The sequence below is a fragment of the Trichosurus vulpecula genome, chromosome 2 (assembly GCF_011100635.1).
Source record: "Trichosurus vulpecula isolate mTriVul1 chromosome 2, mTriVul1.pri, whole genome shotgun sequence".
NCBI classification, from domain to species: domain Eukaryota; kingdom Metazoa; phylum Chordata; class Mammalia; order Diprotodontia; family Phalangeridae; genus Trichosurus; species Trichosurus vulpecula.
This window is the reverse complement of record NC_050574.1, coordinates 290,105,538-290,249,716: the sequence shown is the minus strand read 5'-3', so window position 1 is coordinate 290,249,716 and position 144,179 is coordinate 290,105,538. Positions and strand designations below refer to the sequence as shown.

Sequence of the window (144,179 nt, the reverse complement as noted above, 5' to 3'; positions counted from 1 at the left end):
CTGTTCCTGTCCTTTCCCTTAGTACTACTAGGAAGATGGCTAGTTGGGCTATTTACTCTAACTGGTTTGGGTTCCTTATCAAACTACAAGCTTATGTCAATCTGAAATACATAAGACTCTCAAAACAGCAAAAACTGGGGTCTTTAAATGAAGGCAAGGGAATTATGATCCAGAATGCTGCATGATACCAAGTACTGGAGTGCTCAAAAGGGGAGGAGGCAGGGTTTAAATAACAACAGGGAGGGAGTTTTGGGGAAGTCACAGTTCCAGGAATCTGTTAAACAAGTTGTTTTGCATTACAACCATAGAGAAGATTGGGGGAGGCTGGGGGGTAGGGGGGTGGGGTGGTGGTGAGGAGGGGTGACATCTAGTCAGAACAGCTGGCTGGGGCTCCAAGTGCAGCAACAGGGAAACAGGTTTGGACCTGCTCCACTCATGTGGTCACTTGGGATCAAAGTCAGGAAGCCCCTTCTGAGATCTGTATTGAACACTCGTAGGAACTATCCCTAGCCCCTATATTCTGGAGAGGTAGCATGCTAAGGTTTGGCCATGACTGTTGAGACTTCAGTGCCATTGTAGTGCAGGATGAATAAAGACCCTTTACGCTGATGTGCTGGATCAGCTATATTGGGTCCTGTTGATTTAACTAGATCTTGGAGTTGGCCAATGGGTTCATTCAGATTTGGGAAAGGGACAAATGAGATGTCCAGGGTTCCCTTCCATCCCCCACCAGACCACTCAAGGACAGTTTGAGTATATGGTCATGTTATTTGTAATGTATGGAGTTCTCTTGAAAGCATTTTACAAACTTGGTCTTTCTCCTGAGTTGGGAGTAGGAAACGCTTACAGGGTAAGCTCTGAAATTATTTATGCCTAAGAATCCAATCAGTGCATCATCCCCTTGATGATAGCAGCAGCAGCAACACCATCACTTTCCAGTAACTGGATCCTAAAGGTTAATTGCAAAACTGGAGATTTTTCTCATCTATAAAATAAGGGGTTAAATTAGATCAGGGCTTCCGATCCTTTTATGGTCTCCATTCCCTTCGACTTTCTGTAAACCTGTGTATTCCTTTGTTCAGTTGTGTCTGACTCTGGTCCCCGTGGACCATAGCACACCAGGCCCTTCAATCCTCCATTAACTCCCCAAGTCTGTCCAAGCTCCTGTTCATTGCTTCCATGACAGTATCCATCCATTTCATTCTCTGCTGATCTCTTCTTCTGCTTTCAATCTTTCCCAACATCAGAGTCTTTCCCAAAGAGTCCCTTCTTCTTACTATGTGGCCAAAGTAATTAAGCTTCAATTTCAGTATTTGACCTTCCATAAAGTATATTCCTTATTCTATATGAAAGGAAAAATTCTGGAGTTTACTAGCCAAACACACATAAGAAATAGATTAGGGAATTTGGTACTTCATAGTATCATAAATTTGTTAAACATTTATCAGAACAGTCAAATATTTCCTGTACCCCCAAATCATATACCATGTTGGGAACCCCTGGACTAGAAGATCTCTAAAGATCTAAATCTATGATTCTATAAGAAGTCAGCAGAAAACTCTAGAACACAAGTAGACCGCTAGCTGGGTTGAGCATATGATGAAACTTATAGACTGGAATATCTTCAAAAAAGCTAGAAAATCAAGCAACAGGACTTTCCTCATACAGTTGTGGCCCAGCCATTGCTGCTCCCTTTAAAAAAAATTACTTTTTTCAATGAAGAAGAATTTGCTTTCTCTCCCTCATTTCAATTCACCACTGTAACAAAGAAAAACAAAGCATTTGCAATCTGCACAGTCAATTAAGACAAAGTCTCTAGGTCATGTTCAAAGACTGTTTTATTTTGCATATCAAGTCAGGGGGTAGGCAGCATTCTTTATCATCAGTCCTCTGGAATAGTATCTGATCATTGCCTTGATCACAGTTCTTAAGTCTTTCAAAATTTGAGCTTTTATAATTGTATAAATTGTTCTCATTCTGCTTACTTCACTCTGTATTAGTTCATACATGTCTATCCAGGATTTTTTTTTAAATGGTTTTCTTTCTTACATTGCGATAGTATTATACTGCATTCATATGCTGTCACTTGAATTTTCAGTTCTTTGCCTCCACAAAAAAAGCTCCTATAAACATTTTTGTACATATGGAATCTTTTTGTCTTTCTATAATCTCTTTGGGATATAGGCCTAGTGATAATATTTCTGGGTCTAAGGATGTGCACAGTTTAATAACTTTTTGGTCATAATTCCAAATTGCTTTCCAGAAGAGCTAGGCCAATTCATAGATCCACCAACAGCCTGGTTTCCGCAAGTACGTTACCTTTTCTATATTTGGCATTTTCTTCTTTTGTCATTTTTGCCAGTCTGATAGTTTGAGGTATAAACTAGCTCAGAGGCTAGCCTGGGAATGAGGAAGGAGGTCTGGCTCCAGCCACATTCCAGGAGCAATAGGAGTTGGGTTTTTATAGACTTTTACAACCTGACCCCCTCCTACTTTTTTGATCTTCCTATGCCTAACTCCCCTCCATGTAATCTATGATTCAATGATATTGGCATACTTATTCCTATCAGTCAGTTGAAAAATAATTATTCCTTGTGGCAAATTACTTGTTCTAGTATGTACCAAGCACTGTGCTCCTTGCTCTGGATACAAAGAAAGGGACCCTGTTTCTGGGAGCTCACAGTCTAATATGAAAACTCTGTGCAAATAAGACATATATGAGATAAAGGAGAGATAATTAATGGAGGCAAGGCATAGCATTAAGGAGGAATTAGGAAAGCCCTTTTGTTTTTTTCTTAGAATGTAGGGATCCCAGCTAGGACTTGAAGGAAGCCAAGAGGTGGAGATGAGGAAGGAGAAATGCCCAGAGTTGGGAGACAGTATCTTGTGAGAGAAATAGTAAAGAGGTGTGGATCTTGGTAGGTAGGGGTGAAGAAGGTTTGGGTAGGAGAGGGCCAGGTCATGAAAAGCTTTGAATTCCAAAGAATTTTATATTTGATCCTAGAGGTGATAGTGAGCCCTTGGAGTTTATTGATTAGGAGTATATAAGGTCAGACCTGAGTTTTAGGAAGATCAGTTTCTCAGGGGATTGGAAGATGGACTGGTGTGGAGGAGAGACTTGAGGCAGAGAGACCAACAAGCAGCCTATTGACAATAGCCTAGTCATGTTATTTGCTCTTCAGTTTCTCAATCACATGATTGATATATTCATCTTACATATTATAATTAGATTACAGTCCTAACATTAGTCACCACATTCCAAATATTAATTTCTAGTTAAAGACAACATTCAATGCTTCTCAATTATGAAATATTATTTCTACTATTTAACAAACATATTTCCTTAATTGCACAATTTCAGACTAATTGAAACATGCTTACTCTAGGTAACCCCAAGTGGCACTTTTCCCCTTTACAGTCCCAAACTAATTTGAGTACATTTTAGCCAGACATCAGAAGTTCATAACCAGTGCTTCCCCAAAATTTCTTTTACCTGTATGTTTTATCCACTTTTATTTATGTTGTAATAATAATTGCTCATATTTATCTGCTTCAAATTACTTTAAAATAAATTAACTTAAGGATCTTAAGTTTAGAGCTAGATCCAACTCCCTTCACTGCATAGATGAGCAACTGAGGTTACTTGTCCAAGGTCCCACAGGTAACAAGTAGCAAAGCTCAGGTTTCTGACTTCAAATCTTGTACTTTTTCACTGCATTATATACCATCTCTCATGTGGTCCTCATTGCGCCTCAAAGTAAGTACTATAGCTATTAACAGAAGAAGAAACAGTCTCAGATACTTTACATGACTTGTTCACATAGCTGGCAAATGAATGATAAATGTCTGGACTGGAACCCAGACTTCTCCTACCTCCAAATCTCACATCCTTTCCAGGCATCCATCTCCCTTATTACACTTGTCTCACAGTAATTAGTCCTGATGTCTCAGTGTTTTCCCTGTCCTGACTTAATCTTGGGTATGGTCCAGCTAGGTTTTACCTTGGCTTCCCTTCCACCTGTTGGGTTAACTCCTATGCTAGCTCAAGAAAAAAGATTTAGACAAAGATAAAAATAAGAGTCCACCACAAGGCTCTAGCCATCTATTCACCCAGGAAATCTTGGTACCTGCCTTGCTTCTACCATCTTCCTTTCCCCTTAGGGCTGAAACTCTAGAGACCATGTCTGTATCTCGGAGTGAGTTATCCACTCAGCTATGAAAATCCATGTTGGGGCTGAGTTGCCTGGGTGTTGAGTAGCAAAAAGTAACCTACTTCACTATTTCTAGCCTTTCCTGAATCATGCTAACCACCCCAGAAATTTTGCCATCTGTCTTGGTACCTTGTAGCCTTCTGACCTCTCTTCCACATTTTGTTATGGGATAAGGCCTATTGGGAATCCTTGCACTGCAAAACTAGTACTGCCTCAGATAAGAGCACAACAATTAATTGCTCTATGGCTCCACTTAAAATCCCTGTGACTCCTTAGACAAAATTTCCCTTTCCTGTCTGCCACTCTCTCCTATTAGAATGTAGGTTTCTTAAGGGGATGGTCTGTCTTACTTTTGTCTTGGTATTTCCAGAGCCCAATATGGTACTTGGTATACTATAGGCAAGTAACAAATGCTTTTTCATCCACTGATCTTCCTTTTCTGAATGCAACTAGAATAGGATTGCCTATTCTGAGTAATCTGAGAACTTAATGTAAGAAAGTACAAGATTAAACAGTATAAAGTTATCTTGAATTAGAGAGGGAGAAACTAGAAACCAAAGTTGGTAGTTTGTTCTACCCAGAATCACATTATCTCAGTACTGGAAGGGAGTATAAGGGTCCAACCCACAGGTAACTAAGGATCTACACTGCCAATTATTCAAACAACAAGCCTTCCTTAAGTAAGCATTCCTCAGGTGCCTACTGAGTGCCAGGAATTGTGCTAGTCCTAGGCATACAATGAAAAAAAACCCAAATATATCTGCTTGGAAAGAGTTACATTCCTACGGAATGGTCTTTGTTGGACAGAAAATGTAAACTCCTTAAAGGGGACTGTTATGTTCTCATCTTTGTACTCCCAAGTCTGAGCACATAGTAGGTGCTAAGAAGCATAGTAGTGCATAGAAGCACGTAGTCAATATTTGTTGAAACAATGAACATACTCAGCAAATAGTCTTTTAGCCTTTGCTTGAAGACTTCTATTGAGAGTTCATCACCTCCAGAAAGTGTATCTTTAATATAAATCCTAAATTAACTTCTGTGGAACTTCTACTCATTGATCCTAGTTCTGCTTTCTGGGGCCAAATAGGGCAAATCCAATCTCTCTTGAAGCTGAAGAGCATCAAGACACACATAAGGAAAGACAAGAGGCAGCAGGTGCCTGCCAGGCAAGTCAAATCACCACAAATAACACTTCACCTGAGACCTGGCTAGAAACCACCCAGATAAAGGGGAGGTCAGAGGGAGCATGACTGAATTCAATTGAGCAAAGCCCTATTAAGTAAGTGCTTCCTAGGTAAAAGGCAGAAAGGAGAGGAAGACCACAATATGAAAGTCTCAGCCCTCAGGGAGCTTACTTTCCACAGAGACAGAGCATGTGCAAAGAAAAACATAAAAGTGACATGAGTAGTGATTGGATCAGCAAAGGCATCACAGAGGAAGGAACCCCTGAGCTGAGCCTAGAAAGAAGATGAGTTAGGACTGTAATCTAATTATAATATATATGTTGAATATATGAATTGTGTGATTGAGAAACTGAAGAGTAGCAGTTTTCCATTGGGATATTTGAGCTATAGAGCAAGAGGCAATATGTGGGGTGGGGGGAAGAGATCTCGACTGGGAATCAAAAGATGACTTTGAGTCTTCTACTAAAAAAAACAAAACAATAGCCTAGACATGAGGTGATGAAGACCAGAGTAGTGGCAGTGTCAGAGGAAGAAAGGGGCATAATAGAGAGATGTTCTTCATGAGATGCTCAATTACTCTGATCTACAACTCCACCCTTGCATTTCACTGGATGGCCTCCATTCCTGGAATTTGTCCCTATCTTTGCTGTCTCATGAATTCCTCCAAGACTGACCAAATCCCACCTGCTTCAAGAGGCCTTTTCCAGTCTACCGAGCTGCTACTGCCTTCTCTTCTAAGATTACCTACCATCTAGTCTGTATATTTATTTACATGTTGTCTTCCCTATTAGAATGTGAGTTCCTTTCCTGGAAGAGCTGTAATTCTGACCCCTGGGGTAAGCTCAGAGTTGAGGGTGATGAGAGACCTTCTTGGGACCTAATGTCATGTTGGAGGGGTTGGGGGAAGATACCCCAGGACACCCTGCAGCTGCTACTGGGGGAAGAAACAGATCTTGAATAGAAAGGAGTTTGTCTACACTGGGATCCTACTTCAGCTGATTTTTCAACTGGTGGAGCTGGTTTTCATCTTCATTGCACCCAGGGTACCAAATTCAGTACTCCCTTATCAGGTAGAGTCTTACAGGGATGGGGGGAGCCATTTCTTCCAGAGAACTTAACCTGTGCCCTCAGATCCCTTAACCTCTGGAAGGACAGGATGGTGGTGTGGTAGATGGTGGGCCTAACAGTAAGAGAAGGCACTTCATCCATTCTCTCCCTCAACCCAGGATGTGAGAACAAGCTTATAATGTGACAGGCTGACTTCCAGGCTCTGGGAGAGGTATAGAGCATTGACAGAACTATCTAGGGGTAACTACCATCTTGCATCTGCAGTATGATCAGTCAGTGCACCGCTAGCAAAAGACCACAAGAGGTGGGGGAGAAAATGCCCACTGTGTGAGGTACCCAGAAGTAACGCACTGATTGCCCTTACCTTAGTTATAACTCTGATTAGAAATTACAATACCTCCCCCCAACTCTACCCCCTTCCCTACCCCTCTGTGTATTTATTAAAGGGGGATGTGCAACATGGATCAAATAAAGCTGAATCTTCCGTGAGCTAAGCATCATTAAGCTAGCATACCTCTTGTACTTACTCAGTAGTTCTTGGATCCGTGTAAAACATTACAATTTTGGAACTTGGTTATTACTCTCCTATATCCTCTAAGGGAAATTTAGTTGATTCTAGACTACTCTAACCCTATTCATCCTTATAATCAACTTTGTGTAGCTCTGCTGAGCCCCCAAGTTATACAATATATCCTGGAAAGCATGATATAAAAATAAGTTAGTTCATTTCTACAAATCTTCCAAAATTTCCACTGAATGAAATACTTCACTCATTCAGGACCAGCCTAGGGCAAAACTGCAAAGTATAGCAGGTTTTTCTTTGTTTTCCCACTCTTTTCGGTGTTGCCCTCTTTTCTTGGTGCCAACCAGCTTCCATTCTCAACTCTCCCTCTTCTAAGTAATAATAGCTAGCACTTATGTTTTACAGAGTGCTTGACAAATATTATTACCTAATTTGATGCTCACAACAATCCTAGGTGATAAAGCTATTATCTCAATTTTAGATGAGGAAACTGAGGCTGAAGGGTAAAGTGACTTATCCAAGGTCATGCAGTAAGTCTCTAAGGCAGGATTGGAACTTGGATCTTTGCAACTTGAAGCTTGGGACTCTATCTACTCTGTCACCTATTTTCCTTTCTGAATTCCCGAAGAGTCTTTTCTCAGGTCATTATTAGAATTAGAAAGTGATGTGATTAGCAGAATCATGAAAGTGTTGCTTCTAATAGAAATTAAAAACTTCTGTCTCCCATTATTTACTTCCTGGAACCATCTGCTCCAACCACAGTGTTTGACTCTGTCTCCCTATGCTTGATGATGAATGGCATTTATATAACACTTTACCTCTATCACCTTACTTAAGCCTTACAACAACCCCTTGAGAAGGTTTTATGGATATTGCTGTTCTCATTTCCCAGATCCAGAAGCCAAAGTTCAGAGATTTCCCTATGGTTCTACAACTAGAAAGTATTGAAGGTAGGATTGGAACACAAATCTTCCTAAGTCTGGGTCCAGGACTCTAATCACTGGACCATGCTACCTCATACTGTCCATCAATAGAGCATTTATTAAGTGCCTACTATGGACCAGCATTAAGTACTGGAGATAGAAAGACAAAATTGAAAATGAGGAAAATAATTATTAAATAACCACTTACCATGGAGATCCTGGGTTTTTTCCCCTTCCTATCTCCTCATTGTCTATTGGATCAAGTCAGTATTTGAAGGACATTGCTGATAATGAAATTGCATTAGCTTTTTCCTCAATCTTTGTTCAGACTCCACCCAAGTGGGGAAGCCCATTGTGTTCTACTCAGGCTTGGGGGAGGAGAAGGCTGAGGGCCAACGGCGGGGCAGGGGTGTGAAGCAGCTGCGGCCCCAGAGAGTAGTACATCCTTTGTGTAGCTTGTCTCCAAGTTGGGGGTGGTCTGGGAGGGAGAGTGATTAGAGTTAGTTTCCCCAGCCCCTCATTAGAATAGGTATACCTCATTATAATATTCATTCTCCTCATTAATTGTCAACCAAACATAGTTGATTGCCACCCTCAGGAACACCTACTCTTGCAAGGGTGTATAAGCCTTGAGTGGGTTCCATGAGGCATCTTTTGGCATCTGAGAGTACCACCGACCCCTTTTATTAATTATCTGCTAGCATAATTAATAAAATGATTACCCAGAAATTATGTCTCTTGAACTTTTTATACCTCACAAAAACATTTCTTTTCCTCAAGGAGTTTTATAATCTCTTTGTAGACATATAGATAGGAGTCTAACACAGTGGCTAACTAGGTACCTGAGGTTACAGGGCTGGTGACTTGTGCCAATCCCTGCCCTTTACCTGACATTACAGTTTACCTGGGGTTGAGTCTGGGGGAGCCCAACCTCTAGTTACAGAAAGTAGAGTCTCCACTTCTCACGTTCACTGGTTTATCGCCTTGACCTAGGTTTCCTGAGCAAAGATGCTAATTACTTCAATAAAGTTACTTTTAGGTCTAGTGTTAGGTTTTTCCTAAAGACATGGACAAAGTAAAAAGATAATCAATATACAAATGCGAATCAAGTTTATTTCCCTATGAAAGGGATTGCTAAGCATAGAAGAATCACAAAACTTTAAGGAATAATTAAATCATCACTCCTGGTACAATCCTTTGGGATGCTCATTGTAACATAAATTTTACAAGGCTGCCAATTAGCCGATGTTCATTTCACCTTCAAGCAGAATCTTCTCTCTGATGTTGACTCTTTCTTTGTGGCCCATCTACTTCTACCACTGTTGTCATGCAACTTCACTTAGGGTTGCTGTCCTTGGTTCCAGCCCACTCCTGTCTCTGTTGCGCCTGAGGGAGAAGGGAAGGGAATGCAAAGAGGGAGACAAATGCAGCCAGTTTTCCCCAACCCTAAATAACCATGAGCCAGGGGTAGAGAGAAGACCCTCCCTCACCCCATCTCTCATTGATGTTACATCTTGTCAGCTGGGAAATTGCAGCCAACAGAGGGTTGCCAGCCAGAAACTTCTCAGTTTAGCATAGGAAGTGGTCGTATATGATTCTTTGTGACCCCATTTGAGGTTTTCTTGTCAAAGACACCAGAGTAGTTTGCCATTTCCTTCTCCAGCTCATTTGGCAGATGAAGAAAATGAGACAAACAAGTTAAGTGTCTTGCCCAAGGTCTCACAGCTGTAAGTGAGACCAGAACCCATGAAGATGAGACTTGAATTCCAAGTCCAGTGCTCTATCTACTGCACCATCCAGCTGCATTTAAGTTCAAAAAGAAATAAATGAACTGCAATTTAAAGCAGCATGGTCCAACACTGTCTGAATGCTGCCACCAGGGGGTCATATGGTGCTTTAAACATCTGCAAAGCAGCTCTAGAGGAGGTTAGTTCTTTGTGTTGTAATTTTTTAGTTATGAGAGAAATATTGACAAGTGTATTGGTTAGGCTAGAAGGGAGCATGGTTTGGGTACCTTCTGTGACATTTCTTTTTCTTTCTTTCTTTTTTGACATTTTCTTTCTTTAAGTGCATTTTCACTTACGTGCACAAATGTACTCCTTCAGTGCATTTTCATTCTTTATTTTTTAAAAATCATCTCTTTCTTTGACTTCTCTGCAGGCTCTTCTCCCACCTTGTAAATGCGGGTGTTCCCCAAACTTCTGTCCTTTGTTGTCTTCACTTGATTAAAAATTATTGATGCCTTTTATATTTAATGCCACAATTATCCCTTTGTGCCACAATATTCTCTTCCCCTTCCCCCTTAACTATGCAAGTACTACTTTTGATTTTACCATTTTTTGATTTTGCATTATGGTTATTTGTGTATAGCAATGTGATGGGCTCATTTTCCCAGAGCAAAGTTAGCTTATCTTTCCTTCAGGGCTCCAGAAGGGTACTGCTGAGGGGTTAGAGGCATTTTTTTTTCAGCCCTCTGCTATATATGCATGTGTCTTACCTTCCCTGCTAGATCGCAAGCACCTTGTTCTTTTCTTTTTTTTTAATTAAGATTTTTTATTTTTAGTTTACAACACTCAGTTCTGCATGATTTTGAGTTCCAGATTTTCTTCCCCCCACCTCCTCCCTCCCCAAGATGGCATGGAATCCCATATATCTTCTACATATAACTTCGCATTGAACTTATTTACACAATAGTCAAGTTGTAAAGAACAATTATGACCAATGGAATGAATCATGAGAAAGAAGAAACAAAAACAAAAGAGAAAAAAAAAGGAGAGCATACAGTGTGCCTCAGTCTGCATTCAGACTCTGTAGTTCTTTCTCTGGACGTAGATAGCTCTCTCCATCATGAGTACTTTGGAGTTGTCTTTGAACCCTGTATTGCTGAGAAGAGTGAAATCTATCAAGGTTAGTCATCACAGAATCAATATATCTGTGGTTGTGTATAATGTTCTCCTGGTTCTGTTCCGATCACTCAGTATTATATCGTGTAGGTTTTTCCAGGTTATTAAGAAGCCCGTATCTTCCCCATTTCTTTTTTTTTTAATTTCTTTATTTATTTTTAGTTTACCACACACGGTTCTACATAGTTTTGAGTTCCAGATTTTCTCCCCTCCCTCCCCACTCCCTCCCCAAGACGGCATGGAGTCTCATATAACTGTCATGTATAACTTCGCATTGAATTAATTTATGCACTAGTCAAGTTGTGGAGAAGAATTTTGACCAATGGAATGAATCATGAGAAAGAAGAATCAGAACCAAAAAAAAAACCAAACAACCCAAAAACAAAAACAAAAGAGAAGCAAAAAAGGCGAGCATGTAGTGCACCTCAATCCGTATTCAAACTTCACAGTTCTTTCTCTGGATGAAGATAGCATTCTCCATCTTGAGTCCCCAGGAGTTGTCCTTGCCCTCAGGTTGCTGAGAAGAGCACAGTATGTCAGGGTTGGTCCTCACGGGATCCATATATCTGTGGCTGTGCACAACGTTCTCCTGGCTCTGCTCCGCTCACTCAGCATTATGTCGTGTAGGTTTTTCCAGGTTGTTACGAAGTCTACATCATCCCCATTTCTTATGGCACAATAGTATTCCATCACCTTCATATACCACAGCTTGTTCAGCCATTCCCCAATTGATGGGCATCCCCTTGATTTCCAATTCTTTACTACCACAAAAAGAGCTGATATAAATATTTTTGTACATATGGGTCCTTTTCCCACTTGTGTGATCTCTTTGGGATACAGCCTTAGAAGTGGTATGGCTGGGCCAAAGGGTATGAACATTTTTATAGCCCTTTGGACATAGTTCCAAATTGCTCTCCAGAATGGCTGGATCAGTTCACAACTCCACCAGCAATGTAACAGTGTTCTAATTTTCCCACATCCTCTCCAGCATTTATCATTTTCCTGTTTTGTCATGTTAGCCAATCTGACAGGAGAGATGTGGTACCTAAGAGTTGTTTTGATTTGCATTTCTGTAATCAGTAGTGATTTAGAGCATTTTTTCATATGCCTATAGATATCTTTAATTTCTTCCTCTGAAAACTGCCTGTTCATATCCTTTGATCATTTCTCAATTGGGGAATGATTTATATTCCTATAAATTTGGCTCAGTTTCCTGTATATTCTAGAGATGAGGCCTTTATCAGAGACATTAATTGTAAAGATTTTCTCCCAATTTTCTGCTTCCCTCACCTTGTTCTTTTCTATGTCTTGCCCTTAGCTGGTATGCAATGCATATTTGTTGACTGGATTTTGCCAAAATTGTGCAAGGAGTCCATGAATCTGTATGTACACTAAGCGTTATTATGATGCTCTTAGCTCTTAAAAAATGCAGCATTACAGTGAATGATAAAGAAGAAAACTTACCTTTTATAGGCTGGATAAATAATTATTGCCTATATATAGCTATTTTTCAAATATATGGAATTGCTATTGTGGTTAAAAATACAAATTTCTTAGCATTACTGAATTCATTGTAGTTTATAATCATAATTCTTTTAAAATCATATTTTATAATACAAATTTGCCTTCCTCCCACCCTCCCAATTGAAAATGAAAGAAAAGTAAAACTCTTCTTATAAACATGTATAGTAAAGCAAAGCAAATTTCTGCATTAACTGTGTCCAAAAGAGACACCACATTCTGTTCTCTATATCCTTTGCCAATTTAAGTCTTCCCAGGTTGCTCTGAAATCCTCTTCATCAGAGGCATCAAACTCTCACCAGAGGGCAGAGTGCAGTGCAAACCAGATTAAAATGTAATTGAGAAATGTTTAACAAAAATACAATACAACATAGACAATATTAATTTATGGTTTTTCTAAGTATGCATCCTGCAGGATCCGTTTATATTTCAATTTGACACTAAAAGACCTTTCATTATTTCTTATAGCACAATAGTATTTCATCACATTTATACACAATAGTGGCTTTTTCAGCCATTCCCTAGTTGATAGGAACCTCCTCAAATTCCCATTTTTTTCATTCAAAAGATATTTCTTCACTTTTTTAAAAAACGATTGCTTCCTCTCTTCAATGAATGCTAGTTGAATCTGTGACTAAGCTACGTTTTTCTTTAAAGCTTTTTGCTTGTAGAGATTTTAGAGTCATTCTCTTCTGGGTTTGTATACTGAGCATCTCTGTCATATAATAGCTTTTTATCGCGAGATTCTTCTTCATCTTTGTCTTCTCCCTCTTTCCCTCCCTCTTTCCCTCCCTCTTTCCCTCCCTCTTTCCCTCCCTCTGTCCCTCCCTCTGTCCCTCCCTCTTTCCCTCCCTCTTTCCCTCTTTTCCTTCCCCTCCCTCTTTTCCTCCCCCTCCCTCTCCCTCTTTTCCTCCCCCTCCCCCACTCCTCCCCTACTTTCTCCTTCCTCTTATCTTAGCCTATTTCCTAACTTCTGATTTGATGTCAGGACTGGGCTTTGTGCACTCCTGGGCTGATCCTGTGCTACTTTCTTGGGGGTATTGAGTGTTGACTTGTTTCAGGATCTCAAGGGGTCAGTTCAGGCTGGGGACCTGCTAGCTTTTAGCACTCCCCAAATGGTCTGATACAGAGCAAAATCTGATTGCTGTTTCCCTGAGCTCTGCAAGTTCCTGACTTGGGTTTAGGTTTGAGCACTGATGGACTGGTGCTCAGCCAGCTGGGAAGCTCTGCTGATTCAGAGGCACAGAACTGTAGGCTCTCTTTTGGTCTGGAAATTCTGCCTAGATAAAGCCCTGCCTTAAACCCATATATGTACATATATACATGTATATACATATTACTATACACACATATCTTTAAAATTTGCAAACCACTTTACCTTATCTTCTTTGACATCACAGCAATCCTGTTAGGTAGGTAATGAGGGTGTTATCTTTGTTTTACATATGAGGAAACAGACTGAGAGATGAATTGACTTGCTCATGGTCAGATTGTGTCAGAGGCAGGTTTTTGAACCCGTGTCTTACTGACTCCCAGTCCAGCATTCTAGATACTGTGCCATTCTGCTGAATTCTAGAATTGTTGCTTCTCAGCTAGCGGGTAGGGCAGGGTGATTCTGGGCAGAGCAGCTGTCCTTGGGGCCCTTGGTATTGCTGTCAGGTGGGTGGTTCAGCCTGGCATCCACAGTCTTTTGTGGAGAACACAGGTTGACTGAAGAGTTTTACATAATTCATTACCTCTTAATAGTAAGTATCAACCAGGTAAATTGTTTCCACTGTAGTTTAGAGTCCAATAATTACCCAATGTTTCACAGAGAGATAAAACCCATCTCCTTGACTTGAGATTGAAAAAGAATATTTCACACTCCATTTTCTAAGACATAAAAGAGATACTTATTCTTCATGTGCAGTTGCATCAGGCTGCGCAGACATCACAGGTTGACCATCGCGTCTTTTATCAGTCCCAGGGGACTCATTATAGGCTCAGCAGATTGGCATGTTGACAGTCATCTCAGAAAGAGATGCATTTATAAGCAATTCAGGTGGAACTGAGAGATGCCTTTATTTCTGATTTGGATGCAAGACCACTAAGTTATCCTGAGGCAACTGGAAAAAAAGAGAGAGCGAGAAAAGAAAGCCTTGCTGTTTTCAGCAGTTATAGAGAGGACTGTCTGGATGACATTGAGCAGCCTTTGGTAAGCAGTTAATCATACAATATAACATGGCATAGGAGCCAAGGATAATGTGATTCCACCTGTTAGCCTGATACTAGCTCTTTGGCCAAAGGACTTGAAAAAAAATAACAGAAATAAGAGATAATAGTGTTCCACTCTGATTTTTGACTCATGACCTAATAGTTCTTAGTATATAGATTAGTTCACTCAGTTAACAACACACTTTTGTGGGTCCTAGATACAGAGTTCTAGGTATTTTGTGGGTCAGAATCCTCTCCAGACAAGAACTTATGACCCCCCTGTCCCCCACTGATAAATTTACTAGTCAGTTTTAGTTGAAAGTCATTTAATAAAATAGCATAGTAATAAAAATAACATAACCTTCTCCTATAAATTTGGAGCATACTATCTCACAAAGACACCCTCGGTGTGGAGTGTACATATTTAGGGATCACATGTGATACATACACATGTGGTCAAGCCACACATGTTAAGCACCTCAAAGTTATCCCAGGAGTGCTAGCACCCTTCTTTGCCCCCTAGACCACCCATCTTGTTTCAAACTCAGCCCTCACAGCTATTATCCAGGGAAGCAACTCCTATAGAGAAGGGAAGCAAGCAAGTTGTGCCAGGAAGTTGAATTATCACCAGCACCATATGGACCACCATCTCCCCTAAGGCCCTTCAGGAGACAGTCTAGGACCCTGAACCCAAGAGCCTTGAGAATAGTGCTCCCCAAGTCACCAGACTTGCTTCCAGCTTAGCCCAAATTGCCATTAGTGACAGAAGAAATCATTGTGGAAGAGTCTACCTTCAAAAAAGATATTTGTCTAGTGCTTAGCCTAGTGCCTGGCACATAGTAGGTGCTTAATAAATGCTTATTTATTCCGTCCCTTACCCTCCTTCATCACCACCAGCAACAACTGCTGACTGAGTGGCAACAACTCCTAACCATCAGTCCTGAGTCTACCATAGTTCCCAAAGTGGGCAATATTGCCCCCTTAGGGATGCTGGAACGATTGGGGTGGGAGTGGAGATAGTAGCCTTATGTGAAATTGGGGGTGTTGAATAAAAGTAAGAGGGCAGTAGAAGCATAAGGAAAGAAAAGAAAATTTTGAAAAACCATTCATACATGTTTCATCTGTTGTGTAATGGAGTTAAAGTCATAGCAATTACATTATTTTTCCAAATAAACACACAAAATGCAAATTATAACAGATCAGTGGTCAAGTAAGTCTGCTGATAGGTCTTAACAAGCAAGTATTGGCAGGTGAGCGTGTGGCACACTATTAGAAAGTCCAGCATACATGGGCAAGAATATGTGCATGTAGTGACTAGTTTATAAAATGATACTATACAGTTACATGATACAATATTATATCTTCAAATTTCAATGCAGGAAGCAAACCCCGCCCCCAATTTACAATAAATTATTCTTAAAAAATTATTTTTTTTTGAAATAATGCAAATTTTAAAAAACCATTAAAGGATTAAAGAAAGATTTCCAGGGGTGCACTGAATAATTTTTTTTAAAAGGGGGCAGTAGGCCAAATAAGTTTGGGAACCTCTGGTCTAGCCCATCCCTCACGGCATCATCTGGGGAAGCAACTCCTGCGGAGAAGAGGCCAGCCATCCCCACCAACTGCTGTAAAAGACATTACCATCTGCTTTGCCATTACCTAAGGATCATGGGATTTTCCATTTGAATTATAGCTGAAATCTTCCATATATTGTCTTGTTCATTAAAATGAGCTCGTTGAGAACATATATTGTCATACTTTTCTATTTGTATGCACACAGTAAGCACTTAATATAAGCTTCATTCATTTTTGCCACAGAGATGCTGATGTCTTTTGGTTATGTCCTCATTCTACTCTCTTCTAGCTTAACAAGATGAAAATAAGGAAAATCCTCTCACATAGACCTGAATACACACATTCTTTCTTTTTAAAAGTTTTCTTGACATGTTTTGTTTTTCCATCAGAAATACTTCCAGATTATTCCTAGGGTACGAGAGCTCTCTTATAATAAAATAATTAAGAAAAACTAAAAATACAATGACCTCATTTGAAAGTGCATGTAATGTTCCTCCTCTGTACCCCAACCTCTCCATTTTAAAGTGTTTTTTGAAAATTAACAGAAATTTTATTCCCCTCCCCCTTAAAGAAAAGAGATTTCTTTTCACAAATATGCATAGTCAAGCAAACACACTTCCTCGCTGGCTATATGCACAAACATATGCTGCACTCTAAATCTCTGATCTTTGTCAGGAGATAGATGCCAGCTTTCATTAATGGTTCTCTGGATTTGTTACTGTATTGATCATTGTTCTTACAGCTTTGGAAGTTGTTTGTCTTTACAGTGTTATTGTTTAAGCTGTTCTCCTGGTTCTGCTCATTGCATCCTTCAAGTCTTCAAAATTGTTTATTTTGATAATATTGATGTTATAATATAAATTAGTCCTTCTAGTTCTGTTTACTTCAGTAGGCATCATTTCATAAGTTTTTCCACGTCTCTTTGAAATTATCAATTTTTCGTTTCATACAGCACAGTAGTATTTTGTCACAATTATTTATTTTTTATTTTATTTTTTTGTTTAATATTTCTAGTTTTCAGCGTTGATTTCCACAAGAGTTTGAATTACAGATTGTCTCCCAGTTCTACCCTCCCCCTACTCCAAGATGGCGTATATTTGGATTGCCCTGTTCCGCAGTCAGCCCTCCCTTCTGTCACCCCACTCCCCCCCATCCCCTTTTCCCGTACTATCTTGTAGGGCAAGATAGATTTCTATGCCCCATTGCCTGTATATCTTATTTCCCAGTTGCACGCAAAACCAACTTTTTTTTTGAACATCTGTTTTTAAAACTTTGAGTTCCAAATTCTCTCCCCTCTTCCCTCCCCACCCACCCTCCCTAAGAAGGCAAGCAATTCAACATAGGTCACACATGCATCATTATGTAAAACCCTTCCACAACACTCATGTTGTGAAAGACTAACTATATTATGCTCCTTCCTGTCCTATCTCCCTTTATTCAGTTTTCTCCCTTGACCCTGTCCCTTTCCAAAAGTGTTTGTTTTTGATTACCTCCTCTCCCTATCTGCCCTCTCTTCTATCATCCCCCCGCCCCTTTTTAATCTCCTTCCTCCTTTCCTGTGGGTTAAGATACCCAATTGAGTGTGTATATTATTCCCTCCTCAGGTCAAATCCAATGAGAGCAAGATTCACTCATTCCCCCTCACCTGCCACCTCTTCCCTTCCTACAGAACTGCTTTTTCTTGCCACTTTTATGTGAGATAATTTACCCTATTCTATCTCTCCCTTTCCCTATCTCATCCTTTAATTTAATTTTATTTTTTTAGATATCATCCCTTCATATTCAACTCACCCTGTGCCCTCTGTCTATATATATATATATATATATATATATATATATATATATATGTATATATATATGTATGTATATAAATACATACACATATATATGTGTATATATATATGTACGTATGTATATACATACGTATATATGTATATTCCCTTCAGCTACCCTAATATTGAGGTCTCATGAATTACACACATCATCTTTCCATGTAGGAATGTAAAGAAAACAGTTCAACTTTAGTAAGTCCCTTATGATTTCTCTTTCTTGCTTACCTTTTCATGCTTCTCTTGATTCTTGTGTTTGAAAGTCAAATTTTCTCTTCAGCTCTGGTCTTTTCACTGAGAAAGCTTGAAAGTCCTCTATTTTATTGAAAATCCATATTTTGCCTTGGAGCACGATACTCAGTTTTGCTGGGTAAGTGATTTCTTGGTTTTGATCCTAGCTCCATTGATCTCCGGAATATCATATTCCAAGCCCTTTGATCCCTTAATGTAGCTGCTAGATCTTGTGTTATCCTGATTGTGTTTCCACAATACTCAAATTGTTTCTTTCTGGCTGCTTGCAATACTTTCTCCTTGATCTGGGAACTCTGGAATTTGGCGACAATATTCTTAGGAGTTTTCTTTTTGGGATCTTTTTGAGGAGGTGATCTGTGGATTCTTTCAATTTCTATTTTATCCTCTGTCTCTAGAATATCGGGGCAGTTCTCCTTGATAATTTCTTGAAAGATGATATCTAGGCTCTTTTTTTGATCATGGCTTTCAGGTAGTCCAATAATTTTAAAATAATTTCTCCTGGACCTATTTTCCAGGTCAGTGGTTTTTCCAATGAGATATTTTACATTGTCTTCCACTTTTTCATTCCTTTGGTCCTGTTTTATAATATCTTGATTTCTCATAAAGTCACTAGCTTCTACTTGCTCCAATCTAATTTTTAAGGTAGTATTTTCTTCAGTGGTCTTTTGGACCTCCTTTTCCATTTGGCTAATTCTGCCTTTCAAGGGACTCTTCTCCTCATTGGCTTTTTGGAGCTCTTTTGCCATTTGAGTTAGTCTATTTCTCAAGGTGTTATTTTCTTCAGTATTTTTTTGGGTCTCCTTTAGCAAGTCATTGACTTGTTTTTCATGGTTTTCTTACATCACTCTCATTTCTCTTCCCAATTTTTCCTCTACTTCTCTTACTTGCTTTTCCAAATCCTTTTTTGAGCTCTTCCATGGCTTGAAACCAATTCATATTTTTCTCGGAGGTTTTTGATGTAGGCTCTTTGACTTTGTTGACTTCTGGCTGTATGTTTTGGTCTTCTTTGTCACCAAAAAAAGATTCCAAAGTCTGAACCTGAGTCCGTTTTCACTGCCTGTTCATGTTCCCAGCCAACTTACTTGACCCTTGAGCTTTTTGTCAGTGTGTGACTGCTTGTAGAGCAGAGAGTACTTTGTCCCAAGCTTGAGGGGCTGCACTGCTGTTTTCAGAGCTTTTTCTACACAGCAAGCTCTGCCACACCAGCACTCCTTCTCCCCTAAGAACAGCCAACCAGGATTGGGGTCCAGATCCAGGCAGGGCAAACCAGGTTTTGCACTCCTTCTCTAATCCGCCACTTAATTTCTCCCACCAGGTGGGCCTGGGGCCAGAGGCCACTGCAGGTGTAGCTCTGAAAGCAGCCTCAGTACTGCACCACCTTCGCCACCCCCGGAGCCATGGCCAACTGCAAACTCCTTTCACTCTGTCCCAGTAGCTTTTCCCACTAACCTTCTCATTTGTCTTTGGTGTTTGTGGGTTGAGAAGTCTGGTAACTGCCACAGCTCACTGATGCAGGGCACTAGGGCCTGTTCTGCCTGGCTCCCAGTCTGGTTGGTCCTGGCATGGCCCACGCTGGACTGTGCTCTGCTCCACTCCCAGCTCTGTACAATAGACCCTTCCCAGTGACCATCCAGGCTATCATTGGCTGGAACCCTGCTTCCCTCTGCTATTTTGTGGGTTCTGCAGCTCTAGAATTTGTTCAAAGCCTTTTTTACAGGTGTTTGAAGGGACATGGGGGGGGGCGCCGGGAAGGGGTTGGAGCTTAAGCCATCCCTGCTTTCCAGCCGCCATCTTCTTGTCACATTTATATGCCACAACTTCACTCTTCCTTGATTGGTATTTTCTTGAGTTTCTAGTTTTTTGCCACCACAAAATAAACATATACATATATAAGATTACTCATATATAGTATGTGTGTGTATACACACACACACACACACACACATAATTTGTTGTTCAGTCATTTCGGTCATGTCCCAATTTTTGTGATGCCATTTGGGGTTTTCTTGGCAAGGATATTGGAATGGTTTGCCATTTCCTTCTCCAGCTCATTTTACAGATGAGGAAATTGAGGTAAACTGGATTAAGTGACTTGCCCAGGGACACATACACACACACACATACCACCAGTGGGGGAGCGACCATGAGTAGTCAGGACTCTTGCATAAAAGTGGGCTCATAGCTAGAGTAACTATTGCTCCTAGAGATATATCCCAACTAGAATCTTGTTTTTCTTCACTGTACTACAAGCTACGGAGAAATCCTCTGCTGAGATATTTTCTCTTCCCTGTTGCCATCTTCTGGTTTTATACTGAGTTGCAGCTTCTATATAGCTCATTATTCATAGAGGGAGTTCACTCAACTCTTTATCCTTTAGCTTCAATAGCTATTTCATCTCTTTTGCGAGTCAGACCCATAGCTACAGCCATTCATCCAATGAAAGCCCTTGGCTTAGTTTAAGTTTGCTTTTTGAATTTCTTTGCTTCTGCCTCAAGAGCCGTTCCGTGAATGGAATCTGCTATTTGACTTTGAGTCTGGTTTATTTCCATCACATACAGTACATTTGTCCAAACAAAAGAATGAACATTAAATATAAAACATTTCCAGCAACAGTTACAGTCTTTCTAGTTTCCTTGCACAGTATATTTTAGTGCAAAGCACTAGGAAGGCTAAATGTTTTCATATCTATAGAAACATTTTATTCTTACGACCTTGTGATCTTTAACATTTTGAGATTTTATTCAGAAAGTAAATGGAAACAGGGTCCCTCCTAATTACAAGCACGAACTGATTATAAAACATGGTATATTTTCTCTTGAACCTGTTGAAATTAGGATAATTTGAAAGAAATTGCTAAAAACCAAAATGGTTTTGATAAGAGTAGTCTCTGGGAACCCCCTTGAACTCTCCTTGAATCTTCCCACTTGATCTGGCCTTGGCCTGAGGCTATAACCTTACATTGTCGTTATGCCCCAGATCTCTACCTAGCCTTGCCATTTATTGTCCAGTTCCTTCCTACCCTTGATACTATCAATATCTATGCCTTCAGCTAATTCCCACCCTTAATCCCATTCTCTTGGTTCCTAGAGTCTGACCTCATCCAGGTCCCATCAAGCTCCTCCTTAGACTCCTCCTCAAGACCCTCCCTAAACCCCTCCTCTAGCCACCCCAGACCACCCCTCAATCCCTTCCACAAGCTTTGTGTATATAAGTCTCATCTTGCCTCCATAAAGGTGCTCAGATGATTGAATCTGGCACACTTGTGAAAACAAGCATCACAAAGGGTAAGATTTCTTAAGACAACCCATTATGGCAAATCCTTAATAAACTTTTGTCTTTTTTCCTGGCTGAGAAGGCTTGAGTTGAATTCTTTCAGCAGGACCCGGCGTGTTGGTATTTTGGGGTCTCAAGCACCCCTAAAACGTATGGTTCCCTACCATCATCATTTTTCTTTAACCTCTTCAGTTTTTCCTAAAAAGCACAAAATGCTGGTACACAGAAACCTACAAAGAAATTTGTAATGATAGGTTTGCAAAGGCAAACCTATAGGGGGAAAGCCTCCCTAAAATCTTGATTTATGAGAAATTAGAAAAAAAATTCATTGGAAAAGAATTCATTATTTTGTAAATTCTATAGCAAAAATCAAATGTTATCTAAAGTTGTCACTTGAAATTTTCTTGAGGAAAAAAAAGTTTTTAGTTTCTTTCCATGTAGCAGTATTTAAAGAAATAAAACTAAAATCATAAAAAGAAAGTGGTTGTACATGGATTGTCTGTAAATATAAAATATCATTAAGATATTCACTACCTTCATATTAATATTAGTAAATGTGTTGCCCATTTTAAAAAGAAAGTGAGAAATTAAGTTGCATCTATCATTAAAGTGCTTGAGTATAAAATTTAAAGAAAAAAATAGATTTTCATAAAAACCTCAGATGTTTACAAATTAAAGTTGTTACTATGAACTATAATGAAAATGAACTGGAACTTTATACTATTTTTAGTGCAACGAAACTTTTATTACACTAGAAAATCAGTTAGAGGTGGGCTGATGTGAGGGCAAGTACAATATTTAGCAGACTTAGGTCCCTCTGTGTTTTAATAGATTGTTCTTAGCATATATCCACTGAGAAAATTTTGAAATTATACACATACCCTGGATGAAAATCTTGCCAAATGAAATGAAACTATGATAGAACTTCTTCATCAAATAATGCCACCAGTTGAGATATTCCTTCAGGTTGTTGACTGCCTAAAGCTTCGGGTCTTTAAGGGAAATCAAATTTTGCATTATTTTGTTTTAAAATACAGTAGAATGAGCCTGCCCTGGAGTGGGGAACCTGGGACCTTGAGGCCACATGTGCCCTTCTAGGTCCTTGGGTGCGGCCTTTTGACTGAGTCCAAGTTTTACAGAACAAATCCTTTTATTAAGGGGATTTGCTCTGTGAAGTTCGGATTCAGTCAAAGGGCCAAGCTTGAGGGACTAGAGGTCCACATGTGGTCTTGAGTCTGCAGGTTCCCCACCCCTGCTGTAGACCAAATGCACAATGTAAGACAAATTATGATGCAGGTAGAATAAGGTTAACTTCATAGCTACTTGAAAGTGTTGGAAGAAACATGTAGTCAGATGGTTAATATTTTTCTTTTTTTCCTTTAAAGTACCATTTGAAGATGTTAATGGTTCTAACACCAATTAAAAGTATTTCCACACAAATGAACTCCAAACCTTTCCATACATCACTAGAAATTATCAGACAAGACCCTTAGATCTTGTACTTCAGCCTTTGGTTTTATTGCTTTCAAGTGAATTAGAAGCATTTCCCTTATGAGTTTTCTTATGATGTTCAAGGTAAGCCTTTTTTGCAAATGCCTTTCCACACTCTGCATCTGTGAAGAGAAAAATTTTTTGTGACTTTTACTTTAAGCTAACATCAGCTACTTCATACTTTTTATTGGGAGAATTAAAAGTTCCATTACATTTTGAATCATTTTGCTTTGCTTCATCCCTTGGAGGGCCTCTTTTTGCCACTTTATGTAGAACAAAATCAATGGGCTTTTTTTTAATAGCTCTGATCTCTAAACTGGCTGTGATTTTCCCAAGATAGCCTGATGATTTTTTTTGTGAACCACAGTTATGTGCCTTATATCATGTTTCCCATGCATTTCATAAGTGCAAAGTGAACACTTATAAAATTTATTTTCATCTGTGTGCAGCTCAATGTCAAGTGGTCTTTGGAAGTAAATTGGCATTTACAAAGTTTACAGATGCTTGAAGTCAAAGCCAGTTTCAAGTTTTAGTTTCCTGGTTTTTTGCTGGCCATCTGCAGCAGAGGGACTCCTTGATTTAGGGCTGTCTGAGACTTACTTAACTTTATTCTTTCATGCTGCCAATGTATTTTTTTTCTCATGTGAATGATTTGTTCCCTTTAATTCATTTTGTGGAGAATGGGTAATAGAAGGTGGTGAAGATTCTACAGTTTGGTGGTTCAACTTTTACTTTTATTTCTGTGCTGCTGACAGTATCATTAGGGCCTTTTTCTCTTTTAGAGTTTGTCCCAGAGAGTTATCTTGTGGACAATTTGCATATGTCTTTTAAGGTTTTAACTATAGTTAAATTGTATTCAGCCTTTGAATAAGATTTTTCTTTCCAAGTCTTAAAAGATTTTTTTTAGGAGAAACAGTATACAGAGGCTGCCCAGGCTATAGAGGAGTAATTGAATCCCTCCACAATCCTCTATGAACTTTGTCAAAATTCCTCCTTATATCCGATGCTGAACATCCCATAACCCTTTGCACCTCTCATATTCATTTAAGCATTATTTTGTATGACAATTATTTGTGTTTTTATCTTGTCCTCCTGATAGCTCCATAAAGGTACAGATGACAGATAAGGCACTACCAAAATTGATTAAGGTCCCCAGCCCTTCCATAATGCTCTTACGTATAATAGACATTTAATAACTCAACTCAACAAGCATTTATTAAGAGCTTCCAAGACATTGCAAGGAACCAGTGCTATAAAGAAAAAAATGAGAACAGTCCCTGCCCCCTTGGTGTTTATGTGCTTCAGAGGAATAATAAAACATACCCAAGTAAATAAAGTCCAGATAGTTTGAGGAGGAAGATAACACTTCCCACCAAGACAATCGGGAAAAGCTGAGGAGCCAAGCCTTGAAGGAAGATGAGGAGGGATTACAAGCCAGGAGGTGGAGTATGTTTCTTTTTTGTTCAAATGAATTGAATTATTACCTCAACATCTGTTTAGGCAAAGGCAAGGAAAATCCACTGAACAGATCTCCTTTTATGATGCCCTAATACTACACGGGCTCTTTGAAATTCTCAAGAAATATTTCAACTTGACACCACCTAAGTATGAAATGTGCTCAACAGGAATCAAAGCCCTCAACCCTTTGAATGGTGAAGTCCCATTTTCCTAATGTGTAAGTCTGGCCCCACCCTGTGTTTGCTTAGTTGGTTACATATGCAGGTTACGGTAATAAGACAACCAAAGAACTTGAACATTAGCATTTTTATGCTTCCCACAACTGGAAAATTCAATTAAGTCTGGAGCTAGAAGAAGTAAATGGCTGCAGATGTGGAGGCAATGACAAATATGCCTTCAGAGCACAAGCAGCAGCATTTTGTGTCAAAGGTTTTCCTGCCAATTGAAATGTTAGTGAGGACTAAAAAGGCAATCAACTACTGCCTGGGTTAATTAGTGTATAAAGGAAGTTCAGCATCACTCTGCTTACAAAGTCAGACCAAGCCTCATCTCATTGACTACTAGAAAATCTGTTCTGTTAGGAAACTCTGAATTTAAAATACTGTGACTCCCATTTGTTGAAATAGGTTTCCAAGAAAGACTCATCCAGAGGCATTACTGCCTAAATGCTGAAGAAAAGATAGCCGTTGAATTTTTCTTCTTTCCCTGACTCCTTGGCAACATGTAAATCTTCCCTCTCAATTAGCCTCTTTGTGAACCCTATGAATGCAGTTTAATCTGTAACCTGACTTAATTTACTTATAAAGTCTAACTAGGTTTATGTACGAGATTATGACGGTTTAAGTTTGTTCAACTTTTATGGCATTGAAGAAGGCATGGGATTATGGAACTGTCTTTCCTCTAACTTTTCTCCTAAGAGGAATGACAAGATTGCACTATGGAAAAGAATTATTTCTCTATCACTTGGACATAATTTTCTTATTAAGAGGTTTTGTTAGAATCCTAATGATTGTTCAGATTTATTGTTTTCTCTGAGGTCTGAACCTATGCTTGTGCATAATGATAAAACGTAAGTTTTTACTTAGATGATTTCTGCATTATGGCAAATATGTTTCAGCTGCAGTTATTCATCCATGAACTCAGAGAGGAGCTATTTCTCCCATAACACTATTTTGGCATTCTTGTTCTCCAGGGGCAGTTTCTGGTTAGGGGAGAGGATATTTGGTGCCCATATCCTTATAAGTGGTCTGTAAACCTTAAATGAATGGCTATCTAAATGTGGATATTCTCTAGAGTATTGTCCCTCTCTGAGCTTCTCTCTTTTCATCTATAAAATGAGGGATAATTATATTTATACTACCTATATCACAGGATTGTGGTGAAAGTATATTATAAAGTGCTATATAAGTGGCTCTCCATTATCTATAGGATGACACAAACACCCAAGACTGGAAACCCTTCCACATTCTAGCTCTAATCTTACCTTGCCAGTGTTATTTCATACTCCTATTTTTCATACACACAATGTTTTAGCCATCGGGATTCCTGGCCATTCTTTAGTCTTGCTCCCATTTCTTCGCTTCACATATTTTCTCTCATGCCTAGATTTTGAACACCCCTCCACATCTGCAATTGCAAAAATCCTTCTTCTAGGCCAGGGATTCTTAAAGTTTTTTTTTTTAATGTCATAGACCTCTTTGGCAGTCTGATGCATATGGATGCCTTCTCAGAAAATAAAGAAATGTTAAATTTTAGGGGTTACTAAAAATAAAAGATGCATTTTTTTCCTCATCCAAGTTCACGGACCCCCTGCAATCCAATGAAGTCCATGGATTCTGGGTTAAGTATTCTTGCTTTATATCTACTACTCAAGTTGAATGGAATATTAAGGTGATATTAAAAAATTTAAATATTATTTAATTTTTAATTTGATTATTTAATTTAATATTATTACTATTTTAACATTAAGGTGATATTAAAAATTTTAAAAAAGGAACTATACAAGGACATATGGAAAGACCTATGTGAGGTGCTCCTTTAATTGCCCAAACTGTATATACACTATACAACCTGACTTTAAAAACAACAGCAACAACAAAAAGGAAGGTAGGAAAACAGGGCCAAGAGGGTCAGAATTTCAAAAAAGCCTGGAAGGGACACAAGACATATCTACAGCACCTAACATAGTGCCTGGTACATTCATCAACAACAGAACAGTGAATTGGATATGCAAAACATAACTATAAAAGCAAAATTTTCTCATAACTAAAGAGAACATCTGAAAATCAAAGAAATATAGTTGAAAACAAAAAAATTGAATTGAAACATAAAACTAGGTGCTATTTTTTTCCATTTTATTTTTTAATTAAGAAATAATTCCTCTTTCATCTCTTTGAGGTACAGGCCTGGTTATGGTACTGGATCAAAGGGTAGGCACATGTTAGTGGCTTTTAGCTTTCAAAATTGCTGAATCAATTCACAGCTTCACCAGTGGTGTATGTAAGTGCCTTTTTCCTAAAGTTCTTCCAATATTTTTCATTTTTCTTTTTTGCTACCTTCTCCAGTGTGATGGATATAAAGTGGAACTTGAGAGTTAAAGAAAGCATTTTTCTAATTATGGGGTGATTTTGAATCTTTTTCTTCCCTTCATATTATAGCTATTGATAACTTGGATGTCTTCCTATGAGAACTTATGAGACCATTTATCAATTGAGGATAGGGGATTTTTTTTTTTTAAGGCAAAAACAAGCCTAATTAAAAAAAAAAAGGCAAACTGTTAGCTAATCTGATTTTTAAGGAAGCCAAATGAAAATTAGTAACAAATAAGATGAAATTGTTAGGAACTATTGCCAAATTATATATAACTAAAATGATAAATAGATGAATACTTATCTCCAAAAATAAAATAAAAATAATGTAATTCTACCTGATATCAGAAAAAGACACTGAACAACCTATAAATGAACTCCTACAGGGGTCCTCAGATCCAAATGGATCTACAATTCTATAAGTCAAGGAACAATCCTAATATTCCAGATTTTTTAGAAAAACAGAAATGCCTATAACTTACTAAAGTTGTAACTCCTAAGCTTACTAAACACCTATAAAACAAGTATGAATTTTCACACACAAAATGGGGAAAGTAGAGAAAACTATAGATCAGTATCTTTAATTATCAGTCCAACAAGACTGAATAGGATGTTGACAGGGACTACACTACAACAACAATTTTAAAAGACCGTAATTAATGGGTAACCCCTAAGCTTCTAGGTATGGTAAGAACTCTGTTTTTGCACATACAAATCCTTTTCCTCTATCTGAGCTCTTTGTAGGCCTAGCTTGCAGTAGTATTGTTGGTTCGGAGAGTCAGAACAGTTCAGTGACTTTTAGGGCATAGTATCCTGTTTCTTTCCAGAATGGCTGGACCAATTCTCAACTCCAATGTATTCTTGTGCCTTTTCTTCCTAGCTCCTTCGACATCTATCATTTTACTTTTTTTAGTCAACTTTTCCAATCTGTTGGGCAATTAAATCTCATGGTGACTTTTAATTGTATTTGTCAAGTGACTGGTGATTTGGAGTGTTTTTTCTAAGTCTTGGATAGCTTGGATTTTTTTTTAAACTGTTCATATCTTTTATTAATTGGGGAATGGCTCATGAACTTACAAATTTGAATCAGTACTTCATATTCTTAGAAATGAGACCAAAGGGTTACTTTACAACACTAGATAAATTAAGAAAATTCAACTTTTGGGGGAAGGTCAATAATATAAGAGAAATAATGGGGGGAAAAGTAGGAATTAAAGGCTACCTAAGATCTCCTACTGTACCTTTAAGTTTAGTAAGCATCAAACTATATGGTAATAATTAAAAAAAAAGACACCAGAAAAGTTGATCATTGGAACAGACTAGCTAAACGTGATCCAGAAACAAGTGAACATAGTAGCACTGTGTTGAATAAACTTAAGATGGCAACTACTGGGGAGTAAGAATTCTATTTTACAGAAACTGCTGGGGAAACTGGAAAGCCGCTTGGCACTAATTAGGTTTAAATCAACATATTACAGCATATTCTATTATAATTTGATCTAAATAAACAAGTGACATAAGCATCATGAACACATTGGAAAAAGGAAATCTTGTAACATCCATGGCTATGAGGAAACTTTTAACAAGGGATAAAATAGGCAATTTCAAGTACATAAAATTGAAAAGCACAACCAATATCAATGCATTTAGTATCACAAAGTTAACTGGGTAAAAATCTTTGTAGCATATTTCCTTGATAAAGTCTGAAATCCAAGACATGTAGGAAATTGATAGAAATATGTACGAGCAAGAAGTCAAATAGGTTAAAGGATATAAACAGGGAAGCCGTCACCAACCATGTGGAAGATTCTCTGAATCACCAACAGTAATAAGGTCCTTGAAAGCAGGAATTGTTTCATTTCCAGTGCCTACTTCCTGGCACACTGTAGGTTCTTCTTAAGTGCTTGTTAAGGGAAATGCAAATTCAAACAACACTTAGGTTCTCCTTCAGACTGATAAAGAGGAAAAAGGCAGTTGTTTGAGGAGCTACGGGAGGACAGACATACTAATGGACCATTGCTGGGGCTGTGAATTGATCTGACCATTCTGGAAATAAAAATGCAACTATACTTCAAAAACTCAGATATAAAAGTGCTCAAAGACAGAGGTGAAGGACTCATTTGTATAAAAACAGTTATAGTAGGTCCTTTCATTATTTTTTTGGTAGCAAAGAACTGGAAAACAAGGTGTTGCCTATCACCTGGGCAATGGCTAAATGAATTATGGGATATGAAATTAATGGCATATTAGTTGCCTTAAGAAACGATAATGACAACCTTGGGGAGAGCTGGGACAACTTACACAAACTGATGAAGGGAGAACCGTAACAAATGTGCACAATGACCATAATTACATAACTCTGAAAGACTTCAGAATTCTAAGCAATGCAGTGACCAAGACTCCATCACGACGACAAAAATGAGTTTGTCCTACATTTTGACGGAGAAGTAGATACCCCTGGTATAACAAGACACAGATTTTAGTCATGGCCAATGTTTTGATTGTCTACGCTTATTTATTACAAGGAAGAGTGAGGGGGAGGGTGTGAATTGGTAGGTATAGATTCGTGATACAAAAAAAAGCTATCCATGAAACATGAAAACACGGAAAAGAACAATTTCAAAAAGTAGACAAGGCATTTTTGTTACTGTCACGTTGACTTTAATACACATTAGAAGATACACTAATAAACAAGCTGAAGTCTCATTTACAATGCTTTTTTGTTTTTTGTATATTGAATGGTCATATTTATTGATGTTTATAAGCTCATAAACTTTACTTTCGCAATACTTCACGTACACCTCCCTCTCCTTACACACTGGTGCAGGCCCTTATCACCTCACACCTTGATTACTTAATAGCAGGATCAAATACAAAATACATTCCAAGTCTTCCTAACCTACTCCCCCAACACCAGCTCATTGATCTAGAGACACTGGCCTCCCAGCAGTCTTTCTGGTTGTACCTTAGGCTCTCTTCCTTTGTTTCTACCTATGGTACAATTCCCTGGTTTCCTTTTTTTCCCCCCAATGGATGAGACAATATGCAAACAAATACAAAGTGAGCTGTATATACACAGGAAAAATAGGAAATAAAAGAAAGGAGGCACTGGAATTAAGAGGGGAGTAGGGAAGGCTTCCTGCACAACGTGGAATTTAGTTAAGAGTTGAAGGAAGCCCTTTGTATATAACTTGCTTTGTGTAGTTGTCTGCATGTTGTCTCCATTAGGCTGTGAGCATTTTGAGGATAGGGACTATCTTGGCTTTTTTTTTTTTTTTGGTATCCCCAGTGTTTAGCACAGTGCCTGTCACAAGTGTAGGTACTTAATAAATGTTAATTGATTGATTATAAAAAATAACATTTTAAAAAGAGAACTGGATAGCTAATAAAGAGATTTGGAATCCAAGTGTAAGCCATGCCAACACCTGTGTGACCTTAAAGTACTAATACTTTTGGGCCCCGAGTTTAAAAATGGGCTGGACAAAATGATCCCTAGAACCTTCCAGCTCTACCAGTCTATGAATTATTGAGCACTGTGATAAAACCAAAAGAAGGATCCTTAACTTCCTCTGCTGCCATACGCTCTTTATATTTATCATATTGTACTTTGATGAAACAAGTAAAAAAAATTGTTTCTTTTTTTAAAAACTAGAAAAAAAGATGATCATCACATAAATCAGTTATATTAGAATATATCCTTTCTGTGAAAATATAAATTGACATTAGAGCTGTTAAATTCAAATTCCCACGAAATCCCCCCCGCCAAAAAGACAAATAAGACCAATTTTAGAGTTTTATTGCAATTCAGTTTTAGAATTTTGACAACTCAGTACAATACTTCATTAACATTTTGCTTTTCTACCAGCGAGTTCCACCTGCTTTACATGATATCTAAGCATAATTTTTTAAAAATTAAAATGTTACTATTTTCTACTTTTTTCCATGATATTCCAGTTAGAAAGATGCTAATGTTCCACAATATTTTTCCAGGCTGTCTTTGAACATTGTCACAACTGTTTAAAAACTGGCTTGAAACACTGCATTTTAAGATACAATTTTATGGCCCTTGTAAGATAGGATAGAAAAAAAGTTTATTGTACAACTGTAAAGTTTTAAAATGTTAACTGCCTAGAAATTTGTTAAAATTCGAGATAACAGAATATGAATGAACATAAATATGAAATTCTCATACAAAATATTTAAGCACTTCCTATCAGAGAATGTCCAAGACAGTTAATCATCTCTGAACTGCAGTTAATGAGTCAAAAAAAATTGTGGCACTTTAGAAGATAAGATATTTATTCTATTGCATATTCTGAGCACTCACACAGCCTGATCAACAGCAGGTTACTGGACAGAATAAAAAAGCAATTTTCCCTAAGGAGTTAATCTTTTGGGATCACGGGGGAACATGGATGTCTGACGAACATTGTGTAATCCCAGGTACAGCATGGTAACTCGCTCCAACCCTGTAAAAATAAGATATTTCATCAATCTTTTCAGGATCTGACTCACTTAAAATGATCAATACTAATGTATTTGTTCAATTGAAATAGATCTCACAGTTGCTTCTCAGAAAAACAAAACAATTATTCTGAGCTATCAGCACATGCTAGTTGTCAATTCAGAAATGTAGATTAGGCTAAGAAGCTGGATCAGACGACTTAAAAAATCTTCTCCAGCAGGTATTCTGTAACAAGCTTACCACTACTGTCCAAAGATAAATCAAGGATATGTGAATGAATTCTATTTTGGTGTATAGATTTTTTTAAATTTCAAGTTATACCTTAAACTAATTCATTACAGTACAGAATTCAAAAAACTGTGTCACTAACACTTATGAGATTCTTTTTATAATATTCAACTGCATGATGGTCTCAGATTAGAAAATACACTTTTTCAAAGTAAGTTCTTTTTCCAATATGGCCAAATCAAATATCATACCCTTCACAAAGCATTCTTTAATCTTTTGTCTCTTCTTCCCAACGATGTTCTCTTTCTTGGGCATCAAATGCACAATACCTCCTTTATGAATTTATTTTATTTTGTAATACACGGCTATTGTCTATATGCCACATTCTTCTAACTACACTGTAAGATCATGGATTGAATTCAACATTTATTGGCAAAGGACTTGACATCTAAATTTTGTATTTCCTCTAGTAACTAGCAGTGTTGTACATTAAAGATGCTTAATAAATATTTAATGAAGTAAGTGTATGAAGTATGACTATAAAATAAAATTTATTTTTCTGTGCAACTTGGGAAAAGTAGTTTCATTTCTTTCTATCCACTGGAAATATCCAAATAGCAAAGCTGGCTGAAAAAAATAGCAAATTGCTTAATTATTCTCTTTTCATGACACTCTAACTAAAAGACTATTGATTGTTACAAGTGAACTTTATAAATAAAATATGTAAAAAGTATGCTTCAGTTTCCCTAATCTTGTATTTTATAGAAGAGTAGCAAAGGGACCTCAGCTGTCATTCCAATCTATCCCTGAACAACATTCCTTATACATAGCTATTTAAACTTGAAAATTTCCACTGAGGTTTTCAACCCACTATTACACCTCAAGGAGCCCAGTCCATTGTTGGCTAAGCTCTCATTATGTTTTTGTTTTCTTTTAAATTCCTCGAAACTAGCGCCAAATCTGCTCCTGTAGTCTTCAACTAATGCTCCTGTGCTTTAAGTTTAAAGCCTTTTAACTACTAGAAGACTTCTATTCTTTCTAAATCTTTTTTTCAATCTCCACTTCTTTCAATTGATCACTATGTGGCCCATGGTTTTCTATCTTGGTTGTCTGACTCTGGAAATACTCTAGGCTTGCTGATGTCTTTACTAAAAGCCTACAACTGAGTACAATAAGGGCTACAACCTTAGAAGATTTGCACCTTCTTAATGGAGGGGTTTCTCTCTCTTTTTTGGTGGCCATGTCACAGTTGATTCATTTGGACCTGTAGCTGACCAAAATGGTCAGATCTTGCACATACAAACATGTTTGTTTCATACAAACATTTCTGTAGTTAATTTTTTGTGTTTATGATGTAGGACTTTGTGTTTGTTCTTATTAAATTTCATCTTAGTAGAAAAAGGTCCCTTCCAGCTCTAAATCCATATTTAAAATTTAGTTTTATCCTTCCCTACACAAAATAGACAAGATAGAGACAACTATGAACGAGTGATCAGGGTGGGGTAAACAGCTAACCCAATTTCCTTCCAAACGTTAATTTAGGGGGGAAAAAAAGCAAATCTTACTTTAAACAATTCTTAGCTAAAACAAAGTCAGAAAACCCAATTATAGCTACAGCCTAATAAATTACATTAAAGACTTTAAATCCTGTGAGGGTAGTAAAGCAAAAAAATTTTTTCTTCCACATTCTGAAAACTGTCCTTTATTTCAATGAAATTCTAAATTTCAACTAAACCCTACCTATCAATATCATAGAGTTCAATTTTTTTTTTAAATTAAGGCAAAAGGAGGGTTAAATTAAGAATCTTCAAGGACTGGGAAGGAAAACTGGATATTCAATTTATTAAGTACATCCAGTATTTCGAACTTCATTACAAATAAAATAAAATCACTTCCTGCCACTCTTCATTTTAGAGCACTGAAAACATAAGAATTTCAGAACACAGTCCAAAAAACTACAGTGAATGAATTTTGTCTTGTCAATCTTTGTTTAGTTCCACTCACTTCAAAGAGATCTTCCAATTCAATTTGTGGGATTTACAAATATTTAAAATTGAGCAATATCTGACATTTCTTATTTAAGCCTTACCAAAACACCTTTTGAAATCCAGTTACAATGAAATTTAGTTAGGACTGATCATTTCCTCAAATAAAATTCTAAACAATAATACTAAGAAAATATTACCAATGCCACCGCCCGCATGAGGAGGGGCTCCAAAACGGAAGGAATCGATGTAAGCCTTTATTTTCTCCAGGTCTACAAAAGGGGGAAAAAAAAACAGGCATAATTTTGAACTCATTCAATTGAAAAGTGACTTCATATGTAATTATTAACAAGGTATTATGGAAATGTGTAAATCTGTTTATTTAAAATGAACTCTGCCTTCCTTCTTCCCCATATACATTTAAGAGAGTTACCAATTCCATGATGTAAAGCCCTCTCCGTTAGTAGCTGAGGATCATGAATTCTCTGTGCTCCAGACAGAATTTCTTCCCCTCGCATGAACATGTCATAAGAGTTGGACTGTTTCTAGAAAAAGCGAAAGTGGCTTTACTCCATTATGAATTATTTATCTATTATAATATCTATTACATGGATTTTTTATTAGTATTTACAGCTGGAGAGAAGGTGCCAGCCTGCACTGGTTGACTGAGTCTCCTCACCTGGCAGTTTCCTATACCAATCATATCCTAGGTGCAATCCCTGTTCCTATTCACAGCCAGTCTAGTCTTGTACTTTGAATGGTGAAGGTAACTCCTAAAAAGGAAACTTTATCACTCCAGAATAGGAATGTTCTGTAACCTATGATCTTAGAGAGATGTCTAAGATACTGAGAATTAAATGATTTGCCCATTATCACAAAACCTGAGTGCCAGAGATAGAACTTCAATTCAGGTCTTATTTGCACCAAGGAAGGATCTCTATCCACTATACTGTGCTTAAACCTTAAAAGAAAAAAAAGAAAGAAAAAAAAGAAGAAGCTTGACATCTCTACTTAAATACAGGCACAAAAAAATTGGGGTTGGTGAATACTACAGTTCCAAAGTAGGGAGCACCTTTATTTCTATAACAACCTAATACTACAAATGGTTCCAAACAATATACTAACTTTTTCAAAAACTATATTGCTGAAGTGAATGAACCTTTATCACATTACTGTTAACACTGCCCTTCACCCCCTCAACCATTCACTAAGCCTGATGCTATATTAGATTCCAGGGAGTAGTTAAAACATGTGATACTTACCTTAAATTTATTATCAGAAATTTTCCTCCTTGTTTGATTATACTACCCTGATCTCCATAGAATACTATTATATTTGATAGATATTGATATCTCAATAGAAGACTATTATATTTGAGCAAATTATCAATCTGATTCAAAGACTTAAAAAAACCCCAAAGATAAGCAAAATAATTTTGGATTTGATATTATATGTCAACTTATTCATTATCAGATTAGTTGACAGTAACGGGCTAACTCGTAAACTTCTAAAATAATTTACATAATAAATTCATTGTAATATAATAATTATTTTCTATTTATGTGATCATTTTCCATCAAAAACATTTTGAATAAAGCAGCCTATCATGTTAAAGATATTAGTATCAGGTTGCATGACAGAAAACTGAAGGAATAACACCCAGATTTCAAGCATTATTAGACTCTGCTACTACAGGCAGACATAATAGTAACAATATATTTAACTGCTGTCATTCAAATGAAATAAAGTAATGAAAGCAATTTTCCCAAAATGAACACTACCCCCACCCCAACACTAATTAAAAATAATTAAAACTAAAGTACTTACAGGATTTTTTGGGTCAGGCATAGTATAGAAGGGTCTTACAGCCAAAGGATATTTGTCAAGAATATAAAAATCAGTATCATACTTTAAAGAGAAGAAATATTTTTGACAATGTTAAGAGATATATTTAATGGCAATAGAATGAATTAAGACAATTTTTCTTTCAGAATAAAAGAAAATTCACTAAAATATAGTTTATTCACTGTAGTGCTTCCATTTAAACGGGCAGTGAAACAATTTCATATTTTTTACTTAAACTGAAAACACATATGAAAATTTACATTTCTGATTTTTTCCTGTGAAATGGCATTGTAAAGTTTTTTTATGTAGCAGAAACAAAATTACTCAACTTTGTTTATTTAATTTTTTATTTCCAGAAATATGTCTTGCTTTTTAAGTCTGTTTTGTACTTGTTAAGAGCCAGCAGGAGGAGCTCATGGACTGCTTTTAATTTTATTAGAATCTCCCTTTCCGAAGTTTGCATTTACATTAGGGCAAAATTAAAACTATAACTTCTAGCTTTAAATTTCCTTTCTTAAAACATCAAAGAATTAGGCAGAAGACTATAAATGAATTGTTATTTCATAGAGGGCTCTTTCCTCTTAAAGACACACAAAAGAACTCTCAAGGCTGCTAAAGAAGAACCATCTCAAAAGAATCCCCAGAAATTTTATGATCCTTTTTATATGCTTAAAATTCTTTAGCTCCTTAATTATTTAAAGTAATATTACAGGAACTAATATTTGGCAGGGGTATCATCTTTGGAAAATCATTTTGTATACCTTTGAATATACTAGTCAACTGCTTAACTCTAAAAGCTAATATTACCAGATTCTCCTAAACAACATAAATTTTCTTGGAAATTTATTCTATCTTGCTATTAGATACATCTGGAACAATGCTGTACTAATGATTTGTTTTACCCTGGACTCTATGTTGTTAGCACTGGAATACAGAAACATTTCAATCTTTTGAAAATTCCACAAAAGAAATAATAAATATTACCTTTTCTTTTACCAGACGACCCAAGAGCTTCTCATTTGGTGTACTGAAACAGAAATTTGAATTGAATTATTCAAGGCTGGAATATTAAAGGAAAGGCCCTTTTAAGTTTCACTGAATAATTTTAAAAATTACTATGTTGGAACTTCTTTACCTAGCTTCAAATTTACAGCAGAAAGGAACCTCAGACATGATCTAGGTCCAACTCCCTCTTTTTATAGTCAACAGGCATTTTCTGTCTTCATTTTTAAAAGTTATTTTTAAATTTTGAGTTCCAAATTCTCTCCCTCCAAGTCCTTCTCCCACCTACTGTGATGGTGAGCAATAATACCCATTCTAAGTGTGAAATCATGCAAAACATATTTTCATATTAGCCATGTTGGAAAAAGAGCCAAGAAAAACAAAGCGAGAAAATTATACTTCAATTTGTCCTCAGAGTTCATTAGCTCTCTGGAGGGGGACAGCAATTTTCATCATCAGTCCTTTTGAACTTTGGATCATTGCATTGCTCAGAGCAGTCTCTTCACAGTTGATTATCATTACAATGTTGCTGTTATTGCATACAATGATCTGGTTCTGCTCACTTCATTTTGTATCAATTCATACAAGTCTTCCCAGGATTTACCAACCCCCCTTGTCATTTTCATAGCACAGTAGCCTTCCATCACAATTACATACTACAACTTGTCCAGCTATTTTCTAACTAATGAACATCCCCTCAATTTCCAATTCTTTGCCACCACAAAAAGCTGCTGTAAGTATTTTTATACATAAAGGTCTTTTTCCCTTTTCTTTGATCTTTTTGGGATGTAGACCTAGTAGTGGTATTGATGGGTCAGAAGGTATGCAGTTTTATAATAGCCCTTTAGGCATAGTTCCAAATTGTTCTCCAGAATGGTTAGACCAGTTTACAACTCCACCAATGCACTGGTGTGCCTACATTTCCACATCCCTTTCAGCCTTTGTCATTTCTGATAGGTCGGTGTAAGATGGTTTCTCAGAGTTGTTTTTTTTTTTAATTGGGAGACCTCAACCTCCCCCCCTTTTTTTTACCTTATTTTAAATTTATTTAACATATTTAGTTTTCAGCATTGATTTTCACAAGAGTTTGGCTTACAAATTTTCTCCCCATTTCTACCCTCCCCCCCACTCCAAGATGGTATATATTCTGGTTGCCCTGTTCCCCAGTCAGCGCTCCCCTCTGTCACCCCACTCCCCTCTCATCCCCTTTTCCCTTCCTTTCTTGTAGGGCAAGATAAATTTTTATGCCCCATTGCCTGCGTATCTTATTTTCTTGTTGCATGCAAAAACATTTTGTTTGTTTTTGAACATCTGTTTTTAAATCTTTGAGTTCCAAATTCTCTCCCCTCTTCCCTTCCCACTCACCCTCCCTAAGAAGTCAAGCAATTCAACATAGGCCACATGTGTATCATTATGTATAACCCTTCCACAACACTCATGTTGTGAAAGACTAACTATATTTTGCTCCTTCCCACTCAGAGTTGTTTTAATTTGTATTTCTCTAATCAATAGTGATTTAGAGCATTTTTTCATATGACTAAACAGGTCGGATTTCTTCTGAAAATTACCTATTCATACCCCTTGACCACTTATCAATTGAGGAATGGCTCTTATTTTTCTAAATTTGACTTAGTTCCCTATATATTTGAGAAATGACCCCTTTATCTGATAAACTTTACTTCAATAAGCATTTATTAAAGGCCTAGCATGTGTGAGGTACAAAGAGGCAACAAAGGGCAAAAAAAGGTCTCTGCTCTCAAGAATCTCACAATCTAATGAGGGAGACAAAATACAGTTAAAGAACAAATGAGATATATGCAGGATAACCTGGAGATAATCTCAAAGGAAAGGCACTAAGGCTAAGAAGGACCAGGAAGAACTGCTTCTTTTTTAAAAAGGGTACTTTTTTCTTTAAAAAATGTTGCAACAAAGCATTCTTTTGAATACTTCCTCCATCATGAGAATGGTATTCTGGCACTTTTTGGCCATTTGTAACATAATAGAGCTTAGCAAATGGAATGGATTCATATTAGTGTTCCATAAATATGAACAGCAACACCACGCTGGATAGTCTAGAGAACAGAAGGCCTACTTCACCTACAGAATAAAGAAATCTCCAGACAGCCCATCTGATTGAGTCTTTCTTTTAAGCGTTTAGGCCTAACTGCCACATCCAAATTACTGAATGTCTTACTTGGGACAGATATTATCTACGATGAAGAAAACTGTCCAAGAACCGAGGAAAGATATTCTCTTTGGAAACCCATTTCTTCAGGAAGGGTTTCTTGCATAAGGAAGGGCTTTAGCTGAGAAGTGGAGGCCAGGGAAGTCTGTAGGTGGAGATGACAAGGGCAGGTAGACAGACAGGGAGACATTTATGAAAATGCATGGTGCCAGGAGATGAAGTACCTTGTATGAGTAATAGCAAGGAGACCAATGTCATTGGATCACAGTATATGTGGGAGAGAGTAAGGTTTAAGAAGACTGGAAAGGCAGCAAGGGACTAGGTTATGAAGAATTTTAAAAGCCAAGCAGAAGATTCTGTATTTGATATCAGAGGTAATAGAGAGCTACTGGAGTAGGCTAAATGGAGGATGATGGTGTGCATAACATGGTCAGACCTATGCTTTAGGAAGATCATTCTGATAGCTGAGTGGATTGGAATAGGGAGAGACTTGAAGCAAGGAGACCAATTAGTGAGTTATTTCAATAGTCTTGTCATGAGGTAATGAGAGTCTATACTAGCGTGCTGGAAGTGACAAGAGAAAAGAAAGAATCACACACTAGAGATTTTACAAAGGTAGCATTGACATGATTTAGCAAATGATTGGAACAGCTAGCTGGTGAAGAGGTTTGGGCTTAGAATCAAGAAGACTCATCTTCATGAGTTTAAATCTGGCCTCACACTTATTAGCTGTGTGACCCTGAGCAAGTCACTTAACCTCATTTGCCTCAGTACCTCATAGGAAATAGAAAATCACTCTAGTATTTTTGCCAAGAAAACCCCAAAATGGGGTCACGAAGAGTTGGGCACCACTGAAATGACCAAGCAACTGACAGGATATGGCAAGGCAGGAGGGACTGAGGACTCAAGGGTGACACCTAGGTTCCAAGAGAGGATATAAGGAAGTTAGGAGGAAGGAACAGCTTGCAGGGTGGGGAAGGTGGAAGATAATGAGTTGAGTCTGGATCACAGTGAGTCTGGGGACTAAAGCACACTTAGGTTGAGACATCCATTAGGAAGCCGGAGATGTAAGATTGGAGGTTGGGAAAGAGGTTAGGGCTGGACAAGTAGATCTCATGATCTGCATAGAGATGATAGTTGAATTCACTGGAGCTAAGGAGATCACCAAGTGAAACAGTGCAGCGAAAAGAAAAAAAAGAAATAGTATAGAGAAAGAAAAGAAGACCAAGGACAGAGCCTTAGGCTGTATGCATAGTCAATAGGCAAGGAATGAATGAAGATCCATCAGAGGATACCGAGGAACAGACAAGGAGGAGAATCAGAAGAGAACAGATTAAGAAACTGAGGCCTAGAGATTTGAACCCAGGTTCTTTGACTCCAAATTCAACAGTTTCTTCTTTTTGAACCATGTAGAACCAAAACCTTGCTCATTTCCAACAATAATAGTGTATTTATCTTGCCCTTCAACAATAGGACTACAAAGTGGTTCTACTTATTTTTAGTTTCAGCACTGATCATACTATGGAGACCAGAAAGTTTACGGAAAGTCTGATTTGTGAATAAATAGAGAAAAATACCACTGCACAAATGGAAATAAGCTTTAAATTTTCTTTCTTTCTTTTTTTTTTTTTAAGGGTTGATAATCTCACTTTAATCCAGCATACAAATACCATTCACTTAGTTCAGGGAAAAAAGCCAGCCCCCTGAACTTCTGAGCAAATACAAATTACAAATATCGACAGACAGACCAAATACAATTCATAGTTACCAACATCTAAGTTCAGCCCGGGAGCTTACAACAAGGGCTGGCCCAGAGTCACCCTCACCACCACGGCTGTGGGTCAGAGCTCCGAGAAAGAGAAAGCCATCCCCTGGTTTTATATCTTTTTCAGGGTCAAGGGTGAGTCACACATGCGACTTACCCACGTGACCTACAATTGTCACAAAGAGGTGACTTAAACCCATGTGGTCTAAAAGTCTCTGATGTCCCAAACGTGCCACTCAAACCCATGTAAACTAGGCCCTCCCCTGAGGCAAGGAGGCACCAAGGACTCCCAATCTAATCAAGGAAATAAAGGCCAAACTCTTCAAGGGCACTTGGCTGAACTGAGTGCTAAGAGCCCATTTTGATTGCCAACACAATTCAGTAGCATTCCCCATAATGTCTGTTTACACAGCACGGGGCCCCTGGGCTAAGGTCTTCCCTAGCAGGACACATAGTTAAGGGGTAGTATAAAATACCACACCACCCCTCTCTAGGTCACAGTGAATTACAATCTCCTCAGTAAATACAGAGTGTCCAAATGAAGTCCTCTTTCATCTTGACTCAAGGTTGACTTCCAAGTCCCACGGCTCTTCCTCTGTGTGCTGATCACTCCTGACTCTTGCCTAGATTCATACATAGGCAGCTCTCCACTTCTGATCCAGGTTGCAACCCACACCCACTGCTCTACATTAAGCTCTTCCTGCCCCACAGTAAGCTCTACGGGCTTGGGCCCACAGCCTCTGTTTCGTAGCATAAGTTGACCTGTTTCAATGATAGTCTCACATTATGTCTAGGATCCAAGTAAGGCAATTATGAATCTTGAAGCCATCTCTAAAGGATTTCCAGAGAGACAGAAGCACCAACATCTGGGTTTTCTTCAAAACCAGGGGGCTCCAGCAGCACTAACACTCTTCCAGTGAGTGACAGCCCAAAGGCTTCACGCCTAAACAGCAAAAGTGTGTGGGCCTGGGGCTAGCACCTAGCAAGACTTAATCAAAGGCACTTGATTACTTTAGCATTCTTTAGCCTTTTAACAGAAGAGTTCAGGCCAGGATACCTCTATTCTCCGAAAGGGCTTATTTCTGTGACTTTATCTCTTTTCATGCTTCTCTTGATTCTTGTGTTTGAAAGTCAAATTTTCTATTCAGCTCTGGTCTTTTCACTGAGAAAGCTTGAAAGTCCTCTATTTTATTGAAAATCCATATTTTGCCTTGGAGCATGATACTCAGTTTTGCTGGGTAGGTGATTCTTGGTTTTAATCCTAGCTCCACTGACCTCCGGAATGTCATATTCCAAGCCCTTCGGTCCCTTAATGTGGAAGCTGCCAGATCCTGTGTTACCCTGATTGTTTTTCCACAATATTCAAATTGTTTCTTTCTGGCTGCTTGCAGTATTTTCTCCTTGACCTGGGACCTCTGGAATTTGGTGACAATGTTCCTAGGAGTTTTATTTTTGGGATCTTTTTGAGGAGGCGATCTGTGGATTCTTTCAATTTCTATTTTACCCTCTGGCTCTAGAATATCAGGGCAGTTCTCCTTGATAATGTCTTGAAAGATGATATCTAGGCTCTTTTTTTTGATCATGGCTTTCAGGTAGTCCAATAATTTTTAAATTATCTCTCCTGGATCTATTTTCTAGGTCAGTGGTTTTTCCAATGAGATATTTCACACTGTCTTCCATTTTTTCATTCCTTTGGTTCCGTTTCATAATATCTTGATTTCTCATAAAGTCACTAGCTTCCACTTGTTCCAATCTAATTTTTAAGGTATTATTTTCATCAGTGGTCTTTTGGACCTCCTTTTCCATTTGGCTAACTCTGCCTTTCAAGGCATTCTTCTCCTCATTGGCTTTTTGGAGCTCTTTTGCCATTTGAGTTAGTCTATTTTTTAAAGTGTTGTTTTCTTCAATATTTTTTTCAGTATTTTTTTGGGTCTCCTTTAGCAAGTCATTGACTTTTTTTTCATGGTTTTCTTGCATCATTCTCATTTCTCGTCCCAATTTTTCCTCTACTTCTCTAACTTGCTTTTCCAACTCCTTTTTGGGCTCTTCCATAGCCTGAGACCAGTTCATGTTTTTCTTGTTAGCTTTTGGTGTAGGCTCTTTGACTTTGTCGACTTCTTCTGGCTGTATGTTTTGGTCTTCTTTGTCACCAAAGAAGGATTCCAAAGTCTGAGACTGAATCTGGGTGTGTTTTCGCTGCCTGGTCATGTTCCAGCCAACTTACTTGACCCTTGAGTTTTTCAGTGAGGTATGACTGCTTGTAGAGCAAACAGTACTTTGTTCCAAGCTTGAGGGGATGCGCCATTGATCTAAGCTTTAAATTTACATGGCAAAGATGGCACATTGTTTTGCATTAAAATCACATCTCAGCAATAAAAATGACAAGATACTGTCTTGTGACTTTATATAAACTTAAAATTGAAGGAAAAAACCAGGGTTCTTTAGCAGTCTTATTTTCTGAAGGAATTCCAAGGAATAAAGGGAATTAAAATCAAAGTTCCCTTTATTTATGCTGTGTTACCTAACAGGGGCATGGAGTATGTAAGGCAACTGGCTGTAGTTTGTTTCTCCTTCCTTGGGGACTATGGGTTTTCAGTATTAATATGGAGCAGAGAGACCCCTTCCCAATCACTACGGTGTCTCCTTTCTACATGTAAGGACAAAACTGGCTACTTATGTAACCATTTAGGAAAAGTATGCAAATAAAACACCTTGTTGAGGCATTCTTTGCAATTTGTATGACTAAAATTGTATAAATGCAAATTAAAGCAAATCTGAGGTTCTTTCTTACACAAATCAAACTGGCAAAGATGACCAGGAAAAAAAGTGGCAATTGCTGGAGTGAAAAAATGAGCATATTACTCTGTTAGTGGAGCTGTGAACTGGTCTAGCCATTCTGAAGAGTCCTCATGAAGTATGTGAACCTTTCTCCAGATCACTAAATTGCCTCCTATCCTTTGACCCCAGTGGTACCATGGCAAGGCTGATACCTCACAGACATTGAAGGAAGAGGAAAAGGTGACATGAACACAAATATTAACAGCAATGAACTGGAAACTAGGGAGGAGGTATTAATTTATTAGGAGTTGGTTAAGCAACTTATGATATATGAATGTAATGGAATATTATTGTGGTTTAAGAAATGAATGGATAGTTTCAGAGAAAGTTGAGGAAGACCATTATGAACTGATGAAGAGTGAAGTGAGCAGAAACTAGAAGAAAAATTTATACAATAACAAATTTCAAAGAAAAACAACTTTTGAGAGGGAATAACATATACACTCAGTTGGACAGAGAAATCTATCTTTACAGGAAAGTAGGAGGGGAATAGGACAAGAGAAAGGGGATGGGGGGGGAGGGTAAGAGTGCCTGATAGAAAGGAGGCAGATTGCGGAAGGTGGTAGTCAGAAGCAAAATACCTTGGAGGATGGACAGAGTTAAAAGAGAAAGAGTAAGTAGGATAAATAGGGGGAAAACAGAACAGAAGGAAATACACGGTATTCAAAACAGTGAAAAATATTGTTATAGCAAATTTCTCTGAGTTTTCAAATGAGAACTGAGTCAAATTTACAAGAAAACAAGTCATTCTTCAATTGCTAGTCAAAGGATACAAACACACAGCTTTCAGAAGAAGAAATTCAAGCAATCTATAGTCATGAAAAATGCCCTAAAATCACTACTGATTAGAAAAAATGCAAATTAAAACAACTCTGAGGTACCACCCCATACCTATATGACTGAAAAGGAAAATGATAAATGTTGGAGGGGATGTGGGAAAAATGAGACATTAACCCACTGTTGGTGGAGTTGTGAACTTATCAAAGAACAATTTGGAACTATGCCCAATTTAAAGCCCAAGGGGCTATAAAAGTGTGCATGCCCTTTGATCCAGTAATACCACTACTAGAACCATAAACCAAAGAAATAGAAAATAAGTAGGAAAAGGACCTATATGTACAAAAATATTTATAGAAGCTCATTTTGTGGTGGCAAAGAATTGGGAGTCTGAGGTGATGCCCATCAACTGAAGAATGGCTGAACAAGTTGTGGTATATGATTGTGATGGAATATTATTGTGCTATAAGAAATGTTGAGCAGGATGCACTCAGAAAAACTTAAATGAACTGATGCAAAGTGAAATAAGCAGAACCAAAAGAACATCATACCCAGTTAACAGCAACATTGTAAGATGATCAAATATGAATGACTTGGCTATTCTCAGCAATACAATAATCTAAGACAATTCTGAAGGACTTATGATGAAAAATGCTATCCACTTTCAGAGAAAGAAATCATGGAGTCTTGAGCACAGATCAAGGCATACTTTATTAAACTTTGTTTTCCTTGTTTTTTTTTTTTTGTCTGTGTTTTTTGGATGACTGCACACGTATAACCTATATCAAATTGTATGCCTCCTCAATGAGAAGGCAAGGGAAGGAGGTAGGGAGAGAATATGGAACTCAAAATTAAAAAACAAAACAAAACAAATGTTAAAAATTGTTTTTAAATGTAATTGGGTAAAATAAAATATTAAATAAAAAAATAATAAAGAACTTTTGATCTCTAATCAATGCAATGATAAACCATTATTCCAGAGGATTAAAGATGAAGGATGAGACCTATTTCCTGAAGAGAAGTGATAAATGCAGGATGTAAAATGCGACATACATTTTTTGTATGTGGCTAACACATAAATTTGCTTTACTTAATTGCATATTTGATACAAGGGTTTGTGTTTCTTTTCTTTTTCCTGATGGGGAGAGGAAGGCAGAAAAAAAATGATGCAAAATAAAAATTTTTTAAAGGTAAAGAAAAAAAGAAATTTAAGGTTATGTAAAATGGTAGTAGGGCAATTATTTACCTACAAGATGACATATCCAATATCTTTTAAAAATAAACAATTTTCAGTATTTACCTTGTTTACAAATACAGACACACACAAAGCAGAAAGGAGTTTGGTTTGACTATCTGTGTGACCCTGGGTAAATTAGTCTTTACAAAGCAGAGTAAGTAGTAATGAAGAGAACTGACCAATATGATTCTGACCAAGAAGGAGGAACTTGGTTGCTCAAGTAGAAAGAATGTTAGATGGTTTGGCAAGTGTCCCCAAAGAATGTGTGACAGAGAAGAGAAAAAAGAAGAGGGAAAGAAGGAAATTCTCTTAGCCTCTTGTCCATGAATCTGACTAAGTCAACATATTTTTTTATTTGCTTCAGCGAAGAAGATCTGGGAAAAGACAAGATTTGGGACCCGGACCAATGTGAAGTTAATCTATGGTAGGTTTAAACATTCAGGGAAATGATAAGTAGGATCCCATGACTTAAAAATCTCCAAGGAAAGTTTACCTAATGGGTCCCCAGAAAGCTCCCAAGATGAAATTCTGAAGATGTCAAGAGAAACGATTCCAGCACAGGACAGAAGGTGCTAAAGACAGATGTAGATTAACAATTTTAAAATATAAGATGAAAGCAAAGGCAGCTAAGGAGGATTAAAAAAAAAAAGGGTGGCATGGTCCTACAAGAATAATGTGAGCCAAACAAACATTCAAAATAAACCAATATTGGCAAAGAATGCTAAGAACAACTAAAAAGAGTTTTACAAAAAGAGGAAGATCAAAGAAAGATGATTATAACATTGCTCGAGGTGGTTAGGATGATGATAATGAGTGATGAAGGAGAGGTATGAACTCTTTTTTTTTTTTTTTGCTGCCAAGAAGGACCCTTAGACAGGAAAATTCAGAATAAAAACGGTCAATAGGTAGCTGACACTCAAGAAAAGTGATGAGAGAGCAAAGGAACATCAGGAAGAATCATAAGATTGACTTTGTTTTGAGTATTGTTTCTGACATTACTGACTGTGAGAACTGAGCCTCAGTTTTTTCATTTGTGAAACTGGGATAATATGATTGTATTATCTACCTCACAGGGCTGTTATGAGGTAAGTTCTCTGCAAACAACAATTTTTCATATATAGCAAAGCATATACACCTTAGCTTAAAAGCTGCTGATTTAGGACAAAAGTAACATATTAGTCAATAAATTCATACTACAGGAAGTTTTCCAAAGTCCTTGAAAAACTTTAAACTTTAGTAACTTGGTATATAGGTATAGGTATATAGGTATATAGGTAAGGTAAAATGTTTACTGTAAACCATATTCTATGGCTAGCAGATGTGAAGTCCATGTCTACTATTCAAAGAAAACTCATGAGAAAGAATTGTCAAACTCAGCTGTTAAAAGTTTATAGTTTTTAAAACTGCAAAGTATTAATGAAGATGCTTCTCATTTTCCAAAGCACAAACCTCAAATCTTCTTCATCTCCCATTTCCACTCCAGCTTCCCTGAGCAGAGCCAAAGCCTCACGATATTCTAGTCGCAAAGTTGGCTCCAAAAATTTGAAAGGCTCACATGGGAACTGTTTGTTTACTGTTTGAATCTCAGTTTGAAACCTATGAAGAGAAAATATTTTGAGGATTCTTAAAAAAAAAAGGCTTATATGAACATTAATTTTCTCCCCACAAGATGCCACTGTTGCAATACACAAAATTGTATTCTGAATTAGAGTACAGACCAAAAATGTCACAGACAAAAAGTTATCCAAGTTAATATAAAACTTAATATAAATACTTTATGTTAAACATGAACATAGCAACAACTTTACAATTAAGATTTTTTTACCATCAACACCCAACACTGGTTCTTTTCAGGGGAAAAGTGTGGGGGCTTCCAGCTGCCACAGGACTTGATTAAGAAGCATCCTACCTAGTAAAACTAGTATATCGAAGGTAAAATAACCGTTTCAAAAATTTTGAAAGTTCTACTCTTTCAATACATATTACCAGCTGGAAAAAACAATTAAGAAATTTAAGAACATGATTTTTTTTAATACATCTATTATGAAGAAGTATAAAACCTCATTCTTTCATTCTAAGTAGCTACAAAAGGTATACAATTCTACAAACATTATATCATCTCTTAACAGACCACTGGAACTTTCACAGAAACACAGATGCTTAGCCAAATGATTAGTTTCAATAATTCAATTCTTCATACTGAATTCAAGGTATGAATGTTATATCAAAAGCCTGTGTATCAGCTATTATCCATCAAAAATAAGTCAGTCAGTTGACTAATCTAGGTTACCTGATTTTTCAATTTATAATGTTGACACAGAAATTTAAAATTATTGTATGGCTTCTCTAAATCAGACTTTTATTTTAAACGTCCACTACAGGTCAACGAATGGTAAGTGTACCTAATGAAAGCAAGTCAAATATTACAAATTTATTATAAGATGAGTATGTATCCTTTCTTTGGGATAAACTAAAGGAGGGCAATGATAATGGTAGCTAGTTATTTTCTAATTTGTAAATGGTTCTTTAATTGTTGACTGCTTCAAGTCAGGTTTATTTAAAAAATGATGATAGATTGGGAAGATACCAAGAAAAAAATACAACAACTTAAATGGTTAAGGTACCAATTCTACAATTTTAGAATACAAATTTTTGACTTGCAAAAGTGAAAAAGAAAATGAAATCTTAAAAAAGGCTATTCAATGAAAGTAGTTCTCTTAATTATTATGAGTCGTACTGAATTCGAAAACAAAGACTTAAAAACAGAACATGTAAGTATTTGGCTGTGTGGAGGCAGGGGTATGTTGGAGTAGTGGGGAAGGGTAGGATATGAGATCATTCTACAATAAGGCAATGAAGAAGATTGCTGGAAAATATCTGTGCCTATGCTAAGGGAATAGCTATCTTAGATCAATAATTCATTTCTAAGCCCTTGAAATTATTTGCTTGGGCTCTCCTGAGACTAGTCATAGAAACTCATTAACACTTTTGCTGCCCCCTCCCATTCTTACAAGTACCCTGCACTTAGAAATGAAGGAAAAGAAGGGGAAAGAATTAATTTAGAGATGAAGGACTTTACAGTGAGATCCCTATCCATAATCCATATTGGATTCCGGGAGCCCCTCAGTGTGCGTAAATGAGTTTGGGATGTATCTTCTTTCTCTTGGAGAACTAGCACCAGGGTTATCTGGCATAGCCTTCTCCACAATGTGAGCTAGTGGGGAAACTAATACTAATATTTACGCTGGGGAGACCAGCTATGCTTAAGTTTTGTATGTGATTAATGAGAATGTGATTGTAAGAGTCATTCAGAATTTTATACAAGAAAGACTTGGGAGCAAAAGTGAGGCCTATATTCATATTAATATGGTATTTAGTATGGCCCTCTTCACTGATTAAATCTAACTATTTAACTACCAAATCTTCATTTACACTGTTAGAAAGTGATAGCTTAAGTATCTCTTGTGCAAGAGCCCTTCCTTTTTTGAGATACTTATAATGACTAATTAAGGAGGTACAGAGAAATATAAAATACTTCTTACCTTTCCTGAAGTCCTTTAAATATTTGCACCAATGTGTCAGCGATTTCATCTACTACTTCATGGTAATGGTAATTAAAAGCCATTTCAATGTCCAAACCAACAAATTCTGTCAGATGCCTATGTGTATTAGAGTCTTCAGCTCTGAATACTGTAACATTAAATAAGGATCACACTATAAATGGTGCTTCAAAATTTGAGGAAATTACTATACTTTAAAAAAACTATTTTAAAATAAGAAAATCTATTTTGTCCTACTTGTGCCACTCAAATTAAGCTGTTTTCAGAGAATCAGAGTTGGGAGAGCTTATGACACAGTATCTGCTTTGACTTCTCTTTGGATTGTAAGTTTATTACAAACTTCTATAAGAAAACTAATCCAATAAAAGTTGGTTTATCTAGCTTTCCATAAGCTAGAAATTTGATCGATGAGCATTAGTACAAAGATAAATGATGTCCATGATGACTCAAAGACAGGGCAAGACCTTGAAGTGTCTTCTAAAGCATGAAAAATATATTAAAGTTTGTTTGGTATGGTTTTGAATATATTCAACTACATTTTAATTTTGTGCAAATTAATTGATTCAAACACAGACCATAACATGTGATAAACTATAACCATCAACACTAACAGTAAATATATTTTATCTACAGAGGGGTCGACCAAAGGTTTTACCTACCTAGGGGCTTAGCCTTGAAGGAATGATTTTACCTAGTAGCAAAAAACAGGGTTTCTAGAGTAACATCTGACCATATCTGTTCACAGCAGGTGAGGTAACTGGAGCCCTGGTCCTTCTACCTACCAACACCTGAACAGAAAATCCTGTTGCATCAACTAGATTGGTATCTTCTCTCTCTACACTTGTATTCCAAGCTTAATTTTGTCTCCTTGCCTTTTCTCATGTTATTTCCTTGAATGCTCTTCCCACTTCTTTCTCCATATCCCATCCAATCTTCAACACCTAGCCCAAACACCATCTCTACTTCCCAAATAACTCTAACTCTCTTAACTTAAGCACCTCCCTGTAACTAACAGCTTAGAACCATTATTTAGGGAAGCAGTTCTCAAAGTGTAGTCTGAGGAACCTTTCAGGGAGTCTCTGAGGTCAAATGTATTTACATAAGAATACAAAGATGTTTTAATTTCTAATATGGTAAATATTAATATATATAATCCACATAAATAAAAGCAATTTGAGGGCCTCAATAATTTTTAAGAATGTAAAGGAGTCATGTTACCCCTCAAAAAATCTATAAACTGCTGACTTGAGGTTACTGATGGCATTGCCTCCTTTCTTATCAACTAGAGTTTGTTCTTCAGTGATCATGAAGTATCTTCATTCTTCTATATTTTACTATAATTAGCAGAATATAGATATGTATGGCCTATGAATTTAATATTTACTGACTTTATTTACTGACTATATTCAGAATACAAATTTAAATAATTTCCAATAGTCCTATAATTTATATATTACCCAAATACCTTTTTTGGGAGGATTGTGGGAGATTTTAACAAAAATACACAACCCCTAGCCCCCACATAATTAGATTTTAGCGGAGTGAATATTTTAAGTAATTAAAATTATAATCACAAGTCTTTAATAATTTCATCTTTGGGACCTGAAGGACTATATAGTCCAACTTATACCTGAATAAGAGTCCACCCTACAGCGTACCTGACAAATAGCCATCTAGTCTTTGCCTGAAGCCATCTAGTGAGAGAGAATCTTATACTTCCAAAGAAGAATCTTATACTACCTTATACTCCACTTCACTTACAGATTTGCTTATATGAGTAAGCTTTCTTTCATATTAAGCCTAAACCTGTCCTTTTGCAATTACTACCTATTATTTGTAGTTTTGCTCTCTAGGGCCAAAGCACAACAAATTTCATCCTTTTATGTGACAATCCTTTAAATACTTAAAGGTAGTCATTATGTTCCCCTCATGCTGTCTTTTCTCTAGCTTAAACATTCCTGGTCTTTTCAACTGACTCCCATCAGGCAAAATCTTGAGGCCTTGGGCAGTCTGGTTCTTTTTATTTAAGATACTCTGTAGTTCATTAACATTGTTTCTACAGTGTAGTACTTAATAGTCACATTTCCTCAGTGGATTATAAGCTGGAACGTGAGAAGATCTATATTAGGTGCACAAAATAGGCAATTAATACTTATTGAACTATATTAGAACCTGGTAAACTCAATTGGGGTAGCTGTCCATAATGATATGTATTTCATATCATATATTTCATCACAGTCTGGATTACCATTTGTAATGCAGTATGAGAATTTATAGACAGGATTCATGATTTGGGGAGAGGTTGGACTAAATTTCCTGCCTGTCTGTCTTTTCCCCCACAAGGCTTTTGTTCAATATATAGTCCCGATCAGTGAAAAGATTCTTTTAACACCCAAAGCATACTTTTACTTCGGTTAAACACATTTCTAAACTATAATTTTTTTTTTTGTTCAGTCGTTTCAATCGTGTCTGGTTCTTCACGATCCTGTTATAGGTTTTCTTGGCAAAGGTACTGGAGTAGTTTGACATTTCCTTCTCCAGCTCATTTTACAGATGAGGAACTGAGGCAAACAGAGTTAAGGACTTGCTCAGGGTCACACAGCTAGTAAGTGTCTGAGGCTAGATTTGAACTCTGGAAGGTGAGTGTTCCTAATTTCAGGCCCAGCACTCTATTCACTGGGTCACCTAGCTGCCCTCCAATTATAAACACACATACGGTGCTAACCAAATAAAAGCAAGTTGATCAAAATCTTACCTGGGCCAATACAGAAAACCTTTTCAAAATCAGCACAAATACACATCTGTTTATATAGCTGTGGGGACTGAGCCAGGTACGCATTGTTTTTAAAATATGACACAGTAAACACATTGGCTCCTCCTTCACTGGCAGCTGAAAAAGTACAATGTTCACATTATAATAAAATATAACCAAAGAATAGCACATATGTAGTCTCACAGGAAAAACAATTTAAACTTTAATTTTAAACTTTAATTGTTTACCTTTAAAATGAAATGTAAATGAAAAATTTACAGATACATGTGAAAGTCAGGACTTCTTTTTAACATAAGGCAATCATTTAAGCAACCATCTAAAAAGCATGACTAAAGTATTAAATCACGAGAATTTTCTGAGATTCCCCAAATAGGATGGCAGCAACACCAGTTTTGAAAGAAACCCAAGTAATGAAAATAGTTCTTGATGCAATTTACTTGTTGCTTTGTGGAACATGTAGTATTGCTTCACTTTAAAACTACTTTATATCATATAAAACCTCTTAAAAATAAGGGGAATGAGTTAAATTTGGTGGAAACACAGTGGTAGTCTGATGATAAAAAATATTATGGAGAATAGGACTCTTAAAACCATAAAATAAGAAAAATGAAATAATAATACTGTTTGCATTTATATAGCCAACTTCACAAATATCACCTCATTTTTATCCTCACAATTGAACCCTGTGAAGTAGGTGCTATTATCCTCATTTTACAGATGAGGAAACAGAGACAGATAGTTGTTAATGGCATGCCCAGGGTTCCATTGCTTATTAAGTGTCTTAAGGTTAGATTTGAACTCAAGTTTTCCTGACTCTGGGCCTGCACTCTATCTACTGTACAACCTCAATTTTGGTTACTGCAATTTCAATTTTGCAAATTTAGAGAAATACCTGAAATGATTTTAGGGGTTTGAATTTCTACAAACCCTTTGTGAATTAGAGTTTCACGGAAGAGGTGACAGATACCAGACTGGAGACGGAAGATTGCCTGACTAGTTGATGTCTGTAAGAGAAGTAAATAACAAATTTTAAAACAATTTAATGGATAAATTGTATTTTGTCTGTTAAATCAATAAAATAAGATTAAAGCACAAAGAAATCATTACTGGGAAAATAAAACCATAAGAGGTTTCAGGAAAGTAATACAATTTTCAGCAATTAACAAAACACCCATTCCATGTAGATAGTGTCTTGAATTTAGGAGCATATGACTGCTTCTATTTCAAGTAGGATGTAGCACTGACCTATGCACTACTTGGTAAAAACTAGCTTAGGAAAAGTGGATTCTTAAAATTTTTTTCTTTTACAAATAAAAACTTTTACTTCAGAAAAATTGTATATTCTTCCTTCATTTAAAAATTTTCATATATTCAATTAAAAACAAACCACCAATACACTATCATCCCATTTATTACCAGCATAACTATTCCTACTTTTGCACAGTCAAGGCAAATTGTTTTGCTTCCAAGTAGTTTCGTATAGTTAAATGAAGATGGCCTCATATAAAGAGGTTAAATAACCTACTATAGAGCTATGAATGTCACAGTAACTGTTGGTGGCACTCTATCATACTTAAAAAAACCCCAACACTTAATCCCCTCGTTTTGCTATCCTTTACTTTCTTATGTCTCTACTCTAAAGTGAACATTAGGTCTGTTGATATACTCAGGGCTAAAGAGGTCAATGTCATCTGGATTAGAATTTCTGTATGTTTCTGGCTCACAGGTAGTTCAGTTGTATGACTTGGAGTTTCACAGCGAAAAGCATGCTAGGACCAATGGGAGTGAATTTTCTTGGTTTACGCTTTGGGTCTTTAGCCACATATGTGGCTGTCATGGGTCAGTCACGTATAACGGGATGCAGCAGCAAATCTGGAGAGACGTTACTTTAATTCTCTGTTATGTCATTAGAAGGAACTCAAGAGCTGGCTTATTTACAACCCTTTAAACTTAACATCCCCCAGTTGTCCCATCTTCAAACTGAAATACGCTAATGTTACAATTTTTTATAACCATTTAGTATCTGACTGAATGTACATATGTATTACTTATTCACATTCTAAAGATATGCCTAAAACGCACTTACTAATAATTTTTCACACAAATGAGGAACAGTTTAAAAAGATTTGCGTCATTCATCACAATGTTTACTTGTTCATTTTCACGGTATATGCATTTTCAGTTAGAGAGACAGACTTGTGGTTTTCACTTTATATGTGGTTTTGTGACATTCTTTTTATCCAATCAAAACAAACTGCATAACCTTGAATTCAAAAAGCCCAGGAACCCATTTAAAACAAAAAGCTGGTTTCACCTTCACTGAAAAAGAAGCATCTTTACCAAAATGTAATTAGATATAAACCATGTAAAACTCATGGGAATTTTACTGCCACACTTTCTTCTATTTAGTTAACCCAACTAAATTCATTTTGGCCTCTTGCCAAATAGAAGACGAACTAAGGAGAGGCAGCACGATACAATGGAAATATCTTCGTATTTGGAGTCAGAAGCCTTGGGCTGGGCGTACTCATCCTGCCAGCTGTAGAATCTTGGACAAGTCATTTCACTTTTGTTGGATTAAGTTTCCTCATCTGTAAAGTAAACTCTAAGGTCCCTTTTGACCAACTCTAAGATTCTAGTAAGTTAGCTGTGACTCCTTGGGATTTCCATAAAATCAACAGTCTACATTCTTTAACTAGAAAATGTTTAAAAAAAATTTATGAGTTAATGGGAACAATGGAGATGTCAGAGCAATTTCTTCCTCTATTTTCCCTTGGTTATACAGTGGTTAGTCTATTCTACTTTTTTGTCAAATATTTCAAAGATGAAGAAAATCCTGTGAGAGATTTTGGGAATTTTCATGGCTCTCCTAGCTGCCATGGGCCAAAGTGGCAACCACTTTTATCCTCCACGACTTGGAGGATTGCCATTTAGATTTGCAATTGCCATTTAGAAATCACTATCTGCTCAGGCTGCCCAACTCTCCAGCCCCTTCACGGCCAAGAGCCCAGGTTGGTGGCAGCCACCACTGAGGAGGACAGAGCAGGTACTGCAACTATTGTCACCTGTACTACTTCCCTGGCCCCTGGCTTGGGCCATAGGCATTCACTGGAAGTATGGGATAGAATAACCAAATCAAGTGGCCAAATGCTGCCTGTACCTCGAGGCCTCTTCATCACACACTACACCCAGTTGCCACTACTCTTCAAGCACTGTCACAGAGATGGATGGAAGAGTGAGATAGTCCCAGATGCACATTGTGGATTAGTGACCTCCTTCAAAGTGGACTTTCCCAAACATCATCACCACTGATTGACCCAGCTCCCTGTTCTAATAAAGTGACTACCTTATATAACTGATCCTAAGGCTATCAAATTCCCCTCCTCCTATTTCCTAATCCTTGTGATTCAAAGTTATTGTGTGCTAAAGCAAACATCTTTCCCAATACTTTCTTTTCCAGCTCACCCTTACCCAACCCTTAGTCTCTATTCTTTACCCTCCCTGTCCCATTGTTAATAGGATTCTTTTTTCCTTAAAGATCTTTCTATCAAAAACTTTCTATCTTTCCTGTCCTCAGAAAAACTTGGCTTTTCCCCAGAAGATATATTATCCCTTGCCAGCCTCTCTTGCGTCTATAAAGAGGAGTTAGCATACTCTTTATTGCCACTTCCAAACCTTCTCCCCTGCCACCATCAATCAGCAACTTCTTTCAAAGGGCACTCTCTCTGTATGTAACACTGTCAGAATCTGTGTTAGTTGTCTACTGGCCTCCAAGTCACTACTTCTCCCCTTTTTCAAGGAGTTCAGTACTTGGCTCACAGTTTTCCTCGTTACTTCACCTTTGCTTTCATACGCATGAAACTTAGTATTTCAAATACTGAGCAGAACACTCTGGGCTCCCAGTTAATCAGTCTTTTCAACTATGTAGCCTAAAGTTTTGCTCTATGTCAAACCTAATAGTGACATAGCAGATATCACTACTACCTACAACTCCTCTAATTCCATGCTTCTGAACTCTGAAATTTTCCCACCTTATTATAATCTCCTGTATTTCTATTGGTCTTAGTCCTGTTTTTAAAAATCCTTTAATCTCTTCTTCTCCAGGTTAATTATCTCTGCTTTGGGTTTACTTTTCTCTCTACAGTTTTGGCCCTGTAAGTTACACAGTTTAATAATCTGCTGTCCTTTACCCTTGAATAACCCTGCCTCAAACTGGGCACAGACCAGTATCTTACACCATATACAAAAATAAAGTCAAAATGGGTTCATGATTTGAGAATAAAGGCTGATACTATAAGCAATTTAGGAGAGCAAGGAATATTTTACCTGTCATATTTATAGGAAAGGGAAAAATTCATGACGCAACAAGAGATAAAGAATGTTACAAAATGCAAAATGGATAATTTTGACTACGTTAAATCGAAAAGTTTTCATATAAACAAAGCCAATGCAACAAAGATTAGGAGGGAAGCAGAAAATTGGGAAAAAATCTTTACAACCAGTGTCTCTGATAAAGGCCTCATCTCTAAAATATACAGGGAACTGAACCAAATTTATAGGAATACAAATCATTCTCCAATTGAGAAATGGTCAAAGGGTATGAACAGGCAGTTTTCAGAGTAAGAAATTGAAGACATCTATAGTCATATGAAAAAATACTCTAAATCACTATTAGAGAAATGCAAATCAAAACAACTCTTAGGTACCACATCTCTCCTGTCAGATTGGTTAACATGACAAAACAGGAAAATGATAAATGCTGGAGAGGATGTGGGAAAAATGGAACACTGATACATTGTTGGTGGAGTTGTGAATCCAGCCATTCTGGAGAGCATTTTGGAACTATGTCCAAAGGGCTATAAAAATGTGCATACCCTTTGACTCAGCAATACCACTTCTAGGGCTATATCCCAAAGAGATCAGACAAGTGGGAAATGGACCTGTACATACAAAAATATTTATAGCAGCTCTTTTTGTGGTGGCAAAGAATTAGAAATCAAGGGAATGCCCATGCAATTTGGGAATGGCTAAACAAATTGTGGTATATGAATGAAATGGAATACTGTTGTGCAATAAGAAATGAGGAATAGAAGGACTTCATTACAACCTGGAAAGATTTATATGAACTGATGCTGAGTGAGGGAAGAAGAACCAAGAGATCATTATACATGATTACAGACACGCGGTATTTGTAAGGACTATCATTGATAGACTTGACTCCTCTCATCAATACAAGGTTCAAAGACAGCGCCAAAAGACTCATGATGGAAAAAGCTATGCCCATCCAGAGAAAGAATTAGAGTCTGAATGCAGATTGAGGCAAACTATTTGCTCTCTTTTTTGGTTTCGCTTCTCCTTTTTCATGATTCATTCCATTGGTTATGATTCTTCTTTACACCTAGACTATTATGTAAATAAGTTCAATGCGAAGGTAAATGTAGAACCTACACCGGATTACATGCCATTTGTAGGGGTTTGGGGTGGGGGAGAGGGAGAGAAAATCTGGAACCCCCAAACCTGTGGAACTGAATGTTGTAAACTAAAAATAAAAAAATAAATTTTTCTTATTCTTTCTGGATTTGGTTCTATATCATGTTTCCCCAAATAACTCCTTTAAGCCTTATTAATCTTCACCATTTGTTAGAGCTCCTTCCTCTTCAATTATCTTGTATATTATTGTGCACATGTTATATCCTCCTAGCATAATGTAAGCTACTGGCTGGCAGAAGCTCTTTCATTTTTGTCTTTAAATACCCAACAGTATAGTATCTATATGCAAATACTTGTTAAATGTTTACTGAATTGAATTTTTCTTAAAATTAAACTGGATATTTGACCCAGCAATACCACTTCTAGGGCTGTATCCCAAAGAGATCATAAATATGGGGAAAGGACAACATGTACAAAAATATTTATAGCAGCTCTTTTTGTGGTGGCCAAGAAGTGGAAATTGAGGGGATGCCCATCAACTGGGGAATGGCTGAACAAGTTGTGGTATATGAATGTAATGTAAGAAATTGTGCTGTAAGAAATAATGAGCAGGCAGACTTCAGAAAAACCTGGAAAGACTTATATGAATTGATGCTGAGTGAGGGAACAGAACCAGGAGAACACTGTACACAGTTATAACCACATTGTATGATGACTAACTTTGACAGACTTGGCTCTTCTCAGCAATGCAAGCTTCTAAGACAATTACAAAAGGCTCAGGATGGAAAATGCCATCCACATCCAGAAAAATTATATATAGAGTCTGAATGCAGATCAAAGCATACTATTTGCTCTCTCTCTCTCTTTTGTTTTGTATCTTCTTTCTCGTGGTTCATTCCATTGGCTATAATTCTTTACGACATGACTAATGTGAAAATATGTTTAATATGAATGTATATATAGAGCCTATTCGGATTGCATGTCATGTTGGGGAGGGGGAGAAAATTTAAAACTCAAAAGCTTGTGGAACTGAATGTTGCAAACTAAAAATAAACAAATAAATTTAAAATTAAAAAAAAAAAATAAACTGGATATTGATAATCTTATGGACTGTAAAAAGACCAATGTTACCCGAAGAAAAGTTCAAAGGAAGGGTGATGAAAAGTGTATAGAAGGGAATGAAAATGCAACCTAGGAATACAGAAATAGAAAAAAATATTCTCTTACTAATCCAGAACTATTCACTGCATATAAAATAGATAATACTGCTAAAAGAATCATATTCCACTAGTTACGTTTGAGCTGTCCATCTCAGCTGCTTAAAGAGTCAATAAAGTTTGATTCTGTGTTGTTCATTCCCATATGAAGCAATTAACATTACAAAGAAAAATTTGCATTTATGGTCACAGACACATTTCACCTAAAGCAAAGTCATGTTCTTGGTCACAAAAAGGATTGATGACAACAATCAAGACAGTTCAAGGTACATGCTTTACAAAGGTGGACCACTGGCATTACCTTTGCTTAAAAAAAAAATCTCTAAAATAAGGACTTTTTTGGTTTTACATAAAAACTCAAATTCAAGAGAACATAAATGATTCTTTTCACAGATGTATTTTTCCCATTATAAGTGACTGAGTTTTTTTCCATTACAGTTGGAGAACGTGACAGTTAAAATATCAAAATGATACAATTTCATACTGCAGTATAAAATGAGTTTGTAAAAAAAGAAAGTGTTTTTAAGCAATGCAATTGTATATGTAAGCCTGGTTTTTAAAAGGTGCTTTAAAAAAGTTTGTCATTTTATCATGGTGCTAAGAAGTCTTTGTTTTTAGCTGGTAAGCTGAAGCATAATTACCTTAGATACCTAATTTTACATCCTTACATAGGTTTCAAGTTTACAGTAAATAAAAATGCAAAAACATCATAATCGTATAAATATTTATATATTAACTTTAAAGACTTAATTTCACACATTTATATTTTTAAGCTTTCTACTAAACATAAAGGCATACTAAACAAAAAGACTACTTATTCATTACAGGGAGAGTGTCATGTTTTACAAAAAAGCACACACAACCTTCGGGGACAGACATTTTCAGTTACTCTTACTGTTTCATCATAAAAAGAAAATAAGTTTGGGATCTCAACAAGAATTAAAAGTTTAAAAATGTCTTAAGATAAAAAATACACTTACTTAACTAAATTAGAAATATACTCCTTGAAGCTTAATAACAAAAGTTCTATGATTAAGTACTGGGTATGTTTTAGCAGGTACAGAAGACACCTGGAAGCAGGGAACTTGTTTTCTTTACTTCTTAAGGGGTTAGGTAGGTAATTTTTTACTTTAAACATCTTCTTTCTCTGAACTTGGCTCTGTAAAATGCCTGCCATTCCTTATAGACAGGAGAACATTTTTCTATTTTACAGCAAATTTTCCTAAAATATGGGCCTTTTTCCTCCACTAGCAATTTATTAAAATAATGTTATTAAAACGATATTGGCATTCTGAATGAATCACAGACAAATCTGAAGAAAAGGGAAGGAAAGTATTTGATATTCAGTATAATGCATTTCCCTGAGGACCTCTGAAAGTATTTGAAGATGTAAAAAAGGGTAAAATCTTCTGATTTTTCAAGACTCTAAAAGAAGACAGGAAAATGAAAACAATTTCAATCTTTATTACCCAGCCTCTAGTTCTAATAAAATCATTATACTTCCCACAACCAATTACTTTTATGTTGAGTGAAGCTTGTTGCTCTAAAAAACATTTATAGTTTGCCATCTTAACCATACCCACCATAGCTTTTGCTGGGTACTGTCACACAAGACTTCCTGTCAGTTTAGGGCTAAATGCTGCATTAGACGCTATATTTTTTTAAGTTAAGAAGCATAAAGGAAATGGAAAAGGGGCAACATAGTTTTGAATTATTATGTGAAATGTATTTCAAGAAGCTACTAAAGATCAAAGTGATATGGAAATCCTTGTTGTTGGGCATCAAGGTGCCAAGAACCTGAGATACTATAAGCTAAGGTAGTCTTAGCAGGAAAGTGTTTCAATTGTTTTTATTTTGCTATTATGTAACTATAAAGAGAAGACCTATAACACTCCAGAAAGTTATGTGCCACAACATTACAACACATGCCTAATTCTAATGGATGAAAGAGAAAGAGTAGGATACAGGTAAAAGTACATGACCATTATGTACACGCATGCTAATACATACGTTTTTTCTGGCATCATGAAACAGTTTCTATTCATTAGGGTTCCTATGAACAAATCTCACCTGCTTCATCAAGCCTTCCTCAATTACTCTAGCCCACAATTGTCTCTTCCCTGCCTCTTAACATCTGTAGCATTTCTCCATACAATAAAATTTACCATTTGATTATATGCTCGCTTACATTATTCTCAATTGTTATATGAGTTTACATTTTGTGTCAGCCACAAGTTTTCTGGAAGTAGAGACATTATCTTTTTCTAATGTTTAGAATACGAGGCACATATAACCACCATTGAATACAAACACCTGTTGACTAAATAACACTGCTCCCAGAATATGAAAACCTACTGCAATTCTCCAGATGGCTCACATAGTCCCATGCCATTCTGACACTGCCCCAGTTCTGAGGTTAAGAAGGTATATTCAATTATTTGCCTTGGTTTCATGCTCCTTCCTCTCCCACATTTCTACATACTCAAGAGAGGGGAAAAGCAGACCAAACTGGACCCTTGTAAGTAGTAATGTCTAGTGGTGGCTTTGGACACATGAACTAGATGCATCCTGTGAGATTTTGCTGAGCAGAAGTCAAACACAGTGGCAATTTTCATTCATATTTGCTTGGTAGCATAAAATTTGCCTTAATATTTTTTCCCAGGTTAATTTTATGTCAGTCCACTGAAGATGAGAGCCAAAGAGGAAGAAAAGGTAAGGATAGAAGAGACAAATGATATAAAAAAATTTTCAACTGAGGAAGGCCCCAAATCAGAATCTGTCCTAGATTTCCCAGGATTTCATGATCCCAGGAAAACAGTGGTATTTAAGTCAGAAATAAATTTACTGGTTATTTCAACAATTCTCATCTTTCCAAGTCAATGCTTACAAAGACTAGTTGGATCTGATTTTTAACTCATTAGTGGTTTAGTGATATTCATTGGAATGATACTATTACATGATGATAATGCTTATCTAAGAGTAGCGAATTACAGAATACGTGGAGTCTTGAAGCATAAATGAAGAAAAGAATGAACAAACAAAGCACAATACATATGGCTACCAAAGCAAAAATACACGACAGCTGGGCTTGGGGTTTTTTGAAAGAGGAAAATTGGTCACATGATTACTACTAAGGCTCTAAAATGTAAAAAGTGACATAAAGGGAAGGGGACAAAACAAGAGACAAAAGAGTCAAATAGGAACAGAATCTGAGTATAAGGGCAGACATGAAAGAAAGGAAAATAAAAAGGATTTTTAAAGGTAAAAAAAAAAAACAGAATAAATGATGAAACTCGTTAACAAATTCAAAAAGGAGGAAGATGTGGTTAGGGTATTAAGAAAGAAAGATGACACTGGTTTTACTACAATGATGAAACCACCAAACTTTTCACTTACAAACCAAACCAGAATCTGAAGGGAAAAAGAAGACCAATGAGACTACTGCAAAAAACCACCAGCACCAACTACTTTTACCATCTTAAATTACTGAGTCCAGTATTTCATGGCCTAGCCAATACCAAAAGAACTTTTAGCACCAATTTAGCATGTTGATATTATTAAACTTACTATGTGGAAGGCAATTTTGATATAAAAATAAACTCTGACCTCGAGGAAACTTACAATCTATTAAGAGATAGGAATTACATACACAAACTTTAATACAAGTTGGAATACAGTGAAAACAGGCATTCCGGAAAAAAAAAATACAAGATTTGGTTAGGCAAGAAAGGTTTCATGGAGAAGGCACCTTAGCAAGGTCATTACAAACAGAAGTATGCCAACAAGTAGAGATGACAGGGTTTGGTGAACTGAATTTAACTGAGATGGGGTGGAGAAAGAATCCATCCTAGACATGGAAGACACTGTGAACTTAGGCAAAAGAGTATATGAAGATATCAAGAATGAGTAAACTAATTTGGTGGAAATGTAGAGCATGCCAAAGAAATCACTGAGATAAAGTTAGAAACGTAGACTGGCATTAAATTATAGAAAAACTTGAATGCCAAGCCACAAGAGTTTTCATGTTATTTTGTAGAGAACAGGAAGATGACTGGAAGAAGAGCAGTGCCTCCAAAAGCCAAAGGAGAAAAGGACAGGGAGGGAGATTAGATATAGGTTGGACAAGATGACCCCTAATTTTACTCTCAATTCTAAGATGTCATGACTGGGGATGCAAGATTTGTTTGGTTTTGAACATCTGACACTGAATTGCTGATAAGACATAAAGTCTCCAAAAACAAACAAACAAAAAAACAAACCAACAAAACCACAAAGTGAAAATGTGTAGGAAATAGGTGAAAATGAGAGACTGAGAATGTACATTTGGGACTGGGAGTCATCTACATAAAAATGATCCTTAAAATCATAGGAGAAGCTATGATTGCTAAGGAAAGAGTGCATGTGTGCATGTGTGTGTGTATCTATGTATGTATAAAAAAAGAGGACCAAGAACAGGACTGTTATATTTGTAAGTTAGGAAAAGGAATATGTGAAACAGACAATTGAGTACAGTTAAGGAAGCCAAAGGAAGAGAGATGAAGGAGGGCAAGGACTAAAGAAAAAAAAGCTACTGAATTTGAAGACTATTTCAACAGTGGTGGAAGGGAAGCCACACTGCAAGTTTCTGAGGCATGAATGAGTAATGGTGTAGAAGAGTTTAGTTTAGACTGATATTTCTTGAAGTCTGGCAGCGAAAGAAAATAAGTGGATAGAGAGTTTGCAGATGGTCAAGGGAAGTCCTTTTAAGCACTGGGGACACATTCCTTATCAGTTATGCTCATCAGAAAATATATTATGGTTGCTTGACTTTCCTGGAGCAGGTGTCAAAAAGAAGCATGTACCTTGCTTAGTTCTGTGTAACTTCATGTCCCTTGGGGAAAAAAAATCTATTTCCACATTCTCTGAGGCCACCAGATTTTATTTGGGTAAAGAGTAAGCTTGCTGTATTACCTTACCCATCTATAAGTAAATGTATAAGTAAATACTTGTTCTTTATGCCTTTATCTTTTATGTATCTCCCAGTATATGGGGTCACTAATCTTGACTCTCACATGGCCTTGCCCAGTTAATAAAAATTGAACAATATGGAAAAAAAAATGAATCTTACCCTAAGATCGATGACTCTGTTATCTAGTCTTGTATCCTGATTAACAGTAGCTCTTCCTTCCTAAAAACAGATCAATAAGAATGTCCTTAAATTAAAACAAAAAAAACTTAATTAGAATTATTAGAGTATTTTATATTTTATTAACTTTCCCCAACAGTTTACAGACTATAGTATAAAAAAAGGGCAGTTCAGTAGTATAAATCAGAAGCGTAGAATAGTAAGCAGTTGTTTTAACGTAAGCCATTAGAACACAACAAAAGTAACAATCATGATTATGATTTGCTAAGATGACTGAGAGCATGCCATATCAATTGCCAAATGGAATGATACTCAATTTCTTTGGGAGGTACAACAGAACCTCCTTCGTCAGTACGGAGCTGGAGCTAGGAAAAGGGACTATGACGACACTGTTATTTCTAGACCCCTAATTCAGAATCACTTCCATTTTTATTCAATGTACTGGACTTCCTGACCCAAAAGGATGGCAATACCTGGAAAGCACCAGGGAAAGAAAGGCTAGTGATGAAAAGGGACAGGACAGGAAGAGAAATGAGAAAGAAAAAAATTCAAGAGAAGTTAGGAAGCAGAAATGACACTGAACATGTGGTTATTGATTCTTTCTTAAAGGCCCTTTTTCATGGCATTATCTGCCACTCATAATGAATTTCCCTTTCTTAGATGTAGTGACTACATGTTTCTCTGGTGAGAGCTGGGTCCCAAAGACTATATTGACCTCAATTGTCTGGGTAGCATCGGGAGATTAAGAAAAGATAGCATATGGCATGAAAAAAGTTTAAGATAAATACAGATTGATTTTAATGTTATGCTACAGTATCATGCTTTCAAACTGTTGTTAAATAAAAATACAGGGTAAGGTCAGTTATTTCAAAGACAAATTTTTCACCTCTTCTCCCTCTACTTCAGGTCGAACTGCATCATCCAGCTGTAAGGGCAGGCGGGGTTCAGCCAAACTAATCACATAAATCTGAAATTGAGATAATACCACAAATATAATGAAGGACACAGAAATATAGCATATTATGTAAAAAACAGTCCACAACCGGTAAAAATGTAAAGCGCTATTTGCATAAATCTTTAACTGAAACCAAAGAAATCTAACTAAGTAGTGTACCAACTATAAGCTATTTATCTCAACTTTTAAGGACCGATTTAGCTCAACTACAGTATTTCTCCTATTTCCACTCAACTCTATATGCTTTTTCCAAGTTGCCTTTCAATATTTTATTTCACCTTTACTACGCCTTATGTTCTACGCAAGGTAATAGCTATTGTCCTTTTTACTCTAAAACCAGTCTCTGCTCCTGTCCCCAATTTTTTAGCATTCCACTGATGATCCATTATCTGAAAAACAAAAACTAATCCCAAGTATTTTTGTTTTTTTAACTTCTCTGGAACACACGGTGAAACAACGCTCTTCTGGTTAACTCAAAGAAAAGAAGTATGTTGTTCCAAACTTGGCATCGTCAGCCTTGACAATTCAATAATGGAACAGAACAGAATACTGACAAAGGATTTTTCTTTTACTGTTTTGACTGGTCTAAGTACCTATATTTCAAAATGTCTGAGATTCTATAATTGGTATGTTTATCATGGAGTACTACTGTTCATTCTACACATAGAGAATTAGATACTGACAGTTTTTAATTTAAATACAAACTTAAGTTGAGAATCGCAGACTATCAAGTCCAATCTTCCCCCCAATAAGAATGTTCTCTATAATATGTTCCCCAGAGGTGGTTATAATGCCTTTGCCTTAAGTCCTTTATTGGGCAGAGGAAGATGGGCAGGCCATTTTACTTCTGGATAGCTCTAATTCTTAGGAAACTTTTTGTTACATCAGGCCTTTCACCTATTGCTCTTAGTTCTGTCCTCTGAAATAAAACAGAAAAAGTCTAATCAGGCCCCCAAATCAAATCCTTCAAACCTGTAAGTTCTTTCAACTGATCCTACATCACATGATTACAAGGTAGTCCATCACCCTAGTAGACCTCTTCTGGATGCTCTCCAGTTTGTCAATGTCTTTCCTAAAAAGTGAATCCGAGAACTGAACATAATAGTACAGAGTACAGTCAGACTAGCATCTCTTAAGACCTGACAATAATATTTGCCTCTTTTAATACAACCTAAAATGCATTTGCTTTTTTTGGTTGTTGAGTCATGTTGAGCCTGTATTACACAAAGCTTCAGACCTCTTTCAGGTGAAATGCTGTATTAATCAAGCCACCCTTAATTTAAACTTGTGAGGCTGATATTTTAAACCCAAGAATGAGATTTTATATCTATTAAATTTCAGCGGATTAGTTTTGGCCCAACACTTTATTCTGTCAATATAGTTTTAACTGTCATCCAATGTGGTAGTTATCTCCTTTACCTATGTGTCACTTATAAATTTGATAAGCATGCAAATTATACATTTACCTAAATAAATTGACCAACATGTTAAATAATATAGGGTGAAGCTCAAGTGCTTGGGACACTTTACAAAAAGCCATCTTTATAAGTTGACATTAAACACCATTATGACTGCTTTTTGAGTCCGGCCATTCAAACAGTTCTGTCAATTTACCCAGCTGTCACACTGTTTGGTATACAATGATTCATCTTTTCCAAAACAGGATGACACTTTGTCATTTGATTTTTATCTAGTAACATGTCAAGAAAAAAAGGAATTAAGTTTCATGTGACAAGGTTCATTTTTGCTCTTGGTGATCTTTCTTTCCCCCGACCATCCTTTTAATAATGCTCTAGGGTTTTACCAGGAATGGAAGTCAATCTCAGTGACTTACAGTCTGTGAATTCTACTCTCTTCTTTCTCTTTTTTATTTTTTAGAGAAATCGAGAAAAAAGCTACCCTTCTCCAATAGCATATATTGCAGAGTTTTTCAGATATCACTGACTGGTTAAGTGAACAAATCACTTCTTTCAGTACCCCTAAACATAGCTCCCCTGAGGGTGCTCCTTTACTGCCTTTCCCTATGGATCTTCTTTCAACTCCCCATTAGCCACATATTTTTCTGTCCTTTACTGTTCAAAAACCATTCTCCTTGGTAGAATGAAAGAAAAGTAAGAATTCAGCAGTCCTATCTTTCTTCTGTTCTAATCATACCTTCTACCCTAACAATCATCCCAATATACCTTAAAAAGTACCTCATTGCAGTCCTTAGCTTTTCTTGCCAGACTGAGTTTTGGTGCTCGATACTACTCGTAAAAAGCTATGCCATGATTTTATATTCAGCCTCTATCTGTTGTTCCATTCCCAGTGACTCTCTTTTAAAATCTAAGCTGGTGGATTAACCAGCTGTTTGCTGGTTTATCTGCTGTTTGCATCCACATCAGTCTTTTAGACAATTTTCTCTTTTCCTCCTCTTTGGAATACTTCCTTTGTGTCTTCACAACTGTTCCTTGAGTTTCCCCAAACATCCTAAACTGACTTATTCCTGTTGAATCTTAAGCTATGAGATCCTACCCATCTCCATTTCCTGAACCCTTTCAAATCTGTTTTTCCAAAGACTAAATGCCTAGCTTTTCTCTCCTCTAGCACATCTTCTAAGAGGGAAGGGTGACTCTCCCTCAAGGTTACCATCACTTTTCCTTCTTGGTAATCCATATTACAATTTCCCTTTGTTGGTTTCTCTACCTTTTAAAGGATGGAACTGTCATTAAAGTTAAGAAATAATTAGAACCTGTACTTTTGGTAGAGGGTTCTAGCAGATTCTAGATAACTGAAATCTTCAATCACTACTATATTATTCCTCTGTGCTAAGTTTTGATCCATTTCCCAAACTCCTTATCAATTTCTTTCTGTAGCATACTCTGATAACAATTATTGCTTTTGTTTCTACTTTTTTTTATTCAAATACCCTTTACCATAGTTCTCCTCAGTGGCTGAAATTTCACAAGCATATATTATACAATACTACTCTCTCCCATTCTTTTACCTATCTTGTTCCTTCTAAAAAGAGATTTCAAACACAGCTCTTACCCCACAATATCTCAGTGATACCAATGGTGTCAAATTTCCCTCTAATAGTTTACCTTACTGATACCCATACTTTGCTCATTTGTGTAGAGATTTCTTATACCACAGGTTTTATTACTGGATCCTTTTTAGATTTTTATCTCCTATGAATTTTTGGGCACACCTATAGCTAGTCATCTTTTTAGTTTAGGTTTTGGGTATTTTTTTGTATCCTGGTGGATGGAAATACTTTCACACATTTCCAATAACAGAAGCAATTTATTTTAAATGTCTAATGTATATGAATTTATGCTTTACAAAGTGCTTTGCAATAACTTTACAAGGTATCCTTTTATCATTCTCTAATGTCCTACTCTGGTGCATCACTAGTGGCACTGAAGTGACCTGATTTCTTGGAGATCATATCAACTGAATGCAAGCCCTGATAGGTCAATCCCTAGAGAGCTAAAAAGTTTTCTTAAGAGTAAAACTGATGATATTCCAGGCATTTTTGTAAGGACTAAACCTAGCTAGGTTCAGAAAGGCTCATTACCATGTGGGTCAACAGATTCTGAATAATTCTGGTTATAGAAACTAACTGAATCATCTCTCATGTAACAGTGTTCTGTATCATATGGATGAAATCTCACATTCATGCAATTCTGTGATTTAGGTATATTGTTATATAACATATAAATATTATAACATGCAAATATATTATTTTGTAACTGTTGTATGAAAGTTACTATGGAAAATATAAAAAAACATGTTTCCAAGAAGTTTACACTTTAAAAACATTAAATATGACAAATATAATATTGTTTTGGGAAGGTAGGTTATCTTGGACTGGATAAGTAGACGTATACACTAGATCCCTTCTTTTTCTCAATGGTTAATTTAAAGTTAACTCAGTTATAAACTTCTGCCCACTCCACTGCCAAATCATCATAAAGAGATAACATTCTGTTTCTGGGATCATTAGGCAGTGGGAGGAGGATTAATTAATAACAAACATTTTATTTCTAAGATGATCTTCATTTTAAAGACTCCCTAGTTCAGTTGTGTAGTCTTCTTGCTCCATACGGATTATCTACGTGGAGTTCATTTACAGAAGTCAATGACTATATCCCTTTGAATTTTTATGATCCAAAGATGTTGTTATTCTTGTCATTTTTCAGTTGTGTTCGACTCTTCATAACCCCGTTACGAGTTTTCTTGGCAAAGACACTAGAGTGGTTTGTCAGTCTCTTCTCCAGATTATTTTGCAGAGGAGGAAACCAAGGCAAGCAGGGGATAAGTGACTTGTTTAGGGTCACACTGCTACTAAGTGTCTGAGGCCCGATTTGAACTCAGTAAGATGAATTTTCCTGACTCCAGGTTCAGCATTCTATTCGCTGAGCTACCTAGCTGCCATTAAAGAAATCAGAGGACAATTCAATTAAATTTAATAATAAATCTTGAACTGTAATAAGATAAAACTAAATTTTATCCAATTTTTCTATATTTTAAATGGTCAGAACTAGTTATTAAGTATTGGTACAAACCATTAACCCGCAAAACTATATCACTGCTTGGGAAATCAAAAATAAAAAATATGTTTTGTTCATGTTAATAATAAAAAAACCTGGATTTTGCTTTTTTTCTATGATGAGAAAAAACTGTAGAATCATACCAGTGTATATTGATTCTATTAAAAACATACATTTGATGTGAAAAACTATTTAATAACAATTACTTAAATTTATTTTAGTGTACAACCTTAATTAAAAAAACATTACCCTCTGAACATGAAGCTCAACATCTTGCTGTGTACAGCTTCCAATTTTCTGATTCACTTTCCTCACAACACCTTCTACATCCACGATGCTCTCTTTGTTGATACTGTCAATAAAATAGAAAACTTTAAATTCTCATCAGGTGTCGGTATTCATTTGGACTCTTACCATCAGAAAAAAGTACTTAATTTCAGAGTTGTCATAATTTAGTGATTGTGAGATATCTTGAACATAAGGAAAGAAAAATAAAAAATATGGAATTCTGAGAATAGGAAAAGCTTTTCTGTCAATGATCTGTTCTTAGATGGTTGACTTAATACTAAGATGAGAATCATTTGCAAAAATACAAAAGACCACTTAATATATGGGAAATTAATTTTATAATTGTGAAACTAGATATACGTGTGTACACACACACACGAAAATATAGTCTATTTATTTCTTGAAGCCTATCTTGTCATTTGGTTAAGAGAGGTACTCAGCTGAGATTATATAAATGCCATAGCAAAGACAGGTGACCTTAACCTATGCTAAAAACATTTAATAAGCACCAACAATTTAACAGGGCATTTATGTTACATAAAATATAACAAAAAATTGACTATGAAGAGGCTAACAATCTAGAAGAGGAGAAGGGGAGGTAAGTCGCATAAACAAGTATAATACAAATCAGAGTATGATAAATTCAATATAGTAATTCAAGCAAAGTATAATGAGATTTAAGAAGATAAAGAGTATTTTCAACTTGGGGATACTCTTGTTCAAGTTTCCTGAAATACAGAAACCTATATTTTAAAGTGGCCCTATTCCCACTGGCTTTTTTCCTCTCACTGCCAAACCTTCCCTCCTAATTGTTACCCCTTTCCCTCTGGGGTTTTGCTCACTAATTCCTTTTTGTTCTTGCTTTTATCTGGTTATATAATTCTTCCCCCATTTTTTCCTTCTCAGTTAAGTAGATGCTCCCTTTCCTTGCATCCCCTTCAACAAGTCCTATTCATTATTTAAAAATTCATTTTTTCACACTCCTTCCCAGAAAGGATTTCTTTATTACTTTTCTCTTCATTATCCATCCTCTCTGTCTACTCAAGACCCTCATTCTCTGGTTCATGACCTCTATAATTATTTAGTCTCTCTCTATTCTCTGTATTTCTCATGTAATTAAAACTTCCAAGGTACCCATTCTGTAATCTCCTCCCTAGGGAACTTCTGCCATTGCTTCTCCTCCATTGTGCCTCACCAGAACAATGCCAATTCTTTTTAAAAAGAATTTATTTAGTATTTTATTTTTCCTAAGTTACATGTAAAAACAATTTTTAACATTTGTTTTTTTAAAACTTTTAAGTTCCAAATTCTCTCTCTTCCTCCCTAGCCCCTGCTATTGAGATGGCAAGCAATTTGATACAGGTTATACATGCATATAGTCATGCAAAACACTTGTGAAAGAAAACATAGGACCCCTCCTCCTCAAAAAAAAAACAAAAAACAAAAAACCAAAAACCCTCAATAAAAATAAAGTAAAAAAAAAGTATGCATCAACATGTATTCAGACACCATCAGTTCTTTCTCTGGGGATGGATAGATTTTTTTCGTAAGTCCTTCAGACCTGTCCTAGATCACTGTACTGCTGAGAATAGCTAAGTCATTCACAGCTGATCATCTTTCAATATTGCTGTTACTCTGCACACAGTACATTTCACTTTGCATCAGTTCATGTAAGTTTTTCCAGGTTTTTCTGAGCATCCTGCTCATCATTTCTTACAGCACAACAGTATTCCACCACAATCACATGCCACAATTTGTTCAGCTCTTCCTCAACTGATGGGCACCCCCTCAATTTCCAATTCTTCATCACCAGAAAAGAGCTGCTATAAACATTTTTGTATATATAGTTTTCCTTTTAGCTTTTTATCTCTTTTGGGACACAGACCTAGTAGTGGTATTGCTGGATCAAAGAAGATGCATGGTTTTATAGCTCTTTGGACATAGTTCCAAATTGCTCTACAAATGGCTGAATCAGTTCACAACTCCACCAACAGTACATTAATGTCTTATTTTCCCCGCATCTCCTCCAATATTTATCATTTTCCTTTTTTCCCTATTAGCCAATCTAATAGGTATAAGCCAGAATTATTTTAATCCGCATATCTTCAATCAACAGTGATTCAGAGCATTTTTTTTCACATGGCTACAGATAGCTTTGATCGCTTCATCTGAAAACTGTTCATATCCTGAATATGAATTCATAACTCTTGAATTCTTTGCTCCCTTGTCATATTACCATGTCTTGTCAAACTCCAGCCCTAGATTTCTCTCACTACCTGCCTCTTTCAAGCTGCTGAATGGAATGGGAGGAAATTCTGAAACCACGTTGAATGGTTACACTACAAATTTGTGCTAGCAAATCACAAGGTAAAGTAATCCTCTTCTTCCTGAGCTCAATCCCTATTCCATTTGCCACAGTCTCTGTTCTAAACCTTCTCTTCCCTCTTCAAAGTTCCCACTTCACTCCCTTCCCCCTCTCAGCCAAAAGCCTTGCCTCTCACCTTTCACCTCAAAAATAGGGTAATTCGCCAAGGCCTTCTCCCTGTGCCACTCTTTCGCCCCAGTCTCTGATGATGAGGTGGCTTTTTGATTTCTGTAACCAAGTAATCAATGTTCTCTTCAGCCCATCCTCTATCTTCTCCATCTGACTGCCCCCACTATCATCACCTTTTCTCTTATCTTCAATCTAGTCCTCATACAGGTTCCTTCTCTGCTATGGAACTAACCTACTCAAATATTTATCATCCTTAAAAAAATCCTCATCAGATCTTGTTAGCGCTCACAGAATTTCATAATATATGCTAGTGAAATAAAAAAGGCAAAGCTGCCTTAGCTTTGTGTAGTTAAACACACACACACACACACCCCCAAACTACAAAGAATAGAAGTTTTACAGTGACATCATAAGTGGAGCGTCTTTTAGATGTGTAGATTGAAGATTACAATTAAAAAATTTTTTTCTCTTAGTAGTTATTCAGATAAAAGCTTCTAGTTTACTTAAGAAAGTGAAAAGAAAAAGAAGAGCGAAAGAAAATGGAAATGAAGTAGGAACTTTTACTGTGTATTGGTTGGTTCAACAGTTTTACAAATCAAGCCCAACTGCACAATGTTAAAGATGTGGAGAAGGTAGCTAAATATATTGAAATTTTGAAGAGAATAATCAAAGATGGTGGAAAAGTAAGCGTAAAAAATTTACTGAGATGTAATGATGATGATGATGATGATGATAATAATAATAATAGTTTGGAATGCTGAAAATTGTTAGACCAGAGATGAGATGGCATGTTTGGAGAAAAAAAGCATTTTGTAGAGAAAAAGCAGCAGCTGTCTTTATATCCTTATGGTTATATTGAATAAAAAAGCCTACTGGCCACAAATATGTCTTTTCAGTAACATTTATACAATATGAACACACAGTTTTATTCCAGAACGTGAAGGATTTAAACAGCTGTTTACTAAACATCTGCTACGTGCAAGGCACCTACTTGATGTAAAAAATGAACACGTATTTGCCCTGTGAAAGCTTACTGTATAGTGAAAAAGGAGAAGCTGACACCATAAGTATGATAAAACAGAGATAGCTGAAACTTATTTATGCTTTGGATGTTTTGTGTACATTATTTTATTTGAGCATCACAACAATCCTGCAAGGTAAAGTGAGACTAAAATAATGTCAATATCTATTTAAATAGCACTTACTATGTGCTAGGTATTGTGCTAAGCAATTTATAAACACTAATTCAATTGATCCTCAGAACAACCTTGCAAAGTACATGCCATTATTATCCCCATTTTACAGCTGAGAGAACAGGCCGACAGAAGTTAAGCAGTGACTGATGACCTGTTGTTGAAACGTGTGACCCACTTCCTGAGAGAGAAGCGGTAGCTTCACGGTACAGAACGAGGCATACATTTTTAGACACAGCCAATGAAGAAGCAAGGTAGCACAATGAATAGAGCGCTGGGCCTGGAGTCAGGAAGACCCGAGTTCACATGTAGCCGCAGATACCGCCTAGCTGTGTGACCCTGGGCAAGTCACTAACCCTCTATGTACTTTTAGTTTCCTCACCATAAAATGGGGATGATATTAGTACCTAAGTCCCAGGATAGTACTGGGGAACAAAAGAGAGAGCCTTTGCAAAGTGCTTGGCACAGTACCTGGCACATATTAGGTGCTATAAATGGTAATGTTATTTTAGTCTCACTCTACCTCACAGGATTGTTGTTACTGAAAAGACGTTTGCAGCCAGTAGGCTTTTCTATTTAATATAACCATACAGATATATAGTAATCCCATTCCTCCTGAGCTGATTTTCCCTACTAAATGCCTCTTTTTTTTCCCTCCAAACATGTTATCTCTGGTTTAACAATATTCAGCATTCCAAACTGTAGCAATCTAAGGGTCCCATTGACATTTATTTATTAATCTCAATTTTTACCCAGACAGGCTTTTAGTTAACTGCCCTATTCCAGGTTGTCACTCCTGATACATCTGGTCATATCATGTCAAGTGTGTTTTCTAGAGAATGCTGAATAAAAGCACACATATAGTTTACCCAAGGAAGACAGCAATTAATCCCAGCATTTTGAACCCAGCCCTTATAACAGCAAGAGGATATCCCTTTCTTCTTTGCGCTGTTCTATACCACCCTTCCTGATGTCTCCTGATCCTTTTTCTTTTTTTTTTTAACTCTTTGTTATAAGGTTTGGATGTGTCATGAGGAGGAATGAGAGGGGTGTGTGTGTGTGTGTGTGTGTGTGTGTGTGTGTGTGTGTGTGTGTGTGTGTGAAGAGAGAAAAATAAAGGTGATTAAAAACAAGTTATCAATAAAAAAATTAACTATTCCATTAAGATGAAATTAGTAATCTAAGAGATTTCCTATTTAAAAGTCAATGTAAAAATTTGAAATGAACACTCAAATTTAAGAATACCACAACAGCACCAAGCTGCATCAGATGACCAGTGCAATTTTTTTTTACAAGGCAAAGAAAATAAAAATAGTAGGATGGAAATGTTTATTTCAAGGTAAAATTATAATGTCAATTTCCCTGGTTCTTTTAGTGTTAAGATGACCGATCAGTAGAATATTTAATTTAAAAGGGCAGATTTAGAGAGGCAAAGGAAAACAAAAGAAAAAGTAATATTAGCAATCATTATATAATGAGAAACTCCTGTGACTTCAGCTTTTAAAACTAACACAATCTTAATCACTGACTACAGTAATATAATAAAGACAAAGAAATCTAAACTACGGGAAAAAATACCTAATAAGACCTGATTGTCAGTCAAAAAAATCTCTAGACTTTAGAGAACTATTCTAGAAAAAGAGGTCAAAAAAATTTTTTTTAAAACTTAAAAAAATTGATATATACATAATAAAGATAGAAAAGCTCAAAGAATTGTCTTTTAAAACTTGATACTTGAATAGCTTTAACTACCACATATTGCTATGTTGTTAATTTTATAGATAATACTCAGGGTTTGATAAAGGAAAATAAGGCAGAACTCTTACATATCAACAAGAACTGTCAAATGATATCAATGGAAGGCAGAAGAACAAACAAAAATTTGGAAAGAAAACTCTATTTACTGTTCCTACACAGCCTTCACCTAAAGACCTAAAACTTCTAGATATGTGGATAAGTAAGGTAAAAGTAAAGTAAAAAAAAACTATTTATTCTTTAAAATCCCAAGTGAATCATATCATTTCTCCTTAGTAATCTACTCAGTTGCTTCATATTTATATGCTTACTCAATTATGTAAAAACAGACCTTTCAGACTTACATGGACTGATACAAACTGAAATGAGCAGAACTTGGAGAACATTGTACATAGCAAGAGCAAGAACATGATGATCTACTATGAATAACTTAGCTATTCTCAGCAATGCAATGATGTAAGACAATTCTGTAGGACTTATGATGAAAGGTGCTATCCATCTCCAGAGAAAGAACTGGTAAAGCCTGCATGCAGATCAAAGAGACTTTTTTCTTTACTTTATTTTTCTTGGTTTTTTTGGTCTATGTTTTGTTTTACAGAATCACTTACATGGAAATGTATTTTGCATAATTACACATGTATAAGCTAAGTCAAATTCTTCACAAGGAGTGGGTAAACAGGAGGGAAGAAGAGAATTTGGAACTCAAAATTTAAAAAAAAAATGTTAAAATTGTTTTTACATGTAATTGGGAAAAAATATTAAATAAGAGTTTTTAAGTTTTGATTGTCACTTCCTAACCACTATGATCATAACTTCTCCTAATCTCATTTTACTCATCTGTAAAATGAAAGTTGGATTGAATAATTTCCAAGGAGGCTCCAGAACTAATATTCTGTGATCCTACATCTTTTTTTCTTTTATAAGTCCACTAGAGGGGCCAGATATAAGACTTTTCTCCTGCTCACTGGGAATGCAAATACTAAAGTGGTTATTTACAACAAAACTTATCTCAATAAAATAGTTTGGACATTGTAGGGGATTTGTTTTACAAATAAAATTCCTTTAATATATAATTTTTAAAAGTCACATTCCCAGCATTCAGAAGAAAGAGGTTAATAAGATCTGTACCCAGTCTGGTAAAAGGTAGAAAACATACTCATTGGGTGTCGTTTTGGCATTGCAAGCACAGGAACCAGTAAGATCAAAGAAGTATCTGTCTAGGGGATAATGAAGAATACAGTTTGGCTGAAGCACTGTATACAGTATGTGGAGGGAAAAAGTATGAGATATGGTTAGATAGATAAGGTATCAGACAGTACAGGACCATCAAAGCCTGCCTAGAGTTTGAATGTTGTTCACTAGGCAATAGGAAGCCACTTAAGAGTTTTGAGCATGTGCAACAGGGACAAATCTGGACATACAGAAGAATTTTATGTCAAAAGTACGTAGGACTGGTTAGGATGAGGGTGGAGGTAAAAGGGGGAAAAGTCCAAGTAGGAGGCTTTTGTAATAATTTAGTCAGGTGGTAGGTAACTGTGGGATGAAAAGAAAGGTTAAGAGTTAACAGGACTTGACAACTGATGGATATAGGATATAGGGAAAGAATCTGCTTTCATTAGACTTCATCTAAGGCATTGGTTGGAGACTGCATAATGACTTGGGAAACTATAAATTAATACTATCTATACTTGTATTTTTAGTTGTTTTGTTAAATATTTCCCAGGAGTAATGCAGCTACATGACCCTAACCCTAAATTCTAACCCTAATTTGGATAGGCTTCAAGTTGGACACCTACGATCTTAGGATATTATGTTCATTTAAAACAGCGCAGTTTAAGGACATTGATAACCTGGAGAGTGCCCAGAGGAGGGCAACTAGGATGATTAAAGTCCCTGTTGTGAGATCAGTTAAAGGAACTATGCATATTCAGCCTAGAATAAAGAAGACTCAGAATTGACTTCAAGCATCTAAAGGACTGTCCTATGTGGAGAAGACGTCAGATCTGTTCTGTTTGGCTCTACAGGAGAGAACCAAGAATAATGGATGGAAGTTGCAAAGGAGCCAATTTTGTCTTGATGTTAGGAAAAATTTCCTAATAATTAGAGTGTTTCAAAAATGGAACAGACTGCCTTAAGAGGTGGTGGAAATAATGTAGGAGCATATTCTTGTCACAGCGGGACAGACAGTGCTTAGATCTGACCATCCTGACTCCCCTACTCAATCAACTCCAGTGAGTCCCTATTGACTCTAGGATAAAGTGTCAACTTTTCTGATTAGCTATTAAACCTCTTTACAATCTGACTCCAAGCTATCTTTCCAGCCTCACTGAACATTACTCCCCCTCATACACAAAGTAGATTCTTTTTTTTTTTGAGGGGGGAAGGCAGGGCAATTGGGGTTAAGTAACTTGTCCAAGGTTGCACAGCTAGTAAGTGTGTCAAGTGGCTGAGGCCGGATTTGAACTCAGGTCCTCCTGACTCTAGGGCTGGTGCTCTACCCACTGCGCCACCTAGCTGCCCCCAAAGTAGATTCTTAATAACTGCTTGGTGGCTGGATATACAGAAAGGAAACTGTTAATAGTACCACTAATCGAGTACTTTATAATAGAAAACTCAGCAAGAAAAAGCAAGGCCAAAGATCACACTAAAATGGCTGTTTTGCATTATTATTTAATTTATAATGAAGCTTTAAAAATATATTTACCTTGTACATAATAACAGGTTAGTTTGAAAGACTCTCTAAAAGTTAAGATGTATGGTACGACACACGGATAATACACGAAGACCTGGCATACCGAGCCTTCAAAAGTAAATTTATAAAAACACAATAACTATTTCTATAATAAAAATACTAAAAACATGGCAGGGGCTTGCAAAAATATTCAGATTATAAATATAAGTGGTAGTGAGTGATGCATACATTCCTTAATAAAACAGTCCTTTTAGGGGTGTTCAGACTAATAGAAACTAGTAACTTATCAACTTTCTACTTATAGTCTATTTTGTTAGGATCTTAGGATCTTAGGATGTGTGGGGGAGATACATGAAGATGTGTGAGACACGGTCCCTTCTTCTAGGAACTCAATCAAATAGGAAGAAAGAGAGAACCAATAGTAGTATATAGGACAATATTTGTTGTTGCTTTTATATGGATCGATGAATTTGTCATATGGAGGGAAAAAAATCTGATTCACTTTACCTACAAACTTGACCAGTCATCTTACAAAATATGTCACTAAATATATACTACAGAACAATGGGTGGAGAATCACCAACATTGGGAGGAAAAATCCTAGCCCAAGGTGAGTATGAGCATTACAATGACAGTAATATTTTCTTAAGGAAAATATTGTTTTTTAAAATTTATACTCCATCATAGTATATATATGGACTTGAGTACTTCATTTTATATTATATAATAACATTATCTTTCATGTTATATATGGACTTAAGTACTTTAAAATGCTTTTATAGTGATATTCAATTTTTTCAATAAAATTTTAAATCCACAGAAAGACAATATTATTGCTCTTTTATTGATGATATCCTGACAAATGATGTTTGTTATTAATGATGATAAAGTGGTAGGAGCCTGAAACTAAAATAATTTTGGATTCCATTCAAATTTCATTTTCGCAATTATTCCTTTATCCAATGCTGTAGAAGACAGAATCATAACAGTGTTTTTTTCTGTTATACATGTAGCTACATTTACCAAAACAAAAATGGATACTGAAATTATTGCTTAACATTAACAAAACAGACAGCAAATGAAATGGAATTTTAAAAGTGTGGCAATGGATTTAAATTTAACATTTATGCACTCTCACAGCTTTTTGGCAGAAAAGGCAAATTTATCAAACAGATTTTTGTAGTTATACAAGTATCCAAATAAATCCAAATACACTATTAAATATCAGTGGTGTAGAACAAAAATAATAACATTTGCTAGATGTATCTATAATGATCCACACCCAAATAAAATGTTCTAATTCTTAAGGAAGAAATGGCAAAGCTGTAGGGTTGAGTTTGGTTCATGAAGGTGCTCTAAGTTACTTATTTATTGGCAAAATGCATCAACGAAGCTGCTTCAATAAATGGAGATTATATGAACAATCCAGTAAATTAAAAGCTCAGTGGTTTGAACCATAAGCCCTAAAACATCAGATTCCTTGTTTTCTTTCTCATAATAAGCTAAGGAATTTACAGTAGAGTTAAAAAAAAAACTATATACTAATATTCATACCACAATAGGTTATGAAAGTTCTCGTTTTTCATGTGTTAATGCTAAAAAGAGGAACTTCTACTGTTTACTGTTTCTGAAGATTTTTATTAAAATCTTTTATCATAGATCCTTGTCCTTAGAGGTATCAGCTCAACAGATGTTTATAACTACAACTATATACTGCATATACATACATGTGACAGAGAACAAGACAATGAAAGCTACTATCATTTACCCATAGAAAAATACCTTACTTTCATAATTTAGATTTGGAATAGATATAGTGTCATAGAAAAAAGGCAGCTAGGAGGCAGAGAGGATAGATGTAGTCAGGAAGATCTGAGTTCAAATCATTTAATCTCTTTGTCTCCGGTTCTTCATCTCTAAAAATGGGGATAATAACTTCAACTTCCTTGGGTTGTTGTGAGGATAAAATGAAGTAACATTTGTAAAGTGCTTTACAGACCTTGAAATACCATGTAAGTACAATACAGGCTGTCCCCAAAGTCTTACTGAACTTTTTAAGCTTTTGTAGTGTAAAACTGTACTAAATCTTTTAGAAAACCCTTATATATGAATAAAAATTATTAATTATTAACTATTCCTAAAGCACTGTGCCAGGTATGGGAACACAAGGAGAAAAGGAGAAAAATAAGACAGTCCCTGCTGTCAAGGAGTTCATATTCTAACAGAGGAAGAGGTTTCAGTTATAAGTCACATGGAAAAGTCCCATGGTCCCTAGAGTACAGTGGCAAAGCAGATGGTAATGAATCTTTGTTAATGTTATTTACATTGAAAAGACCATATCCATTTTTGATGCTAAAGCTTTTGACAGTGACACGGAGTTCACTGGAAAGATTTTTCTTTTCTGGGTCTTCAGCAGGTGTTTCTGGTGAGAAGGCAGGGGCTCCAACACCTGCAGAAGAGGTTACTAGGTCATGTCTCTACAAGTGTTGATGCCTTGGATGCTGGCTATAAGGGCTAGGCTGAAAGGTTGGCAGGTGGTTAGTAGGGTGGTTCAAGTTCAAGTTAGGATTTAGGTCTGCATAGGTAATCCTTATGAACAAGATTTTTATAGAATTTCACAACTTTAAAGCTGTAGTGATTTTGGAGATGAGCAAGTCCAATGTCGGATTTTACAGAAGACAACAAGGCCCAGGGAGGTTAAATGATTGCTGGAGGTTGCACAGCAAAGAAATGACAAACTTGGGAATAGAACCCAATCAGCCCAATGATTCTCTCTGCATTTTTTGGAACACTGTTCTCCCTGCACGAGCTACTCTAATACCTGTGTAAAAGCAGAGCTCTTCAGAGAACACTACTACTTCACTTACACCAGTAAAGGAGTCGGGGGACAAATCTGGCCCCGCTTTCTCCTGTGAAAAATATTTTGTTTTGCTCCATCCTAGTGTCAAGAAGCTATGGGCCTTGAGTTATTCTTCCAAGAGACCAAAGGATTTGTAGTGTTCTACCTGCCTGTGGTCTCTGCCTGTGCCTCTTCTGAACAATGACAAACATTTATTAGCTCTCTGATCTGGGACAGAGACGTAACTTGGAAGTCACATAAAACAGCCAATTTAACTGGTCCAAACAAAGATTTCTTACTGTTGACATCACAAATCTCTAAAATTACAGGTAGCATATATCAAGTGAATTTCCCTTTAAGGTATCAAAAAACCATTAACATGATTATAGCAATTAACTGGGTCTAATCACAGCCACAGAGGATAATCAACAATTAAGTGCCTACTATGGGACAGGCACTGTGCTGGGCAGTGTTGATAAAAACATAAAAGGAACTTGTCTCTTCCTCAAAGCTCAAGAACTAAACTAGTTTAAATGCCACATTAAATCTATCATACAAAACAACTCCACAGAGCTCTGTGTAATCAATCCCTGTTACTTTGCCACAGGTGTGCTAGGAAGCCCCCTTTCTTTCACCTACTCAAATGGCTCTGTGATCTCACACCAAAAGTTCTATTTGATGACATAGGTCACAGCCTACCCATCAGTGCCCATTCTCATCCATGTCCTCCCAAAAGCTTGATGCAGGGGGTATATCTAACATTCTAGGAGATTTTTTTTTTTGTTTATGGTATGGTATGCTTTATGGTACAGAGGACAGGCAGGTAGGGCAGTGGATAGACTTCTGGACCTGGACTTAGGAAGATTCATCTTCCTGAGTTCAAATCTGACCTCAGACACTAGCTGTGGGACTGTGGGCAAGTCACTTAGCCCTCTTTATCTTAGTTTCCTGATCTGTAAAATGAGCTGGAGAAGGAAATGGAAAACTGGAAATGGAAAACCACTCCAGTGCCTCTACCAAGAAAACCCCTAATGGGGTCATGAAGAGTTGGACACAACTGAAACAACTGAACAACTGGTAGAATACGCTGACTTTCCACCTGTCATTCCTTTTTCTTGTCAAGTGACCATCTTCTCTTTTTGATGTAATTCCTTGATGACATTCTTTACTTCTTTTCTTCACTCTCACTATGTGCCTTTCCACTGTCCTCTGTGACAGTCATCTTTATTCCTTCAGAAAATGTAGTGTTCCAGGGCTTGCTGCTATATAGCAACAAAAGTATTGAAGAGATGAGGCTTCACTGTATGGGAAGCTCAGATTTAGTAGAAGTATGGCTCAATATTTTTGCAGTTTCCCCAAAAGCAATCCTTTTTTAAAAATCTGAGACCAGTTCAGTATCTATCTGCATCGCCTGTCCTAGATGTATTTTGTTGGACAAGTCTTATACTGGGTGTCCATGCAGATAGAAACATGTTGAAATCTGGACAATAGACTTCATCCATTTTTTCTTTCTTGTGTGGCATGACAGACCCAACTCCTTTAACCTGGCAGTTCTATAATATCATGAGATCAATGCAATTAACACAATGCTAGCTGCAAATAGCAGCGGTTAAAACACCATTCCCAGGAATCTCTCCTTAAACTGGACTCTACACGGGATCTCCTCCATCACAGTGGCAAATGCTTTTAGAAAGCAAACATGTGTTTTAACCTTTGCTCAAAGTTTACTATTAGAGGGTTAATAATCAGCGTTATTTCTGTTACACAATCCAAGAAATCCTGAGTGCCTGATGTAGCGATGTAAGATACCTTGTTGCACAAGAACCTACAAAAGGGAATTTTTTCTACTGAGTTAAATGATTTTTCCAAACTGATCAATAAGCACAATGGTGTTTCAAAATTTCTACACATTTTAGCCGACTGTGAGATGGTAAAGACACAATGTATTGTTGAATACCATTGCAAAGCCTACTTGTTCTTCATTGAGGATGCCCTTAATTTATGGATAAGATAACCCTCAAAACATGCTAGAGATGGAAGTGTAGGCATATAAGGTGATAGTTACTGATGTTCTATTGATCATCTTTTTTTGGGTACTGATAAAATATGAAACAATTTCCCCTCAAGCTACTGGTATCTTCCCCTCCTTATAGTTTATAAATTGGTCCCTCAATTGGCCTTCATAATGCATCACCTCGAACAGGGATCTCCTTTCTCTATTTGAATCAATTTAGCTGCCTTTCCCATCTTATCTTTTTTTAGTGTCATCTCCAGTTCCTTTAAAGCACCTCAGAGACTGTGACGTTAAGGTTCAAGTGTGGTATACAGTGGGGTCACTATCCTTCATGGAGAAAAAAGTTTGTTTTAATAGTTTTTGCAAATACTTTCCATTTTCCTTTTGTTTGCAGTTGACTCTTCGTTTTTATCCTTGAATGTCCTTGGGATGACTTTTTTCAGTACTACCCTCCCCCCTCTACATTTACTTTGTATTTATTCTTTTTAGACTTATTCTCCAGGTAGTTACATATATATATATATATGCTTGTTGTTTCCCATTAGCATGCTAAGCTCCTTGTGAATAGCCATTATTTCACCACTTGTATACCCAGTGCCTAAGTGCTATTCACATAAGGGCCTTAATCAACGCTTAATGACTGGCATCTTGCCAAGCTTTCTTTGGATAGTCCTACCCTCCACTGCTTGTCTCTGCTTTATGAGATGGCACCATTCATTATCATATACCATCCTTCTTAAGATGTTACAAATGCCTTTTAAGTTCTAACCCAGTGTCACTTTTTGGCAACTACTTTTCTCCTTTTGTCAAGTTAAGTCAAATGTTGGTACTTTCTGGGCTATTTTGGATTCCTTGGTGTAACAATTAATTTATATTAGTTTAACTTCTAAATAAAACTGTTAGTACTGATGCTCTTTGTGTTGTCTATTTCTCATTTTTTGCTTTCAATAGCTCATCTAAATAATTTAGGGTTAACTCTTAATTGTATATTATATGTTTTCCCATTACTATTTCTTCTTTTTTATTATAAATACTGATTATATTTACGATTAGCAGTTCATTACAAATACTGATGAGCTGATGGTGTGAATGTACACATATACGTGATGTGGGGATAACTCCCATGTCCCTTAAAATGTAGTATGTCATTTTTTGTGATGTTATTTTGTGCTTGTTATGTACCTACCAATTATAATTTTTTAAAAAAGAAAATGTTCATGATACAAGATGTTAGGCTTTTGCATAATCTATTAAATCTTCAGCCTCTCTTTTCTTTTTCCTGTACCATACTTTCCAACATATTTTTCTCTATCCTCACCTTTTCCCATCTTTGCAATGAAGCTACCAAGTATCAGAGACAGTACCTGTCCCAAAGTAGGCACTTAATAAATGTTTGCTGATCATTCTTGGTGGCTGTGATTAGGCCCAGTTATTGACTATAAGCATGTTAATGATTTGATTTGGAAGGCCTTCCTTCTAAAATACCCTCCAATATGTTACTATATAAAACAAATTTGTAATTATTAAATGACTATTTTTAAATGCTTAGCCTTAAACATAAAAACCAAGTTGCAAATGCACTGTTAAGCTTACATTACGTCAAAGTTTAAATTAAAAACAAAGAATTATAGAATCTTGGACACAATACATCTCCTGGCTTTAAGGTAGTACCATTCTTAAAACATACCAAAGAGATAAAAAACCTATTCAACTGTAAAAGACCTCAAGAGAAACAACTACCACAGTCCAATAAGTCATACTGATGTTTAACAAAAATCACTCTCAGGAAAATTTCACACACACACACACACACACACGCGCGCACACACACACTTCCTCAGGCTACAATTTAAAGTAATTTTTAGTAAGGGTCATAACAACAATTTTTACATCTTCCTTTGCGCATCCTGAACTGAGCATTTCACAAACTATCAGTGTACATCCTAAGGCTTTTCTAAATGGCCTAAAGTCTACTTATTGTTGGGACAAACACTGAGCATGGTCATTATGGTTGCTTAATCAAATCCTTGGTAGAATTAAATCAAAATTTCATCAAATTAACTTTGTATATTTGAACATACACATTTTAATGAGTTCATAAAGCATCATGTGGCATGACTATCTAATTTATATTTCACTAATAGCAAAATGTTTTTCAAAATAACGTTAAGATTCTTAAATGTATTTCCTTACTGCATCTTCAAACCAAATTTTCTGTGGGAATGTACTGCTAAACCTGTAATAAGTCTGCATGATCTCACATATGTAATTGACATCATATTGCTTACCTTCTCAATGGGTGGGAGGAGGACCGGAGGGAAGGAGAGAATTTGGAATTCAAAAATTTTTTAAATGAACACTAAAAATAAATTTTAAAAATTTCTGGAGGGAATGAAAATCAAGGGAATATGCCTTGTACTTTCAAAAACATTTTTGGGGGCATTTGTCCACACCACTTTTGTATTAGATAAGATAAGCTAAGTCCTGTTCTATTTCAAGTACAGGTAAATTAATTCATTGGCTACCTTCTCCAGCATTTTTCTAGGTACTGAATGAAAGTTAAACAAATACATACATGCCTGTATGTATGTACACACACACACAATAAAATATGCACACACATATAAAGATGTGTTTATGCATGTATGTGATTTTCTGAGTACAAAGAGCTTCTGGTGAGGAACTTTGTTCAAAGTAGATCAGCACCACTGCAACTTTGGCCTGGATTTACTACCTCACTGACAGATTTTGCCCAGGGTCACACAACCGGTATATGTCAGAGATCACACTTGAATCCAGGTCCTTCCTGACTTCTTGACTCCTGACTAGCTTTAATTTACTACTCTGCACTGCCATGTGCGTGTGTCTGTGTGTATCTCTGTGTAAAAATGTTTATATGCATGTATATGTAGATACTGCTTTTATAGTCATCCTCCTTTTTTAGGTGCACTATAAAATGTACAAACAATTCTCAAGGATTCAAAGCATATCTACACCACATCAAGGTTAATGGTCCACTAGTCTGTTAGAGTCAAAATCCTTTTTTAAAGGGTGGAGTGGAGTATCCAATCTAATTAAAAGTTCTTTGAGGGTAGGACTTTGTCCTGGGATGCAATAACAAAAACAAAAAACAATGCTTCCTTACACAGTAGGTGCTTAATAAATGTTTGTTGTATTGAACCTGTCCTCATAAGCACAAACTGGCTACAGATGCTTTCATACGAAAAGAAAAGTTTGCTGCCTGGGAGAGGGAAAAGCTAAGAAAGGCCCATCTACCATTATACACAAATTCTCCAACTTACCATGAACACATGCATATATAAAACAACGTAGTTATGGTTCATAATCACAAAAGAAACCACTTTTCTTACTTGGAGTCACAATTAAACAAAGCTATGAAATATACTTCTAAATGAAGTGTAAATTAGATGTCCCAAGTTTAACAAATATTTATGCGTGCATAAAAACAAAGGAAAATATTTCTCCCCTTTAAAAAATATATATGTATATGTACACCCCCACCCCTACCACTTAGTTTTCTTCCTTTTAAAAATCTTTAGTCTTCCCTGAGATGGCAAAAGAAAATACAAACTATGATGGCAAAGTTAAAATTAATGAGATTTGTAGTACTATTTTTACTTTCTTCTAACTCAGGAACCTGCATACAATATCTCTTCCTTTCAAAGGAATATTGCTTTTGTTATTAATTTAGTTTGAAAAACCTGTTGCTCAACTATAAAGCTCATGCTCTTAAAAAAAAAAAAAGATACATCCAAATGTAAGAGAATGAAGTTGTCCTGCGATGCTGAAGCTGCCAGGCTTTTTGTTACTCAGTCTGAAAGTCAGTGTGGGCTGTCTCTGGAAAGACTGCTATTTCAGCACTTCCAAATGAATTTCAAGTCTATGCTCTATTTTATCTTTTGTAAGTTTAATGTATTCAGCAATAGTGAACTGACAATTTAAATAACTACATTTAAAAACAAACGATGCATTGATGTTAATGTGTGAAAATGGTCCCAACCCCTGGGAGTCTTGGTTCCCACCATTGTTTACTCTGACAACAGGATATAATTGCTTACTTACTTGGCAGCAAATTTTACCATCTGCTTGCTTGCATGGTCTCCCACAGCCACAAGAGCCTGGACATTAAACTGCTGCTGACGTAGTACTAAGAAACACTGCTTCCCTGAATAAAGAAATAGAAACAATGCAGGTATGTTAGGATAAATCACTTCATTATTATTATTATTTTTTTACAAAGATGGAAAATGTTTCTCCATTTTAAAATAAGGCTAAAATTCCACAACCAAATGATTCTAGTTTTCTCATATGCATGTGGAAACAGCTTTTCGCTATTAAAAAAAAGCCTCTCATCCAGTTATCTGCCATTAATAAGTAATTTAAAATATTTATGGAAGTCGTAGAACTCAAATCAGAACATGGCAAAAACACAACCTTTAATAAAATATACACAGTCTTTAAGGAAAAATGCTTTTTTTCTTGCATTATGAATTAAATTAGTATTAAAGTTAACTTCAAGTCACTTCTATAAAGAGCAACACAGTAAATAGTAAATAGTTCATGTTCTTGGTTTCATTCACTTTTCCATCTAAAATTACCCAATCTTTTCCCATTTATAGTAGTACTATTATTTTCTGTCACAAATTTTCTAGGTACCCCTCTGAACTTTTTTCTTTAAAAGATTTTTCTCTTCACACTTCTCAAGTCTTGCTTCTTTCCTATTAAATTCAAAATCATACACTTTTACAGACAGAAGGGACCACAGATATGGAGCTGGAAGGCCCTCAGAACTCATTTAGTTCCATCTACTCATTTTCCAGATGAAAAAACAGTCACAGGGCAGTTAAGGTTACATCATAGTATGCTTTGGAGGCAGAATTTGAAACCAGGACCTCTGACTCCAATGCCTCCAAAACCATGCCACAATGCATCCCATCACTAACTCATCTACTACCCTCATTTTACAGGTAAGAAAACAGATTGAAAAGTTTAATGACTAGTTCAAAATTAAGAGCAGCAACTAGAATCCAGGTCTCCTACATTACAATTTGTTTTTTTCCCCCCACTCCTCTTTTCCATTTTATATAAATGGAAATATTTATATAAAATGTCATCCCCTTGAAGAACAATGGAATTGGAATTAGAAGTCATAGGATCATAGACCTACAGCTGGGAGATACTTCAAAAATGTCACCTAGTCTCTCTACATAAACATAGACTTGCCCAAGGTCACACAGGTAGTCTTAGGTTTGACTCCAGGCTCTGTCATTTACCAAGTATTATAAACTCTAGAATGTAATTTAACCTCTCTTGACCTGTTTCCTAATCTGTGAAATGAGGAAGATACCACCCCTTACTCTTCCAAGGCAGACTCTGGAGGAGCCCCCAAATCAAACTTCGGGAATAAGTTTCCTTATATGACATTTAAATCTAATTCAAGATTTATAATTGCTGTTCTCATTATCACACATACCTAGAGCTTTAAAAAAGAAAAGAAAATCTAAGAATATTTCTTGATAAAAAAGAGAGTAGATGTTCTCCCCAGCTGCCAATGCTCTCCCTCCCAAAACTACCTTGTACTTACTCTGAATGTTTTACACAAGTTTAAATATATACATTTTCTTCCCCAAAAGAATGTAAGGCTCCTTGGGGGCATGGATTATATAATTTTTTATCTCTATATCCCCATTACCTGGCACACAGTAGGGTCTAAATAGACGCTTAGTTGATTATATTTAGCATATCAAAATGTTATTTGTTGAGTCTTCCAAAAAGACATCAATCTCCAGTTAAACATAAAAGGCTACAAAGAGTCTCAATTATAGACATAATCTACTTAAATAGTTGACAGCATCTGGTTAACTGTAATATTTGTACCATTTCTTTAGCCCAAAGCCACAATTCTATGTTTTCTAATCCATAAGTTAAAATAATTTAAAAAAATCATACAATGGGAAAACACTTTGCGTCATGGCCCCAAGATGGTAGTAATTTATTGAGAAACTCTAGATACATAAAAACAACAATGTCCACCTTTAAGAGTTGCCTTGAACTAACTCCAGATTGTTTAAAAAAAAAAGAAAGGAAAAACAAAGAAAGAAAGGAAAAGAAAAGGGTATGACAGAAGAAGGTACATTTACCATAACCTAACTCTAATGACTTGCACTGGATCTGGAGACCAGCCTTCTAGAATTTTCAACTGTCAGTGAATTGCAATCCCAAACTCCAAGGCTCTGGCAACAAAATAGGACTGAGCAACGAGTCACAATGAAAACTTCCCAGAAAAACTAAGGGTTATCCCCATTGTGTGGTTTCTTGTCACACTGCTGATCAGAGGGAAAGGACCATCTGGACTGGCCAGAAGTTTCTCTAGAAAGCTGAGATGCATGGGAGAAGTAACATGAGAAAGAAGAGATAAAAAAGAAAAGCAACAAGAATAGAATGACAGAGATTAGAATTCGGAGCAGCTGGAGTAAGTACTGGGAACAACAGACACTGATATCAATATAGAAGTGGAAAAAAAAAAGCCAGAGAAGGTAGAACAGTGCTATCATCTGTGGTGGGGAGGAGCAACATCTAGTATTTCTTCAAAATTTTAAAAAATCATTATTGATATCTTGTTTTCATATGAACTTCATTTCTGAAAATATCCCTCCCACCTCCTCTATTCAGCAAGCCATCTCTTGTAACAAAGATTTAAAAAGAGAAAAAAAGCTATTCAGCAAAACCAACACTATTTTGACAATATTTTGCACCCATAATCCCCTGGCCCCAGACCCCCCTCAAAGGATCCTCTTCTCTGGATCTTAGTTATTACAATTACACAGGGTTCAGTTGTGCCAACATTCAACTTAGTAGCCTTTGAAAATACAGTTCTAACCTGTGTTGAGAGAAAGGGAAGTATGAGGGAGGGAGACAGACAGACAGATAGCAACACACAGAGACTTGGAGTAAGAAGACCCACTTTGTCATTAACCAGCTTTGGGGAAGCCACTTGATCCCTCCAATTCTCAATCTTTTCACCTGTAAAGTGAAAATGTGGACTTCTAATTCCTTGAATATGACTCTGGGCCAATAAATACAATTCTGCAGTTTAGAACGTATTAAGTGTACAAAGGAGTGGCAAGATAAACTTACTGTTTTCCTGAATACAACCAACAGAACAAACCTATGTTATTATTTGGATTGTAAATTTCCTCTAGAGAAAAGAACAAAGCAGAACTTTAATAAAATTTTCCTAACATCAAAAGAGAAAATAATAATCTGCACATAACTTGAAAAGCGACAGCTCTAGAAAACACTGCTACCTGTATCATAGGGCACAGTAGAGCAGCCTGGCTCTTCCCCAATACCTGCTAGGGCTCTACTACCAGATAAAACATTAGTACTGCTGCTGATCAGTAAGTACAATATTGCTTCATAAGTCCATCAAAGTATCTACCATGTGCCAGGTACTGTAGAAGACCCTAATATAAAGCAGGTTGGTACAAAGGAAGGAAAGCTGGATATGGAGTCACCTGTGTGTCGTTAGGCAAGTCTCTCAGACTCTATGGGCACCTCAGGTGAAAAATGAGGAAGTGTGAGTTGATAGGTGCTCAGGCCTCTTCAGCTCTAAATCTATGGTCCCATGATATACGATCCTTTCATACAAAGACACAAATGAAACACTCTTTGCCCTTAAAGTATTTACATTCTATAGAGGGAAACACACATCCACATAAAATATGTAAAATAAGTACAATACAAATGAATATAGGGTAAAATTTTTTTAAGGAGTGGAAAGAAGTACTGGCAACTGTTGGCATCAGAAAAGACTCCAGGTAGGAGGAAGCATTTGGGTTGAATTTGAAAAGGAATAAGGTATTGTAAAAGGCAGAAATGCGGGGTGGTGGTGGGAGCCAGCAATGTTTATGGAGACCATGGCCAGTTGATAGTGACTGTCTTCCTAAGGCTGAATCCTTCTAGCATCTCTGGTCTAATCTAACTTGGTCATGATTAATACTTCTTGGATAAATTGCTCTAGTTTGATAAGATTTTGGTCTACAGACTAAGATCATTTCTGAGTATGAATTCAAAATTTTAAAATAAAATCCTATTAAATAGATGTTCACAGTATACCCTCATACTATGGGACTACAACATAAATACTGATTCTCCCCCAAACATCCTATGCACTCAGTTCCCTGTTAACTTCCCATGACTCCTCCACCCTGCCGTGGCCACACAACAAAGATAGCCAGACCCTCAATCTTGCAATCACATACAAATATATTTCCTTCATGTTCAAGAATTCCCAAATCCTCTTATCTGACCATAATCTACTGGGTTTTCACCTATCCCTCTGCTTTCTCTTACCAAACCCTACTCTTTGCCTTCATCATGACCTCCAATTCCTCAACCAATTTTCTCTCATCTCCCTTGCACTAGCCACTGTCTTCTCTTTTCCCCATCTTGACCCCTCGGTAAACCAATTCAACTCTACACTGTCCTTTTCTCTTGAATCCTAATTCCCTCATCATATTTGCAATTATGCCTAGTCAAGCCTCATTGGATCACTTCCACCATTTGTTGCCTTTGCTCCTATACACATGCTGCTGAATGAAGATGAAGAAAACCACACAATCAATTTCACTGGTTCCACTACAAATTTATATTATACAACCTCAACTGGGCTCTCCCTGTGCCAGGTAATCCTAATATGCCTCCCTTACCAACTCACTACCCTACTCTTCACAATGGCTCTTCCAAACCTTTTCATTCCTCCTCAAACCTCCCATGGTATCTCCCCCTCCCCAGCCTCCACCCTCCTCTGGACACTTTTTCAGCTAAAAACTGTGTATATTTTACTAAAAATATTGAGGCTATTTGCCGAGAGCTCTCTTTTCTCCTATCACTTAGATATTTTCTGCCACTATGTCCTTCTTCATCTCTGTCACAGATGGTGAGGTGGCCTTACTCCTTATCAAGGAGTATCTTCATCTTCTCTACTTGCTCAACCCATTCTAATCCATCCTGTCTTCTCCAACAGACTGCCTCATCTGTCACTCTTTATTTTCAATCTCTCCCTCTCTCTCATTCCCTATTGTTTGCAAACATGCTCATGTCTCTTTCACCCTAAAAACCCTTCCTTCATCTTCTATCTCTAACTCTCATCCTATATTTCTTCTGCCTTTTGTAGCTCAACTCCTCATGGCCTTCTACAACAAGCACCTCCAGTTCCTCTCACTCTTTTTAACCTTTTACAACCAGGCGTGACCTTATCATTCCACCCAAAATGCTCTCTCCAAAGATACCAATGGTCTTTTAGTTGTCAAATCCAATGGACTTTTTTCAGCCCTCATTCTCCTCTTCTCTCTCTGCAACCTTTGACACAGTTGATACTATCTTCTCTCTAGGTTTTCGGGACATAACTCTCTCCTGGTTTTCCTCTTCCCTCTCTAACTATTCAATCTCTTTTGCTACATGCTCATTCAGGTCACGTCCTCTAACCATAGGTGTCTCATAAGAATCTATACTGGGCCCTATTCTCTTTCTCCCTCTATGTCATTTGATGATTTTATCAGTTCTATAGATTTAATTACCATCTCTATGCTGACAATGGTAAAAATTAACATATCCTGCTCTACCCTCTCTGTTGAACTCTGATCTCAAACCTCCACCCATCTTCAGACACCTTGAACTGGACATCCATTAGTTATCTTTAACCAAACATGTTGAAAACGGAATTTCTTTTCCCTTAAACCTTCCCCACCTACCTTCCTTCCTTTTTACTGTAGAGGACAACACTATCTTGGTTATCCAGGTCCGCAATCTGAGTGCCATCTAATTGTCATCAATTCCTCACCATCTCTTACCCCCTTCTCCCCCAATCTTTTTTTTTCTAACTGTTGCAATATCTCATGAATACACCTCCTTCTCCCTTGACACTACCACCACCACTCTGCTGTAGGCCCTCACCTCATGCCTGGACTATTGTAATAGCTTGCTAATGGGTCTGCCTACCTGAAGTCTCTCCCTACTCCAATTCATCCTTCATTCAGTAGCCAAAGTGATTTTCCTAAAACACAGGTCTGATCATGTCACTCCCCATTAAATGAATTCCAATGGCTCCCTATTACCTTCAGGATCAAATAAAAAAAATACTGTTTGGCATTTAAAGTCCTTCAGAACCTACCCTCCCTTCTACCTTTCCAGTCTTCTTACATCTTAGTTCCTGCCATATGCTCTTTGATCCAGTGACATTGACCTCCTGGCTTTTCCATGAACAAGACATCCCATCTTTCAACTCTAGGCATTTTCTCTGGTTGTCTCTCATGCCTAAAATGCTTTCCTTCCTCATCTCTGCCTAAAGGCTTCCATTTTCTACATGAAGGCTTTCCCAATCCCTTCTTAATTTTAAGTGCTTTCCCTCTCTTATTTCCTATTTATTTTGTATCAGGAATACTTTAGTTCAAATACTACTTCAGATACTTACCTTCTACATGACCCTGGACAAGTCACAACTTCTTGGTCTCAATTTCTTCAACTGTAAAATGGGGACAATAATAAAACCTGTTCCACAATGGTGGTTGTGAGGCTCAAATGAGACAATATATGTAAAGCACTTTGAAAATGCTACCTATCATTAGTTATTCTAATGATACTATCTGGCTACAAATCATGAAATGTCACTATCTCTGAAAAATCAAGATTGTGTATGACTCAGGGCAACAGCGAGACATATGGTGGGTGTAATTATGCTGCAACTTATTATCAATGACAACTTACACTCAAGAATATATTACCCAAGAGGTGTATGATCAGAAAATTAGGTAGACTGGTAATGCAGTGAGAATGAAAGATAACAGAGGGACAGCTTGTGTGTTGCACTGGGACATATGTAATGTTAAAAAAAAATTGGGGGAAGGACCTACCTCCCCCTCCCCCCACTCCCTCCCCCTGCCCAGGTATGTTAGGTGGACTCCTATGGAGAATTTTTTCAAGGACACTGATAAAAAGTACATGTGATGAAACTATGTAGATGGAGTGACATCAGTAACTTTGTGAAGAGGTTCTAACATTGATGATATCACAAATTCAGTAAAAATACTAAATAACAGAAGCTTAGAAAAGTAGCACAATATACTAGACAGAGGTTTGGCTTCATAGTCAGGAATACCTGGGTTCAATCTACCTCTGACAGATAACTGGTTTTACCTGTGTGACCCTGGGTAAGTCACTTATCTGCTCAGTACCCAAGTCACTCATTAAGACTACAAGGTTGATGTTTTCTTAGAGGGAGTTCCCCACACTGCTAAGGTTTAGTCCAAAGGAAAAAAGCCAGCAGCTTAAAGCACTTTATGATTATAAGGTTCTTTCATATACATTACCAGATTTGATTTTTACAACAACCTATTATAAAACAATAACTTTAGCCTGAAAAATGTTTTACGTTGCAAGTTACATTTGCTACTTTATTTGCTGCCTACAACAACTCTTTTGAAGTAATGAGGGCATCTGTTACTCTTTGTTTTTCACAATGGAAGCTCTGAGAAGTCACAGAGCTTTTAAGAGCCAGGGTTGGATTTATTTTGATCATACGAAATTGCTGAATACTGAAATCTTATTGATTTCTCTCTTATTCCCTGACTCTGTCAACATAGGTGACCACTGAGCAACAACTTCTCTGCATGCCACTTATTTGAGATTTGGAAAATTGAGCAAGCAATCATGTCTGAATGAATGACTGAGAAATGTCAACGAACCCTGTCTGAGCTTTAGGATGGGAAAGCCAGGAACGCACAGATACCTCTTGGTGAACTCAAGTGATCCTGTTCACACCTTTTTTCGACACCTTTTTCGGATTCCTAAGCAACTTCCTGAACCAATTCACTTTATATAATGTGTATATTTCACTCCCCAATTTTAGTAAAGTATTCTCATTCATCTGTCTTTAAGTTAACATTCAGATCTTAGAAGAGATTTCTCTGTTCTGTGTACAAAAGAGGACTAGGAAAAATGTACTTTTAAAAGACCAAATCTAATAGCTGAGATATGCCAATCTGTGGAAAATTATTGGAGGACTCAGTGCCTTGCAGATACATATATCAAAAGAACTCAGAGAACTACAAGTTTAGCACAACTGAGCAAATTCAGAAGATATTACTCATTTCGGAAATACAGACAGGAAAAGCTACCAATATAATTCTAAAGTGACACATTTCTATTTGTCATTTTCCCCGAAATTGCCTTCTTTATTTGAATGGTGCAGACTTTAGTTGTATTCTAACTTTCAGTATAAGAGTACTAAATTATTTGCCTATGTATATAAAGAAAAGTTACCCGGAGGAATGCGAAGAGAAGGTAAGCAGAAAAAAAGCAATCTCAGGGGCAAACTGTTTTACCATCTTGAACAGAAGCTGAGAAGTTCATACTCTATCCTTGGACAATGGTAAACCACTGGACATTTTTGAGGTGATAAAAGCAGTGCTTAGTAAGAATAATCTAGTGTGATTGCACAGGAAATTTCTGCAGCATGAAAAACCATTAGGAGACTATGGATATAGGTTAGCAAGGAGTTGATCTAGGAAATGGACTTATAATTTAACTGGTACAAGAACTCCCTGATGAGGAAATTCCTGCCATTAACAAAGGTTGGCACCTTTCATTTAACTTAGAATTTGAGAAAACAATGATAACACATAACATTTAAATGGTGCTTGCTATGTGTCAGGCACTGTGCTAAGTGATGTGCAATTATTATCTCTTTTAATCCTCACAGCAATATCTAGAAGTAGGGTCTTTTGTTATCCCCACTGAGCAGATGAGTAAACTGACACAAACAGAGGGTACATGACTTGCCCAGGGTCACATAGCTAGTAAGTGTCTGAGGCTGGATTTGAACTTAGGTCCTCCTTGACTCCAAGTACAAGGCTTCATCCAATGTGCCACCAACTGCCTACAACGAGGGGTTAACTGATTTGCTCAAGATCATGTCATCAGTATGTGTCAGATGTCACACTTGAACCCAAGTCTCTCCAACACCAATTGCAGCTCTCTATCCACTACTTTCTGCTTCTCAGGAATGAAGAAAAGGATCTAAACTGGAGTGAAGAGACAGGCAGACAAAGAAAAGGAGTGAAAGATCTAATTACGAAGGAAAAATCACTCATATTTAGTGACTAGGAGAACAATGGTCATGTGAAAAAAACCAGAAGATCAGAAGAAAGAATTTGTTCTAGGAAATGGATAGATTCAGTTTTAGACAGTTTGCTATCCAATAACCCTTAAATTGTTTACTTTCTATCAGAGCAGAGGTTCTTAACAGTTTTTGTCTCATGGATTCCCTTTGGCAATTTGGTAAAGACTTTTCAATAGAAGATTCCTCATTCATGGACCCCCTCTCAAAATGTTTGTTTCCTGTATTCATAATTGCAGATTAGTTAAAATAAAGATAAATAATTTTTCCTATCCAAGTTCAGGTGCCCTGAAATTTTCTCATGGACTTCAAGTTAAGAACCTCTATTTTGGAGGGATTAGAAATTTAGGAATAGTTCTAAAGCAGCAGTGGAATCATTTAAATAATAATTTTTTATTTTCCACTTTCTACCCCAGAAATGTATGGCATTCATGCTGTCAATGACTGAATCTATGATTAGGTAGTGAGCTTTGCAAATAGATACGTCATTCCTACATGACAGCATTGTGTACATGTACGATACAGGGTATAGGACGCTCAATTAAATATTAATTTAATTCCAGCATCACCCCAAATAAATGAAAGTCACAAAGTGCAATGGAAAATTAGTGTGTCTTTCATTAGCTACATAGAAAAAGGAAACTGCAAATTAATAGAGCTTTGCAATTTTAATATATCTCAAGAATCTCTACAAATTTTGAAACATCCTCCACCTATAAAACACTGAGGTCTGTTGAAAGACATGTTATTCAAGAGAATTTCTATCATTACTTTTAAAGTAATTACTTATTTTGAAGATAGTTTATAAGTAGTGCATTAAGAATATTTCTGTCTAGAAACTTTCTATTACTGATGTTTCAAATCCTCCTACAACTTTTTTGGGCCCATTCTGGGTCAGGGGAGGGGGAGGAAGAAGAAAGGAACAAATGCTACTATTTTTTTCACTTGAAGAGAACTCTGGCAGTTCAGAAAACCTCCAGTTTCCTAGGCCTAAACCTTCTGACACTGCTCTGCCTCTTCTGGAATCTATTGGGAACCTACTTCCTTGGAAACTTCCAAATTCATAACTAATTGGCATCAAAGTGTCTACTGCACCAAGGGTAGGAAACTAAGCTGACATAACTGAATGAGACTCCACCTCTATAAAGACTCTTGGCTATCTTCTGCATTGAAGAACAACTCTGTCCTGTGGGACAGCCTAGGTATCCTATCAAAGAAATGATATAACCTCAGAGGCAAGGGTAGAATGGCACCTCTCACCTAGAACTTTGACCTCCTCCTCCTGCTGAGTCTAAAGATCACTATATCCAAGGAGGGGATACTATGTGTAATGTCCCTTCTAGAGATCCTGGTTGGATCTTTGTGATCCTGATATAGCCTCCTCCTCTCTTCCTTGTCCCTCTCTCATCCTCTCCCATCCAGGCATTTCAAATTAAAAAACTTCTTTCCTGTGAAAATAAACTTGGACATAATAAGGGGCTTATTTCTTTTTGTAGGATTGATTTTGTTTCTTCTTTGGAAATCTATTAATGTACTCGGACATATCTGTGCATGCTTCATGAGAATGGGGATTGTTTTATTCTTTTACTTGTACTCCCAGGATTTGGCATACAGTAGGCTTGTTGACTGTTATTCATTCCAGTAATGCAAATTTTGACCCATCCTGAGTAGCTCTTTTCTCCCTAACATCTTCCCCTAATTTCTCTTCACACATCTTGAAACTGTGGAATTCTTGGACTATTTACCTATCATCCCAGGCCATCTTTTCCTACTATATATTTCCCATAAATCGACCCTTGATTTTCTTCAAAGTTCCTTACTGGTCAGAGGATATGGCCTACTCATACACCTTTTCATTTGCCCTCTTGTAACAGTTATTTTCAATTCTTCGGAAACTGTTGTGGTACACACTGGACAGCTATATATCAACACCAGTACAGTATTAGAAAGGAGAAGACTGAAGTCATTAAAGAACTTTGCAATTTTCTATAATTAATTCAATCTCCTCTCCTCTTCCTGTTAGAATACTGCTCCTGCAGAACACCACTTCCAAAAAAAGTCTGCCTAACTTTTTGTGCTGGCAAAGAATTGGAAACTGAGATGATGCTCTTCAATTGGGGACAATTTGTGGTACAATTTGTGTGAACGAGTTGTGGTATATGATTGTGATGGAATACTACTGTGCCATAATGACAAACAGGATGCTTCTCAGAAAAACCTAGTCTTACATGAACTGATACAAAGTAAAGTAAACAGAACCAGGAGATCATTGTACACAGCAACAGCGATATTGTACAATGATCAGCTGTAAATGACTTAGCTATTCTTAGCAATACAATGATTTAAGACAATTCCAAAGGTCTCATGATGATATTCACCTTCAGAGAAAGAACTGATGGAGTCTGACCTCAGACATTTATTAGCTGGGTGAGTCAGGCACTCAACTCTGCTTGCCTCAGTTCCTCATCTGGAAGAGGAAACAGCAAACCACTCTAGTAACTTTGCCACGAAAACCCCAAATGGGGTCAGAAAAAGTAGGATGTGATTGAACAATAACAAAAATCAAGACTTGATTTACTGTTTTATTGACTGTCTAGATATAAGAAAGTGGTGGAGAAAATGTTTATAATGCAGATTTAGGGGCAGCTAGGTGGCACAGTAAATAGAGTGCGAGGCCTGGTATCAGGAAGACTCATCTTTCTGAGTTCAAATCTGACCTCGGTTAATTACTAGCTGTGTGACTTTGGGCAAGTCACTTTACTTCTGCCTTAATCCACTACAGAAGGAAATGGCAAACCACTCCAGTATCTTTAGAAAGAAAATCCCTTCATGGGGTCATGAAGAGTGAGACACAACTGAACAACCAACATCTACATAAAAGTACTATAATGAAAATCTCCAAGTTCCAAAAATGCAATTGCATCAGAATGGGAAAGAGACAGATGCAAGAGGTATAGAGGTACTGTGGAAGCAGATTTAGAAGACATGGCAACAAATCAGAAGAATTAATCACAACTTAGATTTTAAATTACTAAGAAGATGGTGGTACCATTTAAAAAAAATTATGAATGGGGGAAAATCTGGTTTTGTGGAGAAAAAATAGCTGGATATTATATATACTGTAAATAATCAATGTTATCTGGAAAAAAGAATACATCAACTAGGAAATAAAAGAGTAAAATAGCTTAAAAATAGCATGAAAAACAAAATTGCCTATGTATGTATCATTACTAGATTTCAAAAGTATTTTGTAGATTATAAAGGTCAAAAAGTGGCATTAAACACTGTTAACAGACTTTTCAAAGTTTTCACAATCCTACATACTAGCAAGAAAAGGTGTTATCATTGGGGCAACAATGAGTAAGTTTTCTGCCACCACTCAGCAACCTCTCCTCCTCTGAAGTTCACTTGATTAAACTTTTTGTGAGGGCATCCTCCCCATCCTTCTCCAAACAGATCAGCACCAAGCTGATCATCTTCCTTTCCTTGACCCTATCCATTCCCTTCCCATCTTTTCTATTATACTGCCCACCTTAATTACTTCCTTCCATCTTCATCCTCTCCTTATCTACCGTTTCTTTTCTTAGTCTCTTCAAAAATGCCCAAGTCTCCCTCACCATTAAAAAGCCTTCACTAGACCCTACCATTCTTTTTCTCACTCCCTCCTCAGCCCTTTGCCTTTCAGCCTCATCACAATGTGAAATCGCTCTCTCTAAAGTTACTGAAAATCTCTTAACAGCCAAGTTATATGGTCTCAGCCCTCATTCTTTTTCATGTTTGCTGTTTTTGGCCCTGTTGACCACTCTCCTCTTGGATGCTCTCTCCTCTTTGGGTTTTCGTGACTACTCTTTACTGGTTCTCCTCCTACTTCTCTAATGGCTCCTTTTCTTCTAAGGGCTATGTTTGGCTCTCTTTTCTCCCCACACCAAGGGTTCTTAAGTCTTTTGTGCATTATGGACTCCTTTGGAAACCTATGGACCCCTTCTCAGAATAATGTTTTTAAATTCATAAAATACATAGTATTAAAATGGAAACTAATTATATTGAAATACAATTACCAAAATTTTTTTCAAAGTGGACCAATATATAAAAAACAACAAGTGGACCTCAGGTTAAGAAGCCCTGCTCCATACAGACACTCTCTGGTTGACATCATCAGCTCCCATGTAATGCATTATCAGTAAGATCCTCCCCCTCCCCCAATCCCAAATTGATATGGTTTTATCCATGGGAATGGCATTAAAGAAGCAGCGTTACCATCTGTTTTGTCACTGGCCCCTAAAGACCATAGCACCTTCCCGTTTGCCTTGTAGCCAAAATCTTCCATATATATTAGCTCTCCTATTAGAATTGAGGGCTGAGTCTGTCTTCCTTTTCTTCTTTTTAAAAAATTGATTAATTTATTTTTAGCTTTTAGCACTCACTTCCATGAGAATATGAGTTCTAAATCTTCTTCTTCTCCTTCCCCCTCCCCAAGACAGTGTGCAATCTGATATAGGCTCTACACATACATTCATATTAAACATTTGCACATTAGTTGTGTTATCAGTACGATTCTTGAGAGTAGGAATTGTATCATTTGTTTTTGTATCCTTAACATCTACCAAAGAGCTTGGCATAGCAGGCACTTAACAAATTCTAGACTGACCAATGTCTATGTAGATGACAGATATATCTACATATTCAGTCCCCAGTCTCTCCCTTGAGCTTCAGTGTAACATCACTAATAGACACTGCAAATCAGATATCCCAGAGAATATTGCAAACTCAACCTATCCAAACAGAACTCAATTATCTTTTCCCCTCACACCCAGTCCTGCTCCAAACTTACTGATCTCTGTTGAAGGCATTACTAATTTTCCAGTCTCCCAGACTGGTAACTATGGTGTTATCCTTGACTCTGCCCTCTGTCTCACACTACATATCTAATTTACTGTCAAATTATCCTATTTCTACCTCTGTAATATCTCCTGCCTCGGACCCCTTCTTTCTACACACACAGCAGTCACCTTAGTTCAGGACCTCATCACTTCTCCCCTAGATTATTCTAACAGTCTCCTAATTGATCTTGCTATCTCAAGCCTCTCATCAATCCAGTGTATCCTATATTGGTGCCAAGGTGACTTTCCTCAAATGCAAATCTGACCATAACACTCCTCTCCTTAATTAACTCCAGTGGCTCCCTATTGCCCTTAGGACAAAATATAGGCTCCTGTGTTTAGCTTTTAAATTTCTTCACAATGTGACAGCAACCTATTTTTCTAATCTCAATATACAATACTCTTCCTGCCAGCATTTTGCAACGTAATGGCCTTCTCTCTGTTCCTTTCACATGACACTCCATCTCCAATCTCCAAGCCTTTGTACTGGCTGTCCCTGCTGACTAGAACATGCTCTCACCTCACCTCTGCCTCATGGAATCCCTTTCTTCCTTCAAGATGTTGCTCAAATGCCACCCTACAGATAAAACATTTCCTGATTCTCCAGCTAGTAGTGCCCTGTCTAACTACCTTGTTAAAAAGTACTTGTTATCTCCCCTAATAGAATGTACCTCCTTTAAGGAGGATTGTTTCATTTTTGTATTAATATCCTCAGTGCCTGGCAAGCTTATTGTTGTAGTTGTCATTATTATAGGGATCAATAAATATGCACAAGGAACTTTCTGATAAACTCAAATTTTAAAAAATCACACATAAAAGATGGTAGCAAGTATAAACATGAAAGAATAAAACAATCTTGTAAGAATAGCATCTGGAACACTAAGAGTTAGGTGTATATGGAGAAAATTCTTTTCAACAAATTTAGGGCCCAAGGGAAGATCAAATTAAGGATTAGACTGATACTTGGGCTCGGCGGACAAGACAGCAGACCACAGAGAGAAGGTCAAACTAACCAACTCTTACTTTACTTATTTTTCTTGCAAAGGAGAATGACCATTCAATTAGGAAGGAAAAAACAGAGAGTGGAAATATGAATAATAAAGGAGATGAAAAGAGCACTTAGCCACCCTCACTGAGTGCCAAGTCACACGCCTGGGCAAAAAAATACCCTAGGATACTGGAAAAACTGGCAGTGACTACTGGATCTGTCAGTGATTCTGGAGGCACACTGAAATAACTGGACCAGCAAGTATTTATTAATACGCTGCTTCTCTTTCAAGATGTAGCTCAACACTCACCCTTTAAATGCAGCCTTTGCTGACCCCCAACTGCTAATGCACTTCCTCCCTAACCCTAATTACCTTATAGCTATTCCACATATATTTCTATATGCACCTGCTGTCTCCCTCTTTAGACCATAAGCAACTTGGGGCTATTTCATTCTCTGTATTTCTACTTCCAGCACCTAGCACAGTGTCTGACACATTGTAGGCATTTAATAAATGACTCACTGGTTAAGTTTTCACTATGTGCTAGGCACTGTATAAAATTAAGTATATACCAATATATAAAATGAATAAAAGTAGTTTTGGCAAGAGATGCACTAGCAGCTGAGTGACTAAGAAAGACTTCATATAGAAGGTGAAGTCAGCTTCATGTGAAACTAAGTCTTGAAGGAAATTCCTTTAGAAGGAATTCCAAAAGGCAGGGATGAGGAGGGAATGCCTTCAAACAGGCAGAGATGGAAGATGGAGTATTGTTTGTGTTAAACAATTCGTAGAGGACAGTTGGATTGTACAGAATGAGAGAGAGTAAAGGAGGAAGGGGCCGGGATGTGAAAAATATTTCAGTGTCAAAAATAATTTTATAGAGCAAGAGGGCACATGCACGTGCATTCGAGCATGTGTGTGTGATATGATCAGATCTGCATTTTAGGAAAATCAACTTAGCTGCTGTATGGAGAAGGATTAGAATGTGGAGAAGCTTGAGGCAGGGAGATCAAATTGGAGGATTATTGTAGCAGTCCAAGCAAAAAGCAATGAGACCCCTGAACTAAAGTGATGACTATGCAAATGAAGAGGGGAAAAACGACAGTACAGGTTAAAAAAAAAGGGGGGGGGGTGGCAAAGTTTCCAACTATAGGCTAGCGAGAGTGACTTCAGTTTGACAAAATTTAAGAAAACGTTACATTAAAAGTTTAAGTTATGTGGTATTTATGTAGAGAAATAGTCAATAAGCAACTAGCATGATTTCAGTAAGACTAATGATTCTATGACATCACGGGGAGTGCATTCCAGGCATGGGGAATGATCAATGCAAAGGTACAAAGACAGGAGGCGGTGGAATATCTATGTGAGATACAGAGAGAAGACTAGACTGGCTGGATCATAGCCTGTCAGGCTGTCAGAGCTGATATGTTAGGGGCAGGCTGTGAAGGGCTTTAAAAACAAACAAGAGGAGTTTATATTTTATTTCAGTCATTTTTCAATTGTGTCTGACTCTTGTGACCCCATTTCTTGGCAAAGATACTCAAGTGGTTCGCCATTTCCTTCTTCACCTCATTTTACACATGAGTAAACTAAGGCATACAGGGTTAAGTGACTTGCCCAGGGTCATATAGCTAGTGTCTGAAGCCAGATTTGAACTCAGGAAGAGAAATCTTCCTGAACCTTGGCCCAGCACGCTATCCACTGCACCATCTAGCTGCTTTTATATTTTATGCTAGAGGCAATAGGAAGCCACCAGAGTTAGCTGAATATAATATGGTCACATCTGTGTTTGAGGAAAGTTATTTGGCAGTATATCGAATAGATTGCAACTTAATAGACTTAAGGTAGGAAGAAAAATTAGGAGGCTGTTGCAATGATCTAGGAAAGAAGTAATGGGGGTCTGAACTGGGGTGGCAGCTGTGGAAGGGACCAGAAGGAATTAGACAGGAAATGCAAAGCAGAAATGGCAAGATCTGTCAACTGGTTGGAGATAAATCTGCAAACTGAGTGAAGTTGAGAGTTAAAGGTAACGAATCAGATGATTGGCCAGGTTACGACAAGATGTCAACAAGTTAGAATGATAGATGAAATCAAATAGGGTAAAATTTCACTTCTACACTTTGTTTCCTGCCCCTTCTGCCTGCCCCCCCCCCCCCAACTTTATAAGCTAGAGAAAGATTGGCCAAATAATAATTTGGTGGAAAAACATCTATTGGACCAAAGCTCCAAACAAGTGTGAAACATGGTAGCCAAAAACACATCACTGCTATCCCCTACTACAGGGTCAGTGTCCACAGAAAGAAGAACGCTGATAATTCTATTATATGGTCAGGTGACATCTAGAGTAATGTATTCAGTTCTAGTCACTGTATTTTAGGAAGGAAACTGACAAGCTGGTCAGAAGAATGCAACCAGAAACCATACTATTAGAGGACTGGCTAAGAGAATCACAAAAAACTAATTTAAGGAAATGATTTGAAGAGGACATTGTAACTTCAAGTATCTTAAAATATGCCATATGAAAGACAGATAGATGCATTCTACATATGGCAGAACTAAGAGCAATGAGTAGAAATTTCCGAGAAGCAGATTTGGGCTTAGTGTAGGGAAAAGCTTTCTGATAACTAGGGCTACTCTAAAGTGGAAGGGCTTGTTTTGAGACACAGTAGACAAGAAAATGTAAAAATTTAAGGCACTGGGGACAGCTAGGTGGTGCAGTGAGTAGAGCACCGGCTGTGGAGTCAGGAGGACTTGAGTTCAAATCCAGACTCAGACACTTGACACATGTACTAGTTGTGTGACCTCGGGCAAGTCACTTAACCCCAATTACCCTGCCCCCCCCCCCAAAAGGCAAAAAAAATTTAAGGCATTGTTTGATAACAAGAAGTCTGAATAACCAAGGCAGGCCAAATTAGGCTTCATGATTTAGCTTCTTTTTTTAAAAATTTTATTTTAGACTCAAACACCAGAACACAAATACAGAATAGAAAAAAGAAACAAAAATATATCATAAACTTAAATATTGGAACTTAAACACAAAGTAAGAGAAAAAAAGTATGCCATGCGCATAGCAGATCAGAGAGGATTCAAAATATTTAACAATAAATTTTCATTTCAAGAAAGCCTGTATGATAAATACATGCTGTGTTGAGAACTGTCCATCTTTTCTTTGCCTCCTTGTAAATTTTCTATTGTTCTCTGCTGTGCATTTTTTCACTTTGTTCTTTTCTTTCCCCTCCCCCCACAAGGCTACAATTAAATTTGGATATGTTTCTCTATAGCTATAGATATACAGATACATACATATGTATGTAGACAAAATACTTTTCTAAACACATTCTACTCCTGATCTTTGTTTTGGTTTGTGCATATCTCTTTTTCCTATTCTTCCTGCTTCCTCTACTTTACTTCTACCTGCTACCTTTCCCTCTTATTACTTGCCTACCCCGCTCCAAGGATCCCTCCCCTATCCTCCCATTGCCATAAATCTAAACACCCTTCAAAACCCTCGTTTTACCTATTCCCTGACCCTCCCCTCTAAAGATACCTCCTTCGTCTTCTCCTCCCCCCATTCCCCTACCATTTTATTTCTTCCGAATTTGGACAACTTTTATACTCTTCTAAATATATATGTATTGTTCCTCTTAAAACCATTCCCAACAAAAGTACCAATCCTTCTCCCCCATATAATTCCTGTGTCAATTCCTCCTTTTGTACCTCATTTCAATAAAATACTTTTTAGCTGTTCCTAAATGGCTTTACTTTTTAAATTCATATCATACTCAGGTTTACCCCAAACTTTCTTATGAGCTACCCAATTATTAATAAGAATCTTAGACATACATTTTACATATACATAAAGTAAATGGCCTATCCTTATTGAATCCCTTATAGTCAGTCTTTGGTATGTAACTTCTACTTCTCTTGGCTCTTTTATGTCAATTCTTCTATTAAGTTTAGGTTTTTTTTTTTAACAAAGTCTTGAAAGTCTGATAGTTGATAATGTCCATTTTGTTTTCATTCAGGATTTTGCTTAATTTTCCTGGGTATGATATTTTCAGCTGGAGCCCCAGTTCTTTTGCTCTTTGATGTACAGTGTTCCAAGATGCAGTCTTTTAAGGTCTCTGCTGCCAGGTCTTGTGTAATTCTAATTGTGGCACCATCATATTTAAATTCTTTTATTCTTGTTGCTCTTAATACTTTACCCTTGAGCTAGGGGTTTCAGAATTTGACTATGATATTCCTCGTAGGGTTTCTTTTAAGTGGTGATTGATGGATTTTTTTCTATTTCTACTTTCCTCCCTTGTTCTAATACTTCAGGACAATTTTCTTTATTTCTTCTATTAGCGTATCAAGATTCTTTTGTTATCATAACTTCCAGTTAGTCCAATTATTTTCATGTTTTCTCTTCTTGATCTGTTCTCCAAATCTGTTGTTTTTCTTTCTCTTCTATTTTTTCATTATTCATATTTTGTTTAATTATTTCTTGATCTCTTTTTGGGATCTTTCAATTTCTATTTTACCCTCTGGCTCTAGAGTATCAGGGCAGTTCTCCTTGATAACTTCTTGAAAGATGATGTGTAGGCTCTTTTTTTGATCATGGCTTTCAGGTAGTCCAATAATTTTAAAATTCTCTCTCCTGGATCTATTCTCCAGGTCAATGGTTTTTCCAATGAGACAGTTCACATTGTCTTCCATTTTTTCATTCTTTTAGTTCTGCTTTATAATTTCTTGATTTCTCATTAAGTCACTAGCTTGCACTTGCTCCATTCTAATCTTTAAGACAGTATTTTCTTCAGTGGTCTTTTTGGACCTCCTTTTCCATTTGGCTAATTCTGCCTTTTAAGGCATTCTTCTCTTCATTGGCTTTTTGAAGCTCTTTTGCCATTTGGGTTAATCTATTTCTCAAGGTGTTATTATCTTTGGTATTTTTGGGGGTCTCCTTTAGCAAGTCATTGACTTGGTTTTCATGATTTTCTTATATCACTCTCATTTCTCTTCCCAATTTTTCCTCTACTTCCCTCACTTGCTTTTCCAAATCCTTTTTGAGGTCTTCCATGGCCTGAGACCAATTCTTATTTTTCTTGGAGGCTTTTGATGTAGGCTCTTTGACTTTGTTGACTTCTTCCAGCTGTATGTTTTGATCTTCTTTGTCACCAAAGAAAGATGCTATAGGCTGAGTTCTTTTATGCTGCCCGCTCTTTACTCAGCCAATTACTTGACTTTTGAGCTCTTCGTCAGGGTATGACTGCTTCCAGAGTGGAGACTGCTTTGTCCCAAGCTTCAGGGGTTTTGTGCTGCTGTTTTCAGAGCTACTTCTATTCTGAGGTGGTATGATACTCTTACGCTCTGGTGTATCAGTGCCAGCACTGCTTTCTGCTGTGTAACTACCAGGAGGACTCCCTCTCCGCAGTTACTGCAAGCTCTGTTACACCAGCACTTCTCCTCCCCTAAAAACCCCCAACCAGCACTGCGACCAAGATCCAAGCAGTGCAAAGCAGGAGATCCCTGCTATCCTGTTCTGATCAGCTGCCTGATTCCCCTAACTGTCTGTGGGATTGCAGCTTCCGAAGCAGCTGCCTGGAGCCACAGTTGCATCTCCACCACCCAGGGGCTGGGGCCAGACCGTGCACTTCTCTTACCCAGGTCCCACTGACCTGCTCCATGGTCTTTGGCATTTGTGGGTTGAGAAGTTTGGAAACTGCTACAGCTCAGTGATTCAGGGCTGAGGCTGGCTCCACCCTGGCCTACTCAGGCTTGGTCTCTTTCAGCATGGCCCAAGCTGCACTTCCAGCACAGTGTGATAGACCACTCCCACAGACCTTCCAGGCTATCTTGGACTGGACACTTATTTCACTGTGTCATTTCATGGGTTCTGTAGCTCTAGAATTTGTTTAATTTTTTTACAGGTATTTGAGGGAGAGCTCAAGTGAGTCCCTGTTTTCAAGCGGCCATCTTTGCTCTGCCCCACCTTCTTATAATGTTGCTGGCTTTACCTTATCCAATTCTAATTTTCAAGGTGTCATTTTCTTCTTTAAGATTCTGGACCTCCTTTTCTGATTGGCTGACTTTCCTTTCATAACCTTGTTTTTCTTGGATTATTCCTTTTTGTTTTTTAGTTTTTCCTCCATCTCTGTCATTTGATTTCTACTTTTTAAAGATCTTTTATGAATTCTTTTTGGGCAGGTGACCATTTGATGTTACTCTTTCGGGGGTTTCTTTACCTCAATATCCTCCTCTAAAGATGAACGCTAGTCTTCTCTATTCCTGTATCATTCTGTTGTTGGATTCTTTATCCTTTGCCCGTGCATTTTTGGTGGTAATAGCTTAATTTCTGTAATCACCTCAAGCCCTGGAGTATGGTGCCTCTTGCCCCAGATCTTCAGTTCTCCCCTCTAGCCTAGAACAAAGTCAAACCTCCAACCTCCTGTAAGTGCCCAGAGCCAGGGGCTTTCTGCCCCACTGCTTCTGCACTCTCCAGGGATGTACTGGTTCCTTCTCCCCCTGCCACTCTTCACAATACAGCTAGGTCTGGTGTTTCTTCTTAGCAGAGGTTCCCTTGATCTTCCCCAGGCTCAGATGCCCAACTCCCTTCACTACCCCTGGGGTAAAAGTTCCTGTGGCTGGGGCTAAGGCAGCCTCTCAAACCAACTAACCCCATGGCTTGCCTCTTGTGGTTAAATCAGACCCCAACCTAGAGGAATCACTTTTCAAAAGGACCAAATCTCATCCTGGGAGTTTTCTTCTGATCTTCTTAAACTGTCCCAGGAAGACCCCCGTTGTGCCCCATTCTTATTTCATTTTACCTGTACTTCGTTCACTGCCCTAAGGTACTATTTTATCTCTTTTGGGGGAAAAAATCTTGAGAGCTTGGAATTTTCTGACCTACTCCACCAGCTTCCCAGAATCCTTTCCCTTCATGATTTAACTTCTAAGGGATGCTAGTAAAGCACCGAATTTTTAAAAGGTTCTCAGTAGTGTCTTAAAGTTAGAATGCAAGTTCCTTGAGAGCAGGGATTGTTTCATTCCTTATATTTGTATCCTCACCACCTCGAACAGTGTAGAGAACCATTAATAAATATTTGACTGATTAAGGGCTAGTCTGTAGATTACTGTCCTTTGGAACAAGGCAAAATGTCTTATGCAATTAGTCATGGGCAAATATTTTAAATTAAATACCACAAGTAAAATGTTCATCAATTTTTATATGAGAAACTAGAGCAATAAATTCAAATACAGTTTTCATAAATAACTAAAAACACAACAATATCTTACCTTTAGCTCTGCTTGTATGAATTCTGGCACGAACCCAAACTACTTCATCAGCTTTTTGTACTGTCAGGTCTTTAACTCGAACCAAAATTCGATCTGCATGAAACAAGTTAAGCAAGTTAACAAGTTTGAACAAGTAAATCTAAAGTCCAAACCAAGTCAATCTAAACCCCCCACCCCTCACCCCCAATCCTATTTCACTGTAACTATTAGCTTCAGTAATTGGCATACAACTAGGTGAATAGTTTTATCCTATCATCTCTTGATAGCTCCTGGGATTTCCTGTTTCTTATATCTTTATTCTACCAAAACCCAAGTATAACAAGATTTCAATGAGAGCAACAAGGGGAAAATGATTGTGGTTTTTTTTTTCCTACTTAAAAATGTTGAAAGTCTACAGTTGAAATTAGGAGAGAACTACAGGGAAATGTACAAAGTAATAATTAAGGGTGAGGTTGGGTATGATGAGGAGCACAAATGATTACCAAGAGAAGAGACTGGTTTATTTTATATGCTGAAAAATAAAAAGTTTGGCTAGTGACTTGCATTTAAGATAGTGACCAAAGTAGAGGTTCTTAACCTGGGATCTGTGAATCTGTTTTGTAAAATATTTTATGCTAAAACTACCTTAAATAATCTGGATGCTTCTTTAACCTCTTAAATTTCAAATAAAAAAATTATTTCAATTTATGTATGAAGTGTACCTGATCAAAAAAGAATCTAAATGCTCAAAGGGAGCTGAGTTAATGGGAATTTGGAAAAGTATTTTTATAAATTAAAAATACTTATGGAAAGCAACAAGAGGATCCTGACTTGTCTTTTTTTGGAGGGGCTTGGAGGAGAGCTCAGGGGAACTCTGCCTTTACTCTGCCATCTTGGCTCTGCCCTGACTTGTATTTTTTGGCAAGGTAACCTTTGCCTATCATTTTTTCAAAATCAGGCCCAACTATACACCCATACTCACAACCACCCACCAATGCCACTACATTTTCAGTTTTTATATAGTTTCTTTTTCCAGCTGTTTGCAGAGAAAACCAAGTACATTAATCTAGAAGAGAAAACAAAAGCAGGAAGACAGGGATAATATCCTTTGACTCAGGAAGCGGACCCAAGATAGCAGCTGAAAAGCAGGGACTAGCGTGAGCTCCCCGCCGAGTCCCTCCAAAAACCTATAAAAAATGGCTCTGAACCAATTCTAGAACTGCAGAACCCACAAAAGAACAGAGGGAAGCAGGGCTCCAGCCCAGAACAGCCTGGTCTATCCAGTGAGGTCTATCCTGCACGGAGCTGGGAGCGGAGCAGAGCAGAGCCCCGTGTGGGCAGCGTAGACCAACCAGACCTGGAGCCGGGCAGAGCGGGCCCTAGCACCCTGAATCAGTGAGCGGTAGCAGTTACCAGACTTCTCAACCCAAAGAGAACAGAGAAGGTTAGTGGGAAAAGCTGCAAGAGTGGAAGGAGTTTGGGTTCGGCTACCGCCCCCTGGGGGGGGGGGGTGCGGTGCAGCGGAGGTGGGGCAGCTACAGAAGGACAGCTGCAGTTGCTTCCGGCCCCAGGCCCACCTGGTGGGAGGAATTAAGGGGTGGATCAGAGCAGGAGTGCACAGCCTGCTGAAGATCTTATCCCAGTCCGGGTTGGGGGTTCTTGGGGAAGGAGCAGTGCTGGTGTGGCAGAGCTGGCGCATCCCCCCCAAACATGGAACATAGAACTCTTTAGTCTACAAGCAGTCATACCCCACTGAAAAACTCAAGGGTCAAGTTAGTTGGTTGGGAATATGGCCAGGCAGCAAAAACACACCCAGATCCAGTCTCAGACTTTGGAATCCTTCTTTGGTGACAAAGAAGACCAAAACAGACAGCCAGAAGAAGTCAACAAAGTCAAAGAGCCTACAACAAAAGCCTCCAAGAAAAACATGAACTGGTCTCAGGCCATGGAAGAGCTCAAAAAGGAGTTGGAAAAGCAAGTTAGAGAAGTAGAGAAAAAATTGTGAAGAGAAATGAGAAGGATGTGAGAAAACCATGAAAAACATGTCAATGACTTGCTAAAGGAGACCCAAAAAAATGCTGAAAAATACACTGAAGAAAACAACACCTTAAAAAATAGACTAACTGAAATGGCAAAAGAGCTCCAAAAAGCCAATGAGGAGAAGAATGCCTTGAAAGGCAGAATTCGCCAAATGGAAAAGGAGGTCCAAAAGACCACTGAAGAAAATACTACCTTAAAAATTAGATTGGAGCAAGTGTAAGCTAGTGACTTTATGAGAAATCAAGGTATTATAAAACAGAACCAATGGAATGAAAAAATGGAAGACAATGTGAAATATCTCATTGGAAAAACCACTGACCTGGAAAATAGATCCAGGAGAGATCATTTAAAAATTATTGGACTACCTGAAAGCCATGATCAAAAAATGAGCCTAGACATCATCTTTCAAGAAATTATCAAGGAGAACTGCCCTGATATTCTAGAGCCACAGGGCAAAATAGAAATTGAAAGAATCCACAGATCGCCTCCTCAAATAGATCCCAAAAAGAAATCTCCTAGGAATATTGTCACCAAATTCCAGAGCTCCCAAGTCAAGGAGAAAATACTGCAAGCAGCCAGAAAGAAACAATTTGAGTATTGTGGAAACACAGTCAGAATAACCCAAGATCTAGCAGCTTCTACATTAAGAGATCAAAGGGCTTGGAATACAATATTCCGGAGGTCAATGGAGCTAGGATTAAAACCAAGAATCACCTACCCAGCAAAACTGAGTATCACGCTCCAAGGCAAAATATGGATTTTCAATAAAATAGAGGACTTTCAAGCTTTCTCAGTGAAAAGACCAGAGCTGAATAGAAAATCTGACTTTCAAACACAAGAATCAAGAAAAAGTAATCAAAAAAAAAGAAACTGCAAGGAACTTACTAAAGTTGAACTGTTTTGTTTACATTCCTACATGGAAAGATGACGTGTATGATTCATGAGACCTCAGTATTAGGGTAGCTGAAGGGAATATTCATATATATATATATATATATACACACACACACACACCCCTATATATGTATATACATATATACGTATATATGTATATGTGAGTGTGTATGTATGTATATATGTATGTGTATATATATATATATATATAGAGAGAGAGAGAGAGAGAGAGAGAGATGGCACAGGGTGAGGTGAAGATGAAGGGAAGATATCTAAAAGAAATAAAATAAAATTAAGGGATGAGAGAGGAATATATTGAGAGGGAGATAGGGAGAGACAGAATGGGGTAAATTATCTCCCATAAAAGTGGCAAGAAAAAGCAGTTCTGTAGGAAGGGAAGAGAAGTCAGGTGAGGGGGAAGGAGTGAAATCTTGCTCTCATCAGATCTGACCTGAGGAGGGAATACCATACATACTCAATTGGGTAACTTACCCCACAGGAGAAAAGGAGGAAGAAGAAGATAAAAAAAAGGGGGGGATGATAGAAGGGAGGGCAGATGGGGGTGGAGGCAATCAAAAACAAACACTTTCGAAAGGGGGCAGGGTCAAGAGAGAAAATTCAATAAAGGGGGATAGGTTAGGAAGGAGCAAAATATAGTAAGTCTTTCACAACATGAGTATTGTGGAAGGGTTATACATAATGATACGCATGTGGCCTATGTTGAATTGCTTGACTTCTTAGGGAAGGTGGGTGGGAAGGGAAGAAGGGAGAGAATTTGGAACTCAAAGTTTTAAAAACAAAAAAAAAAGTTTTTGCATGCAACTAGAAAATAAGAGACACAGGCAATAGGGCGTAGAAATTTATCTTGCCCTACAAGAACAAAAGGGAAAAGGGGAGGCGAGTGGGGTGACAGAAGGTAGGGCTGACTGGGGAACAGGGCAATCAGAATATACGCCATGTTGGTGTGGGGGGAAGGTAGAAATGGGGAGAAAATTTGTAATTCAAACTCTTGTGAAAATCAATGCTGAAAACTAAATATAATAAATTAAAAAAAAATCATACTTATAATTGTGAAGAGGTTCCTTATTCCCAAAGGTTTATTATATTGCCTAAGAGAAGCAAAGCAGTCAATGTCATGTGCAACACTGAAACTGTAATTACAATACTCACTCTAACACAGAGTACATAAACACAAATCTCGTATTTTAGTGTAAATATGCTTCTTTACAATTTCTTTTCTCTTTTGAAAATCATAAAGAGCCCTGGATTTGGTATGACCACTATGGTCTCTGCCACTTAGTTCTTGTGACCCTGAACAAACCATTTAACCTTTCTAGGCCTCAGTTTCCTTATCTGCAAAATAAAGGTGTTGGGACTAGCTGGTCCTTAAGATCCCTTCAAGATATAAGTATAATACTATGATCCTCTTACAGAGAGTACATTCACACAAGCAAGAGACAAAAAAGAAAGAGGTAATTTCCTGAGAGCTGAATAGTTTTCACAGCCAAAAGTAAAAAAGAACAGACTGATGAATCAAAACTATATTTTTTTCAACTAGAGCTTCCCAGACTTGAGATCAAATCTACTGAAATCTATTTCCAACTGGATTAAATCATTATTTCTCCCTTGCATAGTTTCAGTCAATAGGAGACAAGAAAGGGAAGAAAGGCAAAACAGTATAACCTCTTACTAGAAAAATTTATGTAACTCAAAAGGAAAAAGTTACAAGAAGGCCAAGGTTGGAAGAGTAATGAGTAGGAAGTCAGAAATATGAAGTGTAAAGCCAAAGCAACATAGAATGAATTCACTAGGACAGAATTTTGAATAGTTGATTGTTTAGTTGACAGTTCTGGAGACTGAAAATTCCCAGGAGATTTTGGTGAGCTGTAGAGACAGGAGATATGACTCTTCCTTCTAAAATTCCACCTACATTCAGTATACAAATTTGGAAAAACAATAGTAGCAAGTATTATAAAATTACACCTGAGATGGCATTAAAAATTAAATCTGAATAAATGAACTCAGGTTCATTCCAAACCTAAGATCATATGATTACACAATTTTAGAAAATATAAAACTAGCATAGAGAATAATTTCATTAATTGGCTATATCAGGTACACTGTAGGATTAAGTAAATTTGGAATGTAAAGTGAATTTGTGATGAGGGAATAGAGTAAATTCAAAAGGATGTAAATAGAAGTATGAATGTACTATATCCTAAAAGTACAAAATTCTTGGGCAGTTCTCTTATTTGAAGCATTCATGTCTACACAATTAGTAGCAGTTTTAGCTTCACAAAAATATAAATTCATGTATCAGACAAAAAGTAACTAATAAAAACTCAAGTTATTAATAAAGAGGAATGAAAAGAATTTTTAAAAAATCAAGCTTTTTATTAGGCAAAAAGTTATAGAAAAAGTAGAATTCAAACGAGAAAAATCAGATTTCATAATCATGAATTAGGGTCAAATTTTAATGGCAAGCTAAAGACTAAAATAATGAAAAAAAACTCTCAACATATTATAGTTTTACAAAGGTTACCATGGTATACATTTAAACTACAATATCATCTCCAAATATCTTGAATTAAACAAAATGAGAATATGGGAAAGATTTAGTAAATTCAAAGCAGGCACAAATAATCATAATTGTATCTAAACAGATAAGTGCCTAGAGTAGGCAAAGCTTTGTAAAGAATCCAAAGTAAATGGATTTGAGGAAGTTAACCTTAAAACATCAACATTCCTAATAAGTATCAACTACTTCTCTTCCATTTAATAATGCTAAGTGCTCATTTGAAATACCAAATGTTTCTGCAAGTGGGGTCTTATTTTACTATCTTATTTTAAATCAAAGATCCTACAAAGATGGGATCATGAATATATTTGAATATCTTTTTAATAGCATATAACACAGTACGATTGACATTTTCCAATTAGGCCATTTAGTGCTCTTAGGATGATAGACTTGTACATCAACCACTAGAAGGAACCTTATGTGAGAGCACAGAGGTGTCATACCTACCACACTTCTGAGTGCTGTCCAAACCAGATTAAAATGTAACTGGGAAATATTTAACAAAATAAAGAAAAATACAACAAAACATATATGGTTTGCTAAGTCAGTATGTACCCAAAGGGATCTGTATACATGGTTTAGTAAGCTGGTTTCTATTTAACTTTAACAGTACTGACCTAGTCCAACTTCCTTTTCTCCTCCCTCTTAAAAGAAGATGAGGAATTGAGGCCCAGAGAAGGACACTGACTTTCCCAAGTCACATAACTAGTGGCAGAGCAAGGATCTGAACTTAGGTTTTGTGACTGTAAATTCAGCATTCTTTTCATTGTATCACAGAATTTAAAACATTTTTTCTTGGCATTAGGCAAGAAAAAAGTTTAATCTTTACAAAAAATAGTGACTAACCTGGTTTCTCTTGTGACTGTATCATTGAAGATATTCCATATCTTTCTTTAGCATAATCCTAAATTTAAAAAAAAAAGATTTTTATGTCTTCATGTTCAAAAAAACAGATCCTATAGCAAAAGTCAATATATTAAAAATGCATATGAAAATAGATTTAACATTTAGTACCACTTTGATTCTGAAATTCAGAATCCTAAGGGAACTGAGATGTATAATAAAAGGCTAAGCCTATATATGCCCTTTTTATAAAGAGACATGGCATGTCTTTTTACCAATAGAACCTAAATATCATCTAATACTAAACACATTTTATTAATAGCTAGTATTCACACACGTTTTAAAGTTTGCAGATCACTTTATATGGTTTTTTTGGGATGCTGACAACAATCCTGTGAGGCATATGTTACTCTTATTCTCATTTTACAAATGAGAAAATCAAGATTAAGAGAGTAAATGCCTCACCCAGAGCCACAGTTACTGTTTGAGGCAGGATTTGAAATCAAGTCTTCTTGACTCCAACTCCAATTCTTGATCTACTGTGCCAGGTGTAAACTTATGCACTTTAATGTTTTCTCCAAAATATGTCAGACTGTTTCAAAGTAGTGAAATAAATTCCTACATGCTAGGAGGAAGACAAATCTGGCTAGATTACATTATTAGCTTCTTCTTATCCCAGGAAAAAGTATTTAAAGACTTACAACCAATTTTGGAGGAAATTCTTTTGAGTTCCAGATTTCTATAGCAGCTTAAGATCTGACATATTTCACATAATACTTATACTTTTCCCTTTAAACGTCAAAAAATGTCCCACCTCCCAATTTTTTTTTAAATGGCCCTTTCACAGAAAACAAGTTATTGCATACTGTAAGATTCACGGTTTTTGTGTGTTACTGGACTTCATGACCTCAACCTTATACCTAGACTTGCTGTATTTGTAAAGCTGTATCATTAACTCAAAGATTCATCATCTCAAAAATCAAAAGGAAATTTTCCTTAGTTTTGTGACAGTGTAAATAGTAGGTATTTCTAATGTAATTTGTCCGCTTCTGTCTAGTCATTCTATTGCTGTTAGATAAAACATGGTTAAGAAAAGTCAATTCTCCCCTCCCCGCCATCTACACAGAACCTTGAATTTTAAGTCGAGAAATTAATCTGGACTATATGCATATATGCAACCACAATGCTTAAAATGATAATTCAAATCTTTCATTTTCACAAGCATCAAAACTACATTCATGTTGCAGTTGAATATGCATTAAGTAGCCACAGATCCCTCTATGCAATGGTAGGCCTCTGGCAATATATGTGAGCTGGATTAATATTCGATCAAGAAATTATCAGACAATAGCAACTCCCGTTTACATAAAGCTTATGTTGTAAATTTTAAAGCACTTTCTTCACACATATGTGAAATAGGTTGTGCAAATATTCATTTTATAGCTGAGGAAAGTGCAAAGAGATTAAATGACTTGGCTAGGGTTACCAAGCATCTTAGCCAAAGAACTGAAGTCCAGCTTTTTTCATGGGGTCTTCCTATGGTTGTAATACCTTCATATTTTAAGAACTCTATTCCACACACTGGTCAAGTTAGTAAGTATTTATTAAATGTCCACTATATGGCAGGCTTTGTGCAAGTGTTATACATATGGAACAATTATGGAATCTAAAAAGAGATTTAATAGTCCCACTTTGACTCAGATGTTCAGAATCCTAGGGGAACTGAGATGAACAATAAAGGAAAAAGCTAAGTCTACACAAATGCCCTGTTTTGAAAAGGACACGGCACATTTCTTTACCATCAGAACATAAATATCATCTAATACTATAAACGCACATTTATTAGTAATAGCTAGCATTTACATATGGGTTAAGGTATGCAAATCATTTTACATGTTACCTCTGATCCTGACAACCATCCTGTGAGGTGGAAAATTGAGGCTGAGAGATTAAATGCCTTGTGCAGAACCTCACAACTATTGTGCAGCTTTGTGAATGACAAAGGCACTTTATGCAATTTATTATCTATTCAGAACTCTTTATGAGAATAGGAGAAAAGAGTAAGATACTCTAATACTAGCACAAAAACGCACAAAGTGTTGCCAGTCTCCTTTAAATCTTTTCAGTTTTGCAAAAGGGGGGGTGGTGGCGTTCCTGCCACAGCCACCAACTTCAGGAAAAAAAACATTTAATCTCAGTTTCTAATGCTCGAAAAATGAAATTAACACCTCCGATAAGTCCTAGAGATATTGCAATTGTGGGTGTGAAAGTTAAATAATCGGGGATTTTTTTTTAAACAACCAAGAGTACTGAATACAGCTTGAAGGGCTGGCTTTCAAGTGCATTTTGGGAGTACAGAAGTTACCTCCTCCATAGTGAACACTTTTGAGGGTCAGGGGGTGTGGGTGGTGAGAGCAGACGCCCTAAGCATGAACCTAAGCCACAGGGGTATAAGTGGAGCTGAGGGTGCCTACTTTTTTTTATTATGAGGATATGGGTGTGTGTGGGGGTAAGGAGCCCCACCCCCGTGTGTGTGGGGTATGTAAGGACCCCCCGGTATGTTTGTTGAGGGATAGGTGAGGACCCCCGTATGTGTGTTTAGGGGGGTAGGTAGGGACTCCGGCACGTGTGTTGGGGGGGGGGTTAAGGACTCCCATTGTGTTTTGGGTGGGGGTTAAGAACCCCCATGGACGGGGGTCTGTAAAGGGCACACAAAGGCATACTGGGGCACACACACAGGCACGCAGGTTTGAGGCGGGTTCCTCCTGGTCCCAGACTCAGGAGGCCTAGTTGAGAGAAGGGGATCACTGAGACTACAGACAGCGAGCAGGCCCCAAGGCCTGGCCTGGGCTTCACGGTGACCCTCTAGGGCAGGGCCCGAGCTCACCCTTCTCCCCCACCCCTCAGAGCAGGTCCGCCCAGACGACCTAGTCCTCCCGGCCCCAGGGAAGAAGGAAACCCACTTCCGCCGCCTCCATGATCTCCCGCGGTTTCTCCTGACTCTGGCGGCTGGCGCTGGGCATCAGGAACGACTGGACTGTGGCGAAGCGGCCACGCTTGCTCGCCGGCTTCCGTAACTCGTGGACCAAGGACTTCTCGCCCCCCCAACCTGATCCTGTTCCCGCCCCCACGGCTCTGCAGACACGCAGCACACGCACTCACGTCGCCGCCGCCGCTGCGCGTGTCCGCCTGAAAAGCTCGCGAGACGGACGTCTCTTCCTCACTCTCTCGAGATCTCGAAGGGGCCAGGAACGAGAGGGAGGCGGGACCAAGACCTCTCGCTGCGACCCTTTAGCATAGGCTGCTGGGGGTGGAAAAGCGCGCGTGATCTGAGGGTTTTCTCGCGGGATTTCCTTGAAAAGGGGAATGGGGGAATAGAAGTTACGCTTGTATCTGGAATGTGTGAGTGTTTGGGTCTCTGGGTCTAAGAACATGAAATTGTTTTTACCACGTTGGTCTCCCCATTCATTCCTTACCAGCTAAAGCCGGTGATCTTCCTGAGTCCTCTTCCATCTTTATCTGCTGTTTTTGACGCTGCGGACAGATCCTTTCTAGGGATACGTTGGGAGATGGGGGTGGAAACACTCCTGTCCTTCCCCCCCCCTCCCCCCCCGCCAATTTTCCTCTTGCTGGATCCTGGCGCTCTCCCAACCTTCTAATCTTGGGTGTCTCTGTATGTTCTGTCTGGGATTGTACCTCTTCGTCCTCTCGTGGGGAGTCGTCTACTCCCAGGGCTTCAATCTTTATGTAGATGTGCTCTTCCAAATCCATATATCCAACCCTTACCTCTCCCTGAGCCTCATTTCTTTGTCGTTCAAACAACGAATATTGCAGAACATCTAGACTCTCAATCACAGTGACATCCTCCCCCTTTTCTCACTTCCTGTATGCAATCATTTGCCAAGCCTTGTGACTTTCACCTCCACCACACAATCAGACAGTAAGTTAAGTACCTACTATGTGCCAGACCCTGTGCTAAGTGCTGGGGATATAAAAAGTCACTTAAGTCCCTTTCTCTCCACTGGTGTAGCCACTGTTACTTCAGGCTCTCATCACTTTTTACTTGGATTATTTCAATAGTTTTCTAACTGGTTGCCTTGCCTCAAGTCTCTCCTCTAATTCATTTCCCAAAGGGCTATCAAAGTGATATTCCACAGGTATAACCATGTCACTCTCAAGAAATTCCAGAGGCTCTCTGTTGACTCCAGAATCAATTTCAAACTCCTGCGGTAAAGCCCTTCACAACCTGGTTCCAAATTATCTTTCCAAAGTTATTATAAAGTACTCCAATCCAATAAAAAAAATCTATTATATATATATATATGTATACTATATATATGTATATATATGTATACTATATATATGTATATATATATATGTATGTATACTATATATATGTATATATATGTATATAGTAGATAACTACTATATGCTAGAAAATGTGCTAAGCACTGGGGATACAGTTAATAGGGACAGCACAAGAGGCAGGAAAGTGGGAAGGGGAGGAGGATTTCAGGTAGTACCAGGCTGAGGAAGGGAACTTGTTCCATGGAGTTGAAAGCAGTACTCCCTTCCACATACTTTGTTGCTGGCTGACTGACGATTTCTCTCAACAAGCTATTTGCTCTCTTGTCTTCATGCCTTTGCAAGGGGAAGCTATCCCCCCTGTCTGATATGCACTTTCTCTTCATTTTGCTCTTTAGAATTCCTTGTTGTTCAGTCTGGTCCTACTCATCACCCCATTTCGGGTTTTCTTGGCAAAGATACTGGGATGCTTTGCCATTTTCTTCTCCAGCTCATTTTAGAGGTGAGGAAACTAAGGCAAACTGGGTTAAAGGGATTTGCCCAGGGTCACACGACTACTAAGTGTCTGAGTCCAGATTTGAACTCAGGAAGATGAGTCTTCCCTGACTCCTGCTCCAGCATTCTATTCACTGGGCCACCTAACTACCCATTCTTAGAATTCCTAGTTTCCTTCTGCATTAAGCTCAAATGCCATCAACTACTTTAGTTGTTGCTCTAGCTACTATGCCTTTTCTCTAAATTGCTTTGTATTTATTCTTAGTATACTTACTTATACATGTGAACAACATCTCTTCCACAGAATGTAAGTTGATGGCAGAGACTGTTTCATCTTTGTCTTTGCCTCTCCAGCCTCTAAATAGCGCTAGGCACAGCAAACACTTAAGAAGTGATTGTTAACTGATTCTTCACCATTATCTTCTGTTAGTGTTTTGTTTTCACATGCCTTGCATCATCATGTGAGAAGGCACTGGTGCTTATGCTATTTATAGTGTATTTGGATTTGTTTGGGAACCAAATATGAAGAGTTGGGTGAAAAAAAGGATAGGAATCCCAAGAAAGTCTTATAGAAGATTTATAAGTGTCATAAGCTAGTCTATGCTGTTATAACCCTGGTAAGCACTCGGGGGTTACTCATTTGTGTTAAATGGTGTATGAGAAGAGGGCTAGGCTAGATGTGTGAAGACCCAAGCTTCAGTAGTAACTCTGCCCCTTATTAGCCATATTATCATGTAAATTAACTTCTTTTAACTTGTTACCATGGGTTGCTGGACTTTAGGAGCGAACTTAATGAAAGTGTCTGGGACCTTGGTTTCCATGTAACACTATGCTGCCTGCAAAAACAGTTGAATGGTGTCAGGGGTGAGAAAAAGGAAGAAATTGAAGCCAAGTCACATGGCAGAATTGGTAAGGGTCCTGAGTCATGGAGCCAACCAGTAACAAAACCTTGGATGGCTGGTGAAACACTTACCTGACAAATTTAATTTTGATTGTTTTACTTCTTATCCTAGATATATTAATTTTGTTCATGCCAAAGCTTTTCAATCTTATGTAATCAAAATTACCTATTTTATCTTAGGCAATTGCCTTTATCCTTTATTTGATTAAGAGCTCACCCCACCCCCATCAGTAACTGAGAAAAATATTTGATCTGCTTATCTTCCAATTTTTTATAGAATGATTGTTAATATTCAGGTTCTTTATCTATTTTTTAATTTATTGTGGAATATGGTATAAGATGTTGGTCTAAACTTAATCTCTGTCAGTCTGCTTCCAGGATTCACAGTAGCATCTATCAAACAGGGAGTTCTTTGCTAGGTAATTTGTGTTTTCAAGTTTATTGAATACTGGGTATTGAACACTAGGATGATTAGAAATAGATAGTTTGAGGTCTGGAAGCACTATTTGGGGGCATCTTTCTAATAGTATTACCTCAAGTCCCCATTCTAGTGTGTTATTCACCAGTGGTGATACAGCAGGGACAGAAGGGTCTGGGGGCTTTGCCCACCTTCTATCACCCATTTCCAAATCATCTCTGCAGCTACTATGATGTTCTTCTTCCCAGGACTCAACATCACCGTACGATTGGTTCTGTCCCTTGTACCACCCCTAGCTCCGTGCCATGTGTCACCTTTTCTAGTCATTTTCATGCCTTCTGTGCTGACATAGAGAAGCAGTGTGATGTAGCAGTTGGAGCCAGAAAGACCTAGCATCAAATCTCCCCTCAGACATTGTCTGGCTAGGTCACTTAACCTCTCACTGCTTTAGGCAACACTCTTCCAGAGAAGATGTCTCGTCCTGCGTTGGTAGAAGGAATTTCCTTACCTAGGAGTTCACTATATTGATAAAATCACTACTCTAGCCCCTATACCTTTCCTGACAATGAAAGGAAGAAAGATCTTTCTTAAACATATCACATACTTCCTTCTAAAAATAGTTTTCAGGGTTGTAATTACAAACATTTATTATACTATTCAACATATGTCTTTAGTGCCTATTGCAGTGTGTAGGACTATTTGCCCCTACACTAAATGGCCCAAGATTGTTGTGGGTTGGGTTGGTTTTTTGGTTTTTTTTTTTGAGTTTTTCCTTTTCTTTTCTCTTCCTTTATGCTTAGTTACCAGTTCTCATATGGTAAAAGTCTTGTCTGTAGTCTCTCCTAATTTGTTGGTTCTTATCTGACTAGCACTTGGAAATCAAATAACCAAGTTTGTTAGCATCATGTACAAAATAAAAATAAATGGCCTTTGATTTGGGGCCTTAAGAAACTTCTGTAACTGAAATGCATGAACTTTGTGGCATCTGCTTTGGTGTCCTCACCTTTTTAGTGTGTCCTTACTTCTCAGTTCTCAACTATGTTTTTAATAGGTGAGATTGTTAATTAGCTTAATTGAACTATAATTACTCCTAAAACCTCTCAAACAAAAAAACTTTGCCAAAATGGAAAGTATGCTCTTTGCAGTTTTTACAAATAATATTTGTTACAGTTTTTGTTGTGGTTAGCCTTCACAGCACCTTTTACCTCATTCTCTGTTAAATTCTTGAACTATTTGGGACACAGAAGATTTTAATTATGATATATCTTTCTTTAGTATTTTGGGATTCAAAAAGTTCTTTCTTCACAATTCTCCCTGAGATAACTAATGCAAGCATTATTATTCCTTTTTTATAAATGAAGAAACTTAAGTAAGTCGCCCCAGATAGTTTGAGTAGGAATGTCTCCTGGCTGAAGGCTAATGTTTTTTTTTTTTCAACGCACTGTTGTTGCCTCTTGGTGATGAAGGAGCATTGGCTTGGAGACTTGTCTTTTGATTCTAGCTCTTCTGATGTTTGACTGTGGATGAGTCACTTAATCTCTCTGCAAAAAAAGCAAGAAAAAATGGAGTAAAAAATTATACTTCAACTTGCACTCAGAATTAAACCATCAAGACATAACAAAATTACTTCTAGATCTTATCTAATTTAACCCTGTCTCTGAACTCTGTTGATGACAAAGTTCAGAGGGGACACATATCACATCACCCCAGATTTTGTTTGTTTTGTTTATTTCCGAGGGGAAAGTCAGGGAAATTGGGGTTAAGTGACTTGCCCAAGGTCACACAGCTAGTAAGTGTGTCATGTGTCTGAGGTCACATTTGAACTCAGGTCCTTCTGACTCCCTCACTGCCCCACCTAGCTGCCCCACATCTCCCCAGTTTTGAATATAAACAGTTTATTCTTGTTTAGTCCTTTATCATTGTTTATTCACATCAACCTTTTTATATCTCTATTGATTCCTGTGTTTGTACTTCATAATTGCTCTGCTGCTCAGGTCTTTTCCTTGGGAGTACTTGGAAGTGCTCTATTTCATTAAAGGTCCATTTTTTCCTCTATAGCACTATACTCAGTTTTGCTTGATAAATTAGTTTTGGCTATAAGCCCATATCCTGGTTCTCTGCTCCTTTATAGTAGTAGCTCCTAAATCATATGTGATCCTGAGTGTGTCTCCTCAGTACTTAATTTCTTTCTTTCTGGCTACTTGTGGTATTTTTTCTTTGACCTGAAAGCTCTGGATTTTGGCTATGATGTTCCTGAGAGTTTCCATTTTGGGGTTTTTTAAAGAGGTGATCAGTGGATTTTTTTCTATTTCCATTTAATCTTCTGGTTCTAAGAGTTTTCTTTTAAGATTTTTTTGGAAATATTATGTCTAGTTTCTTTTTTTGGCCATTGTGTTTGGATATTACAATGATTCTTAAATTTTTTTTCCTCAATCTATTTTCTAGGTCAGTTTTTGCTATGAGATACCTTATATTTTCTTCTATTTTCTAGCCTTTTACTTTATTTTAACGTTTCTTATTGTCTCATAAAGTTATTAACTTTTCTTTGGCCCCATTCTAATATTCATGGAATGTGTTGCTTGGGCAAGGTTCTGTACGTCTTGTACCAAGCTGTTAATTTCCTTTCTAACTCTTTCTTTTTTCAACTTTTCCCCTCAAGTACGCTCATTTAATTTATAAGAATATTTTTACTCTTTTTAAAAACCTTTGCTTCATTTCTTCCAGGAATTCTATTTGTGCCCAATAGAATGTGCCCATTCTACTTGTGCCCAGGATGTTTTTCACCCCCCACTCCCCCGCCCCGCCCCATGAGGTACTACTTGTAGATGTTTTGGAGTCATTTCCTTTTGCATTTATGTCATGAACATCCCTGCTACTATAACAGCTCAGTACGTTGTGATTCTTTTTTTGTTTGCCCATTCTTCCAGCCCACTTTCTGATTTTGGACTTGATATCAGGGCTGGGCTCTGCCACACTTCTAGAAGGAAGGTCTGCATTGTTCCTGCTGCTGCTTTCTTGGGGTCACTGAGGGTTGAGTTATTTTAGGATCTTAGGGACAAACTGGGGACTTGCAAGTTTACAGTGCTCCTCAACTGTTCTGATCCAGTGAAAAGTCTGATTGTTGCCCCTCCTGGTCTGAGCCCTCTAAGTTCCCTCTGTAGCAGTAAGGCAGTAATAACAATGTAGATGATAATTGTCAAAATGCCTCTGTAGTTCTGTATTGCAAAGTATATGAGACTCTCCACATAGAAGGTAGAAGAAGTAAACCATCTATTCAGACACCAGAGAACCATATCCCACAAGCTATTTATCCAGTCAGTCCACTTCATCATAACAGCAAGGAACCCAAAACATTCAATACATCTACAGCCTCACGATCCCAAAACCTCTCTGACTCCCTGCTGGAGTCTTCTCCAAAACAAACTCACAGTACAGCTAAGTCAGCCTGTTCAGTTCTAACAATCACAAGGGTGGCCATTAGCAGCCATAACATTTGTCTCGCTCTCTCAGAACTTCCTGTGATATAACTTCCTTTTCCTGTCAGGAACCTCCTCCTACCATGTAACTTAGACCTCCTGTGATGTAAGCAGGTCACATGGCCTATTAATGGATGGGAAAGATCTTCAAATCTAAATTGCTACTACACCCTCCCAAACCCCACTCCCCGCATTAGACCTGAGCAAGAGTAGTCTGCTGCTGGGCTTGGTCATCTAGAAAGCTCTTGTCATTCCAAAGTGTCAGAAGTGTAAGCTGCCCTTTGGTCTGGGATTCCTGCTCTGATTATTTCTTTGCAGGCTGGACTAGGTGCCAGAAGCGAGACCCTGCTCTGAGCTTTGGGTATGATCCATACCACTGCTACTAGTACTGGTTTCTGAACTTCTTTCTTTTACCATACGCAGCTCAAGACCTCCATACACAGGATGCCATTCTCCTACGTAGGTCTCCTTCTCATTTCACCCCTGGAACTGGGTATTAAGTGATAAAGCTGCCAGTTGGTAACTGTCCCTGCTGTGGTGTCCCAGTATGTCTGGTGGAGCCCCGGTATGGTCTAGGACCTCTTCTTGCACAAGTCTGCAGCTCCTTCCAGGATGCTGCAGTGTACTATGTGCAGTGTGCTCCTAGCCTGACCTTTCCCCAGTGTCCAAAGACCTCTCTGTCTCTTTCCCTATGCTAGGCTGAGTTGGATAAATGGCTTATCATGACTTTTTCTTGATGTCTTCATCTTGATTCTGTTTGGCGCTTTTTCTAATCCTAGTCCTCTAGTTTGGAGGATTTTTTGGGGAAGCAATTCATAGCATTGCTTCTTAAAACTCCACCATTTTGGCACCTACCCATATTCTATGACTTTTACTAGGATGCCTCTTTTTGCTGTGATACTGCACTTTTCTCTCTATTCTTTTCTCATTAGATTCTTCTTTTTAAAATTGGGATAACTTCTTCTTGGCAGCTGATTAATCACTTAGAGCAAGCTTTTCTCTCAGAAAGCTTTCTATCCCAGCATTAAAGATAACTCATTTCTCATGCCTTTCCTGTCACCTAAATGGATGATGCCCTTTCCGCTGGCCTTCCAGCCATAGACTTTCCCATGGTTTTACAGTGTGCAGCTGCTACTAGATACCAACTACATTTCTGCTGAGTGAATTGCCTTCCCTTGTCTTGTTTCTGTATAGTTGATTGTCTTCAGTATTTTATGTGAGTTGTAAACATACTGGGTAGAAACTGTATTCAATGAATGACAAATAGTAAAATGAATAATAAAAATGTACTGCCTCATAAAGTAAAAATGAGTAGGGCTTCTATCTTAAAGAAAAGTAAGAAAAATATATCATATATTATGAAAATGACAACTGCTTCTTTTTCTTAAAATACTCCACTTTGAAACTCCAAAATCTTTGTCTTTTTTATCCTTCTTCCATTCTTTCCCATCAATATTCTGCTTTTCCCCTTACCAGCTTTCATAGTTTCTATAGAAAGTACAACTACTCTGTAGTTGAGAAGTGTAATCATGATGGAATGACTAGATCTTTTCTCTAGTGTGCTGAATTTAGATGGCTCTTACAGGACTTATATTTCTTTAGCAGCTTAGTTAGCAAGAATAATTAGTTAATAGCTATAGGGGCAGCGTAGTATTAGATAACCAGAGAATGCAGAAAGGAACCAGAGCTGAATGATGAGTCTGGATGAGTCTCCACCCCCTCCTCCCCGAAAACCCCAACCCTTTTAAAATTTTGATGGCCAGCTTTACAGTCGAGAATACCCAGGTTCAAGCCCTCCTTCTGACACATACTGTCAGTGTGACCATGGTTAAGTCACTTTATTAATGGTCCAAGAAACTCTCCAAGATAATTATAGGAAATTTCTTGATCTGCTTTGGTGGGGGGAGTCACCATGCCAAGAGTTGCCTTCAATAGTCTAATGGTCCAATGGATCTGTTATCTCATCATTGTTAACCCTCTAACAATGCAAATCATAACTCATCCATGCCTATTCATCTTGTGCCAGGATTGGATTACTAGATGCCTTCCTTGTATTCTGCATCTTTAAAGGAAATCTCCACATTGGGAGTCTCTCCCAGAGATGGAATTATAGGTTTGGCCTCCAAAAACGGAAAACTACCAGATGTCTGACTGGGGTGAGCTCTTCCCCTACCCCGTCCTTGTCTCTTCTATCTTAGTGGACTCCCAAACAGAGGCCAATATCTTGGAGTCTCTGTCTTCTTCCCTAGTGTGCCAATGGTGTCTGTATTCTTCCTATTCAACCTTTTTCAACTAAGATTGCCTTTTATGCTACAAGGGTCAAGTGAAGTTTGTGTTATCTGCCCAGGTATGAAAATTCCTAGTTAGATCTTTGCCTTAGTCATTCAAGTCAGGACTCTTGGAGTATCTTTGAGTTCTCACCTACTCTTTTTGCCACATTAAATTAGTTACTAAGGTCTACCATTTTTTCCTCCACAACTTTATTAGGATTTAACATTTTGTAGAAACTAGGTTTTTTTGCCATTGTGGGAAGGAAGCAAAAGACCATGCTGGGTTCGACTCAAGTGCTATGATCTTCCAGCAGAATTGTAAACTCCTTGAGAGGAGGCACTATTTTCATTTTATCTTTATTGCCTATGATGCTTTGCTTGGAGTAGGTGTTTCTAAACATTTGTAATTTGTGAATTTCCAACTTTTGTATAATGTAGTAGGTTCTTAGGTTCTCTTCTCCTTCATGAAAACTGTGAGGAAAAAGGTAAAACCTTTTTTCACCCACTGAGGGTAGTAAGATGGTATGTTATTGCCACTTACACAGAAACCATCCAGAATGGTTAAAATAAAAGGAATCTTGTTGCTTAAAGTGGTGAACTCACAGCAATCCAGAAAAATTGTAGAATCTTTATGTTTTAGAGGTGGTCTAGTTCAACCCCAATTGAAGTAAGAGCCTTTGCAGCTTCACCAACAAGTCATCTAGCTTCTGCTTGAAGACATTCAGTGATGGAGCATTTACTAAATCCAGAGGTACCTCATTCCATTTTTTAATAACTCATAATTGTTGGAAAGCATGAGAAATTAATTATTTCTTTCTTATATTTAATAACTAATTATTGTATTAGCACCAAGGTTTTTCCTCTTTTCTACTTCCTCATTCAGAAACCAACCAGTGTGGGAAATCTCTGTTAAAGACTTAGCCAGGCCAAGATCTAATCAGACAGTAGAAGAAATTCTAAGTTTGGGCTAATGGGTGTATTCCTGCTCATTGTGATTACTCAGACAGGTCTGGGGAAGTGTTGATTCTTCCTTTTGTCAAGACAAGTGATATGGAAATTGATGTCTCTTTGGGTGATCCAAGTCATGTACCCCAAGACCCTCATTTTAATAATATAGCCCACCTCCACATATGTTAACCAGTCAGAGTTGATGCCACCCCTCAGGAACACCTACTCTTTGAAGGGCATATAAACTGTGAGCACACAGGAGAGATGGCCAAATGACCTATTGATAATGTGATGGTCTTATTAATAAAATGATTAAATTACCCAGAAACTATGTCTCTTGGGATTTTTTAATCTTCAGAGAAGGTCTTCCTTATATTGAAGTGGAATCTGTCAAGCTCTAAGTTCTATTCATTCATCCTAGTTCTTCCTTCTTTGGAACAAACAGAACAAGACAATTTCTTTGACTTAAGAATCCAGAACAATTCATTTTCTGAGGTTCTCTATTGTTTGGGAATGAAAATAGTGTCTTTGTATTATTGCCCCAAGCACAGAGATTATTGGTCTTGAACTTGCTTTCCGTTCAATAAAAACCTTTCCTTTCATCATTATTTAAAGCCCTTTGTGCAGTACGCTTTCTCAGGTGATCAGATTTAACAAATGTCTCTTCGCATATGTCCAAGAAAGGCGTTAAAACCCATCACAAGTGAAATGTGTCATATCTTCTTGGAATTTAAGTTGCTAGATGATGAAGGTTATGTTTGTTTCCTGTATCCTGTCTGTCACCAGAAAAAGATTCATTAGATGTCCTCTGTTTTGGACAGCGATGGTTCTTTCTCTTTATGAGAGCTCAGTGCTAGGTGGTATAGTAGATGGCTAGATGGTGCCAGTGGATAAAGTTCTGGGCCTGGAGTTAGAAAGACTCGATTTCAAATCTGGTCTCAGAGGCTTACTGGCTGTGTGACCCTGGGCAAGTCTCTTTACCTCGGTACCTTTCCCTGTAAAATGAGGATAATAGTAGCATCTACCTTGCAGTGCTATTTTGAGGATTAGATGAGATAATTGTAAAACCTTAGGGCCTGACACATAGTAGGAGCTCTACAAATGCTAATTCTTCCCCCTTCTCCTTTGTGCCCTTCTTTTTAAATTTTTTTTTTTGGTAAGGCAACCAAGGTTAAGTGACTTGCCCAGGGTCACATAGCTAGTAAGTGTCAAGTGTCTGAGGCCAGACTGATTTGAACTTAAGTCCTCCTGACTCTAGGTCTATCCATTGTGCCACCTAGCTGCCCCTTTGTCATTCCTTAAAAAAAAATTAATACCATTTGTTTTTGCATTGTATTGCTTTCTGAGTCTATCCATTCCTCTTTCCTCTGCTTGGTAAGTCACTTCCTCATAACAAAGAATAAAAAAAGGAAGGAAAAAAAAGCAGTTCAGCAAAATCAACATATATATTAAAAAGCTGACATTATGTACAATAGCACATAACCATCAATTCCCCACCTCTGCAAAATCTAGGTAGACATCCTTTTCTCAAATTTTCTCTGGGTCCAAGCTTAGGCATTATAATTCCAAAGAGATAAGCTTGATTTCTTTTTGTTCTTCCCATTTACACCCTTATAATCATTGCCTCTAGTTTTCCTGGTTCTGTTCGCTTCACTCAGCCATAAGTTCATGTTCCTCCAAATTCTTAATATTCATCATTTCTTATGGTAGAGTAATATTCAATTACATCAGTGTACCACAATTTATTTAGCCCTGTTTATGAGTATCGACTTTGTTTCTAGCTCTTTGTTACTACAAAATGTGCTATGAATGTTTGATATATATGGGATGTTTGAGCTCTTGGCACGTATTTTGGCACTAGAATCTTTGGTTCAAAGGACATCAGGCCCTTAATTTTTTTTTCTTTTTTAGTGTCACATAGGCTACTAAATCCTATCTCTTTTTTATATAAGGTAATATATTTTGGAGTTATGTAGGCAGTTTAGATTAGAGGTAGCTAGATGGTGCAGTGGGTAGAGTACTGGGCCTGAATTCAGGAAGCCCTGAGTTCAAATGCTATGTCAGATACTTTCTAGCTGTGTGACACTGGGCAAGTCACTTAACTTCTGTCTGCTTTAGTTTTCTCAGCTGTATCATAGAGAAAAGGATAACCCCGCCCCCCCCCCCCCAGTTTTTGTGTGAGGATTAAATGAAATAATATCTGTGATTTTAGCACATTGCCCGGCACACAGAGGGCAGTTTAATAAATGCTTGTTCCATTCTCCTGCTTATGTACTACGACACTGACTGTTTAAGTATAAAAATATTATCTACATAAATCTAGAGATTTTTCCCTACCTTTCTTTTCTTTCTTTTTTTTTTTTTGAAGGGGGGAAGGCAGGGCAATTGGGGTTAAGGGACTTGCCCAAGGTCATAAGGCCTGCCTTTCTTTTCTAATTCCTTCTCACTTAAAGTAATTTGGAGAATCTTCCCTGAATTCTAATTTTTAAATTTTTTTCTAATTTGCTTTCTTCTAAGAAAGCAAACCTAGGTTTGAAAGGGGATGAAAATCGATTCTATTTTTTACCTGATGACTTTTCTTTTTTTCTCAGTGGGTGATTCAATAAGAGCAGAGAGGCTAGTTGTTCCCAATGGTTTACTATCTATGTGGGTAAAGAGCACTTTGACCTGCTCTAATTATAGTTAACAAACAAAAACTCAACTTCATTGCCCCTTCTGTTACAGAAAAGTCACTTATGGAGACAGATGTTTAATTGGCAATTGCTACCTGGAAAGATACTCAGAATGATGAATATCTGAAATGTGGGCCCTGGCATATACCTGGGGAAAAGCCACAAGAGAGAGCCACCATAAAGAGGATGATTAGTCTTTGTTCCTTCAGCAGGGACTAATGAATGAGGATGACATCACTGAGAAGCCTCCCGTGAGGCAGATGTTCAAGACCTACATTTTGCTCATGCAATGGGGCCTAATAGACTTCAGTGATGCTAAATAATTTATGCTTGGGGCATACAGTCAAGTATGGAGCAGAGAGGGGAAAGCTATGACCATGTCAGTATCTGGAGATTTAAAAGTGGCTTTTCCTATCCTTTAAAAAAGAAGTTGTGAAGGAAAATAGAATTCCACTCAAAAAAAAAAATAAACATGTGTATACTAGTGAAGTGCTTGGAAGTATAATTCTAGGGGGCAACTTTGAAAGAATTCATTTTGTATCTTTTCTTAATGGTTTGTAACATTTTTTTCTCCATGAGCAATGCTTATAATTATCCTTTATTCACTGACACTTGGCCTTATTTACATTTCTGTTGTTCATTAAGAGCTAAATTAAATCTATTTAAATAAATACATTTTTAAATCCATGTAAGAGAAATACATGTTTAAAGAAGTTATGAGTCCACCTGTTCCTAGTCATATCCCTGGAACATTTGAAATCATACACAGGATGAACGTATGTGACTGTCCGTGTAACAATAACAAAACAAAATTGTCATTTGGATTTGAGAAGTTTTCGGTGGGCAGGGAGCCAGAGTTTACAGGCCCATCCACACACTGTTATGTATTCTGATGCCCATTGACCAGGAAAGCAATTCTAAGGTTTTCAAATGACATTTTTTTCGTTCACAAAGCTGTTGTAAAATAAAATACAAATCCTTCCTGAATTTTCCCAGCTCTACTTCCTTTAGGAAGTTTTAAGTCAGTGGGAAACAAAGCCTTATTCAGAGGATTAAAGTCATAGTCATTCTCTTTGTTTTAAAACTTCAATAATATCATTTTCTTCCTACAAACAGAAATTTCAATTCATTAATCTTCTCGAAAACAGGAAATTTGGGAAAGCACGTGCTTATATGAAAACAAACAAGGGATATGTCACTTGCCACAAAAAGTTTACACGAATAAAAGATGCCTCCTTTGTCATTTAAGAAGGACATAGTCCATTTAATTTATGAATGAGTTTTAGAAAGATGATTCTTTAAAAGAGGACATCACATCTCATGGCCTGTAACAAAACGACATTAAATAGTGGTTTTGTTTTTTAAGGGTGAAATATTCATTATAATTGCATCCTGTTATGCCATCTTCTTCCTTTTGTGCCCTTAGCTCGTCCCTGGATCTCTACAATAATGACGATAGCATTTATATAGCACTTTAATGTTTGCAAAGCACTTTACATAGGCTATCACATTTGTTCCTTGCAATGACCCTATAAGGTAGGATCTATTATTATCCCCATTTTGTAGATTGGGAAATGAAAGATGAAAGAAGTTAAGCAATACAGTTAGGAAGTATCTGAGGCAAGATCCAAATTTAATCCAAGTCAATTTGAATTGATTCCAAGTCTCACATTCTGTTAAACCTGGCTTCTGTATCCTATCCCATCCCATCCCAACCTACTCCAGTCCTCATTCTTTGCCTGTGGGATGGGGAAGGGTGAGAGATTTATAGTGAGAGCACATAAAAAGGTGGCAGGAATCACCAGGAAATTGCCAGCAGTCATAGGGGAACACCAAGGTTGGCAAGGTTGTGGCAAGTTACCAGGGAGCCAGTATGTGAAAATGGGCAGGTGACAGAAGTGCTAGAGGTAACTATGTTAATTATATTGGTCTTGGGACCTCACAGGCACTGGCAATAAATTGTACTAGAGTAAATTCACTTTGGAAAATTAGCCAGGCTCTTTCTAGATTAAATGTTGGTGACATGAGGCAGTGTGCTGGAGTAGACAGAGCACTGATTTGGGAATTAGAAGACCTGGGTTCAAATCCCACCTCTGATGCTTACTACTTGTATGATCTTGGGCGAATGGATTAATATTCTGGACCTCATTTTTCTGAGGTTTCATAGATCTGTGATCCTATGATATTGCTCTTTAAATTTATTTCTTATTTTGATAGTGAGACTTTTGACAAATGTTATCTGTTTTAGTGCCAAACAAAAATAGCCCATCACAACCAGACTTCTATTATGTTAGTATTTCATGGTAGGAATTTCTCTTGACAACTATTCCCCATAATTATTTTCATTCCCTTTGGTTTTCACCCACATTCCTAGGGCTAGAGAAGCACCAGCATTGTCCTAAGCAGTGTTTTCCTGCTTGGCATTGCGTCCCAAGTTCCAGCTTCCTGGGTACAGTGCACAGTGACAAATGGGGCCCAGATTTGTTGTAGACCAGACTTCATGCCTTCAGAACACCTTTTATTGTCGCTGTTATATCGTCTTATTTGATTTTCAGAGAATAAGAAATGGCAGGTTAGATATTATCATTTCTATTTTCTAGAAAAGGAGACTGAACTTCAGAGAGATTAGGTGACTTGCCCAGAGTAACACAATAAGAAGAACTGTAATGAAAATCTGTGTCTTATGACTTATAACGTTACATTTTTAAAGATCACAGTAACTTCCTAATTTTACAGTTGAGGAAATGAAGCCTCATAGAGAAAGGACTTGCTCAAGGTCACACAGGCAGAGATGGGCTTTAAATCCAGTTTCTTGGCTTCCATACCTACTGTCCCACCTATATTGCTGACCAGTTGGAAAAAATATTTCTTCAGGAAATACTCACAGAGACACAGATTTAGATAGATAGGTGTAGTAGCAATTTTGATTTGAAGATCTTTCCCACCCATTAATAGGCCATGTGACCTGCTTATGTCACAGGAAGCCTAAGACACATGTGGTGGGAGGAGCTTCCTGACAGGAAAAGGAAGTTATGTCATAGGAAACGCTGAGAGAGAGAGAGCAGTAATGGTTGCTAATGGCCGCCCTCGTGATGGTTAGAACTGAACAGGCTGACTTAACTGTACTGTGAGTTTGTTTTTGGGAAGACCCCAGCAGGGAGTCAGAGAGGTTTTGGGATGGAGAGGCTCCATGTTGTGATATTGTGTATTGAATGTTTTGGGTTCCTTGCTGTTATGATGAAGTGGACTGACTAGATAAATGGCTTGTGGGATATGGTTCTCTGGTGTCTGAATAAATGGTTTACTTCTTCTACCTTCTTTATGGAGAGTCTCTCATACTTTGCGACACAGAACTACAGAGGCATATTCACGATTATCGGTGATGTTGTGTTTATTGCCTTATTGATACAATAGAAATGATTTTTAAGGAAAATAGATAAACTGAATATCTAATTATATAGCATCATAGGATTTAGAGTTGGAAAGGATCTGAAGGAACATCTAGTTCAACCCCTTCCTTCTTCATTGAAAGCATGAGGAAATGCCCCCTGCACAACCTCCCTCACAGGTTAAATGACTTGCCCAAGGTCACAGTGGTATTAAGTCTCAGAACTAGGATTTGATTCAAGCATAGACTTGTTCTCTAATATAAACCCAGTATTCTTTCCATTATAGCATACTGCCACCCCATTGCCTCCTGATCATCTTTGAAAGTAATCAAGTACTAAGAACAGGATTATAATAATGGCTAACATTTATATAATACTTACTATGGGCCAGACGTGGTGCTAAGCACTCTTCAATTATAACCTCATTTGGTCTTCACAACAATCCTGTGAGGTAGGTGCTGTTATTATCCCCATTTTAAAGATGAGGAAACTGAGGCAAACAGAAGTGACATGCCCAGGGTCACAGAGCTAGTAAGTGTTTGAGACTGGATTTGAATTCAGCTCTTCCTGACTGCAGGCTCAGTGCTCTATCTACCGAGCCACCTGTCTAAAGGATAATCTTCTGACCCTTCCTCCCTCTGTAGGTAGGCATAGGTGATGCTATGTTGAAAAAACCATCAGATTTGGTATCAGGAGATTTGTATCTGAATCCCAGTGTGTGGTAATAGTCAAGATAACTTCTTATGATTGTTTTTTCATCTGTAAAATTCAGATAATTCTTGCATCATCTACCTCACTGGATAGTTGTAAGGAAAATGTTTTATAAATGCATTTTTTTAGTAGACTTGTGATTTTATAGGTATAGGGAGTTCCTTTTATAGTAGCATCAAGACTTAAGATGCTTTGCAACTTAGTGTTAGAAAGTTGCCTGAGGCATTGAAAGGATTTGCTCTTATGTGTCAAAGGCAGTACTGAGAGACCATGCAGACTCTGAGGGCAGTTCTCCATCCACTGACTATCCATGATGCCTCTTGAGTTACTATTGCTCTTGGCAAAATTCTATGATGATGAATTCCAAGGAGCTGTTCTGAATTATTTTGTTGTTCTGAAATGAGTGGACCACTAGCTGAGCACTTAGAAATCTTTTTGTGTGATATACGGAAATTTTTGTTATTATCATTTTTGTTTAAATGGCATTTGATCTATAGGGTACTCTCCACAGTGCTTCACCTTCTGCCTGTGCCCACATGCCTACATGTCTGGCCCTGGTTAAACAGGAAGTTCTAGCTGGCAACCATTTTCAGAGTTAGCAGCTGCAGCTGCTTAAGCAATCACTACAACTTCTGTCACTAACAATTTACCTGGGTAGCCTGGAAAACACTGATTTTTTGAAATATTTCTCTAGATTCTTGCATTAAAAAACAACAACAGTGTATTCTGATCTGTTTTGGATAAATATTGAATTGTTGGCAGCCCTATCACCCAATATACAATTGTAGAATGACTCTGATTTATTGTTTCCCATATACTAACAGACAAATTGCTTGCAAGATTTTACTTTGGGGAAAAGAACCTGATTTTCAGAAGCACAACAAAGTCCTTTCAAATCTCTCTTTGTCTCTGTCTCCCTCTCCTTCTTCCTCCCCACATTGTTAAAGTGAGGAAATTGTGGAAGGAATTATAAGGGCACAGGAAGGTCTTTACCAGCCCTAAATCTATGATCCTATGATTCCTCCACAATTTCAGAAAAAAGTGAATGGCGTCTATGTGAAGTCTTTGTCTAGCCTCTTCTCATTCGAATTAAACTTTTACGGGCTCATGGATTTTTTAAGCGGAGTCAGGAGTCCTCGTAGAAATGCTGACTCAGCGTAGAGTACAAATGACAGGAACAGAGCTGCTCTGTTATTTGCAAAAACTGAGTTAGGAGTCTGCACCAAAGCCGATTCTTTAGTAACTTCCCTTTGTCCCCCAGGCAAAATTCAGCTAAATGATGATCTGTAACAAAAGACTTTAAACGTGTTTCTTAACTTTCTTCAGTAGAAAGCCTAAGACTTCTGTGTCAACAGAATCTGTTGCCGATTTCAGGACACCGGAGAGATGATTCAGATAGATATCTGTTGAATCAGCCTGCAGACGATCTTTACGTATGAAGGCTAAGTTTAGTGCGAGCGTATTGGGTGATTCCTGGAGGAAATAAACGTTAGCCTGAGAACAACAGCTGAACTAAAATCCCATAAGCCAGGAAAAACAGCTACACAATTACAGTAACAGGTGGCTGGTTTCAAAACAAATTTCAAGGTCTGACTGGTCTTTGCACCTGCTTTAGGCTGATTTCTTTTAAGGGGTTAGAGCTTGACAAGGACCATAGATAAAGAATTTAATTCTTTGTGACAGAGTCAAGTCATTTTTACTGTGCTATGAGGAAGATAAACTACCTTCATTTGTGGAGTAAGTTTTGCACTAGGCTACAGCTTGTCTCTCATCAAATGTTAAAGTCTTCTTTATGGAAGGTGGTCAAATGGGGAACCTCCTCCTTCCCTTCAAGAGGGAAAAATCTTGGCGATGTTTCAGGCAACAGTAGTAGAGTAGAAATAGCCCTACACTGGCTATTAGGAAATCTGAGTTCTAGTCCCAGGTCTGCCACTAATTAAACATGTAAAGATGGGCAAGTGAGGGGAAACCGCCTTTAAAAATTAGAAGAGCCTGCTTTCCTTACAGTTTCACTGCCGTGGGGCATAGGAAGGAGTTGTCCTGACTTTTTTAGGATGTAGGGCAAACATGTTTTTAAAGTTAAGTTATTGGTTTGATGATCCAACTACCTTTGATTCTATAGCTAGTGGAAATTGAGGTCAAAGGAGGACAAATCTTGTGCCGAAGCGATAATGATGACCACTTTTGCTTGGGCAGAAGGGCAGCATCGTGTAGTGGAGACAGCATGGGACTTTGGACAACTGGGTTGGATTCTTGCCAGCTCTGTGATTGTGAGCAAGTCAATCTCTCTGTGCCTCTGTTTACTCATGTATCATAGGATAATAGGGATAACAATACTTTACTACCTACCTCACAGAGTTTTTGTAAGGAAAGCACTGTGCAAACACAAAATACTCTATGAATTTATTATCCAATGCAGATAGCAAGTAGGATAGAACTATTGTACTAATATTGGGTGTGAGCTGTGGAAGCACATGGTTGTCTTCCTTAACTAGACCAAAGTTCTATTTGTGCGAATGCCCACCAAAATTAACATTGCCTTGTTTTAATCCCTGTTTAGGAAGTCATTCACTCTATCTCAGACTCACAAAGGAATAATGATGAAAATCTATGAACCCAAAAACTGTTTAATGCATCACAATCTCAAAACTTTTTATTTTAAATGTACTTGAAATTACTTTCTCTGAGAGCAAGAAATGTGGTTTAGCATACTCTATTTTTCAATCTTATCTTTATTGATATCTCTTGTTTTTACATCACTTTCGTTTCCAACTCCTCTACTCAGAGAACCATTTTGTAACAAAGATTTTTTTAAAAAGGGGAAAAAAATCACTTTAGCAAAAACAATTGTATAGGCAATATTCTACATCCACAGTGCCCCATTTCTGCAAAGAGGAAGGAAGGCATATTTTCTCAGCTCTTCTCTGGGACCAAACTTAGTCATTATAATTATATAGCCATTCAGGGTTTTAAAAAGCTCTTTTGAATTTACACTGTTGTAATTGTATCATAATCTTCTTTCACTAACAAGGTCATTTTGCAAACTATAAAAGCAAACTTTCATTTGATTCTTATTACTGCTTTATAGTTACTGTATGGTATTCTATATCCGTGAATGTTTTATATTCCTCCTGTTACATTGTGAGCTCCTTGAGGGCAGGCATCATTTTCAAATAGCTTTGTAACTCCTCTAGCACCTAGTAGAGTATTTCACATATATTAATATGTGAATATTAATAAGTAATTAATATAATACAATATAACACGATGCAATATAATACAACATATGTAACAATATGACATGACATAATATAATATATGATATAAGATAATACATAGTAACATAATATAATAATAAAATAATTAATAAAGTTGTTGAATGAATGAATAGCTTAATTCTTTCATTCCTTTACTCAATGACCATTTAATAAGCTCCTACAATATGCAAGGTAAATATTCCACACTGCTGAGTTAGTTCCTTCTTATCATTCCTGAAGAAGCACCAAAATCCTATTCTCGTATCACTATTGTTGGGAGGTGACCCTGGGTTCTTGAAGGCTATGCTGGCAATCCAAAATCTCCATCAGGTCCTATCACCTAGCAAAGGCTTCCAGTATCAGCTAGATAATGTTCTGTGTGTTGCAATCTGAGGATTAGCCTCGCTGGATTGGTAGGGGTTTATCAATTAAATTCACCACATCAATTCTTGAAGACCATTAAGCTATAAAGGAACTGCCATCTGTTACAGAAGGAATGATCCTCCTAACAAAATCATAGCTCCCTGAAGTGTTGAAGGGATACGAGACATTTGGGTAGCTATGAAGACGGAGGACATGGTCCCTATCCTTAAAGAGTTTGTAATCTATAGGAAAAAGAAGACATGCACTTACACAATTATTAATAGAAGTCAGAATGGAAACCATCTTCATCCAAAATAATGTGATCCAAACTCCTCCTATTTCCAACCCTCACTTAAAGCTCTGGGAACAATTGATAAAATCAACATTACTATCAATCCAATGGATAGAGTGCAGGGTTTGGAGTCAGGAAGACCTGAATTCAAATCTTGTCTCAGACAATTGCTATCTATGTGACCCTCTCTCAGCCTCAGTGCAAAATGAAAGTGTTTGACTCAATGGCCTGCAACTTACGGCAGCATGGAATGGTGGGAGGATAAGAGTCAGGAAGACCTCAATTCAAATTGTGCCTCAGACATAAGCTATGTGACCTTGGGCAAATCTGATGCTGTCCAATTCAGGTTTCCTCAGCTGTAAAATAGGGATAATAATAGGGCTGTTGCGATAATGTTTGTAAAGTCTTAGCACAGTGGCTGGCGCATAATAGGTTTTTGGTGAATGCTTCCTCCGTCCCTCGTTTTGCCTTGTATTCATTTTATATATAGCCTACAAAAAAATCATACATGTACATGTTGTCTCCCCAACAGAACAGGCTGTTGTGAGGATCAAATGAGATAATTTATGAAAAGTACTTTGTAAACCTTAATTAAAGTACTATGTAAGCGTTTGGTACTGATGACGATGATGATGAAGAAGAAACGTCAACTCCTTAAAGGGAGAGACTGTTTTATTTTTCCCTTTGTACATCTCCAGTCTAATACAGTGCTTGGCATGTAGTAGATTATTAATAAAAGTTTGTTGATTGACCGATGTCAGAGATCACATTTAATTCCTCCTTGTATCTTCCACAGAACTAGCAAAGCACTCAGAAGTACAATGATCAAAGAAGACTTCATGGAGGAGGGCCTTGGAGGATGGGATTTCAACAGGCAGAACGGAGGTAGTGATGTATAAATTTATACCCAACATACATTGAACAAGCACCTTCTCCTTCAAGGCGCTGTTCTAAGTACTCTGGCAGATGCAGAAATGAATGACGTTCCATCTGTTTCCAAAGCGCTTGTGGTATAGTAAAAGATACAAAATTTGTACATAAATATCTATAATACATGGCCGTGTGTGGCAAATGCTATGTGAGTGATATGCTTTAAGCTGAATTTTATAGGAAGGCAAGAGGGAGCCACTGATTCAGGTTGAGTCAGTTCTTTACTTGAGCATTACGTCATTTGCAGAGAATTATATCTTTCCAACACATTAAAAGCATCTCTTTGGTTTGAAGGGAATTGTTCATTTTTTGGTTCATTGAAGATGCTCCAAATAATTCACCGTGACTGGCTGGTATGTCTGATTGAACCATGGAGGTGATAAAATAGTAAATCAATAGTTAGTCAGCTGGTGAATATTTCTTTGCTAAGTATGCTATTAGGGTTTATTTTCAGACCCCCTGTGCCCGACAGAGGCAAACCTGCTAAAGGAGCACAAATGAGATGTAAATTATGTTGGGAAATACTTTAATCAGGCTTTTAAAATGCCTTGGATTTTTAACATTTTTTTTTTGTCAATAACCAAATTAATTCATTAATCAAAAATCCCATTAATTGCTTGCAAAAAATCAAATGGCAGTTAATTCCCTTTCTCATACTTTAGATGGGTCATTTATATACTAAATATACTACAGAAACACTTGGGGGTTCTGACAATTTCCTTTTGAAGAATGGGTTTTTAGCAAAGAAAGGGCCCTTATTATGATGTTATTTATGCATTATGGATTTGCATAATTTGTGTAAATTAATTTGGCTACAAATATTTTCCATGGATTTTGCTTTTATATTAGGCAGCATTTTACTGAAGAAAAAAGAAGGCACTAAGACTTTCCACTCTCCTTCCAAGGATAAATGACCCTAGCGTTCATGAAAGAGAGACATTCATATACACATATAAATGCACATCTGTACAGAAATATATATACATGTATATCTCCACACATGAAAATTACACATGTATCCCACACACATATGCATATGTATACATATACATATATAACTTAACCCCCCAAAGGAGGAATTATTAGTTTGTAAAAAACAGTCATGCATAACACTGGGCTATACAATGGAAGATAATGGTGCAATGAATTATCCTGTTGTCTATTTTCAGTAGCCTTCTATACCTAATCAAAATTAAGCAGAGGGTTGATCCAGTCAACAGGAAATTCAGGAAATCCATTCCCTGCCCCCTCTTAATTTGCTAGAATTTTCAGGGGATTATGCCTTAGAAGTCAGTATTCTTCCAATCTATTTTGGAACCCAAACTAGAATGAATTTGATGCATTATTCTTCACCCACTATATAATAGCTAGCCTCAACTCCAGAGATAATATGGCATCAAAATTCTAGTCACTCAGTGGATTAAACCTGAAACTAGACTGTAATTAGAGTGGAATTGTTTGGGAGGGCCATAGGATCTGTGGGGCACTCTCCCTATGTGGACATAGCCCTTTCTTTAGAATGTTTTTCATTTACCCTGACTAGGGTCAATGGCTTCTGTTAGGACAAAATTGTTGTTTGTTTGTTTTTTTTAATCTCTGTTCGTCATAGGCAAGGATGATTCTATGACCTTTGTGGAGCCCTAAACTGTATGTGCTGTTGGGGGTAGGAAGGGATTGTCAGTGGTCCTCAGAGGGGCAGGCTTGTGTTAGCAGAGTCGCTGGCAGGTCAGTAGTCTGTAACAAGGCTTGGCTCTAAGACTCTTGTCTGAGATAGAATGGTCTGAAGTCCTTTGAGAATGGGGGAGAGTAGAACAGGAAATAGCTGAGTGTTGAATGGATGGGGCATTATGGTATGAGGAAAAGAGCAATGGACTGGGAGTCAGGAAATCTGCTCTCAGTCCTAGCTTTGCCATTAACTGGCTGTGTGGCCTTGCTTGAGGAAGTCATTTAGCTTGACCGGGCCTCAGTTGGTAGTTATGTAAAATGAGGGAGACTAGATGATTGTTAAGGTTCCACTGACATCTGAAAGTTTATGACTTTTTTTTTACTTATAGAAAGTAAGCTTGACAAATGCTACCAGGCCTCTAAAAGGATTTTCTAGTGATGGCAGAACAATGCTGCTCCTGCTCTAGCAATGTAAAAGTACAGAAGAATTTTCAGGTTCATAATCCTCCAACTCTAGACCCCACTCATCATGACTCCCCTTACTCCCTACCTCCGAACTGACATACCATATATCTTGTTCTAAAGGGAGAGGCACTCAACTAGCTATCAATTTGGAAAGAGTAGATAAACTAGTTCATCCAATAAATTAATAGCCAATAGCTGGACCCTTCCAGAATTATTTTCATTTCTGCATCCCTTAACCCAAAAAGCAGAGATGATAATTGGGGCATGTTTTTTCCCTGCCCTCCCCTCAGCCCTGCTCTTTAAATCATACCACATAGGCAATAGCCTTTGATAGATAATTTATTAGGGGCTTACTATGTTTCAGGCATTGTGTAAGTGTTAGGGATGGAAATATAAGTCAGCACAACAGTTCCTTCTCTCAAAGAGCTTAAATTCTAATAATGAAAGATGACACAGAAAAGGTGAAGGGGGAAGCCTTTGTAAGATCTGACTTGAATTAAGCCATTAGTTCTATGCACATGGTACATAAATATCTTATATGAATGTTACTAGGATATATATCACTATTGTTAGTCTTTTCATTTTCATTTACTAACTGTCCTCATGACCTTAGGAAGGAAGTATAATCTATTTAGAAACTCCCATGCAGAGACTTGGATTTTATTTCTGGGTCCATTCTGGATGGTTAGGTAAATTTGATGTCTGTCTGTGTTTTGGTTTCTCTTCCTGTTATGTAAGGGTGTTATAATGCTTTCATTGATAGTCTAACATTTATAACATGCTTTAGTGTCCTTTGAAGAAAGTTGCTGCATAAACCCTATTTTAAATCATAATTGGATACCAAAATACAAGGTGTCCCTAAAGTCTGGACACATAGGACATCTCATTAACATCTCATTAACTGTTTCACTGAAGACTCTGTGTCGTTCAGCATCTTCTTTTCCTGGTGTATGCTAAAGGAGAAAGTGTACTCAATGAAAATCACAGATGCAACACACTTGATTGAATGCATAAACAAATAAAGAGTGAATGTGCTAAAATTGATGGCAATGTGGAGTTGTTGCATCGAGTTCACGTGAATCTTGCAAAGCGCATCAACCTTTGCATCGCAAATAATGGAAATCATATTGAAATGTTATTTGTTAATATTCCAATTAAATTAAAATGTTGTTGAAAATTTCATTCATTTCATTTCTTGAAAATATGCATTTTTGCCTATGTGTCCAGACTTTAGGAACACCCTGTACAGTTACTTTCTATCTCCCTTGCCATAAAAAGCAGTATTGTCTGTTTTCTGTATTTATTAGTGACCTATTTAAATAAGGTTAGCTATCGTCTAATTGGCACCTGATCTTCAAAATAAGGACAACTGGTTGTATTTTTTTTTCCTCAAAGGATAATCCTGCATTTAAATGATATACTATCTTAATGATAAAATAAGCAGGAATATATAGAAATACTTCATAGTCACCTTATGTGAAAAAAAAATAAATCGGTTTCTGACAAGGCATATGCTGTTGCAGGCAACAAAGATAAAAGTGGGTATATCTTAAGTGAACTAATAAAAATATTGTAATTTCTTTTTCCTAAATAATAACTTTTTGGCCTGAAATTGCCTCAACTCATCTTCAGTGTGAAGGAAAAAAAAGTGGAAGAAGCACAGACACAGCACATTGAAGCCTCAAGTTAAACATATGTGTGTATGTATATATATAAATGTTCTTTCAGTAAAATCACGTGGTAAAAAGTAATCCTGGTACAGCACTCTTTGCAAAGTTCTTTCCACCCCTTTGTTGTACCATTCGCCCTTGGGCATAACACTTGGTTTCACTCAGGTCTGTGAGTACTGCCCACTCTACTTCTCCAAAGTCTCTAGCTAGCACCTCATACCCCTGTGTACTGACACGGGTCATTTTAGTTCTCACCTCATTTCAGTGGTCTCTTAAATGGGCTTCGTGTCTCTGGTCTTTACCTCCATGCTTCTTCAATCCTATACACTACCACCAGTTTAATTTTTCTGCTGCATAGTACTAATCATGTCACTTCTCTGCCCAACAACCTTTAATGGGTTTCCAATGTCCACAGGTTAAAGTCCAGATTATTTTGTATGGCATTTAAAGTTCTCCATGGTCTGAACTGTATTGTTTACATTCCTACATGGAAAGATGATATTTGTAACTCATGAAACCTTTCTCAGTATTAGGGTAGGTGAAGGGAATATACATACATATACATATACATATACATATACATGTACATGTACATATACATATACATACACAGTACATATATGTGTGTATGTATATATACATATACGTATACATACATATATATATATACACACACATAGAGGGCACAGGGTGAGTTGAATATGAAGGGATGATAGCTACAAAAAATAAAACTAAGGGGTGAGAGAGGAATATATTGGGAGAAGGAGAAAGGGAGAGTTAGAATGGGGTAAATTATCTCACATAAAAGTGGCAAGAAAAAGCAGTTCTATTGGAAGGGAAGAAGGGGCAGGTGAAAAGGAATGAATGAATATTGCTGTCATCAGATTTGACTTAAGGAGGGAATAACATACACACTCAATTGGGTATCTTACCCTACAGGAATGTAGGGGGGAAGGAGATAAGGGGGCGGTGATGATAGAAGGGAGGCAGATCGGGGGAGGAGGTAATCAAAAGCAACACTTTTGAAAAGGGATAGGGTCAAGGGAGAAACTTGAATAAAGGGGGACAGGATAGGATGGAGGGAAAT

At 37.3% G+C, this 144,179-nt stretch overlaps 1 protein-coding gene and 1 pseudogene across 1 annotated transcript; both read right to left on the bottom strand.

Moving 5' to 3' along the window:
• Positions 1 to 22,931: 22,931 nt before the first annotated feature.
• LOC118837033 lies at positions 22,932 to 23,965 on the bottom strand (annotated as a pseudogene).
• Positions 23,966 to 29,630: 5,665 nt separating this feature from the next.
• DARS1 (aspartyl-tRNA synthetase 1) lies at positions 29,631 to 118,079 on the bottom strand. The gene is made up of 16 exons (XM_036745504.1): positions 117,829 to 118,079; positions 114,869 to 114,926; positions 108,532 to 108,624; positions 86,273 to 86,375; positions 69,164 to 69,266; positions 64,311 to 64,391; positions 63,407 to 63,466; positions 52,545 to 52,656; positions 51,635 to 51,769; positions 48,862 to 49,009; positions 46,769 to 46,915; positions 36,500 to 36,542; positions 35,498 to 35,578; positions 34,104 to 34,215; positions 33,871 to 33,942; positions 29,631 to 31,461 (listed from the first exon to the last, which is right to left on the bottom strand). The coding sequence occupies exons 1-16, from the start codon at positions 117,886 to 117,888 to the stop codon at positions 31,370 to 31,372; spliced, it is 1,500 nt and encodes a 499-aa protein (XP_036601399.1). The 5' UTR covers positions 117,889 to 118,079; the 3' UTR covers positions 29,631 to 31,369.
• Positions 118,080 to 144,179: the final 26,100 nt, after the last annotated feature.

Excerpts from the sequence above, each read along its gene's own strand:
- DARS1 (XM_036745504.1), bottom strand. The coding sequence starts at position 117,888 with ATGCCCAGCGCCAGCCGCCAGAGTCAGGAGAAACCGCGGGAGATCATG. Across the intron at positions 108,625-114,868 it reads ACAGTCACAAGAGAAACCAG|ATCGAATTTTGGTTCGAGTT; the intron begins GTTAGTCACTAT and ends TGTTTCATGCAG. Across the intron at positions 64,392-69,163 it reads TTGAGCTTCATGTTCAGAGG|ATTTATGTGATTAGTTTGGC; the intron begins GTAATGTTTTTT and ends TCTCAATTTCAG.